Source organism: Diabrotica virgifera, chromosome 3 (assembly GCF_917563875.1).
Source record: "Diabrotica virgifera virgifera chromosome 3, PGI_DIABVI_V3a".
Taxonomy (NCBI): domain Eukaryota; kingdom Metazoa; phylum Arthropoda; class Insecta; order Coleoptera; family Chrysomelidae; genus Diabrotica; species Diabrotica virgifera.
In genome coordinates this window covers 237,795,977-237,912,761 of record NC_065445.1, presented here as the reverse complement: position 1 = coordinate 237,912,761, position 116,785 = coordinate 237,795,977, and the positions used below count along the sequence as shown (strand labels likewise).

Here is a 116,785-nt window from a genome sequence, read left to right as displayed (position 1 = left end):
AATTTGCCGCGCGTGTATCTATGTATTAGGCAATCCAAACCACGTGACTTCTGGTTGGCATAAAAAAGTTACAGAGGTTATGTTTGTAATATCTATTTTTCATTGTTTATCGTCATATTTTGTCTATTTTAGATTCATTTGGATTTCTTTTGCTGTATTTTGTGAACTTTATAATCTTTACCACAGTACAAAGTGAATATTTAAGAAAATTATTATTGGAAACTCCAGATGTTGGAGAAAGGTAGGGGAAACAATTTTTATTTACTGCTCATTTTCCCCTGATATTTAACAATATTGATGAATTTTGCAAGCAATAACATTATTTCTTTTATTGTTTTAGATATTTGTTGAAGCTGAAAATAATTGGGGATTTAGATCCATATTTATACAATTCAATCAGAATTGGATTTTACAGTAAAGTGCATTCCACCAAATTACTATTATAGATATTTATACATATCTGGTGGAGTCTCACAGTTACTACTCTAAGCAGCAGATGAAAGCATACAAAAGCCTTCAGGCACATAAATATTTTACAGCTGGATTTGTTTTTAAAGTTGGAAGTCACGAGCAACTTCATAAGCACCTACAAGAATATTGAGGAAATCCAGCTCCTCCATACTACTGGGCAAACTAGAATATTGAAGAGGACAAAGCCTTTTGAACTAGTTTGAGTGATAGGTGATAGTGAAAAGCAGAGCATAGTGCTTGTGTGCCTGTGTATGTTAAAATAGTGCATGATCTTGTTAGATTAGATAAGAGACGCTATGGGGTAAGCTCTTCATTTTAAAGAACAATAGTAATTTAGGTTAAATTAAAATTGCTCATTGGTCAGTTATGACCAGATTGTAATTGTAATGTACAACTCAATACAATGAATCAGATTATGGAAAAAAAATATATGACAAGATTTTGTGCAATAAAAATGTTTATATTTATCAATGATGTATTATTTGGTATGGCCACATATACTTCTGGTATATTGTCGGTGAACAATACCTCCTATCTGCTTTTTCATGAATTTTGTAGGAGATAAAAACCATTTTTTGTGTCATCTCCTGTTTTCACATGTAAATTTTGACATGTTTTGTACTAAATAGATAGTTGAATGTACTACAAAACATGTCATGTCAAAAAACATCATATGAAAATAGGGAGGTGACTAAAAAAAGTTTTTAGTCTCTCGCACAAAACTCATGAAAAAACAAATCGAAGGTATTATGTCACATCAGCGACTATATCCAGGTAATGCATAAAAAATATACTGTGAATGTCCAAAGAACATTCGTAGACATTCATGGAATGTTCCAACAAGACATTCAAGGAATGTTTAAAATGCTGACAGAGGACTTTCCTGGGACATTTTTGTGCTTTTGAGGACATTCCAGGAATGTTTTCAATATCCTGTGTGTACATTCTAGGAACATACATGGAATGTTTGGTGTTATTAGGGTTACGATCTATTGGTGCAACCAGGCATTTAGTAATTCTGTTATTGAGATTTAAAATTCGGCCACGGTTGGGACTCAATTACTACGGCTGTTAGAAATCATTGCACTTTTGCACTCCTTTTCTTATCATTTTTCTTAATAACTATTCAACATGCAGTTATATACAAATAACAATAAAAACATGTATCCCCTTTAAGGGTCCTTGAACTTTTTTGATTGGATATGAAACTGGTCATACGCGTACAATATGTTTACACTAAATACTGAAAACTTAACTCTCACAAACACGTGTGTATCGGACTTACCGTAGATCGTCTGCGAACAAACCCATGACATCAAAAATGGGCTACGTGGAAAAATAATGAAAAATCAACCAAATAAAAAACAAAAATACTATAAAATAAACAATTTATTCAAACAAAAAGGTAACACAATATAAAAAATTTTGCGTCTTATACTAAAAACCATTTCATTATTTTTCCCTAAACATTTGCACTGGAAAAATTACCTGTTGTTTTGAATAAGATAGGCTCTGTGACTGCCTTGTAAAAATAATAAACACCCCCAAAGATATATTAGTAAAAATTGGTAACTAACTTTTTATACAGGAAGTCCCAACGGCTAGAACGCCAATCACAGTCTATGAAAATGTTTTGTAAAAAAAGCAGGAGAATGGTATAGTGATGAGCGCGCTAATAACCGGCAAAATAGCACAAAAGATGGAAAACGTATTAAGTTGTGAGATAAAAAGAAATTAAACTAGTCGATCTGGGAAATTTAGCGATATAAACCTAAAAATTTACACTATATTGATTGTTTCCCACCTTTAGACGTATCGACAAGTTTAGCAACTGCCATTGTCATAGTGACAATTTTAGTTGACATACTCCTCTGATACGTGTAAAGGTGGGAAACGAATCAATATAATGTGAATTTATATGTTAATATCGCTAAATTCACCAGCTCGACTAGTTTCATTTACTTAAAGGAAAAGATATTTTCCAATAATCAAAGATCATCTGGAAGGATCAATAGATAACAGAGGCCACAATGTCTTATTCCATACTAGTATATACATTCTGTGACATTTTATGAACGCTGTCTTCATATCGTCTGTTTCCCTTCCTTTCAATTCCATTTTTAGGGCGTTTTATTTATTGTATATTTATATATTTAGACTAACTAAAGTAATAAACCACAGAAATTTCGTATTTATTTTATCGTTCCTCCTATGCAAGTGAAGATAAGAGCTTAATGGTCTTAACACCTCATACGTCAAATTTAATAAAAACAATTTGACCAGTCCAAAAATTTGACAGGTCCAAACTGGTAAAAAATGTAAATTTGTTCTATTAAGGAGACTTTTACATTCTAAATAAAAAAAACTTTTTTTCTTTTTTTCGTAAAAACATCCCTTATTCTACATTCATAATCCAGATGCAGTAGAAGTAAACAAACAGAGACCTGTATAAAATTTGTAAATCATCATATTATGTGATTTACAATGTATACATATTTTAAATCATGATTCAGGAGTGCCCCTTGTAACAGATAACGTGTCTCGGTTTGTTTACTTCTACTGCGTCTTGAGTGTGAATGTAGAGTAGTATCATAGAAATACTGTCCCAAAATTTTATTAATAAACTCGAAGTAGAAACAAAGTTATATAACTCGTTTGTATAAAACAACGCGCGCGACGCCTAACCTGTGCAGCTGCAACTCGACAGCTGGCTTCTAAAACTTTTAATGGGAGTAACTTTTATATTATTGAAATTTATCGAAAATTATCGTTTTGAAAATCGGAAAAAATGTCTCGAATTAAAGAGCACTTGTATGCTGTGTACAGTGACCCTTCTCCTTCGATGGCGACCGTCAAAAATTGGTTTTACAAGTTTCAACGTGGTTGTACGTCGGAATATGAGAAGTCACGCCCAGGTATCCCGAAAATTGTCCCAATTGGGAAAGAAAAAAGTACTCTTCCATCATGACAACGCACCGGTCAATACCTCCGCTGTCACCATAGCCAGAAACATGATTCCATTGGTACACACCAGAGACCAAGAAACAGTAGATACAGTGGGCATATCTCTGCAAACGTGGTCTGAAGAGCTGTCACAAGCGGCTGTCAAGAGCGAAGAATGACCACCATTTTCTGGGATTCACAAGGTGTGGTCGCAGGACTTGACTAGGCCTCATTATTGGGCTCATTCGGCGCCTAATTGCAGAAAAATAGCTCCAATTGGGAAAGAAGAAAAGTACTCTTCCACCATGACAACGCACCGGTCCATATCTCCGCTGTCGCCATAGCCATACTGGTCGAATTGGGCTACGAACTGCTGTCCCATCTACCGTATTCTCTAGATTTGGCCCTGTTCGACTTATTTTTGTGTCCAAACTTGAAAAAGTCACTCGCAGGGCAGACATTTAAGTCGATTGAGGAGTTCTTCACCTCGAAAGACCGTATTTTTGAGACGGGTTAAAGGTGGAGCCAGTGGCAGCCGGGCGGCCGGTCGGTCAGGGTCGGCAGTGCCGACCCACACATTTATAGATATAGATTTTTTTTAATATTTAATTTAACCAGAGTTGATGTCATTTGTATAATGCGAAATAAAAAAATCTGTCAGATAATACAGACTGAATTTGATTCATGGTTTTTAAAAGGATTCGGCCATTCCGAGCGTTAAGTGATCCCTGCGCATAAGACTTTTCAAAAAATGAATGATCCGAGCCATTCATCTGACTGTTTTCGGCAAGCCGACCCCAGCTCATCTCGAGCTTGACGATTTACACGTTAAACTAGAGTCGAAGAGCAACCAAACGTATATTTCTCTCCGTAGGCATTAAGCGGCAGGTACGGCACATTTAAATCTGCCGATGTTTCATTTGGAAGCATCGGCAGAAATTGTAAAAAATAATCACGCCGATTTAGTCGCGTCGTTTAATTAATATTGTAATTTATTTAAGTTTTGAGGAATTGTCATTTACGGGACATGATGAATCGGAGCATTCGTTAAATCAAAGTAGTTATAGAGAATTAATAAAATTGTTTAAGAAATACGATTTGAAATTTTCCAATTTTTTTTTCTGATTCGAAGATATTTAGCGGCGTGTCTAAAACAGTACAGAATGAACTAATATAATCAATTAGTTTCATTTTGAATAACGTTATTGAATCTGAGATTCTGAAAACCATTTGCTTTTCGTTAGAAGTAGATGAAACTTCTGATTATCATGTCATTCACAACTATCAATTGTTGTTCGATAGGCGTTACGTGGTAATATTTATGAGAGGTTTTTAGGTTTTAAAAGACGTCAGTAAAAGCAATAAGGTAGAATATATTTTTGGTGTTTTAAAGGACAGATTAAAATTTTTGGATATCAAAAATAAATTGGTAAGGCAAATTTACGACGGCGCTGCCGTGATGTCCGGTGAATTGAATGGTCTCCAGGCAAAAGGTAAAACTATTGCACCCCAAGCTTTATTTACTCACTGTCATGCGCATAGAATGAATATAGTTTTGCAGGATACGTGTAAAAAAATTAAAGAATATCATATTTTCTTGCCATTTTAGCTCGCCTAAACGGACTACTACTGTTTTAGAACAATTTGTTTAAAAAAAAATGCAAACAGTTTATGAAATTTTAAGTCTCGGTTAGTTTTCACTGTAGCAAATTTTCGTGAACAGTGTTTTGGAAGTTTTTGATTTTATTAACGAAGGCGACGATTTTCAAAGCGGTGATATCTCGATCCGTGAAGCAAGCGGTTTGAGAACTTTATTAATATTCTTTTAAATATTTTTAAAGAAAGTGTTTGCCCAAACCAATTTGATATTCATTGTTGTTAAAAATCAGTAAATTGTCATTATTTATTCCAAAAATAAAATAAGAAGGCTGGTGCAAAATCTCAGAGATTTTCGTAATGATAGAAGTTTCCAATATATACGCAGTGACGTTTTGGATTCGCTTGATATTTTCGAACCACCCAAAAAAAGACAAAGTCATGATAGATATCTCGAAAAACGAGTATATTTTGAAATTTTGGATTATGGAACCTGCTATTATGCAAACAGATACTCGTTTTTTGAATTTTGAAGATTTGCAAATTTTTGACCTATTTAATAATTCAAAATCTAAAAGTTACCTTCGCCAAAAAATTACCAATATATTTATGTACAAGTTACTTAAAAATTATGCTGATCCAAATATTTTCGGAAAGTTGGATAAGTTACAAATATGTATAATTTTATAATATAGTAAGTACTGCAATTCACTACAACAAACTGCTCATAAATTCTCTTATTACCACTAACTTCTGCCTCAAATGAACGGAATTTCTCTTGTCTCAAAATAATCAAAACGTATTGTCGAAACACTATGACACAAGAATGTCAAGTAAACCAAACAAAATAAAAACAAAAACATCTCCTATGATGATTTAAGCCTTTTAATTAGATGGTATACCTATATGAGGAGGCAAAAAAATCTTGTCGACCCTGTCTCTCAAGGCCACGAGCCGCCACTGGATGGAGCATCGCTGACTCAAGTGTATCGAGCTAAAAGGAGACTAGGTTCAGAAATAAGTCACCACATATTGTCAGGATGTCAATTTTGTCAGGATGAATCACAATTCATCCTGACAATATTCGTTCAAACCTACTCTCAATGAAAATAACTTCAAAAATATTAATTTTGACTGTTTTATTATGTTTTCAAAGGAATGACGGTTTTTATTAAATTCTATATAATCGCAGATAACAGTTTAAGTTGAATAATTAAAATAGTAAAAAATATATACAACAGTGTAGATTTTTCTGCAGATAAACAATTCATTAAAACGTAAGTAACCGTTGGAACTACCTGTATATACAAATATATGTACTTATTCAGTTTTTCTACAAAAAAAGAGACATAAATGCACCTTACTAATAAAAAAATAATTTAAAAACCACTTTATACTTAAAAATACTGAAATTCAAGACTAGGACATTCGGAAAACCCCGTGTCACCCTTATCCAAAACTTTTCTTTCCGGAATGTCGGTGTCTCAACTCGATGAGACGGTCCTGCATTAAAATATCGTGAGGCATCGCTCGTAAGTTATACGAGGTTTGTCTTTTTAGTTTTGTATATCGCCGCTTAGAGGGCGCCACCAATGAAACCTTTCAACACAAACGTAACCTCAATCTTCTGTTGACATAAATCCAAAGTTTCATTGTGATACAAGGCGTGTAGATACAGTGAATTTTTTAAATTAGCAAGTTGGACGAAAAATGGATCTTAGCCGAGAACATTTTCAAAACAATATTTTTTTACAATTTTCGAAGAGGATTATGCCAACAGCAATGTCTCGCTGAAATGGTTTCTGTGTTTGGAAATGAAGCATCACACCAGTCAACTATTTCTCGCTGGTATTGTGAATTTCAACGTGGTCGCTCCAGTCTCACCGACGAATCCAGCCAAGTCTACCCAAAACATAAGTCACACAGCAAACATTGATGCGGTTCGTCAGCTAATTAAGGATGACTGCTGTGTAACATACCGGGAGATAGAGGCATCTTTGGGCATTTTAAAGACCTCGATCCAAAAGATCCTACATGAAGAACTGGGTGTTACGAAGTTGGTTTACCGTTTGATCCTTCATTTACTCACAGAAGAGCAAAAATCGGTTCGCGTCAATTGGTATCGAAAAACATTAGAACGGTTCAACAAAGGAAGCCCAAAAAATCTAATAGCATTCTTAGTGATGATGAATATTGGATTTACTCCTACGAACCGGAAAATAAACGCCAATCCGCTGTGTGGGTGTTTCACGATGAGGAAAAATCAACAAAAACGATCATTTCTCGAAATGTGTCAAAGAAAATAGTCGCTACTTTTTTTGTCAAAATCTAGTTATGTGGCAAAAATTGATTTAGAAAATGAAGAACGGTTACTTTTTATTGGTATATAACAGTTTGTTTACCAGAAGTTATCGCGAAACTCCGACAAAGCAACACACAATGGTGAATCATCCTAGATAAGGACAATGTGCTCACACTGCCCAAAAGATAATACGAGTTTTTGGAGCTTCAAAACATCGAATTGCTACACTATCCACTGTATAGCCCCGACCTAAGTCACAACGACTTCTTCACGTTGCCAAAGATCAAGATTTCAATGCGTGGGCAGCGATTCCAGTCGTCAGAAGAAGCCATCGATGCCTTTAAAACAGCAATTTTGCAGGTGTCAACTGAAGACTGGAATAACTGTTTTAACAATTGGTTTGAACGTATGCAAAAGTGTATCGATCTTGAAGGAAATCTATATCGATGTCTATATATTTTTGTCTTTCTGGCTATATACACAACTAAAAAGACAACCCTTGTAATGGAAGAGAAGAGAATACTTGAGGATACAAAAAAATGTTTTTGTATTAAATTTTGTAAAGTATATTGAGTCTCGTTCTAAAATTAGCAATCTCAGAAACAGCTAGTTAAGTACATTTCTTTATTTCTAAATTAATTTCTCTTCTTGTTAAGATAGAGAGCCATTTTTAATGTATTGACTACATTTGGACAGTTTGTATGATGTTTTTCAGTTTTTTTTTGCCAGATTTTCTATTTTGTGACAATATAACAGTGAATCAAGATTATTTTGAGAGTTTGTATTATCTTTTTCAGTGTTTTGCCAGGATTTATATTTTTTGACAATCTAACTGTGAATCAAGATGAAGAAGCATGCTTCTAGATGATTTTTTTTCAGGATTGACAAGTTTTGGCAGTCAAATGTTCAAAAATCGCCCTAGTCAAAAAGTTATTATCAGTGACTACTCCTTATCAGTGTGAGGGATATATTTCTTAGGTACTGTACCACTTTGACCAATTCGAGATCTGTCTGGAAGATGTTTATCCATTTTTAACAACATTGACTACTATTCTACCATGTAGATGACGTTTTTAGCCGTTTTATTATTGTTACACTGATTTCCTTTAAAGAATCTGGATATTGTTTCCACTGTTCTTCCAGTGTTTTCTTCATATCGAAACTAGCTGAGGTAACAACATGAAAAATATTTTAAAAAAGAATAGTTTTTCTCAGGCGGCTTAAACTGAGGTAATTTAAAAAGTAGCATCTGGATAAACGTGAAGAAGGAAGCAGTTCGTAATTTGAAGCCATCAAAATATCTTGCAATAAGTACTCGAGAAAAAAATAGCTAGTGAAGATGAAAATACGACAAAGTAGTATGAATTATTTTCTACTCTTGCCTGCTGTACCTCAAATTGTCTGGATAACTTCAGAATATCAGGATAACTTCAAAATATCTGGGCAACTTCAAAATGTCTGGATAACTTCAAAATGTCTGGATAACTTCAAAATGCCTGGATAACTTCAAAATCTGGATAATTTAAAAATATCTGGATAACTTCAAAATATCTGGATAACTTTAAACTGAACGACAACATACACTGTTCTAACTGTTGAGTTGCTGTTAAAATTTCTGTAGATAACTCACGAATTTCAGTACAGAACATCTCAACTCAAACAATATTTAACATCATTTTGGTGTGTGGTATGGAAACTTAATTAAAATTCATCTAAATCATGGTTGCGTTTTAATTGGTTTTCGTTTGTTTTTTTTACTTTGACTCTTTTTTACTTGGCTATGTTTATTCGGTATCGGCCTTCATACCGCGTACTTCACCCTTTTGACGGAGAGCTTCTAGTTCTTCTTTTGTTTTATCTTCTATTGCACGGATGTCTTCCATCGTCAGACCGTGCCAGCGGTCCATCCAACAGAAAACTTGTCTAAAAAACAAATTAAATATAAATATATTGTTATATAATTTTTATAGGAAAAATTTAGAAAATAAATTTATATCAGAGACCACGAGATCATAGATTTTCATCGCCCTGTATATGACCAAAAATTGTAAACATTATAATTAGTTAGTAACCAGTGTTTTCGCGGAAGGTGAAATCGTTAAGTGATTTGTTAATGTTTCTTTGAACGGATATACAATTATGCGGTAAAAATTAGAAAGTACATTTATTTCTCGTTTGAATCGACAATAGGACATTTGTAAATGATTCGTAGGAGAGAAAATAAACAAATTTATTGAGTTTAGAATATAAGGTTTTTTGTTTAGCATATTGAAACAACAAAAAGTAATTTGGTATCTCCTAGAATTTAATAAAATGGAAAAGTTGTATACAAAGTAAATGGGTTTTTAAGAAATGAAAACATGGATGTATTAGGTAGACAGGATGTTTGTGATTGGCGGAGAATAATGGATGGAAGGAATGAGAGTGCTGAGTCTGATTTTGAGGAGAGAAAAAATGGTCACTGTGTAATTAATATCTGGAGAAGACATTCCAGTTTTTTAAAAAGTGAGAAGTCGGTGTAAAGTGGTGAAATTGGCCTTTGCGAGCAGATCGTGGTGAAACGAAATCGTTGACCGAGTTAAGAAGTTCATTTTCCTTGTGTCCGAGGAGATTCCTGTGTTCTGTCTAGAACGAGTAGCCGGTGGGTATCAATTTGCACAAGATATCGAGCAGAGAGAAAACTGAATAGAGATTTCGAGTGAGTCCCGTTTTTTTGTTTGTTGGTGAAGCAGTTTGGACGTGAATGACCTTTCGCTACATCCTAGGAGCAAGTGTGAGAGAATCGAAGGCTGCGCAATCCAGGAAGAAGAAGTAAAGAAGAAACGAAAAGGTTGGTCAGAATTTTTGTGAAACGGAGAGAGTTTGTTTTATATCCACACCATATTTGTTTATTTTTGTATTGAGCATTTCTATAGCATAATTCAGTCATTCCAAAATTTAAAGAAGAGATAAGTAATAAATTCAAAAGGATAAAAGTAAATTTTAGTATTTTTGTAAGAATAGTCTAACGAATTATTTAAATAAATTTTTGTTAAAACAAAGGAGATATCAGAATTAAAGCTTAATTTATTAGATGAGAAAAAGTTGCAGCAGAATTAAAATTTAGTATAATTTTTAAATCTTATTTTTATGGTATATTGGAAAAATAAAAAATATTTATAACATTTATATAACATCGAGTGTGTTTAATTTCCCTGTTTTGTCCCTGGATGAAGTAAGAAACTAGAGATACTAGAAGCCACAAACCGAAGGTAATGCATTAAAATTAAAATAGCCCTGAGAGTAAATTTTATTAGAGAATTCAATTTAATTTTGGTTTTGTTTTACATAAGTAATAATTAAAATAATTAAGTAATTAATCAAAATAAGAATTTGCTGATCAATCTTATAAAAGAGAGAAATACATAGCATAACAATGTATACAGTGAAAATATGCTCAGAGGAAGAAATGATAGAGGGATTAAGCTTTAGGGCCAATATGCTCATTGTTTACTAAGCACCATCTACAAAATATAGTGTAAACACATGTATGAGACATAGAAGCATAACTAATGGGGTATCAGGGAGCAAATTTTAGGCCTGGCCGTTTGACTATTACGTATTTGCAGTGGCGTGCTGGCCATATAAATGAATCGGTGCAATCACCGAGAGGCCGCGGCCGCTTGAGGCCGGTCAAATAGGTTTTTTTCCGAAAAAATTTAGATGTAACAAAAAAAAATATTTTTTTAATTTCAAAAACATTTAACTTAATTTTTTTTAAATTGTAAAATACAGTTTAAGTAAACGAATAAGACTCTACATATATACATAAATTCTTGCTACAGATAATAGTTATTTTCATACATACAAGTATATTTATGGATTTCCAACTTCCTTCAAACATCTCATATGACATGTACTCTGCAGAATAAAAAAATGGAGAAACGCACATTTTTGACCGAATTATTGGAAGTATCGAAAAACGATTTGATCAAGACAAATCGTTTTATGATTATATAAGCACTCTACATCCTAGAAATTTTGATTCAATAAAAAATTGTGTACCTTTAACGGTATTTAGATCATTTTTTACTGAAAAATTAAAAAAAAATTATCCTATCATATTATCTGCAACTGCAATTATAGAAGAACTCGTGGATTTTCTGATAAATGGATTATATTAAAAAATAGGATTTTGCAAAATACTGAAATTACAGAAGATGTAGTTAATGATGAATATATTCAGTCTACAGAAAATATGAAGGATGATATTATTAATCTAAAATCGTAATAATGAACATAAAGTAACAAATGACAACTTTGTTGATAGAAATCTTTCCCTCCGTGTGGTACTTATAAAGTGTAAAGATTGTATAGCTTGCTGTTTACATATAAAGGCGACAGATTATAGAACAGATGTATTTGACGTTTATTAGTTGTCATTGTATTAAAGTTGTAAACGTTATAAAGTATTGTAATATTTTTGGTGTTTGAATATTTTTTTTAAAGCAGAGCAACAATGGTATTAATTAATATATTTTTGAAGTTATACTTCTTTAGACGCGATTGGGAGTGAATTTTTATTATTCTGCACGCATGCGCACACAGACAGTATGGAGTTCGTTGTTAAATCTTTTAAGTTATGTATGCATCAGTTCAGAAAAGGTGTGGAAAGAAAATATTAGTGTTTTTAGTAAATATATTTATTATAATTTTTGTGTCTTTGGATTTGTCTTCCTCGGGAGTATTAAGATAATACGTATTATTAATACATTTTTATATTTAATACTTCACTTCGTCTAATTGTTACCGTGATTTGTCATAATGTCCGAGAAACCGAATAAACAGTGAGGTCGTGGGTCATTGGTAGAGCATTCGACTACAGATCAAGAGGTACCGGGTTCCAATGCGGACAATTGCTGTCTTTTTTTTAATTTTTGGATTTTTGGAAAGTGGTTATTATAAAAATTAATTTAATATTTAAATAAAATAAAAATAATCTGTTTAAAGTATTTTATTTCGTTGAAATCATATAGGTAATAGAAGTATAATTTCTTACGTGCGTACAAAGTACACACATTCTTTTTTGTATGGAAAAACAATTATTTTGAATAGTTTCCTGATAGTCACATGACATGACAGACATAATAGTCACAGGTGAGAACGGGCCGGATTAACCCACGCCTAGAAATTAAGTATCCGTGTATATACTAGCGTGGCGATTACTGTAAATTTATTAAGGAAATTATGGTTTCTACCTTACTGCATACAATATTGTCACAAATGTCATTTATTATTTGTAAGATGGCTTATTCTTAAATAAAAAATATAGCAAGTTTAAAAAAATTTCATTGAGTTCAAAGTTTTATGTTTGATTTAAAAATAATTTATATTTTTGTCTTTTTGATTTTATAAATAACGAATAAAATATCTTGATAATAGAAGGTAAAGTGAGGATGGGAGGCCGCTTTTCTATAAAATCACCGGGCCGCTTGAAAAGTTCCAGCACGCCACTGCGTATTTGTTGACTTTAGAGCAGCATCTTAAGACCAAGTTTAACAATTATAGTAATCAAAAATTCATAGACATAATAAAAATAATGCAGGCTCCAAATGATATTTGAAAAGAATTTTGAACAATATACAGACCTTTGAAACACACAAACAATATGTCAGCTCTTCAACATAGCTTTACAAAAAGGTCCAAGATCCAAGGTTTACAAAAAATTAGTCCAAACTTTAGTGTACTCTGACGGCAGAGAGATCTAACAGAAGCAGCAAAAAGAATTGAACTACACATAAACCAATGAAACACGAAATGTATGCCGAGTAACAGACCCATCAGAGCGTGGAATGTTAATACAGATCTCATCACTAATGACCAAAACTTCGAAGCAGCCAGAATCCATCTCTGAGAAATAAAAAGATTCTCAAACCTACTCTTCAGATTTACAAAAGAGAAAGAAAGCCCCTTTCCTTAATTTTAGGGTGAGTACTTTGATGTCATCGAAAATACAAATACAACATTGTGGCTTGCAATCTCATTGCACATCAATACCTTTCCTACATGCGCTTGCAAGAAGAACACGTCCAGCTACAGTTTCTGGAGCATGGGCCCAGAAAAAAATGAAGTCAAATACCAACAACGCTGCAAAATATACAAAGCTGCTACACCAATTCAACGATAAACTTTTAAAAAAATTTGTCGCAGTTTGATTATTACATTTTTAAATGATTGCATCACATTTTTGGAAAAAACTTTCTGGAATTGGAATTATCCAATTTCTTTATTAAAACCTGTGTAAAATATTGTAAAAACGTATAATCACTAAAAGGATAAATACCATATAAAGGATAAATAATACCGTATCACTAAAAGGATAAACGCAGTTTATACCAGTACGCAGTCAAAGTCACTCATTAAGCCCACTGCTCTTTAATATAATAATGGACGAAATAATAGAAGCAGTACGCAAAGGTCATGGTTACAGAATGGGGAACAAAGAAATCCAAATATTATGTTATGCAGACGACGCCGTATTAATCGCCGAGACAGAAGACGATCTCCAAAGATTAACACACATCTTCAATACAACAACCAAGAAATACAAGTAGATAGACAACGTTACTTCTGGCGCAACCCCTAAATCGCAACCCTTAAATATTAATAAATGCCAAACGGCTTAACGTATAATGACGTGTGACGTATCGTTGGAAAGGGGATGAAAAATGGGGTTGAACGCAGTATGTGGCGTGCGCATCGGAATATGCAAAAGGGCATTACGTCATATCTTCTTTTCTATTGGTCCGATTGTGACGTAAGAGGGCTCGTCGGAACGGGGAGGGGGTAAAGAACACATAAAAAACAAAGATGGCGGCAGTGCCAAAAGGGCATTATGTCATATCTTCGTTGCTATTGGTCCAATTTTGACGTATGGGGTGTCAAATGAAAGCGGCGGCGACACAAAAGCCAACTGTCAATTCTTCTTCTGTCAACGTTCAATATTAACTGTCAATTCTTCTTCTTTTTCGTATAGTGCCTAACAGAACGTGACATTTGACGTATGACGTGACATTTGACGTAGGACGTGACATGAACGACGTGACATTTGACGCAGAACGTGACATTCGACGCAGAACGTGACAGTTGACGTGACGTGAATGACGTGACATTCGACGCAGAACGTGACATTTATGTGGCACAGGACGTGACGTTTACGGGACATTTGACTTGCTATCCTCTGCTGCGCTCTGCTACCTTCTGCTGACATCTGATGGCGGAATTGCCAAAACGGCATTACAGCATATCTTCGTTGCTATTGATCTGATTGTGACGGCTCCGAAAAAGAAGAAGATTCGTCGGTGACAGACCGCAAAGAAGAAGAAGAATTGACAGTTAATATTGAACGTTGACAGAAGAAGAATTGACAGTTGGCTTCTGTGTCGCCGCCGCTTTCATTTGACACCCCATACGTCAAAATCGGACCAATAGCAACGAAGATATGACGTAATGCCCTTTTGGCACTGCCGCCATCTTTGTTTTTTATGTGTTCTTTACCCCCTCCCCGTTCCGACGAGCTTTCTTACGTCACAATCGGACCAATAGAAAAGAAGATATGACGTAATGCCCTTTTGGCATATTCCGATGCGCACGCCACATACTGCGTTCAACCCCATTTTTCATCCCCTTTCCAACGATACGTCACACGTCATTATGCGTTAAGCCGTTTGGCATTTATTAATATTTAAGGGTTGCCATTTAGGGGTTGCGCCAGAAGTAACGTTGTCTATCGACTAATACAATATGATAATATCAGCAGAAAAAACCAAATGTATGACAACATCTAAATACCCGCTACGATGTAAAATAATAAAGCAGGAAGCAAGGTTTAGATATCTGGGAATAGATATAACCAGTTACAGAGATGTTGAAGAGAAAGTACGACAACAAAGCTTAAAAGCAAGTAAAGCGGCCAAAGCTTAAAAGCAAGTAAAGCGGCGGGATCTCTTAATGACACAATCTGGAAGAACAAACACCTAAGACAAGACCCAAAAGCAAGAACCTATAAAGCAGCAATTAGACCTATATTGACATACACGGCGGAGACAAGACCTTTTTTTTTTCGTCTTTAAAGAGGGGAGTCTGGAATCTTCAAAAAACACCTCAGTCCAGAACGCCGCCTGACTGACCTTAGTGCAGGATTCATTCTTCGTAGTACCAGCGATAGTTCCCGAGGTGCTTTAAAACGCTCTCTCGTCGCCGAGGCTACGCCGAATGCCTACCTGCTAAACCAGACCCTCCTCTGTCATCCAGCGCTCCGAAAACGGAATGGCCGCTGCAAGGTCGACATCGCTTCCAAAGCACTTTACCTTCATTTATCCACAGACTGTAAGCAAGGAGGCCCTTCATTTTCCCCGTTCCCCCTTTTTTTGGTCCCAAGATTGGGCTTTTGGGTCCAACCAGTTTTATTTTCAATCATTCTCTCAATCATTTCTCGCACTGTCAAAAAATTCACACCTGTCTCTCTTTCCATTCTATTTCTTTCTACTATCCATCTGTTGCACTCTAGCATGGTATGTGTAACAGTGTCCGGGTGGAGACAAGACCTGACACATCTAAAACGAGACGACTACTAGAAACAACAGAGATGAAAATACTCCGACGAATATCAAGGAAAACTCTATTGGATAAGGAGAGAAGTGAAAACATAAGATCATGCAATGTAGAAAACAAACGGATGGGTGACAAGACGGAAACAGGAGTGGAACGAACACATTAGTAGAATGGCAGAGGATAGGATAGTACGAATAGCACGAGATAAGTCACCAAATGGACGAAGAAGTATTAGCGGACCAAGAAAAAGATGGTGCGATAACTTAGACAATTTAGGAGGCTAATGTTGAAGAAGAAACAGGCTTTAAAGCCTACATACAAGAAGGACGAAGAAGATAAATACCAAAAGTAAAATATATATTTCATATATTAATGAGTTTTTTTTAATTAGGTTATTGCAAACTTATAATAATAAAAGTTATCAAAACTTACCTATGGAAATTTGTAAATAGCCGCCTTTCAGATTTTTGTATAAAACTTTCTATCCTCGTCTAAAACAATAAAGATATATAATAATTAATCAGGAATTCAAAGGATTTTATATTGCAGCATTTGACAAATTGCTGACTACAACTACAGTAGCTTCTATCATCGAGAAAGTTAGTTACGTTAGAGCCGTCAAGAAGTCAAGTCTAGTTTGAGCCGTCAGGAAGTTCCAGTTTAGTTGGAGTATAGTGAAGTTTAAAATGTAGTTGCAAGTGTCTTCGGCTGGCTGGTAGCTTAGCAGCAGCCCGGCATACATGGCGGTTTACGACGTGAACTCCGGCATTCTCGCTGCTGTTAGGCGGATGTCGATATTATCATACCACTATTGGTATACTTTTTCCTACATGCAAGCAAGTTTTCTTTTGGTGTTACTAGTTTCAACATCATAGTTAAATCATGAAGTTTGCTTATATATTTCATTTTGATCCCGTGTAATATACGAAAGAACTATTGAATTCTTCAAATTTTTGTTCGAGTAGTGCCGATTTGTTTAAAAAAAATAAATTTGATGCTGAATTTTTCTATAAAATTTTTCTTTAAACTATGGGAGTAACCTGATGTACTGTTGTTGTATCTATTCATATGTAAAGTGACATTTAGTGGAGTGAATTGTGCCTTGGACTTAAAACGAACCAAGAAGATACAGGAGTATGATGTACAAGGTATTATTTTTTCTATGTAAAATTTTTCATTTTCTGTTTGGTAATCACGATCTCTATTTGTAACACCGTAAGATATCACAGATTTAATTTCATTTTGTTTCAAGAATAAATAATGTTTGAGTTGCAAAATACAATTTTATTATTTCTCTTTTCCTTCTCTCTTGTTTCTTAAGTACAACAAAGAATTTTCTGAGTAAAGACATAGATAAGGTAAGTCACGCCATATTTGCTTTGATTTAAAATAGTATTTTGTATATTTTATATTAACTATGTTTTTTTTTGTTTAAGGGTGATTCCATTTCAAATCACTCAATTTTGGAGCAAAAAAATTTGGATCTTCGATTTGTCTGAAAATTGGTATATAGCTTCTGCGGGACGTAAAAATAAGATATTTAAGGTAAAAAAATCTTCTTCTTTTTTCTCAAAATGTTATTTTATGCGATTTTACACTGAGTTGGTGTTTATTTAAACAAATTTGCATTTTATATCGTAAAGTATCAATGGAAAACATAATATTTTAATAGAAGGGACTCAAAAATGTCATTATATGGCATTATAACAAGTTACTTTGATTCAAAACAAGTTTTTGATCAAATTTTATAGTGTAGAAAACGTTAAAATACCGTTTTTTACATTTTTCTCCATTCCCAAAATACATCATAATCGATTTGGCTGAAAATTTGCCCACAGATAGCCAAAACATAGGACTTTAAGTGATGAGAAGGATTTGAATTATATTACAAAACCAAAACAGTTACATGTAATATCATAGTCAAAAATATAGGCGTCTAATGTAAGTACAATTAACTCGAAAATATCGACCGCACGACAAAAATTGTTAAAAAGAAATTGTAATAATTGTAAACACGATTTATTTGGAACAATTTCAGTTCCTACCATTTTTGTCGAAAAGTTAAAAATGGCGGAGATATTGAGCAAAACAGGTTCTCCTTTAAAGTCAAGATGGCGGCTAACGTAACGGAGGAATTCATTCGTGATTTTAAATTTAGGCTACTATTGACCCCTAAAGAATAGAAAAATAAAATTTTGGGCAGCTCGACATACAAGGTCAAATGCTATCCCGACTGGACTAATATACTTTTGAGTCTGACATTACTGCATGTTTTTTTCTTTGGTATTGTAATATAATTCAAATCCTGCTAACCACTTAAAGTACTATGTTTTGGCTATCTGTTGGCAAATTTTCAGCCAAATCGATGATGTATTTTGGGAATGGAGGAAAATGTAAAAAACAGTATTTTAACGTTTTTTACACTATAAAATTTGATCAAAAACTTGTTTTAAATCAAAATAATTTGTTATAATACCATATAATGACATTTTTGAGTCCCATCTATTAAAATATTATTTTTTTCATTGATACTTTACGACAGAAAATGCAAATTTGTTTAAATAAACACCAAATCACTGTAAAATCGCATAAAATAACATTTTGAGAAAAAAAGAAGAAGATTTTTGACCTTAAATATATTATTTTTACGTCCCGCAGAAGCTATATACCAATTTTCAGACAAATCGGAGATCCAAAATTTTTTGCTTGAGTGATGAGGCGAGTAACAGACGAGTTCGATAAAGAGTCTTTACTGACGTGGTGCATACAAAATTTGATCGTCAACATAATTTGATTGGAATGTACCTTAATCTTTGAGTTAGCTATCTTTTCTTTTAATATTTCTATTTTTGTATTTTTTTGGTTTCCATAAGGTAACCAGTGGCGCCCAATATTTTATTTCTTTGTATTTGATATTCTTATCTTGATTTTTCTATTTTTTATTTTTAAGCTAATAAGAGCATTTTAATAACCTCTTGTTAACAACCATCCCATATCTCTTCCGATTCTGAGCAACCGTAGACTTGTTCTCCAAATTGTGTAACACGTTTCATCCTCTTATGACATATCAACATCGTGTCAAATTCTATTTCCCATTCATGTTTCACTGGCGCCCTCCGTCGAGGCTTTGGCATTTGACGTGTTAATGCTTCAATATTAACTGTCTTACTTCTTCGAAAGTATGTTCCAACCGTTAAATTTTCAGGTTTTGCTATTTGCTTATTATTTGTCACCCTCATAATATACTTAGTTTTCGTGTAGCCCCATTTCTTTTGCTGCTGCTTTCAATGCCGTGAACGATTGGACCAGGTCAGCCTTTCTTCTTGCTATGATGTCGATGTCATCCGCATACGCTGGTATTTACACACTCCTATTAATAATGGTTCCTCTTGTTGTTGTTCCAGATTCTCTAATAACTTTCTCTGGGACAAAGTTAAACAGAAGGCACGGTTTGCTCTTGCCCTGTGGAAGTCCTATTTGTGTCTGGAAAATTCTTTACACTCCGTTCTGCACTGTAATCTTACATTCAACTGTTGAGAGGGCTGATTTCACAAATTTCACTAAGCGTATTGGGATATTGAATTCTACCATGGCTTTATATCATGAGTTTTTGTCTACACTATCATAGGCACATCTAAAATCCACAAACAAATGTCAATTCAATACTCATGTTTTCCAAAGGTTGTCTTAGAAGGAAAAGGACCCCACAGAAACCTTATGGGAAATGGCTCTCTGTCAAATGCTCTGAAACTTTGGGTTCTGGTAGTCCTTGATGTGTAGAACAAAAGACTCAATGGGCGCGTAGCTCCAAAAAATCATGGTTTTATGATATAAGTCTCTGAAGTTATAGGTACAGTGAGGACTTTTGAGTTGGAATAAATTAATTTTCCCGAGAATGGGCGACTCTGGAGATAAATTACGAATCAGGTCGATTTTTATTTTTAAATTATAATTTTTTGGCATATATATCATACTATCGACGTCATCCATCTGGGCGTGATGACGCAATCGGTGATTTTTTTTTAAATAAGAATACGGGTCGTGTGATAGCTCATTTGAAAGGTTATTCAATTATCTATTCACTAATATAAACATTAATATAATTATTTATACAGGGCCCCAAAATTTTTTTTAATTAAAATAATTGAGACAAAAAGGAGAATGTATATAATTTATTTAATTCGAAATACATTTTACTGTTGTCCGAAAACAGGAAAAAAATGTTTATTTGATAAATAAATATTGTTTTTCGCATAAATTCAATATTAAAGCTGCCACCCACCTGCCTCTTAGCAGTTTGAACATTTAATTTAAGCGAAAAGCAATGTTTATTTTTCAAATTAACATTTTTTTCTGTTTTCTGACAGCAGTAAAATGTATTTCCAATTTAATAAATTATATACATTCTTCTTTTTGTCTCAATTAATTTAATTAAAAAAAATTTTTGGGCACCCTGTATAAATAATTATTTTAATGTTTATATTAGTGAATAGAGAATTGTATAACCTTTCAAATGAGCTATCACACGACCCCTATTCTTATTTAAAAAAAGTCATCGATTGCGTCATCACGCCCAGATGGATGACGTCACTAGTATGATATATATGCCAAAAAATTATAATTTAAAAATAAAAATCGATCTGATTCGTAATTTATCTCCAGAGTCGCCCATTCTCGAGAAAATTCCAACTCAAACGTCGTCACTGTACTTATAACTTCAGAGGCTTATCAGAACCAAGGACTACCAGAACCCAAAGTTTCAGAGCATTTGAGAGAGAGCCATTTCCCATAAGGTTTCTGCGGGGTCCTTAGTTGATTTTATCTTTGAGAAACCCACGCTGGTATTTGCCTATTATATCTTCACAATATCCCGATAATCGATAGTAAATAATGTAGGCCAATATTTTGAAGGTCACGATTAGGAGGGTAATTACTGTGTAGTTATCACAAATTGTTTGATCTCCTTTTTTGTGAATAGGTACAATAATTATACCTACGTTCCAATCTTCTGATAGTTTTACCTGCTTCCAAATCAGTTCTATTAGCCACTTATACAACAGGTCAGATTGTTTGTGCCCTGTTTTAAAAGCTCAGAAAGAATGTCATCTGCTCCAGCTTTGTTTTCTTTCAATTTGTGTATTGCTTTGACGACTTCTTCCTCTGTTGGGATGTTATCTTTCTCTCATTCATCTTCCATGCCTTCGACCTGGATTTCTGGTCTTGCAACCTCATCTCACTTCTTATATTTAGTTTCTCCTCAAAATGTTCTGCCCATATTTCCAGTATCTAGTCCTGATCCCAAAGATCTCGCCTGTTCTGTTTCTAGCTATTGATAATTAAGGCAATGATAGCCATAGCGGCCTAACTGATTTGAACATTACTTTACATAATCAAAGAAAATGATCAGAAGCTTTTAGTAATTGTATATAGACCAATAATGATTCTTGGTCAACATACAGTTATTAAAACAATGGGACAGTGTTAACTTCTGATCATTTTATTTGATTATGTAAAGTAATGTTCAAATCACCTAGGCCACTCTGGCTCTCATAGCCTCAATTTAGGTTTGTATTTCTTTCTGTTCTAGTTAACTTTCTTGGGGAATTTCCGCGTTTTCATTTATGTGTTATACTTATCTAGTTGTTTCATTTTGTTTTCTATATGCTCCTTCTTTTTTGTTTTCACTATTCGTTTTTCGTCTCGTCTCAGCTGCCCATACTCTTCCTCTACTGGTCTCGTTCTTTAGCCCAGGAGCCTTGTATATGCTTGATTTTTTCTTTACGTTGCTTGAGCACATGCACCAGTCCGGCCTTACTTTTTTACGCTTTTGTCTTCCAATCACTTCAGTTGCTACCTCTTCCAATATGATTACCTGCCAGCTGCCTTCAATAGTTGATAACATCCTTAGCTATATCATCGATACAGTCCTCTAGCGTACCTTCCAGACTTTCCTCTTTCTTAGCTATCACAGATTTTTTTAACGCTTCTACGTTAAACATTTCCTTTTTAAAAGGTAAGGTAAAGTTTTTAATCCTAATAGCAACATTAATAATATTGTAAAATATTAAAAAACTTATTGGTCTATTTCCCTGGTAACAGTAAGTTTTCAATTTAAAAATCTTTTAGTAATATTTTTAATATTTTTCAATATTATTAATGTTGTTATTAGGATTGAAAACTTTACCTTTCCATTGCCAGATGACGCTAGTCACCTAATCCATACACGTCAGTTGCAGTGTGGGGATAAACTTTCATGGTTTGGTCACTTCGAGCAGAGAGCAGCAGGCCTACGTCTCTCCGATGATGATTCTAATTAGAGTCGAAATCGTCGATTTAGAGTGCTGGTTTGCGCTCCCTGTTCTAAGTGAAAAATAAGATTGTTTTGCCTTCGCATTGCAACTGAATAAAAATGGTATACATTTTTATTTGATTTCCTTTTTAATTTACCTGACTTTCTTCATTCAATTGGAAAAGACTGCAAGACTTGTACACACTTCTAAATAGGTCAAAACGGCAAACAGGTGTATGTTTTCAAAAAACTTTTGATAGTGTGTAAAAAATATATTTTATATCAGCTAAGTACTTTCAACACATAACGTGCCATCATCAGAGCTTCCTAAAAGGACATATTTAAGATAAGATTTTTTTCATATAAAAAATGAGTGAAAAACTTACGTCCTCTTAAAATACCTTCATAGAAGAGCAATTGCTTAACAACACAACAAAAAACATGAATACTGGGCAAAAGCCACAGATATAGGGTAATAACCCTTTACAGTGAATAGAATCACATCTAAATTCTTTTATTAATTTATAAAGACAACATGGCTGAGTCAGACCATTTTGAGCCCACGTGAACAGCAGATCAGCTGAGGAAGACTGTCATTTATTTAAATGGTAGAGAAGGAACTACAATCTTATGCGACCTCTATATTCATAAATATTAATTAAAAAATTGAAAATGGCTAAAAAGCCATGTATAGGTTAAATGAATTTAAAGTTAAGATACTAAATTTTAAAGTTAAATTTTCAAAAGATTACTATTATTACTATTGAAGTGAAATGTTAACGTGTATATTATAAGTTATCAAAATTCTCCCAAAAACAAAACTGTTATAGTTCGACCAAGTGTAGAAGAAGTTAGATGAAATCAAACCTAGGAGAAATATCATTTGACAAGCTCAGAGTTCGAAAGCTGTTATTTAAAAAAATTTAAAAAAAACCGTATTGATTAATTCAGACAAATAACAAATATTTATTTGTTTAAAAATATGTAAAAATGAACGAAAACTCAAGAATACCCAAAAGTAATGTTCAAAAAACTTTCATAAATTGTTGGGTATACTGTATACTAAACCAAAATTATTAAAGAAATTTCTTAAAAATAGGATCAAATTTACAATTTAATTGAATCTGGGTGTTAACACAGTTTTGAGGGTTTCTTTTCATTTCTCTACTTATTTCTAGATCTTCTAGTAGATTCATTTTGGTATAGTTATTATTAGGTATGCTGTGTAAGATCCTACTATCTCTTTGTGGACTAAAGCTATGTTTCGATGCATGTAAATGATGACCAAAGCTATATTTATCGATCTTTGACAGATGCTCTTTGATACGAGTATCCAAAGGTCGCATCGTTCTACCCACGTAAGTCACAGGGCATTCACCACATGACAATTTATAAATGCCACTTTTTGAAGTTTTTTTAATTTTGTCTTTAGTATGAGAGAAAATTGACTTGAATACATAGGTTATCCTTCAGACAATATAGCAAAAATCTTAAATAACATTCCTAACTTAAAACTTTCATTTAAATGCAAAGATAACATCAAGTCAGTTTTTCACTCATTTTTTATATGAAAAAAATCTTATCTTAAATATGTCCTTTTAGGAAGCTCTGATGATGGCACGTTATGTCTTGAAAGTACTTAGCTGATATAAAATATATTTTTTACACACTATCAAAAGTTTTTTGAAAACATACACCTGTTTGCCGTTTTGACCTTTCTTCATTCAGTCCACTTATTTTATTTTTATCCTATTTCAACCATCCTGCTTTATCTACTGCACATTAGCATGTCCACATTTTTTCTATTTCTGTGTTTCAGTATTACATACTACTGACACACTACCGTCAGCATCCATTAAAACTTAAAGGCATGTCTCCTTTACGGAATTTTTTACTAAAGGAATTTATTTCTACTCAGTATGCCCTTTTGAATACTTATTAGTCAAGTTAAAATCAGTTACTTAATAGAAATTGATGTCATTTTGAACTTACAAAATTATTGTACGACATATTTCAAACTTAACCGATTTATGGACACGTCTTCATATGCAGACAGTAATTTCCCTTTGTAAGTGTCTGCACATGAAGACGTGTCTACGAATGGGTTAAACTTCTGTACGGAAAATTAGCCTTGATGAACATATAAAGTTTTCTTCTATCACTACAACTTAATTTGCAAACAAATTTCAATTACCTGTAAACCAAACCATTTGAATTCTACAGTTACTAATTTATAACACGTCATCACAGGATTGACTTTGTCCTTCCAATCAGGACCCACGAGAGGTCCTCTGCCCGTCTTTTGAGACTTAAACTTCGTAGGATCTTCGTCATCTTTGTAATCTCCCGACGATACACTATCATTAGCGATGTCGATGTGTACCACTTCTCTTTGTTTCAATTTGTCACTGGGTAAGTCATGAACCTAAAAATTAAAGAGATTAAAGGTAATGAATTTTGGGAAGGGACCTTCAAAATTTCACAAAGAATATAACTAAATATCTCTTTTCTTACTCAGACTCTTTGAAGTCTTTTACAATATTTTAGGATCGAAAATAATTAGTCATGTTATTAAGGTATTGGATTTTGACAAGAGCTATGACTTATGCAGATTTAGTACACAAGTTTTTTGTGAAATTTTCAAGGTTATAGCTCTTCCCAAAATCCATTACCTAGAAACAAATAACGAAATAAGTGTTAAAAACGATTTAGTTAGATATCAAAAAAATAAGGAAATGCCATCGCCAGCAATGTTCAAATTGGATGCTAATCTATAACACGGATTGGACACATTGGATTTTTTGAATAAGCTTGTCTGTATCTTCAATAAAGCATTTCCTTTAATCACAGTTAAGCCAAAACATCGCAAACCCGGGACTAACAAAGGTGTCCGCATATCAGCCAAAAACATGCGTTCACTACTGTATATCAAGAAATTTACTACCAACGTATCTGTTACTGAATATATCACCAAGTACAGGGCAATCTATTTAAAAGTTATAAAATCAGCTAAAAAATTGTACTATCAAAATCGTCTCAGAAGCTCTAAAAGTGTTGCAAAAGAAACTTAGTCCATAATAAACGACCTTCGAAATAAAATTCACACCGCTTAAACATTTTCCCTTCCAGACCCAGAAAACCTAAATGAATACTTTGTTAATGTGAGTAAAAATATAACATCAACTATTGTGTCACAACAAGATCCCATTTCCTATCTCCCTAATTCAAGAAAGGTTTCGAATTCATTCTTTATAAAGACCGGTTGATAAATTTGAACTGATCCAAACAATCAATAGTATCAAAAGCAAATCTTCCTGTAGTACCGATGGACTATCCATAAAAAATTTCTCAAATCTCCCAGACAATGTGTTGAGAGTCCTCATCTCTCTAATTAATGATTCTTTTGAGAAAGGTAAATTTCCAGAGTGCCTAAAGACGGCCATCATTATTCCTCTTCATAAGGATGGTGAAAAATCTAATGCCTGCAATTATAGACCTATTGCATTACTACCGGTACTCTCCAAAATTATTGAGAGACTCATAAAAGCCCGACTTATGTCCTTTCTCGTTGATAACAAGATTTTATCACAAAATCAGTTCGACTTTTTAAATAATAAATGTACCACCGATGCCATGTTTTCTGTACTACATGAGGTTTATCAAGCATTAAACAATAATCTTCACACTGCGACTGTTTTTTGTGATTATGCCAAAGCTTTTGATTGTGTAAATCACGACATTTTGATAAAAAAACTAGATTTCTACGGAATTCGAGGTATTTCTTTGAACTGGTTTCAATCTTACTTGGATAATAGGAAACAACTGGTTAGAGCAAATGATACAGACTCAAGTCTCAAAAATGTTGTATGTGGGGTACCACAAGGTTCAGTATTGGGTCCTCTACTTTTCTTTATCTTTATTAATGACATCACTAGTTTAAAAATCGATGGAAAAGTTTTTCTTTTTGCTGACGATACCAGTATCACTTGGAGCAACTCAAATATCGCAACTCTTCATGCTACTATAACTTCTGATCTACTCACAATAAAATCCTGGTCCGATTCTAATTTACTCTCTTTTAACGTAGAAAAACAGTAGCATTATCCTATAAAGGAACTCTTCAACCCTTACCTCTTCATAACAGCCAGATCAGTATCGTTGTTTCTGTAAAGTTTCTTGGTATTTTTTTAGATAGAAACCTTAAATGGTCCCTTCATATCGATGTATTAAGCAAGAAACTATCCTCAGATTACTATGCAATAATATCTGTTTCGAAGGAAATGAATTTAGCCTCTTCTAAAATAACAAATTTTTCTTTGTTCGAGTCCCATCTTCGATATGGTCTGCCTTTTTGGGGTTCTGGTACAGCTGCCCAATCCGATGTTATTTTTAAATTACAAAAAAGAGCAATAAGATATCTGTTTGGCCTCAGAAGAACAACACATTGCAGAAGCTACTTCAAAGATCACAGGATTCTAACACTACCTTCTTTATATATTTTAGAAACTGTTTGCTTAATTCGTAAACCTCTACATGTCTTTCCAGCAAGACCTAGACAGGACTATTCCACCAGAAATTCTACTTTTGACATCTATTTACCGATCCCGTCCAGTGAGTTAGTAAAGAAATCTATATTATATTCTGCAAAAAAACTATACAACCATCTCCCTCTACAATTTAAATCTGCAACATCTTTCCCCAAGTTCCGTAAAATGACAAAAGCCTATTTATCTGAAAGAGCATATTATTCAATATACTACATTCGCTCTCGCGAGATTTTTTTTGAGACATTCGGAATAGGAAACGTACAACACAAAAATTCCTACCTCACACTATTAACTGCTAAAATCAACTCAAATCAACTTAATCTTTCATTAAAAAAAGAAGAATAATTATTAGAAATAGTGGGAGTGTCTACTAATCTCATAAAATTTTGTGAAGTTTATTTCTACAAAATATTTTTATTTTGTAAAATAAATAATTTTCTCATTTGCTATCAATACATTATAATGGTTTAAATAAATAAATATTGATTGGCGTAAGGTTTATGTTATTTTTATGTCTGTTTACTATTAATAATATTGGATATGAGCAGGTGCGTTGGTTTTGTAGTAATTTCCAGTCACTTCTGACAACTGAATTTTTCAAAAAAGAAATTACTAACGTCAGTGTCAAAAAAAATCTCGCGAGAGCGAATGTAGTATAACAGAGTTTCTTAACCAATAATTAAGAAATTACAGTATTCTTATGTATAAGTATAATCTTAATCTATATTTGAGTGTCATAATATGCAGCAGCATAACTTTTAAATTTCTTAAGAGGATCGGTACGTATTTTCGGCTGCAATGCTATTCAAATGGGGATTCATTTTTTTCAAATCCTGAGAAAACTAATAAGTATTTTTGAAAAATTTAAACGCAGAATGAAAGATTACGTTATTAGCGAGGGCCGAAAGTCCCTGAGAACTTCTATAATGTTTATTTTAATAAGTTGCAGGGGTGAAAAAACTAAAAGAAAATTTAGTGTGATTTTTAATTTCAAATATCTCATTCAAAATAAACTTTTTATTTATTCTAAGGGACTTTCGGCCCTCGGTAATAATTTAGTCTATCATTCTGCATTTAAATTTTTCAAAAATATTTATTGGTTTTTTCAGGATTTGAAAAAAATGAACACAATGCCGTGGTAATATTTTCCAAATCTGTCTTTGTCTTACAACGGACTCAACCGAATATAATATTGTCAGCATATATTGTCAGTTAGACACTGACAATCAGTGACAATTTTAAATATTTGACATTGCATCGGGAATATTTTGAGAAATTGATTAAATATTATTGACATATAGTGTATTTGATAAATAATTGATTTAAGACGTGAACTTAATAAAAAGTTATTTATTGTGTATTATTTGTGGAAGATCCAAGCAGAGAATACATCAGATATATTCTGTGATCCAAGTATTTTGTTGTTAGAGATGTTCAAAATTGTAAGCGTTCCAAAATAACAACATATTATCAAAAAATCACTTTAACACTTTTCCTCTTTTCTCGATTGATTATTAGTTTTTGTTGTACAAATAAATTATTACAATCACTGAAAACATAGTTAGTGAAAAAATTATCACATTTATTAACTGAATTAATAATTTGCAATTATAAAAATAACAGTTATCCAAGAACATTCAAAAGCCATCTCTTTAAATTAATTATGACATTTTCAAGTAGAATGACATTCTAGTAATGTTTACATATCCACACCAGTGTGAATTTTACTACACGTAATTTGCCGTGTAAAGACAGAAAAAGTAGGGATACACGTAAAATATTTGCGAATTATGTACCCATAGCCTTAAGGTAGATTACGCAATTTGCAATTTTTTTTTAATTTTGCAATAGATTGTTACTGATTTTTATTTCACTTTATTGTGTTTTATTTATATTGAAATTTGTATAATTTTAGTAAATTGTATTTGTTATTGTTTTTATTTATGATTCTTGTAAGCTTGGTCTATAAAATTGTTAAATTTTTCATGACAATAAAGCATATTTCTATTCTATTCTATTCACTTAGGTAGATAAAATAATGTATTTTTGGAACTTTGAGAAGTTGGAAGATTCCCAGCGATAAGTAAAAAACTAGGAGTGAGAGTTTTATTACACGGGCCTATGAAAACTGTCCCACGACCTGTAAAAATATTTGGACATCAATGGTGATTATGTAGAAAAACATTAGAACGTCCAGTGGTGTTAATGAGAAAAGACTTCCAAGACCCTATTTCATCAACAGTCCTCGTATTTACGAAGAAAGCGTTCATCTATTGGATGAAACAAATTCAACACAAATGTGAAAGAGTATAAATTTTAACATACTGATATAAATTGAAAAAATAAGTGAATAACTGAAAATCAACTTTTTGGCATTTGGCCCATTATTGATAACATCTTTCAGTATGGAAATAAGACGGTGATTATGTTTAGGAAAGGAATGTACAGCCAAGTGGATGGGCGAATAGGTCAAGGTATTTGTCAAGGGCGATATTATATTGGTAATAATAAGTTAATCGATTAATAAATAAATCGGTTGAGTTACGTCGTGGTCAATGCATTTTTAAATGCAAGCGAAACTACTTAATTGACCATAATAACCAAATTGACAATATATTTTGAACTGTCTAGTGTTTGTAGAGTTGACTGACTTCATAATTGTCAGTTGTGTGTAGGTTTACGATTTATATTCTTTTAGTATTGTTACAAAACTGTCTTGACTTTTCTATGATCTTTTAGGCACTAATGTTTAATTTTAGTTGACTTTATTTATTTTACAACTAAACAAATGAAAAACACTGAATTTATATCTTTTATTTTACAAACTACGATATTTAATTTATTTATTACACCAAATCCACTAATTTATCTAATCACAAATTCAAAAAATATACCGCGCCCGTTACATATCAAAGTACACCGACCGACGCGACGGTTTCAAATTCACCACTAAACTCTAATACCAAAAATGTCTATTTATATAGTTATGTACAATAATTAGTCTACTGATTTCCAGAAACATCGAAAGGTAAATATTATTTACAGAGCAATAAAAAAAGGTTTATCGATGGCCCTCTAGATAAGCCGATTGTAAACAAGTTTCTCTCGCCAACAGAAAGGGTCTCAGACAGTTCGCCGCCAGAAGCTTCCGGAATTGACAGGGCCGGCCTGGGACCGTGACAGTATCATGAAAGGAACATAAATATATGGTAAACTTCATCTGCAAGAGGATTTGTCAAGATGCAGTCAGCGTTGATGCTCAGTAAGTACGGGCGTTCAACGTATTTATTGTGTTCGCGGCAAATTTTATTTAAAACAGAACTTTTATTAGTTCTGCTGTTCTGCACTTAATCGGCGTGGGAAGTGGGGACAATCTGGTACTCGATAGTGCGCTGTGTTGGCATTTATATAGGCTGTATACGTAATTTAAAACTAACCACACGGTATGAACGCACTCCTATATTATGGAATCCAAAACACAAGCAATATTATAATAATATTTATAAAAATGATGCATGGGTATTGATAGCTGAAGAAGTAGGATGTACTTCTACAGAAGCAAAGAAAATATTGATAAAAAAGTTCTCGTTGCAACTTTACCGCGCTGAGCAGATGGGACGTGAATTATAAATTGTAAAATTCCCTCATCTTCCTTAGTCTCAGTATCCGTTATGGCTTGCAAATTGTAGAAGCCTCGGAGGTGTTACCACAGAAGGTTCCCATTGTTTTTAGTCTGGTAGGATGTAGAATAACATTTTTGGGTGTTGTTTTTATGTGCTATTAGATTGAAAACTTACTTTTTTACTAGCAGTTGCCGCTAGGGCATCCCTGCCATTTCGTTCGTTGCAATCCGTGACTGCACGCCGGGGTTTGTCCTAGTTCGGTCAGAGAGAGATGCATTATGTGCCTCCTGATGAGAGACTAATAAGTTTCGAAACCGGTAGAGGTGCTTGTTGCACTCTCTGATTGAACTGGAATAATGATATGGTAGTACATATTTGCTATTAGTCGGATGTCTCGTTTATCTAAATTCTTTTCTGCCAGGAGTCTGATTAGATGATCATGCCGCACTGTATCAGAGGCCTTGTTATAATCTATGAAACACATGAATACATCTTGATTTAGGTCAAGACATCTTTGAGACATAACGTTCAGTGCAAACAAAGCCTGTCTTGTTTCGAGTCCATTTCGGAATCCAAACTGGGTATCATTGATGCCCATTTCCAGTTTTCTGTGTACTCTAGTGTGTATAATTTTCAGGAATATTTTCAGTGCATGGCTCATCAAACTGATTGTACGGTAAGCACTACATTGTTTGGCATTCATCTTTTTTGGTATAATAACAAAGGTGGATAAAAGCCATTCTTGTGGTATTTTTCCTGATGTATAAATGCTATTGAAAAGTTCAACTAAAATGTGGATCGAGTCTTCTTCTATCAGTTTAAGGATTTCTGTTGGTATTTCATCTAGACCTGGGGCTTTACCGTTTTTCATTCTTTTTAGTGCGTACATTACTTCCTCTTCCGTTATTTCTGGACCTTCGTCTCCTTGTATGTTACTTAGTTCAGATTGTTGTCTATCATCTGCAAAGAGTTCTTCAACATAGTTTTTCCATGTCTTTAACTGTTCTTCTAGTTCTGTTATTATGTTTCCGTTGACATTATACAGGGTATTTGGCTGCTTACGTTTTTGTGTACCTGCAAGTTCTTTCACTTAAAAATATCATGTTTTGCCTGCAATTGCTCTATTTTCTCACATTTTCTTTTATAAAAATCTTCCTTTGCTATTCTGATTTCCTTTTTGATTTCTTTCTGTATTTGTTTATACCTTTGTTCGTTTTTTCCTTTCATTATTCTCCGATAGTCCATGAGAAGAAGGATTTTATCAATCATCCATCTTTGCTTTATTTTTGGTTTTTCTTTAGTTAGAATTTTCTTCGGAGGACTTGTTATCGCCATTTTTACGTTTTGCCATTTTTTATCTATGTTGTTCGTTGGCTGAGATGTTTCTTTTTCATGAAGTATTTTCAAATTATTATTAATACATCTTTGCAGTTCCGCCTTTGACTGACGTCTATCTGGTTTGCTCTTCTTTTCTGCTCCAATCTTTTTAGTTTAATACTCATTTGCGCTATTAGAGGGTTATGGTCTGAATAGACATCTGCACCTGGATTTTAAGGAGTTTCTGTATCGTTCGTTTATCAGTAAAAAATCAATCTGGTTTCGAATTATTATTTGGCTATTGTCCTGGGGTGATTTCCACGTATAAAGTCTTCTCTTTGGTAAGTTGAAGAATGTATTAGATACAATCATGTTATTCTCCTGACAGAATTGAAGCAGTCTGTCACCTCGTTCATTTCTTTTACCGAGTCCGTATTCTCCTACATGTTTGCCACCGTTTCCTTTACCAATTTTTGAGTTAAAATCACCTAGAATTACGGTGATGTCTCGTGGTTTCGTCGATTTTAATACTTGATTGATTTCTTCGTAAAATTGTTCAATTTCGTCCTCGGATTTATCTGCAGTAGGTGCATAGATCTGTGCATAGATGTGTGCATAGATCTAAAAATGTTTAAACATTTTTAATTCATTTACTCTTTTGTAGGAGTGTTAAGGAATCTTTCTTGTTGGAACTTTTACCACGCTGAGCAGATGAGTTGTGAATTATTTAAAATTCTCTCATCTTAATTTCCTCGGCATCCTGTTTGATTTATAAATTTTGAAAATCTCAGGAGGTGTAACCAAAGAAAGTATTCCACCTGTTGTCAATCTGGTGGCATGGGAACGATATTTATTGTCGTTTTCTGTGCTACTTCGATTGATAACTTACTTTGTTAAAAAACAACGTGTCCGAGCGATTTTTTTAAATACAAGGGGGTGAGACTTTATCCTCGCACTGTACATATACGTTTGTAAGTAAGATTTTTTACAAAACTGTTAAAAAATATAAAGTAGCTATGTAGTATCATAGTCCAGCTTGTAATTTTTTATAATCAAATATCAAGGTTACCAGTTGTAATCCTTCCGTCAGTGAATTAAAAAAAATTTAAACTGCAGTTTTTATCACATCAATGTGCAAAACTAACTTTAACCATTAAAAAATATACCTGACGACACCATTTCCTACATTTTGTTGAATAAATTAAATTATGATACAATATTATAATAATTGCGATAATAGATATTTTTTATCAGAAATTGTGTGATACCGCAAGATTATTGCGGCTTCATATTAGCAAATCTTTTGAAATATTATTTAAATCAACTATTATTTTAATAATAAACGCCTTATTCAAAAATAGAAGTGTTTTATAATAGATAATGAATTTATAAATCATTAAATTAGCAAAAATTGATTAGTGTTTTTAGAGCACTTAAGATAATAATCAATGCGTGCATGAAAGCATAGAAAAAAAGGTATTTGTGCCAAATCAGCTTTCAAAATAGGAAAACTAAAGCTGTAGAGGGATAAGATGGTCAAAACTGTCACCGCACCCATCAGCCCCGCAACTTGTGCTTTGGATAAAGCATATAAAAATATGCCTTCATACAAATTTTTAGCTCTTGAATCGAGAAAACAAGTATTTTTCGACTTTTTTTAGCGCAATTTTGTCTCAAAGCATCTGAAAAAATTCAAAGAAATGCATATTTTGAATACAAAACAACCTGATCTTTTTCAGATTTTTATATTGAAAATTGGGCTTAGTAAAAATCATTGAAACTTTCAGTAATTTTTTAGGTTATGTTAATATTTTTAGGTTACTTTTAATTGTTAATTGTTTGTGTAGTTTTTGTAATTTGTTCGGTAATTTGTTCGAACATAACCTTAAAATTCAGTTGCTAGCTTAGTTTGCCATTTAACTCCTTCACAAGGACACAATTTGGAAAACCTACGTTTTTTATATTTTTTGAAAAAACCTTTTCGCACTTTTTTTGTATCTTACCTCAAAATCAGATACTTAGATGGATGGTTTTCCGTCTTTTCTCTGACAGGCTATGAATCTTCATCGTTAAAATAATCATTTTCAACACAAAAAGTCTCAAAATGCGAAAAAATAGTTTTTTTCTTTTTCCGAAGCGAATTTCCCCGTATTTTTGATCGTACTCTTTAATTTTGTGATCAAATGAAATTTTGTGATCAAATGAATTGAGTAAATAATTATTTCAGCTGACTTGAGGGAAATCACATTGTTGTGGTAGAAAATGAAGCGGCTTTTTGAAGAGTACATTATAGACGGAGAGGCAGCGCTGAAAAATCTCTTTGAATTTACTAAAGCTAAATTTTTCACAGTCGATTACTGTGATTGTGTAGAGAAACATACTGCGGTCGGTCAAGTGAAACGTAGAACAGGGGTTACTGAGAGGGTATCAAAGTTGTTGCTTTCCTACGAAGGTAATTAAATCCATTTACTAAGGCTGAAAATCAGTACACACATTCTAAATTGAATATAAATAAGTTATTATAGTCGGTGAGCTGTATGACGAGACAGAGCCGGTCGGTCGGCCCCAATGAATGTATGTACAGGGTTATTCACTATATTTTGACCCCCTTGTAAACTGCTTTATTTACAGAATTAGACAAAAATGTAAAATACAAAAGTTATTCGATTTTTTAATTATGATTTTTTGACATACTAGTGACGTCATCCATCTGGGCGTGATGACGTAATCGACTATTTTTTTAAATGAGAATAGGGGTTGTGTGCTAGCTCATTTGAAAGGTTATTCAATTCTCTATACAGTACTATAAACATTAAGATCATTATTTATACAGGGTGTCCAGAAAATTTTTTGGACACCCTGTATAATGTAACATAACTTTTGTATTTTAAATTTTTGTAATTCTGTAAATAAAGCAGTTTACAAAGGGGTCAAAATATAGTGAATAACCCTGTACATTCACTAGGACCGACCGACCGGCTCTGTCCCGTGATACAGCTGACAGACTATAATAGCTTTTATTTATATTCAATGTAGAATGTGTGTACTGATTTTCAGCCTTAGTAAATGGATTTAATTATCTTCGTAGGAAAGCAACTTTGATACCATCTCAGTAACCCCTGTTCCTCGTTTCGCTTGACCTACCGCAGTATGTTTCTCTACACACTCACAGTAATCAACTGCGAAAAATCTAGCTTTAGTAAATTCAAAGAGATTTTTCAGCGCTGCCTCTTGGACTATTAGCGATCTTCACCTTATTCACAGCCACTCGGAAACTTGTGTTCTGTCCTCCTTTCATCAACAAGGGCCGGTTGTTCGAACGCTAATCAAAAATGATAATTATCAAATATTTAATTACTGTCACAACTGTCAATGTCAACTTTAATTAGGTTGCTAAAAACATAATTATTGATTACAATTATGAAATTAGTTAATCAATTATGTTAATAATTATTATGTTAATTGATTAACTAATCTCATTATTATCATCAATTATTATGTTTTCAGCAACCCAACCAAAATTGACATTGACAGTTGTGACAGTAATTAAATATTTGATAGTGATCATTGTTGATTACCGTTCGAACAACCGGCCCTTAAAGTAACAAGCAGTTATTTTCTGCAAGCCTCCTTATGTGCTTCTAAATACGTAAATTTTCTGATTTTAATGGTTTCCGTTCTTTAATCCAATTTTTTTAAATATTTGTCTTTAATCCAATTTTATTATTATGTCCATTCCACAAATGTAGAACAACATTAAAGCTCTTTGTTTGCTTTTAATATTTTGATCTTCAGTGATTGATTTATGTTGCCTACTTCCTTCCTAATCTCCATTCCTCTCTGTTTTCCATGTCATCTTTTCTACTCTCTCGTCTTTTTCAACGCCTTCCTTCCAACTTTTTTTTGTGAATTTGATGGCCTTGGCAGAGTCAATTAGCCAGACATTTTTTTATTCCCTCAAACTTTACCGAGGTCTTTCCGCCGGTAACAACACACAATCCTTTATTTCTTCTTTGGTTTAGTAGAAATTTTGAGTTGGCATGGGACAAATACAACAAAGACACAAAGTTTTTTTCTCTTGGGGTAGAGCTTCACAATACGATATAATATCGATACTTTTTAAGTATTGAGTATTGTAGTGGTTATGCCAATGAAGTATCGTATCGAGTATCGATATCGGCAATACGTTCTTATAAAAATATCGTATCGATATTGATTTCGATACGATATCGATACAATACTCGATAAACTATCGACATAAAGAGGATTATACATCTGAGCTGCGTAGGCTCTTTATGCCCACTTTTGCATGCTTGGCAATTGGACAATATTCTAAAAATATTGTACTTATAACTTATAGATTCTTATAAAAAATTGAATATGGCCGAAAGCTTATTTGAAATGTTTGAAAGTCGACTAATACTTACCAATTCTGTATTGTTTAAAAACTACTTTTGAAAAGATAGGGAAATTCCTGGAGATTCGGCATAAATCGCAATTCAGTATTTATCGAAAATTATTTTTGCGTCATCATCGCTCACTTCCATAATATTGCCAAAAATGCCACATGATATAAACAGTGTAAGCATAACCGTCATTTACTCACTCTCAAGAGTTGCAAGTTCAGGGCACTTAAGTGTAAAATTAACAGCTGATGCTTGGGTTGCAGATCACTTATACTTTTATGTAAATAATTATTGTTTACATTTTTTTCTCGATATCGATATTTTCAATAATATCGAGGCAAGCGTATCGACAATACAAGAGGATTGTATTGATTTCAGATAATGAGTATCGTATCGACATTAATAATATGGCTAAGTTATGTATTGTATCGGTATCGTATTGGTTTTCGATACAATACAATATCGATATTTTTATCGAATATCGTGAAACTCTATCTTAGGGGCAACTGCCGACCATTATACAATCTTATTCTTCTACTTCTTTTTTAGTTTACTGGCAATTTTGAGTTGGTATGGGACAAATACAACAAAGGCACAAACTTCTCTTAATCAGGGACAACACCCGACTACATAAAATATTACACAAATCCATTGAACGACATGAAATTTAGATAATTTGCTTTTGAAGATTAGGACTACCGAAACGTGATGTGGAAAATTCATTAGAGTTTCCATCTTCATGGTAAAGCCCGGGACTTATTGACCGACGCGTTTTGAATGATCTTAACAAAATTCTTCCTGAGGCCAACATAAGACCCTGAACAGATGACATGCTTAACGCCGCGATTTATCTGATAGCATGCGCACTTGCATGTGTATCTTGCATTTTGTTCCTTGTTAACTTAAAACGCGGCGTTCGGCAAACGCCTACATGTGTTCAGGGTCTAAGAGTAAGTTGATATAACTAATTCAAGTTAATTCTTTCAATAATTTTGCTACCAAGGGGTGGTCATAGGAAGGCAGTGCATAAATAAAATAAAGAAGTGGTTATAGGAAGGCAGTACATAGATAAAGTAAAAACTATTAAGGAAAAGAAGCATGCTGAGGAAACTCTAAGCCCTAAGCTAACATAATGGCATCAATGACAGTTTTGTCAACCATATTTAACACAAACGTTCTGCTTTATAAAATGTATGAAATAAGTTAAAAAAATTAGACAATTAAGTTTTTTAGAACTATGAACGACGTGGATATTTCTTTCTTTCATTTGCAATTAAATAGCATATATGTTTCTTAGCTAATTTTTGTAAAAAAATTGTAATTTCTGGACAGCTTGGATATTAACTAATATAATTTTTAATTTAATTTAATATAATTTAGTTTTTTTTATTCGTTTTTTATTAAGGAACAAATTTTATTTGAAACATTTTTTTATCTCTTTTAGTTTATGAGCCAGAGCCTTATAAACAATTAAATTGTTTATAACAATTTTTTGACCACTCGGATCGAAATCCACCCTCGAAATTCGTAACCAGCAGCCAAAAATCCATAAGAAACCGTTGAGTTTGTCCATCAGAATTGAAAAGGACACGGTGACCCCTCTGGCGCCTAGACTAATTTTGGTTTTCCTGATACTAATATTTAACCCGGGAGCAGTCGCGCCGTTAGAAAAAAATCTAACATTTGATCCTTTTCCGTGATAACTTGATGTGCAACATAATTTTCCACTCGTAAGTGGCTCGAAGAAGATTGTATTCTTCTTATATTTCTATCTTTTTTGTGGAATTTATGGCTTTGGTGAGAACCAATTAGCTTTAAAATTGTTAAAAATGAATATTTTTAACATCATCACCATTCTCTTTGCCTTATTCCTATGCGGGGTCGGCTTCCCTAATTGCATTTCTCCACAAAATTCTATCTTGGGTCATATCAATGTTAATCCCCTTTATCAACATGTCCTGCCTTATCGTCTCCCCCCAGGTCTTCTTTGGTCTTCCTCCTACTCCTTCCAGGAATCTGCACTTCAGCTATTCTTCGTATTGGGTGATTAACGTCTCGACGTTGAACATGACCAAACCATCTTAACCTATGCTCTATCATTTTGGCATCAATTGGTGCCACACCTAGACTTCCCCTAATATACTCATTTCTAATTTTATCCTTCTTTGTCACTCCACTCATCCATCTAAGCATTCTCTTTCCGCCACATGCATTCGTTGTTCCTCTTTCTTTTTCACTGCCCAACATTCAGTTCCGTACATCATAGCCGGTCTTATGGCTGTTTTATAGAATTTTCCCTTCAGCTTCATTGGAATTTTTCTGTCACACAACACACCACTCGCTTCTTTCCACACTTCATCCATCCAGCCCTAATTCTACTACATGCATCTCCATCTATTTCTCCATTACTCTGTAATACCGACCCTAGGTACTCAAAACTATTGCTTTTCACAATCATTTCACCATACAAAGATACCATTGTATTTGTAGTAACTCCATCTTTAAATGAACATTCCAAATACTCTGTTTTTGTCCTACTAAGTTTTAAACCTTTTTCCTCCAGAGCTTGTCTCCACTGTTCCAGTTTTTGTTCTAACTCTCTTTCACTATTTCCTATTAACTCTCCATCATCAGCATACATTAGGCACCATGGAATGCTACCCTGTAGTTTCGCTGCTACCTGGTCCAAAACTAATGAGAATAAATACGGACTAAGCACCGAGCCTTGGTGTAGTCCTACTTTCACCTGAAATTTATCAGTCTCTCCCACACCTGTCCTAACACCAGTCGTTACTCCCTCATACATATCTCTCACAATTTTTACATATTCGCCAGGGACTTCTTTCTTATTGAGTGCCCACCACAGAATCTCTCGAGGAACTCGTATCATATGCTTTCTCAAGATCAATGAATACCATATGAGCGTTGGTCTCTTTATTCCTGTATTTTTCCATCAGTTGCCTTACAATGAAAATTGCATCTGTTGTTGATCTGCCCTGCATAAAGCCAAATTGATTATCGGATATTTCGGTTTCTTCACGTATCCGTCTATCAATTACTCTCTCCCGTATTTTCATGGTGTGGCTAAGTAGTTTTATAGCCCTGTAGTTTGTACATTGTTGTATGTCTCCCTTGTTTTTATAGACAGGTACTAATATACTGCTTCTCCATTCGTCTGGCATTTGTCCAACTTCCATAATTCTATTAAATAGACCTACTAGCCAACTTATTCCTGTCTCTCCCAATGCTCTCCATACTTCCCCAGGAATATCATCTGGTCCGACTGCTTTTCCTTTCTTTATTTTTTGAAGTGCTTGAGTCACTTCCTCGTTTGTTATTCTGGTAACCATTGCTGTTACTGTCTCCGTTAACTCCTAAACCGTTAACTCCGCTAAAAATGAATATTTTTAACATAACAAGTAAATAAAAATATTATAAAATAGAAATTTGTTTTAAATTCGTATTGTTAGATTTAATCTAACGCGCGACTGCTTACGTGACATAAGAGAGCGCGAATGTGCCCGGGTTAAACCGTGCGTCATAAAAGTTGTTGGCTATTATAGCTGCATCTTCAGCATATCTGGTGTTGTTGACAAGAACTCCATTTATCGCTATTCCAACTGACTCATCTTCTAATGGTTGACGGAAAATATACTCAGAGTATAAATTGAAGAGAATTGGTGAGATAATACCACCCTGTCGGACACTCTTCTGAATACTTATTTCCTCTGATAGGGAGCCTTCAAGTTCAAGTTCTTTTCTTGCAGTTTATCAGTATTTAGTGCTTGCAAGATTTATCACACTTAGGGGTATGATATTTTGGACATCTTGGATTTAAAGCACCCTAAAATATGTCTGTGTAGATATTGGCATTGGATCCGACTCGGTCCGACCGTCACATGTAACACCGTTGCCGTATCCTCTATTTTTTCATACTATCACGTTACAATTTTTTGTGATATTATATTTGTATGTGAAATGTATCATTTTTGTGTATTTTAGGTATGTTCTAATATGTTATGTATATATGTATAGGTTTTTACTTGATTATTTTAAATCATTGTGACGTTTAACTTGCTAGAAACCTTGTAATATTGTGTAATGTGTTAAAAGTAAGTAGTTTTGAAACACCAATTAAGTAAAGTTTATTATGTTGTTGTTTTCACCAATTTTGAAAAAAACATTGAATTGTCCACGTCCGTCTGTCCGTCTTGTCTGTCTGTTTGCAAACTCAACTCTTCCGTCATTATACCAGGTAGAATGACAAATGAGGTGTCAAATGAAAGCTTATCCAAGGATGGTACTAAAGGTGAGAAATTTAACCTAGGCTGTCTGTCCGTCTGTCTGTCCAACTGCGTATATGATTCCTTCGTCACTATACCAGGTAGAACAACAAATGAGGTGTCAAATGAAAGCTTATAATCCAAGGATGGTACTAAAGGTGAGAAGTTTGACATAGGCTGTCTGTCCTGCTGTCCGTCCGACCGCGAATATAACTCCTCCGTCACTATAACAGGTAGAATGACAAATGAGGTGTCAAATGAAAGCTTATAATCCAAAGATGGTACTAAAGGTGAGAAATTTCTCACCTTTAGTACGATCCTTGAATTATAAGCTTTCATTTGACACCTCATTTGTCATTCTACCTGTTATAGTGACGGATGAGTTATATTCGCGGTCAGACAGACAACCTAGATCTAATTTCCCACCTTTAGTACTATCCTTGGATTATAAGCTTTAATTTGACACCTCATTTGTCATTATACCTAGTATAATGACGGAGAAGTAAATGTTATTATTCTATTATCCTTGTAGGTACATTTAACATTGATTGAAATTATGAAAGAAATATATAGAAAACAGCATGGCAACACTGTACATAAAAATTCAGCCACATTCAGCTGTGCCGGCTGTGCGTTACATAGGGTGCTTTAATATCCAAGATGTCCAATATTTTTATACTTCCTAGAATTTGCTATCAGTTTATTAGTTAGTTAGCTATCAAATAAGTACTTTTTATGAGTACTTTTTCTTTTTTATTTCCAATTTCACTAATGATAGGGGCAAACTATTAATACTCGCTTCAGAAGCAGCATAACATTTTAAAAATTGAGCGGAACAGACTTGAACGGTTGACAGAACTGCATGTATAACTCAATGTCAAGTAACCTTCACTAAAAACAATTATGGTGATTTAAAGTGCTAATGCGTTCAAAATTTGTGCAGAAAGCGGCAAATTTGTCGAAAACTACCGAATACTTACGTTATCCTGATGACCATTATCAGCAATATGCATACTTTCAATACAAATAACAAAATTCTCCTTCATATAACCAGGATTCTGTTTAAATGCAATTCACAATTTGCACAACACCAAATTATGTACGGGGAGGAATGAAAATGTCGACCACAACCATTTACCCATTAAATGATGATCCCAAAGCATAAAAAAGAAAGAAAAAAATAGATTACTCACATTTTCTTGATTACCTTTGTCTCCTACGTGTAAAGTTTCTATAACTAATTTGAATTTGTCTTTCATATAGCCTGGATTCTGAAAAATAATTATTTATTAAACTAAAAACCTTTTTTAATTTGAATTTACAAAAATTCACTTTAATACACTCAAAACAAAAACATACACAAAAACAATTTAATCAACATTTGCAATACCTACTACAGTTGAGGGTCATATATTCGTATGTCGCTATACAAAAATCTATTTTGCGACGATCAGATATATTCGCCAAGATCATTTTCAGGGGCAAAACGTATTTCTAAGTATCAATGAGTGTTCCACACATACTAAGCTTCAATCCTAAGGTTATTAACGACATTACTGTAAAGTAGTTATTATAAAGGTCTCAAAGATTCAAACTTAATAGTTTACTCCTACTTTTCAATAACCTTTTCTGTTGAAAAAACAGGCATATAGAATATAGATAATTAAAAAAAAAACAAAAAATAGTATAGATTTTGAAGGCAGTGTGGGTTGTCGATGCAACAAAACTAGCAAACATTTATTCGAGACATTTTGAGAATTGGTAATTTATGGCGCTGTAATCGAAAAAAAAAGATTTATCGTGATACGATAGAAAAAATATGCAAATGACCTAAAATCTATTGATTGATATCAAACACGACTCCCAACCCCGCTTTCTAAGTGTGGGATGGGGGCAACATTAAAATCTCAAGGGGAACGGAGCAAAATGCAAAATTTTGACGAATGTCAAAATTTTCAATGTTATATATTCAAAAAAATTTAAATTTATAAGCAACTTCCGGTATAACCGGAAGTTCCAAAGAGATGAAAATATTTTCATTTAATAGATCATCCTTCAAAACCCCTTTATTCAAATTTTCAAGATTCTGTTGCCTTTAGTTCTCGAGATATTTCTAATAGGCGAGTTATCTGCCTCACCCTATATAGTAGAGTCACTGAAGGTTATCACCTCCGATTTCGTTAAACCTTCATCGATTTTCATGAAATTTGGTGAGTAGTTAGAAGATACTTCAAGGAACAAAGGTGACATGATGCCAACTTGCGCTTTTACCCTGGGGGTGGTTTCTCGGGGGTGAAATTATTTTTATTAAAAATAATACCAAAAATCGATAGAGTGGCAACTTCTAAGCAAAATTTGTTAAGTTATTAACATAAATCAATATTTTTTGAGTTATTAAATATCAAAATTTTTATTTTTTCTTAAAAAAAATGCATGTTTTAAAGCTGTTTTTCACGTATTACTCAAAACCTAGAAGCTTTTGTGAAAAAGCTATTATTACCAAAATTAAAGATAATAAAAAATTTAATACACTCCCCATTTAAAGAATTAACTAATGTTATTTCAAAGTGAGTTATGGGTAATTGAATGTATATTTTTTTCGAAGAGTACTCAAATCTAAGTATTCAAGCTTACATAACGGGAAAACGATGCATTTTATAGAATATATTTGTTAAAGACTTGTCAAAGTAATTCGAAATACCTATCAAATGAGCTCAAGTAGAAGTTAATAGCATCAAAATTAAGCAAGTTATGATGAAAATAAGAGAACCCTTTCGATTTTTTTAGGAAAAAGTGAAAAATAAAACATACGCCATTTCCACAAAAATTAAAATTTGTAGTAATTCTCACAAGAATTTCTTTAGGTTAACATAGTTAATGATTTCAACAATTTTGACGGGTTTAGAATGCATATTTTTGAAAAAAAAAATATAATTTAAAAAAATCAGAATTTTTAAAATTATCGTACTTTTCATTTTCTTTTGATAATAACTCCAAAAATAATCAATACGTAAAAAATGATATATAACCGAGATAGAAACGTTTACAATTTCAATTTTGCTGCGAGAACCATGTAACCGGGGCCATTTAACCTTTTATTTTTAAAAACCTAAGAGGTTTAAAATACTAGTGTCGACGTTTTTTAATAGCTCTTGGAATGAACTTTTAACTAGTTTTTAGCTGAACCTGATATCTTAAAAATTAACGGAGGTATTTACAAAAAAACAATAACATTTTTTGGAAAAATTTTTAAAAGATACATTTTGAACATTTTTGGTGCATAAATTTTAATGCTATCAACTTGTTCGAGGGCTTATTTGATAGATATTTTTATGATATCTGACAAATGTTTAATAGTTTATGTTACAAAATGCATCATTTTCCCGGTAATTAAGCTTGAATACTTAGATTTGGGTACTCAACGAAAAAAATATACAATTACCTATAACTCACTTTTAGTTAACATTGAAAGGTTTTTCTTGTAAGGAGTTTATTTGATTTTTTATTAGCCTCAATTTTGATAATAATAACTTTTCTGTAAGAACTTATGGTATTTGAGTTATTTATGAAAAATCAGTTAAAAACATGCATTTTTCTCACGAAAAATTAAAATCTTTGATCTTTAATAACTCAAAAAGTTTTGATTTATTTTAATAACTTTATATAACAAATTTTGTTTATAATTTGTCCCTCTATCGAATTGTGGGGTTATTTTTAATAAAATAATTTTCACCCCCGAGGAGGGGTGCATCCACCCCCAGGGTAATAGCGCAAGTTGGCACCATGTTACCTTTGTTCCTTGAGATATCCTCTAACCACTCACCAATTTTCATGCAAATCGATGGAGGTTCAACGAAATCGGAGGTAATGCACTAATAAACAGAGTATTTGAGTCAGATATGCAACAAGATAGTTATTTTCCTAACAAGTGCAGAAAGACATTCTTTTCCGCACGTGACTGCAGTTTGCCGAACGACGCGAAGCGGGAGTTCGGCAAGCAGTCGAGTGCGGAAAAGAGACTTTCTGCAAGAGTTAGGTACAATATTCTTTCTAAGAGTCTTTCAAAAATTACCAAATCTTAATCAATTAATTTAATTAATATGAAAATACATACACAAATTAATTCTTTGACAAGGTTGTCAAAACCAAACTTTCAATATAATTAGTTAGCATGACGACGATCTTGGTTTCCATGACGATGATTCAAAACGCCTGTTATTGTCTACCGATTTGACTTTCGAATATTATGTCAAAATAATTTTATTTCATCGAATCGTCGCGTTAATTTCATTAAAACAGGAACACAATAAGATATATTTGAAATAAATTAGTAAATAATATCTAAATATTAGTTTATTGCATGTATTATAATTACGTTAAGGCCATATTAACATATCTAAATTAACACGCGTGCGGAAAAGTAAAAACCGCGTGCGGAAAAGTAACACGCGTGCGGAAAAGTGAAACTTTCTAAACTAAAATGCGTGCGCGAAAGTAGACATTTTTGCACGCTCGTAGAAAATAGTATATTGTGCAACAAGTGCAGAAAGGTACTAATTTCTCACGAGTTTGAAAAGTTGCGGTACGAGCGCAAGCGAGTGCCGCAATTCAAACGAGTGAGAAATTACCTTTCTGCACGTGTTTCACACTATACTTTTTCTACAAGCACAGTTTTTCCTAAAAATAAAAATCACAATTTCCAAACGACGATTAATTATAATAGGTACCTATGTGATAAATTTTAAACTGTATTTAATTAATACCTACTAATCAATTTAAATTCCTTATACCTAAATAAATTGCACAGAAATCAGTTAAAAAATTAATGCACTGCCTTAATTTGTTTAAATTTAAACAAGTATTACACATTATTGACACTATATTTATGCAGTCACGGATTTACACAAAACCTACTTCATTCCACGTCTCTTGCACAGGTTGCTAAATCCTTATTGGTTATTTGATAATTATAAAATGTTTAATAAGAATAAAATTGTAAAATAAAACAGTTGTAACATCCATAATTTAGTTTCTATGCTATAGTTAAATATAATAATTGTCTTATAGGTTATATATTTTTGTCTAAAGTTTAACCACGGATGTAAACAGAATATAACGTTACTCAGAATGCGGTAGTCCACGGATGTAAACAGAATATAACGTTACTCAGAATGAGGTAGTCAACTGTGCAGAAAAGAACTTTGCGGCACAGAAACGTCACTTTGCGGCACAGAAACGTCACTTTTCTGCACACTAATGTCAAAAATCTTATACTGTGAGAAAATATCAAGTTTGCTAACATAAAACCGTGCAGAAAAGTGCACTTTGAATAGTGGTTGTAGAAAAAAGTAGTTTCGGAACCATAATAATATGTAGGAAGGAGTCTTTAAATTTAGATACATATACAGGGTGAGTGGGAAGGAATGTGCCAAACTTCAAGAGTGTATAATATACGTAAAAATAATCAAAAATAACTCATAATATGTTGTTATTCGATTTTCATTTGTTTTCGTGATATGGCGTGTTAAAATTTTTCTTGCAAACTGACGATTTATTTATTGCTCTAAAATGCCGGTTGAGGTGTGAAAATGAAATTTGGTGGTTTTTAAGACATAGTTGTTGCGCATGTTTTGACCACAATTAAGAGTTTTATTTTCACCATTGGCGCGCGTACGAGTAATAGTCTGAAATTTTTTAAAGAAAAAAAATAGTACGCCACTGAGATATTTCAAATTAAAAATTATTTTTGAATTCCCTGTTCAAATTCTGACAAACATTCTATCTTCATGTTTGTTCATACAATGCTTCGTTTTCATGCAAAAAATAAAATATCTTAACGTTTACAACGTATTCGGAATAAGTTTCTACACATTCATACAGAAACTTCGTCGAAAACTTTGTAAGCGTTAAGATGTTTTATTTTTTGCATGAAAACGAAGCGTTGCATGAAAAAAGGGAAGATAGATTTTGTCAAAAATTGAACGAGGAATTCAAGAAAGATTTTTAATTTGAAATATTTCAGTGGCGTACCATTTTTATCTTTAAATATTACAGATTATTATCCGCATGCGCGCCAATGATAAATATAAAATTCTTAATTATATGTCAAAATATGCGCAACAACTATGTTTTAAAACCCACCAAATTTCATTTGCACACCTCAACCGGTTTTAGAGCAATAAATAAATCGTCAGTTTGTAAAAAAAATTTTAACACCCCATATCTCGGAAACAAATGAAAATCGAATAACAACATATGAGTTATTTTTGATTATTTTTACGTATATTATACAGTCTTGAAGTTTGGCACATTCCTCCCCATTCACCCTGTATAATAAAGGAAATACAGTATACAGGGTGAGGCAAATAAAGGGCCTATTAGAAATATCTCGAGAACTAAAGGCAACAGACTCATGAAAATTGGCATGAAGGGGTTTTGAAGAGTGATCTATTTAATGAAAATATTTTCATCTATTCGCTACTTCCGGTTATACCGGAAGTTGCTTATAACTTCGTTTTTTTTTTAATGGGACACCCTGTATATTTTTACAATTTTGGATTCTACTCAAAGTCTTATTTCTTAAAATATGAGGTTTTGTATTCTTATACAGGGTAGTTTAAAAGATAATTACGTTTTTTTTTATTAATTTTGTAGCAAATTTCACACCCTGTAGAATTGGAGTAGTTTGACATCAAAAACTTTATTTATGTTCAAATGATTTTTAATATAGTCTACTATTGTCAGAAATTATTAGTATAGCTAATTGTTGAATTTTAGTATACAGGGTTGGTCGAAACTCGGAATGAGTATTTTCTGAGTTTTCTTAAATGGAACACCCTTTATTTTAGTATTGTAATGAAACGATATTTATGTTACTTTTCTATTTCTTAAGCATTCCCTATACCTAACTGCTTTAATTTGTGCTTAATTGTTAATCGCACCAACAATCATAACTACGTAAGTATGTTGATAGCTCAACCATTATCGGGAATTTTAACGATCAGTCTAGATTAATATGTATTTATTTCCGAAAAATTATTTGTGACTGAATATTTTCAAGGCCAACCTAATAAAATTTCACGTATTTTTTGTTGCAATTAATGTTTGGCTTGAATCACCAATAACTCACAAATTAAAGCAGTTAGGTATAGGGAATGCTTATAAAATAAAAAAGTACCATAAAATATCATTTCACTACAATACTAAAATACAGGGTGCTCCATTTAAGAAAACTCAGAAAATATTCATTCCGTGTTTTGACCAACCCTGTATACTAAAATTCAATATATAGCTATACTAATAATGTTTAACAATAGTAGACTATATTAAAAATCATCTGAACGTAAATAGAGTTTTTGATGTCAAAGTACTATAATGCTACAGGGTGTGAAAGTTGCTACGAAATTAATAAAAATACGTAATTATCTTTTAAACTACCCTGTATAATAATATAAAACGTCATATATTAAGAAAGGAGACATTGAGGAAAATCCAAAAATGTAAAAATATACAGGGTGTCCCATTAAAAAAACGAAGTTATAAACAACTTCCGGTATAACCGGAAATAGAAAATAGATGAAAATATTTTCATTAAATAGATCACTCTTCAAAACCCCTTCATTCCAATTTTCATGATTCTGTTGCCTTTAGTTCTCGAGATATTTCTAATAGGCCCTTTATCTGCCTCACCCTATATAATTATAATAATGGAATAAACCTACGTTTATTTAATAATGGATTATAATATTGTTTAAACTGTTTAAATATATTTTTTGCACGATTGATCATTTTTGACTGTTTACCGTGACAGATTTTACGTCAGTAGGTGACATTTACTAGCAACTCGACGGTAAGTACTCCAACTCGACGGTAAGTAATTCACTTACCGTCGAGTTAAAAAATCTCTTAATTTTAATTTATTTTTTGAAAGAACAAAGAAAACTAACGAATTATTTATTAATATTGAAACTTATGGTACAATTTGTTAAATTATTTAATGAAATCCCACTTGTTTGGGCAAGCTTCTTCCCAAGCCCGTTCAATTTCTTCAAATTCACTTTCGCTCATATTTTAATTTATAATAATCAAAATTGTACTTAAAATTATTGACAACTAAATAAAAACTCAATTCTCTATTGTTGTTATGCACCCTAGTTACTACCTAACAACCAAAGTATTTATCTTGATAAAATGAATGAAACTAGTCAATATGACGAAAATGTTTAATTTTATAATTTATAATGGTATCAATCGTGCAAAAAACGTTATAAGCATGTCGAACGTTAAGGGTAACCGATCTCGGACAATAATTGGAGTCGTTGCTCCGCTCCTCCTCCAAACAATTGTCTTCGATCGGTATAAAACCCTTACCGTTCTCCATACTTACTTACTTACTTACTTAGTCCTAAGCCTTTCTACCTTTAGGTGTAAGGCTGGTGGAGTTGAGTTTGGCATTGTAGTCTCCATGCTTTCCGATCTTGCGCTAGGTTTCTTGCACTTTCCAATGTCAATCCCTTCTTCTCGACTTCTTTCCTGATTTCATCTACCCACATAACTCTTGGTCTCCCTCTTTTGTTTTTCCCCTGCACTCTCGTTTCGAACACTCGTTTTGTTAGCCTCTCGTTCGACATTCTACACACGTGCCCGAACCATCTAAGTTGTCCTTCTACTATTTTTTCATTGATTGGTTCTAGTTTTAGGTTTTGTCTAATTGTTTCGTTTCGTATTTTGTCTGTCCTTTTTCTGTTTGCTATTTTCCTCAGGAACCTCATTTCCATAGCATTGACTCTGGATTTTTGTCTCCCCGTCAATGTCCATGTCTCGCTGCTATACATGATTGTTGGTCTAACTACTGATTTAACGACTGCCGTTTTTACTTTTTCCGGTATCCCTTTTTTCCCAAAAAATGTTGTTTTCATAGTGTTAAATAAGCTTCCTGTTCGTCCCATTCTCTCGTTTATTTCCATGTCTTGTTTACCATTTGATTCGATTATTACTCCTAGGTATTTAAAATATTCCACTTGCTCTAGTTGTTTCCCGTCTAATTCTATTGCGTGTGTCTTCCTCGTATTTGAAATTATCATTGTTTTTGTTTTCTCTGTATTAATTTTCATATTTATGTTTGATAGTTCTTCTTCTAGGATTTCAAGATTGTTCTGTAAGTCTTCTCTGTTTTCTGCTATCAATACCATGTCGTCTGCAAATAGTAGCTCCGATAGTTGAGTCTGTTTCATTTGCCAGTATCCTAATGTTAGTTTTCTCATTCTTCTCTTGGCTTTCTTTATCGCTTCATCCAGTACCACTGAGAATAGCAGTGGACTCAGCACGCATCCCTGTTTGACGCCTTGACTTGTAGAAAATTCTCTGGATTCCTCGTTATTGGTTCTTACTGTATTTGTATTATTTTTGTACATATCCTTTATTACTTCTATTATGTGTCTGTCGACTCCCCTTTCTGTTAGTGTCTTCCAAACGTCCTTTCTTCGGATTCTGTCAAACGCCTTTTCCAGGTCAATGAAGCACATATGTATCTCTCTATTTTTCTTGATTACCTTCTCACTTACTTGTCTTAATGTGAATATTAGGTCTTGCGTGCTTCTGTCCTTCCTGAATCCACACTGTGTGTCTTCCATAGTTGTTTCTATTTGTGTTTTTATTCTTGTCTCTAGTATTCTTGCTAATACCTTCCCAGGGATACTTGATATGGTGATACCTCGGTAATTATTACAGTTTCTCTTGTCTCCCTTTTTGTGTATTGGTAATATAATGTCTTTCTTCCAGTCCTTTGGTAATTCTGCTCTATTTATGATATCATTCATTAGTTCTTTCATGCTATCCATTCCCTCTGTCCCCATGAATTTTATCATTTCCGGGGTGATATGATCCTTGCCTGGTGCTTTGCCCAGTTTTACTCTTTCTATTGCTTTCTCTAATTCCTCTCTTGTTATGGATTCCACTTGTTGTTCTTCATTCCTTTCTTGTATCTCCCCTATGTTGTCCTTGTCTACATGAGTTAGCTCTTTGAAATGTTCTCTCCATCTTTCCATTATTTGTTTTTCTTCTGTTAGTACGTTTCCATTCTTGTCTTTTATATTCGGCATCGTGTGCTCTTTCTTTTGTCTGAGTTGTTTTAATGCGCCGTAGAAGAGTTTTTGGTTTTCCCTATAATTTTTTGTCATTTTTTGTCCAAATATCTCCCATGACCTTTCCTTTCCTGCTTTCACCGCTATTTTAACCTCTTTCCTTTTTTCTTTATATGCTTCGTAATCTTCCGGGTGTTTTGTGCTTAGGTATCTTTTCCATTTGTCTTTTTTGTTCTTTATTTTCTCTCGTATTTCTTCCGTCCACCATTCTGTTCTCCTCATGTTAGTGTTTGCTATTTTTGCTTTCCCGCAAGTTTCCTCAGCTGCTTTGATTATGCTGGTTTTTAGATATTCCCATTTTTTTTCTATATTTGTATTTTTTGCCCTACCTTTCAAAGTATTATCTAATTTTTCTTGGAATTTCTTCTTATATATTTCCTCTTTTAATTTGTAACTTTTTATTTTTTCATTTACTACCTTTCTTCTCTTTTCTTCTTTTTCCTCTGTTGTTCTCATTCTCATTATTACTAGATGGTGGTCACTGCCAATCTCCGAGCCTCTTTTCACTTTCGTATCCTGTACTCTTTTCCATTTGTTGCTGCTTACCAAAAAGTAATCTATGATTGATTTTTCGTTTCTGCTGTCTTGTACTCTCGTGTATTTGTACTCTCCATACTTAATATACTATTAATCTAAACAGCAACGGAAAAAATAAATTTAATCATCTCCAGAAATAGTCCAAGTAATGAAGCTTAAAATAGGACAAAACCTCACAATTTTTACAGAATGGATCGATTTGCTTGAAAATTTGAGAATAAGTAATGGATAGTCCAAGGGTCAAAATCTATATCATGCCAAAAGGCGCTTTTACCGTGGGGGTGGTTGCCACCCCATGTTGGGGGTGGAAATTTTTATTATATTTTGACCCCAAGAGTTGGTAAAAACATTCATTATAAACAAAAAACGTTCTATACATTTTTTTGAAAAATTAATAGTTTTCGATTTATTCGCTATGTTATTAATGTTAGTTTAATATCGAAAAAAAAAAGAATGTGTGTGTACTTTGTACGCACGTAAGAAGTTATACTTATATATAATTTCAACGAAATAAATATACTTAACAGTTACAATACCAAAAATTAACAATAATTACCCAAAATTAACCAAAACTTAACAATACCAAAAAAAAATGAAAAAATAAAAAAAAATGAATATGAATCGTCCGGGATTTGAACCCCCGATCTTTCGATCTCTGGTCCAATGCTATACCAACCGAGCTATCAAGCCCCGTGCTATTGGCGTGTCGGATATAATTACACATCACGGTGACAAATAGATCAAAGTGAAGTATAAAAATAGATATTTTATTATCTTACGCCCGAGGAAGACAAATCCAAAGACACAAAAATTATAATAAATAATACATTTACTAAGAACACTAATATATTCTTTTAATGACTTATTTGCGCTGATACATACATAATTTGAAAGATTAGCAACGAACTACATACTGTATGTCTGCGCATGGCCAGGGAATTATAAAATTTCACCCTCGATCGTAAAGAAGTATAACTTCAAAAATCAATGTTTTTAAACAGTTTTCTGCTAATAACTCAAAAAGTTTTCGTTTTATCAAAACAACTTTACCTAACAAAAATGTACCTTTTGAAAAAATAAACAAAACCATTTTTTTTTAAATTTTCTTTAATACCAATAGTAATCGAGCTATACTTTATTAAATGTTGGCTCTCCTTCGTCAAATGCTAAATATTGTAGTTTAAAAGTCAAAGGACGGGAAAACAATGCATTTTTCGAGGATAACTTGTTGAAACTAATTTAAAGTAATTAAAAATATGTATCTCCAGAAATAAAAAAAACTCTAGCTAAAAAAGTGATCGTAAACAACCCCCTAATCACCACCCTAATTAAAATTTGTCATTGACCTGATTTGGTTTTCTTGATTTATGTATTGTTAATAGGTTCTAGAAGTTTGGTCGGCTTAGAATGATTAGGTTTAAAAAAAATAGAGTTAAAAGCGAATAACGAGTCTATGTAGTTTGGTAAAAAATAACCATTTTTTCAGAATAGAAAATTAGCATCAGAGATACGAAAAAATATTTCAACATGAAATTGTAGCTTATTTAATTCCTAAGAACTTGGTTTGCAAACATTTTTTTGGGGCAAAAATTGAGTGAGCTATTGACAATTAAAACTTGTAATATCATGCAAAACCCACCTTTAACAACCCTTTCAATGCCGCCTCTTTTTGTAACTGAGAATTTTAAAAAGATTTAATATTAACAGCCTTATAGATCTTGCAAAAACCTACAAAATTCTTTTTTAACGAACTTTCTAAGATAAAAAATAAAAAAGTTACGGTTAAAAAATCAATAATTTTTTTGAAAAAAAAAGGAGAAATCCAATTGGAAGCATAATAATGTAAGATAGCGGTATTTTTGGTCATTGGCCTAATTTATTCTTCTTTATTTATGTATTATTAATAGATTCTAGAAGTTTGACTGGCGTCGAATGATTAGTTTTAAAAAAACTGAAGTTTAAAGTGAATAACGAATGTTTGCTGGTAAAAAATGCCATTTTCTTCAGAATAGAAAGATTAGCATCAGAGATACGAAAAAATGTTTAAATATGAAATTGTAGGTAATTTAATTCCCAAGAACTTGGTTTGATAAAATTTGTTCTACGGCAAAAATTGAGTGAATCGTAAATGAGTATACCATCGAAAAACATTGATTTTTTATATATAAAGCTAACACTTTCGATAGCGAATAAATCAAAAACTATTAATTTTATCAAAAAAATGTATAGAACATTTTTTGCTTAGAATGAATGTTTTTATTAACTTTTGAGATCAAAATATAATAAAAAATTTCCACCCCCGAGATGGGGTGGCAACCACCCCCATGGTAAAAGCGCCTGTCGGCATCATATAGATTTTGATCCACGGACTATCCACTCAGTGTTGCCAACCGCATTTCTCTAGATTATCCGATGATCGCTAGAAAAAACTCCGATTTGTCACGAAAATATACGTTCATAGGCGTAACCAGGGGGGTTAGGGGGTTAACCCCCCCTTTAGGATCATCCTGGTTACAACGTGGGATACGCTACGTCAAAAATTATTCTATAATTAAAATCAATGTTGCCAATTATATTTTCACCAGACGTTTGCCTAAGCGCTGCACTACATAAAATAAAAATAAATCTAATTCGTGCAGTAGCTATCATACGTTTAAAGATTAAAAACCCATAAATAAAATCGGCTGTTTTTGAAATTTGAATTGGATCTATCATTTGGAAAAGTATCGGATGTCGCTAACATTCATCCAATATAATACAGGTTATTTATAGAAATTTGGATGGAACCAAAGAAAATTATTATGTTGTTGGGAATATATGAATGAGAAGCGGATTTTTTTTAAGTTTATTAGTCTGTTGTACATTGGTAGATACACTGAAAAATATACGCAAATATCCGATTTATTTAAAGATACGAATAAGATACGCAAATCGGATAATTATACGCCGATTGACAACATTGTCTCCACTACTTATTTTCAAATTGTCAAGCAAATTGATCCATTCTACAAAAATTACGCCGTGAAAAGCTTTGGTCCCTGGACTAAAAAAAGGAATATAAATATATCTGTCTAATGATTTTTGGCTTCCAAGATAACCTTCGCATTACTCATTATTTTAATAAAAATTATTAATATTAAAAAAGTAATATGATAAAAATAACTTCTTTCCTAGAAACATATCAATCTTTATCTCATTTTTAGTGTTTGAAAAATATATACATATCACAAAATAGAGTGTCTTCGATATTTTTAGAAGGATATAAGAATTACAAAAAAAAAAAAGAATTCAATACAAGAGAACTATGATTAAGGGTAAACACCTTTAAAATAAACTTGAATTAAGTCGTCTAAGTAAACTATTCATTTATTTTGTAACACTTAACACTTTACATCCAAATTTAGATGGTGGTTTTTTTGCTTCCATATCTTTGCGTCCTTCGATACGCCTCATTTTGGTTTAGTGAAATATCTTGAACGGAACTGCCAACTTCTTGTAGCCTCAAGCGAAGAGGCATTGGAAAGTTGTCTTGGTGAATTCTTCGTTTAAGATGTTATTGAATCAGTTCAAAGCCAAAGTTTCCAGAAATTTACTGATTATTGATCTTATACATAATTTACGAATATTTGTTTCCGCGATATTGGTCAGTTAAAAAAATATAACCAAAGGCCAATGAAGGGTGGACCTTGCACAACTAGAAGCTTCAGATATCTGGTCAACAGTATCAACTCCATATTTTGCTTTATTGCGGTCTATATTATTGTGTATCATTTTGTCAATCAAAGATGGAATAAAAACTTAATTTTTTTTTAATATAACGCGGGCACATAAATTTGATACTCCCTGTATATTGATTTGTAACCATTTATTATAAGTTAGTTTTTAAGCAGTGGGTTTATCCTTAATGAGTCTTCCCTGAAGAATTAAAGACATTAGTAAATAAAGTGATGCGAATAGACAATTTATTTCGGGATTATAATTTTAAAACGGTTGCTTTCTTACGGGAGAGGCCAAAAGCCACAGGTAATTATTATATTTAGAAAAGTAAGGTAGAGAAAGTTGGAATTTTAAGGCTCTTTGTTTAAGCCCCAAGTAAATTTGTAGAATTCCCGAAAAGTAATTATCATGAGTAGAAGTATTTGTTTGGAAGGATGCATGGGTTTTTCGAATGAAAAAAGTGGAATGGGGATGAGAGAAGGGTGAATGTTTAGAGAGTTTGGAAAAGGAGATTATTATGTGACCGGCATCGGAGAAGAGCAGTCAAAGTTCTCGTGAATAGTTCAGAAGCAAGTACCAGTGGTTGTTAGATAGTGAAGAGTGTAGCTGAAAAGTGGAACGAGAGGCAGATAAAATTGAGAAGAAATACCTCTTTGATTCTGTAAAGTCCAAGGGAGAGAATATTATTGTGAGAAAGAGAGGAGAGAATTTTGGAGTTTTTTTTAACGAGTACTGGTCAAAAGAGGCCTGGCTCGTGTTTTGGAGAATTAGTTGCTGGTATGCTGTTGGATTGATGCTGAGAACGGAGAGGGCTTTGATGGGTAGCCTAACATAATCAACAAGGAAGAGCTGTTTGGGTCAAGAGGAGACATCATTGTGTGTGAATCAAAAGGTCAGTCAATAACTTATGTGATAGATTTTATTTATGTTCAGAAGTTAATTTTTTTGAGTAAAAGCATATGAACTAAAATTCAAATATTTCAAAAATTTAATAGGAAGTATAAATAGTTTTGCGAATATCTAAATTTGTTTGTTTAGTTTGTTTTATCAATGCTATCAAGAACAAACCGATAAATATTTGTTGAATTAAAATTAATTTATGTGGTAAAAATTTCATTGGGACAGTTATGCCCACAGGATTTGATTGATAAATAAAGGATCAACTAAGAGATACTGAAACCACGAGAAAGGATAAGTATAACCTAAGATAATTTAGTTATTTTTTTGTATGATAAAAAGGCACCCTGAGATTTTTCTTAATTTTATGTCTGATTTGCGACAATTGAATAATTAATTAAATAAATACTAATTAATATAAAAGTAAGAGAAAGCAGATCATAACAATATTTATACAGAGAGAGTCTGTAAAGTGGAATAAATTCAATATCTCAAATACTAATTGTTTTTTTGGAAAATGCTCAGACCCGTCGATTAGTATTTCAAATTGTCCTTTTTGACATTCAATAAAAATGTATACAGGGTGTCCCAATTTAGAGATATGACGTCATCGTCGATTTTCTTAAATGGCAACACTGTCATTTTGATAGCTAATTTGATAGGGTTTGTAAAGTTATACATAACTGCAAAATATCAAATTTTTATTCTCTACCATTTACAAGATAATAGAAAATAACAAAGTTATATCTGTAATTTGGAATATATTCAATAATTAAAATACTAACTGTTTTTTTGAAAAATGCTCAGACCCGTCGATTAGTATATCAAATTGTCATTTTTGACATATAATAATAATGTATACAGGGTGTCCCAATTTAGAGATATGACGTCATCGTTGATTTTCTTAAATGGCAACACTATCATTTTGATAGCTATTTTGATAGCGTGTGTAAAGTTATACACATCTGAAAAATTTCAAAACTTTATTCCCTACTATTTACAAGATAATAAAAAATAACAAAGTTATGAAGAACAAGAAGTAATCAAATAATAATTGAATTTATTTATTTCAATTAAGCAAATGCTCATAACGTTGCCCATTGACAATTTGACAATAATTGAGGGCAACATTATGAGTTTTTGCTTAATTTATTGAAATAATTAAATTCAATTATTAGTTGATTACTTCTTTTTCATAACTTTGTTATTTTTTATTATCATCTAAATGGTAGAGAATACAAATTTGAAATTTTGCAGTTGTGTATAACTTTACACACCCTATCAAAATAGCTATCAAAATGACAGTGTTGCCATTTAAGAAAATCAACGATGACGTCATATCTCTAAATTGGGACACCCTGTATACATTATTATTATATGTCAAAAAGGACAATTTGATATACTAATCGACGGGTCTGAGCATTTTTCAAAAAAACAGTTAGTATTTTAATTATTGAATATATTCCAAATTACAGATATAACTTTGTTATTTTCTATAATCTTGTAAATGGTAGAGAATAAAAATTTGATATTTTGCAGTTATGTATAACTTTACAAACCCTATCAAATTAGCTATCAAAATGACAGTGTTGCCATTTAAGAAAATCGACGATGACGTCATATCTCTAAATTGGGACACCCTGTATACATTATTATTGAATGTCAAAAAGGACAATTTGAAATACTAATCGACGGGTCTGAGCATTTTCCAAAAAAACAATTAGTATTTGAGATATTGAATTTATTCCACTTTACAGACTCTCTCTGTATATGATTTACCAGTAGTTTTATCGATTTGATGATCACAGTAGTTTTATCGATCAATATTTGAAAGGACTATTTGATGATCACAGAACAGAACAACAACCACACATAGACAAAGATATGAAATTATGATTAACTGGAGATGTCCTATCCAAATCGGTAATACGTTCGGCAAAGACTTCCATTAGGTTCAAATTCTTCAAATTCAAACGTTCAAATTGTGTCGGATCCTTTATTCGTACTCCTCGTATACATGTCTGATAAATTCGGAATAATCCAATATAATATTTGATAATAAAAATACTCGGTTTTAATCAATATTTGACTAGATTATGGGCTTTGAGGTTTTTTGGATTTCATAAGTATCTTTGATTTATGGGTGTAAGCCATTCGAATTACCTAACTTAAAACTTTGATAATAAAAAACATTATAAAAACTTATCATTTCAAGCGAAATCGGAGTCTTTGAAATAAATTATTGCAGGTGTTATTCGAACGTTTAGAGAAATAATGTAACACGTTTGATATAAAACAAAAAGGAAAAAATATGAAATTGTATGAAAATAAATTCTGGGTGATCATCAATCATGGCTGATTTTCGTAAAGAGTAACGCAGAGTTAAAAGGTGAACTGCTTCCAAAAGTAATAATTCCAAGTATGGTGAACATGTTTTTCCATAGAAAATAGAGAATCTTGTCTTTCACTACGTCAATGGTATTACTACGTCAATGGTCACTAAAGACAATGTTATTCCATTCGTGGTCCCAGTTCAGCTGTTACCTACTCCAAACAAGTCGATCACTTTGGTGTTTAGTAGTGAGAGGTAGAACAAACTGAGGATGGTATGAAGTAAGCCCAAAACTTCTTATCAGGCGATAAACAGTTCGTATTGAAATAGGCCTTTCATGCTCTCCAAACCTTTGGTCTGCAATTGACCTTGTGAACGTGCAGCGGTCCCGTAGAGACAAAACCCTAAGGGGGCGATCTTGGTGTGAGGCCGAAACCACCACTGTATTGATACTTCTGTGTAACCTCGTGGCTATTTTTCTAAGGCGATGGTCTCCAATATACACAACGCACAATAGCGTACAACGTCACGCCCGTAGGAAAATTGTTCATTTTCGTTACTTTTAGTAAACTTTGAAGGACAAAAACTATCTGTTTCGTTGGTGGTTTACGGAAACAATTATTGAAATTAAAGTAAGTGTAAAACAACGAACAGTAATATATTTATTTTTTTGGGTAAACAAGCGTGCTTCGTTTATATCTCGTAAGGGATTGTTATTTTAGCGAGGGTGTGACTGCGCTGCGTGCCCGCTGTGTCCATACTGACCGAGATCACAACACTATTATGTTATCATGTATGTGGTTCTACCATGTGGCCAGAAAAGGCGATAAATTACTAAATTTGGCGTTTTAAAAGCTGAGAACCTTTCTGTAGTTTTTAAGAAGTTGACATAAAGAGCGTGGCCAATCTGACAATTTGTGTTTCCCTGAAAAAACCATTAATTTTATACAATCGGGTTTTGTATTTTAGGAACGAAAACACATGTGAATTTAACATGAGACGTATTCTTTCGTTTTGAGAAAAGTTATTATTTAAAATTAGCAATTAAAAAAATAATAAATGAAGCGTGTCGCTATATATCTTAGAACAGAAAATACATATTATACTAAATTTACGTTTAAGATGCAGTAGAAATAAACAAATACACCAGGGAAATAAGGCAAAAATATACCATGTTCGGGACACTTGAGCAGCCAGGTTGCAAATGGGTTTTTTGGGTACTATATACCTAACACATTATAAATACAAAAATGCCCGTCACAGTTCGGACGAGTAATTTAGTTATTAACAAATAAGGGTCAAAAATTGAAGTTTTTTAGTTTAAATCGCTACAGGTAAAAATAGTGTTAGTAAATATCTTATTTAGAGTATTTTTCTTTTAGTAGATGAGCAAAGGTGTAAAATGGCAGTTTTTGAATTTTGGTCTGATCATTTGTTGCTTCGCTAATTGCAAAAAAAGACTAAAATTTCGAAAATAAAAAATTTGCTATAACTTTTGCGAAAATGAACTGAAGACTTTGATATTGCACAAAAAGTTAAGTCAACCAGTACATATAATGCCCTAAAAATTTCAAGATTATTCTGCGCTTAGTTTAAATTTTATTCAATTTGTTTATCGCAAAGAGTTTTTTTTTGCAATGTTATTATTCAGAAAATAATAATGATATAGCAATTCTGTGAAAACAACGTGAAAGAAGAATAGTCTTTTTTTCAAAGCATTTAAAAAAATCGTTGAAAAGTCATTTTTATCACTCAGAAAACATTTTACTAAAATATAGTGATTTTTGGCTTATAAACAATTTGAATAACTTTGTTAATATTGACTGTAGGCTAAAACAACAATGGGATTTGAAAAACTGGTATTTTTATACGAATTTTTAAAGAAAAACTTTTTGCCTAGGTTAATTACGGTCAAAGTTAGCCACTTTTTTATTTAATTGACGGCTACTTTGTTTATAACAATTAAGCAACCTAACTAGAGCTATTTTGAAGTTGAAGATATATAGTTTATCTGTAATAGTTTGGGTAAACTTTGAACCTCAACAGAATGGTTAATAAAGTTTTAAAAATGGCGTCCGAACGGAATTAATTCGTAGACGGTGGAGGGGAATTATTAAAATCCGTGCACTGAAAAAATGAAACTGATTCTGCAAACATATGCTGCGATTAATATCGCCGGAGCTTGTTGATGGATTTTGATCATAATTTTTTAAATTTGTATGTACTCGTAGTCTTATAGAGTACGTTATGTACACACACCCCCACCTAACATTACAAAATGTTAGGGGGAACTCTCCTTATCACTCAGGGATATGAAAAATTGATTACGACCGATTCTAAGACCTACCGAATATACATATATAATTTCATAAAAATCGGTCATGCGGTCTCGGAGGAGTATGTAAAGTAACACTGTGACAGGAGAATTTTATAGATGTAAATATATAGATGGCTATTAACAAATAGGGGTTGGTGATAAAAGAGTGAAAATTAAGGGTTGTATGTATTTTTTAATTCTACATCATATAAAATTAAGGTAGATTATTTTGTCTAAAAAAATAAAAAAAAATGGCAGGGGGGCAACCTCCCTTATAACTTATGGGTATAAAAAATAGATTTAAACCTCTTCTCCGTCCTATAGAATATACATGTAAAATTTCATAAAAATCGGCCAAGCCGTGTCGGAGTAGTATGGTAACTAACAGTGTTACAGGAGAATTTGATGTATATAGAAGTAACTGCAAATTAAATAATAAAAGTGGCTAACTTTAAGCCTAATTAACCTAGGCAAAAAGTTTTTTCCGAAAATTCGTGTAAAAATATAAGCTTTTGAAATCCTAAAGTAGAGTTACTCTATCTATAGTCAAGATTAACAAAGCTATTCAAATTGTTTTTAGGCCAAAAATGACTCTATTTTACTAAACTTTTTTCGGAGTGATAAAAACGACTTTTTAATGATTTTTTTCAACATTTTGAAAATATAACTATTATTCTTGCATGTGGTTTCTACAGAATTGTTATGTCATTATTATTTTCTGAACAATAACATTGCGAAACAAAACCTCTTTGCGATAAACAAATTGAATAAAATTTAAACTAAATGAAAGTCTTAAGGTCATTTTCGCAAAAAGTTATAGCACATTTTTTATTTTTGAAATTCTAGTCTTATATTGCAATTTCCGAAGCAAAAAATGATAGGACCAAAATTCAAAAAGTGTAATTTTAAACCTTGGCTGATCTACTAAAATACTGTTACTCTAAATAATATATATAATTACCCTATTTTTACCTGTAGCGATTTAAACGAAAAAACTGCCATGTTCGACCCTTATTTGTTAATAACTAAGTTTCTCGTCCGAACTGTGACGGGCATTTTTGTATTTATAATGTATTAGGCATATAGTACCCAAAAAAACCATTTGCAACCTGGCTGCTCAAGTGTCCCGACAAAAACCTTATTTCCCTGGAGTAAAACCAAGACACGTTAAATGCTACTAGGAGCACTCCCGAATCATAATTTACAATGTATAAACTTTGGAAATCATTATTTGGGATTTACAATGTATATACATTGTAAATTATGATTCGGGAGTGCTCCTAGTATCATTAAACGTGACTTGGTCTGTTTATTTCTACTGCATCTTGATTGTAAATTTAGTGTAGTTAAAAAAGAGTGATTCTAAAACAAATTTAAATAACGGGGTGAATTTAAATGACCACCGACTTAACCAATGGTTTACAATACACGCCGTAGGCTGTGTACAGCCTATATTGGAGACTATCGACTTAAGGACACATCGGCCTCACGCAAGCACACTATTCTCCCCTATCAAACTCACTAAGCTGTTGAAAATTTGTTCGTCTTTCACTCTAGGCACAATTCAGATTAAAGTAACTCTTCACAACGTATTGTACGATGTTGTAATAAATTCAGTATTACTGGGTACCCTTTTTTCTATGTCCGTATGTTTATTTTATCAAAAACACGCTATAACCAAACTATTCTTCTTCTAAATAATTGTTGGATTCGACCGTTACTTGATGGAAGATCATTTTATCTAACAATAAAACACTGAAGACGTTTGTTTTCTATACTTCCACAAAATTTATTATAACTATGTGACTACAGCTGTTTCGGCAGAGTGCCTTTCTCAAGTGATTTAATTTACTGTGGGTTTGCCTTTTTAAAGTCTTTAACTGAAGAGGTTGAGGAGTGGGGAGCTGTTTGTCTCGAGTTGGTCATTCAGAATTATATCTGTATTTTTTAATTTATTAATTTCCATAGATTCTAATAACGATAGCTTAAGGCCTTTATCTTGAGTATGCAGAATTTGAAACTCTTCATTAAAAGAATGATTGTGATCTAGAAGGTGAAGTGCGTATGTAGAAGTGTCTGTTTTTCTATCGTTGGAAGCCCTTTTGTGTTCTGCTATCCGTTTGTTAAAGGTTCTGCCAGTTTGATCGATGTAAGTTTTCGGACAGTCACCACAAGTTAGTTTGTAGACACCACTCTGTAGTTGTTTTCTCTTTCGGCTCTTATTGTTCTTAATATATTTGCTTAAGTTGTTGTTGGTTCTGAAAGCTGGTGTTATTCCTTTCTTTTTTATGTATCTGGCTATTTTTGTTGTTATCTTGCCAGTATAATATGTGATAGAGCAGAAGGTACTGGGTTCTTTCTGTGGTGGTGGATAAAGCCCTGAAATTAGTCTATCCACCACCACAGAAAGAACCCAGTACCTTCTGCTCTATCACATATACTGGCAAGATAACAACAAAAAAGCCAGATACATAAAAAAGAAAGGAATAACACCAGCTTTCAGAACTAACAACAACTTAAGCAAGTATATTAAGAACAATAAGAACCGAAAGAGAAAACAACTACAGAGTGGTGTCTACAAACTAACTTGTGGTGACTGTCCGAAAGCTTACATCGGTCAAACTGGCAGAACCTTTGACAAACGGATAGCAGAATACAAAAGGGCTTTCAACAATAGAAAAACAAACACTTCTACTCTACATACGCACTTCATCTTCTAGATTATATTCATTCTTGTAATGAAGAGTTTCAAATTCTGCATATTCAAAATAAAGGCCTTAAGCTATCTTTATTAGAATCTATGGAAATTAATAAATTAAAAAATACAGATATAATTCTGAATGACCAACTCGAGACAAACAGCTCCCCACTCCTCAACCTCTTCAGTTAAAGACTTTAAAAAGGCAAACCCACAGTAAATTAAATCACTTGAGAAAGGCACTCTGCCGAAACAGCTGTAGTCACATAGTTATAATAAATTTTGTGGGAGTATAGAAAACAAACGTTTTCTGTGTTTCATTGTTAGATATTCTTCTTATTTTGGCATCACAACCCTAGATGGGTCTTTGCCCAAGTCTGACTATGTCCTTTCATTGAGATCTCTCTTGTATCCTTTCCCTCCATAGTCTTACATTCTTCTTCTTCTTCCTGCTTTTTTAATAGGCTCGCGCCTATTCCATCTTCGGATGCCTCCTCATCAGATATCCAGGTTGTCACTCCATCTCTTCCTTGGCCTTCCTATACTCCTTCGGCCGTTTGATCTGTCTCGTGCTATCATTACCAGTCTTCCTTCTCCCATTCTGCTTATATGCTATGCCATGCTGTTTTTCTTTTCAGTGTCCAGTCATTTAGGTTCTATATATTACAGTTTTGCCTGAGGTCTGTGCTACGTTGTCTGTCCCATAATGAATTTCCTGTGACATCTTGGACTATTTTCATTTCACACGTTTCCTTCAGTCTTACATTGATAATGTTCAAGTCGTCTTCCACATCATCCAACCATCTCTTTCTGGGTCTTCCTATTTTTTCGTCTTCCTATCGTCTTCCATTGTAGCATTTGCAAACTATTAGTCTGATCAAAAACATATTCGGTGATAGCTTTTGCAAACGTGTACAGTAGACTCTCGTAAGTTCGGCCTCGGTTAGTTCGGTCTCCGCTTAGTCGGCCGGCTCTCTGCCTGTAGCGGCCACCAATATTTTTCTGCAAGATTTTTAAAAATCATCGGTGACCTAGAATTAAGCCCAGAGCAAATAGACAACGTCGACGAACCTGGGTTAAATTTTAAACTTCTGCCCAGAAAAACCTTTGCACCCCGAAAGGAACATCGGCTGCGGGTTTTAAAGTCAGCAAAGAGATGATATCGGTCGCCTTGTGTTCAGATTCTTCGAGCATCCACAATGACCCCTATTTGTCATTGGCACAGCAGGAAAATCGGGAGCGTTTAACTGGAAACTCTCCCAGTGTATTATCGGTCGCAGAAATCAGCGCGGATGAACACATCATATTTGTTCAGGGAATAGTTCGTTTACGAATTTGTTCCCAAAGTGAAAAAATATTTGACAAAATTAAAACTGCCCATCAAAGCGCTTCTACTTCCTGACTACGTGCTTACTCACCAGAAAGATATTCACTGTGATGATGAAAAAGAAGTTAAGCTGCTGTCCCCAATTTTCAACAGCCGATAGATCAAGGGGCCATTGAGTGCTTCCAGAGGAAGTATCGCCGAAAACTGCTTTCTGAAGTTCTTTCTAAACTGGAGGCTGATGACAACTTAGACCTAGAAGTGCTGAAGTCAGTTAATATGAAGGATGTTGTGTATATGTCGGCCAAGGCATACGACGAAATACCACCGTCGACTTTTGTAAAATCTTGGAAAAAAATTTGGCCAAATATAGAAGATAAGATTGACCAAGCAAACACATCAGCAGATGAACCAAACAACATTATTGTTAACGAACCTGATGACAATACACCTCTATTACACGACATTTATCAACTACTGAACTGTGGTCCCATTGTTAAAGAAGATGTTTTGGAGTGGATCAACTTTGAAAAAGAGCTACACAACGAGGTTTTGAACGACTACGAAATCGCCGAGTGTGCCGTTCGCCAGCAAAATGAGAAATATAACGACACAGATGATGCTTAAATAGAAGAGGAAGATGAAGAAAATAAAATAAGCTACGTTGCAGGTAAAGCAGCTTGCAACTAACAGCTACCCATATCGAACAACAAAAAGAAGCAACTGCCTTTGATGAAATGTTTATTAAAAAGTCGCGTGACTTTGCACACAAAAAATCATTAGAAAAGAAAAAAATAGCATTTTTTTTAAGTGTTTACGAAGCCAAATTACCAATATACAGTAATATTTTTAAATTTTATTAGGCCTACTTACAGTTCTGTAAGTATTGTTTTTTAGTGTTTTGCAACCTTCAGTCTTTTCATGTGCGTTAAATATATGTGAGAGTATCTCTCTGTGCTGTATTCTACAGAATTTGCAAGTGTTTTGTGTTTGCTAGATCCGTACAAACAATAAATGGGCATTTTTTTAGATAGATATCGGTTAGTTCGGCCACTTCTAAGTTCGGCCTAGGGCCCAGTCCCGAGGTGGCCGAACTTACGGGAATCTACTGTACCAACATAAGAAATTAATCCAGAGAAATAAGACTTTTCTCGTGACACATCCTCCCTCCAGGCCGAAACGAAATTTTTTGAGTAGTATGGACATTAATATTAATAACCTATATGTTTGCTGCAGCCGATTTTGATGATATACATAGTTATAAACAAATGAAGATCAAAAAACGCTAAATTTTCGCTTTTTTCGTCTATTACTAAAAAGTGAAGCATTGTAAACAAATCTGAGAATAAGAAACTCATAAATCATATAAAAAACTTCAATATGGCGTTCGCTGAATATGTCTATCCTTATTGGTTGCTTAGAAAATTGCAAAATAAATAATAAATTTTGAGTTTTTATAAATGTTCATAACTTATGTAAAACTTAAGTTAGAACCTTCTTATTACACGGAATGCTGAGACTTCTTGTGCTTAAATTGTATTTTGAATTTCAAAGAAATTGCTCAAATAGTTTAAAAGTTATTTAATTTGTTTATCCTAAATTAATTTTTTTGCAACACTATAAATCAGAAAATTATGAGGTTACAGTAATACTTCGGACTTACTAACTTAATTAAAAAAAAATGACAAAAAGTAATTTTAAACAGTGTAAAATTATTTTGCAAAAACATGTCGATTTTTTGGTTACTTATAAACAATTAGAATAACTTTTTAACGGTTACCCGTAGAAAAATTATTTTTTCATATTTACAAAGACTGAATTTTTATACACATTTAGAAAGAAAAACAATTGTCCTAGGACAATTAGGGACGAAGTTATCCCCCCCCCCCCTTTTTTAATTCACATGTTCTTGCAAAATAATTTTGCAATATTTAGAATTATTTTTTGTAATTTTTTTTTAATTAAATTAATAGTGTAAATCTTCTTTCATAAACTATCCAAAGTATTACTGTAACTTCATCATTTTCTGACTAGTGTTGCAAAAAAATTAATTTGGGATAAACAAATTAAATAACTTTTAAACTATTTGACCGATTGCTTTGAAATTTAGGGTATGATTTAAGCACCAGAAGTCTCAGCATTCCGTGTAATAAGAAGGTTCTAAGTTAATTTTTACATAAGTTATGAATATTTATAAAAACTCAAAATTTATTATATATTTTGCAATTTTCTAAGCAACCAATAAGCACAGACATATTCAGCGAACGCCATATTGAAGTTTTTTATACGATTTATGAGTTTCTTACTCTCAAAGGGCCTAGCCGGGTAAGATGATGAAAACTGCCCCCGACTCGATTCGAATTCCATATAGGTCACCGTTCAGCATATATAGTGAAACTCACTTTCTGAAATTTTTAGCCCCCTAAGTGGTCATGTGACCCACCTAGAACCTAATTAGGGTTTTTATGTTTTTATTTTTTATCTCAGCCACATCGAGAACTAGCGAAAAACTTTAAATAAAAAAAATGTAAGCTTTAAAAAGTTCTGTCCGGAAATTTTTTTTTTTATTAATTTATGGCAGGAAATTTAAATTTTAAAACGATTTTAAAATTTTAAATGAGTATAAAAAATAACTAAGACATTCGTTTTCACGAAAAAAATATATAACGTGTATTTTTGCATAATGTTTCACCCTGAATTTTTTCAAATTATTAAAATTGGTGAAACGCACCTTTAAAAATAAAAAACCGCTTCGGTTTTTTTTCGTTTTTTGTTACAATTTCATACGTTTTTTTCAAAAAAGTTAACACCGTCACTAGAATAGGTAAAAAACTGAAAAATAATTGGGTTTGCTTAATAAAAATTTTTTGTAACGCCATCCATTTTCAAGATACCGGGCGTTGAAGAAAACAGAATTTTACACATTTTTTACGATTTTGCCGAAACTACTGGCAACATTGTAATAAAAGTTGGCGGGTTTTAAGAGGTCGTTATTGTGCATGTTTTGACATACAATAAAGGATCTGACATTCATCACTGGCGCGCATAGGGGTAATGGTCTGAAATTTTCAATGAAAAAAAGATAGTACGCCACTGACATATTTCAAATTAACAATCATTTTTGAATTCCTCGTTCAATTTGCGATAAAAAAACTATCTTCTCATTTTTTCATACGACGCGCCGTTTTGCTGCAAAAAATAAAATATCTTAACGCTTTCAAAGTATTCGAATTCGTTTTTATAATGGATGTACGAGTTTATGTAGATGTAAACTACTAGAAGTTCGAATACTTTGTAAGGGTTAAGATGTTTTATTTTTTGAATAAAAATGGCGCGTCGTATGAAAAAATAGGAGGATAGATTTTTTGTCACATATTGAACGAGGAATTCAAAAACTATTGATAATTTGAAATATGTCAGTGGAGTACTATTTTTTTTCTTTAAAAAGTTCAGACCATTACCAATATGCGCGCCAATGATAAATATAAAATTCTTAATTGTAATTGTATGTCAAAAAATGCACAACAACTACCTCTTAAAACTCACCAAATTGTATTACAATGTTGCCAGTAGTTTCGGCAAAATCGTAAAAAATGTGTAAAATTTTGTTTTCTTCAACGCTCTGTATCTTGAAAATGGATAGCATTACAAAAAATTTTTATTAAGCAAACCTCAATTATTTTTCAGTTTTTCACCTATTCTAGCGACGGTGTTACTTTTTCTGAAAAACATGTATAACATTGGATCAAAAAACGAAAAAAAAAAACCGAAAAAATGCGTTTTTTTTATTTTTAAAGGTGCGTTTCACCAATTTTAAAAATTTGAAAAAATTCAGGGTGAAACATTATGCAAAAATACACGTTATATATTTTTTTCGTAAAAACGAATGTTTTAGTTATTTTTTTATACTCATTTAAAATTTTAAAATCGTTCTAACATTTAAATTTCCCGCCAAAAATTAAAAAAAAAATTCGGATAGAACTTTTTAAAGCTTACAACTTCTTTATTTAAAGTTTTTCGCTAGTTCTCGATGCGGCTGAGATAAAAAGTAAAAACATAAAAACCTTAATTAGGCTCTAGGTGGGTCACATGACCACTTAGGGGGCTAAAAATTTCAGAAAGTGAGTTACACTATATATGCTAAACGGTGACCTATATGGAATTCGAATCGAGTTTAAAACGGTTAACTTTTTGGTAATAGGCGAAAAAAGCGAAAATTTACCGTTTTTTGATCTTCATTTGTTTATAATTACAGTCAAAATCGTTTACAACGACACCGGCTATAACGTACAATCGGATATAACGAACAAAACAGAAGGTCCCGTAAAATGACATAAAAAAGCATTTATATTGCTTATAACGAACAATCGGTTAAAGCGAACATATTTCTTGGAACAATAGCAGTTGAAATATTGGTTACAACATACATACAGTGCGGTGGAATAAGTGTTGCCCCCCCCTGTTACCTTGTTTATTTTAAGAATATAAGCAAAACGCTCGGACAGGTCGATTTTTAAACTAACCATAGTATATTATAGCATTAACGTTTCGAACTTTACGCGATCCCTCTTCAGGTGACAGCCATAACTTTGATTTTTTTAAATGGGAAAGTACATCATGTGACACCTCATTTAAAAGCTCTTAAAATACTGATTTCAAAAATGTATAATACTTTAATCCTGTTTGAGAGCGTAAGCGCAAAATTTCGGTCGAATTCTTTCTAAATGCAATCATTTTTTTCGAATCCTGAAAAAACCAATAAATATTTTTGAAAAATTTTAACGCAGAATGAAATATTACAGTATTCTCGATGGTCCAAAGTCCCTGAGAACTCCTATAATGTTTATTTTAATAAGTCACAGTGGTGAAAAAAAGAGAAAATTTAGTGTGATTTTTAATTTCAAATATATTATTCAAAAGAAACTTTTTATTTATTTTAAGGGACTGTTAGCCCTCGGTAATAATCTAATCTTTCATTCTGCGTTTAAATTTTTCAAAATTACTTATTAGTTTTCTCAGAATTCGAAAAAAATAAATGCGTTTAAAAAGTGTTCGACCGAAATTTTGCGCCTACGATCTCAAAAAGGATTAAAGTATTATACGTTTTTGAAATCAGTATTTCAAAAGCTGTTAAATGAGGTGTCACATGATGTACTTTACCATTTAAAAAAATCAAAGTTATGGCTGTCACCAGAAGAGGGATTGCGTAAAGTTCGAAACGTTGATGCTATAATATACTATGGTTAGTTTAAAAATCGAGCTGTCCGAGCGTTTTGCTTATATTCTTAAAATAAACAAGTTAACAGGGGGGGGGCAACACTTATTCCACTGCACTGTATGTATCTGTACCTCGGAAAGATACAACATCCATTTTTTTCAATTATTATGACCGTTTTACACACTATATAATAAACAATTAATAATATAATAAATAATATAAATAACAAATGCATGATTTAAATGAGAATAGATACAATGTTCTAATATAATATTGTTTCCACATCTCAATAAATAGCTGTAGCAATAACACTTTTTGTCGAAAAAAGTTTAAAATTGCTTTAAAATTTCCTGTAAACTTATGAAAATGGGCGCATCGTATTGTTGTATCTCTCCGAGATACAGATATTGCCAAGAAATGAAAAGGAAGGTTCTATTAATTTATGATTATGATGGTAATACATCCGGGATGGGTCCAATTAAGTCCTTTAGACACTAATTAGACCTCCTAGGCGGTTCCATGGTATCATCACAAGACTTTGTTTACATTATTACACCATTTTACCCAAGAGGCCAAATGGTGTAATTTACATTATTTGGTGTTTTTAAAAATAAATAGTGTATGTATGCCTACATTTTTATAATACATTGTGAGAACCCGTTATATTATAAGTATTGTTTATTGACTACCTGTACTCATTCCAATACATATTATTATATGTATGTATGTACATATTTAGATTTACTTAAGTACAATAAACACATATGTTAAATATTATGTGTTATATGTTATAACATATTACAGTAGAACCCCGATTATCCGTGCTCCTCGGGACCGAAGGGTGGCACGGATAATTGAAAAGCACGGATAATCCGAACATGTATTTCTTATGTATAATACATAATGTACATATACACATACATTATGTACCTACCATAAAAAGTAACAGAAAAAAATAAATCTTTCATTATGAGTCTCTCTTTCGTCATATAGTTTCCGTCAAGTGATTTACGATGACGCTATTTTGATAAAAGCTAAAAAACGCAACTTGGTTAATAGAAAATCACGGATAATCCGCACCCGGATAATCGGGGTTCTACTGTATATGTATAGATTAAGTTACACATTTTTGCATCAAAAACTTACGAGCTGACTGTTGCTACCAGTGTAATATCATTTATAGCAACCTGTTCGTTATAACATATATAACCGCTTACAGAGAACACTGGCTACAACGTACAAAAACCAGCAGTCCCCTGAAGTTCGTTATAAACGGTTTTGACTGTATGTATATTATCATCAAAATCGGCTGCAGGAAACATAATATAGGTTAATTATTATAGATGTCCATACTACTCAAAAAATTTGGTTTCGGCCTGGAGGGGGTTGTGTCACCAACAGGATATTTTTCTCCTTATTTCTTTGAACTAAACATCATTTGTAGCAATCCTATTATCCTATCTATGCATCGACCCAAAACTGTTCACCTTCCATAAGGACATTTGATAACACTTACTTAGTGTTTATAATGCCCGTATAATTGCACTTTCATTCATTGTCAGCTTTTTCATATTAATGAAATTGTGTTTTAAAAAACGTCAAGGTAAATGTCTAATTTCTAATGTGATAACATTTCCGATAATATTTTACTGTTTTCTTTAATAGTTTCATGTTTATTTAAAGTGCCTATTCTTGTACAATGTCATTAATTTGATTGATACAAATTAAATGTTAAACAAGTAAGTAAATTTTTTACTTTATTAGCTCAAAGTATGATTGCCAACAATAAATTTATTGATTTACTACTTATTATTATTTATATCTCTATATTTATATCTACCTATATATAACTTTATACAATTGCAGAAATAAACAATAAAGGTCATAAATGTGTACACGAGACGGTACTCGTGGCTGAAAATATGAAGCAGAAAACAAATTGATACCATGAAAGAAGTTATTATCTGGCACTAAATAAACATAAACTTTCTAAAAAATAAGGGTCAACAAAAATTTAATGAAGAGAAGACTCTTAATACGTGTTAAAGATATAAACTATTATCTTTTCTAGTGATGGAAAAACACAACTTCATAACAACATGGCTTCGTTGTGTAATGCCGTGCCCCACGTTGGACACCAATCTGTAATAAATTAACGCAGTGCAGTCTCTTGCTCCAGCTCAGCTCTCAGGGGATCACATGCCCCAAGTACTCAAGTTTTCGTCTTTTGATAGTTAGTATTATTTCCGGTTGATGCCCTATCCTTCTAACGTGAAATTTACACTGGGATTGCAGTACGGTTAAGATAAGAATGCGCATTCAGTGTTGCCACAGTTCCTGTGCTACGCTCTTGAGAGAGCAATCAACAACTGGAGAAGACCGATAACCATGTGCGTTTATTCCCCATTAGAAATGTATAGCCCTATCTTAGCCGTACTGCATTCTCGGTGTGAATTTCTCAATACATAGTTACTTCCACGTTTGACATTCTTTGAATCCACGATATTCGTACGATTCTTCTGTAACACCAAAATTCAAAGGCGGCCAACTTATTCAAATGGACTTGTTTCAATGTCCACGCTTCCAATCCATAAAGAAGAGTAGAGAAAATGTAAAATCGAAGCATCCTTAGGCGTAGTTCTAACCCTATATCCCAACAACAAAGAAACTTTTTAAGTTTAATGAATGATGCACGTGCTATTTCAATACATGTCTTAATTTCTTTGGTTTGGTCTACATTTGATGTTATCCATGTTGCTAAGTATTTGTAGTTATTGACACTCTCAATTACAGTATTTTCAATAGTCAATTGGATGTTTGCGTGTGCTGATTTGGTCATAATCGTGCATCGTTTTCTTTATCATGCATCGTTTTCTTTAAATTCATCGTCGGTCCGTACTCAAGACAGCGTTCATTAAGGCGTTGCATTACGTTCTGTAAATCATTGTTGATCATTACGTTCATTTTTTTTTTCATAAGACGATAATTAAAATACAGAAACGAAAAAACGTCCACCGTTTTAGTTTTCGTAGAACTATAATACCACTATATAAAATGCATGCGTTTTGGATGTGGTATTATTACACTCTAAGAAATTGTCGACTTTTTTTCGTCCCATCAATTCAATTTGACGTGAATTCTTAGAAGAATATAGTATTCAAAATTTCAAAATAGAATTTTACCAAAACGTTGAAAATTCGGATGGCCCGGAAGCATTGTCCGGGACTCCGGGACACGACTTACGGACACGTAATTCAGGCCATGTCCCGGATTTTTCGGACTAGTTGGTCACACTAGTATGCACAAAAGATCCTCTATAGGTCGAAGTTTGGTGAGGTTGCAAAGCCGTAACGACCTCACATAAACTAATCTAATAATTATCTATCTATTACAAACAATATCATACAGACACGTAACTTTAAAAAAATTAAAAACATACCGTAATGACGGTCCTACAATATGGGTAAGCATTCCAAGCCTCTTCGTGTATCTCCAAACTCCCCTTCGGTGCCAGGAGCCTTATGAACGCCGGTACTTTGCTGGCCAAATGGTAGATTTTGTAAGTGTACTGTCCGCTGTTGTATTTACCCCCGAGTAAGGGGAAATTGGTGAAGGGTTCATTTTTCAATACTTCTATCCCCTCTCCGCCGCCAGTGTTGTCTTTGGAAGCCTCTGCCACGCTGAATAGTTGAGCCACTTGGTACTGAAACAGAAAAACGCATGTTAAAAGATTTCTACAGTACTTATATGTAGTTGATTACCTTGGCAGAATATCAAGCTTATTTTAAATACAATAATTTACTATCAAATTTGTTGCATGCAATAGTTGGGAGGTTTAAGCATGTTAAATATTCAAATATATTGGGAAAATCATGAAATGAAAGTATGCAAGACAACAGTAAGACCAATCCTAACATATGCAGCGGAGACAAGGACCAATACAAGAAAGACGAAAGAACAAATCAACAATATCGAAATTAAAGTATTAAGATCAATAGCGGGCATATCATTAAAACAGGCAAAGCAACAGAAGTGTACGCGAACAATAGAATAGAAATAGAATAGAAATATGCTTTATTGTCACTGAAAATTTTTACAATTTTATGGACAAAGCTTACATATAGTCAAAAGAAAAACATAATATAAATAACAAATAACAACTACAACTTACTAAAATTAGATAAATCGTCAATAATGTACAGTATAAGATATCAAAGCCAAGACAAAAACAATTTATTGCAAAATATATCGTCGGCCAAATGCCAAAACCATGAATGTGAAAAATCGTGATTTGGAGATATTTGGGTTTGAAGGTTTTGATACTCTATGAAAATTCAGATTTTTGTCGGAATAATTTCATTTCTTGGGAGATATAGGACCTACTTAGACAGTTTATGACTTGCTTATTATTTTTTCCGTTTATTAGCCCCCACCTTCCAAAATGTCACATTCTTGGATTTGGCATTGCACAATTTTCTTTCAACAATAAGAAAACCTAAAGACACAATGATTTTCAATATTTTTATTATTTTGAAATATCAATAAACATGTGTATTTTCATTGGGAAACTAGGAAAAACTCAGGAGCTATAAATCTAAGCAAACAAAACAATTTAAACTTCTAAATCATTGGCAAAATAAACTATAAAAACGAAAAAGGTTTTCTCAGAAAATACTGAAAATACAAAAAGGACCTAAATTCATATGTTTGAATGAGCTTGAGTATGAAGTGAAATGCTATAATTTTCATCTGAGTCAGCATTTTCACTGTCATCTGGTTCTGGTAACTGGTAATTTATCCCTAATATTATTATTAATTTTTAGCGACTTGTAAAAACTGTGATGAACTTTTGGGATTGTTAAGTCAGAACACATTTGTTGTAAATCCTGATATTTTAGCTTCGCAATGGGTAACTCACATTCGTATGATTTTTTTTAACTCCGCTGTTTTTGGTCGACCACGAAATTTTTTCATGCAGTTTATCTCATGAAATTCTTGTTCAAAATCTATTTTGTAAAACACCTTCGTCATGTCTGATTTAAGATAACGAATCCAGCAAACCTTACGCCATGGTATTTTGTTCATCTCAAATTTTTGCGCTGCAAATTCTTTAAAATCATAAACATCATCAAAGCTTCTACTCCTCACTTAAAATGGGCTTGGTTTCATACAAGCATCTAGTATTACTTGCGCCCAACCTTCAGGAATGTATACAGTAACATGCTTAGCTTTGTGCTCAATTTTAGGATGTATGGAATCGCATTCCATTTCAGTGTGTCTAGGATGAACAGACATGATGTGCATACACATAGCAGCAAAATTTGAATTTTTTGTTGGCCACCACAGCCATCTGACATCATTCTAACTTTTGTTACTTCTGTATTAGATAATACGTATTCATAGATACAAGAAGCGATTTCATTTGAATCCCTTTTACCCTGGGTTTCATCCCATAGATAGCAAATGCCATCTTGATTTCCAATATTATAAACTGTCAAGTTATAAACAGCTAACTTGCGCAAGTAAAATATCTGTCCTGCAGATCCCTTTGGAGTTGTGAGTACAGCTTCAAGGTCAAAATTGAATGCTAATATAGTAGAATTGTCTATTGGTTCCAGTTTATCAGCACTGCGAGCCTTGCGTGCAAATTCCTTTCTTCTCAAGTGTTGCTGGAAAGTTTGTTCTTGGGCTTCTTTTTCTTCTCCAGTCATATTTTCTGTGCCAAACATATATTGCACTTATCCTTCTTTGGCTTGAAAAAACCCACGTTATATTTTTTAAAAACTTGTCTGTATTTTTCGATTGAAACAGAGCGAATATTTTTTTCTTTGCATTGTGATTTGTACATATTGTGCATTATGGACATGTTTAGGGTAGGGTCCAAATAATTTTTTTACTTGAAGCCCTACAGTAATGGGACTCAACTGCAGGAAATGATAAAATGTGATCACGTACCATTTGCAAACAATCCTCAGTTAACTTATTAGCAGGACTATGTTTGCCACGGCGGTCTTTTTCTATTGTTCCAGTAGAAGATCGTTTTTGTAAAGTTATTCTTATGAATGGATCTGTTACATTAAGTGTAGATATGAAAAATTCGCGGCACACCTTATTTTTTTGTCCATAATTCATTTTCCACTACTCAAAATCTATACACGAATGTGACAAAGTATACCATACACTTACAATGTCAAAACAACAAATGTACCACATTCACTGACTTGGAACTTTTAATGCAAGGCCAAAACCACGAAAGTGTCACATTCACGATACGCGCGTTGCAACAGTCGAATACAAACTAAGATACGTCAAAGGCAGTACACCTACCCCCACCAAAACCATGATGCTTGCAGATTCGTTGGTTTGGCATTATCAATAACTGGTTTAGAGGTGCTTGAAAATGTAGATAGGTAAAAATTACCAATTTTGCACATTCATGGTTTTGCCTTGGGACCGACGATATATAAATGGCAAATTGAACATATAACAAATAAAATAGGTACAACATAAGGAACTGACAAGTTTATGCTACTGCGTATGGAACCCAATTTTCTTAGTTATTCATTGAGAAATTCTTCTATTGAATAATATGGTCTTTTGGATAGATAGGCTTTTGTCATTTTACGGAACTTTGGGAAAGATGTTGCAGATTTAAGTTGTAACGGAAGATGATTGTACAGTTTCTTTGCAGAATATAATATAGATTTCTTTACTAACTCAGTGGATGGAATCCGTAAATAAATATCAAAGATTGAATTTCTGGTGGAGTAAAGATGATTGGGCCTTGATGGAAAGACATGAAGGTGTTTACGAATTAAACAAACCGTTTCTAGAATATATAAAGATGGAAGTGTTAAAATTTCGTGATCTCTGAAGTAACTGCTGCAATGTGTAGATCTTCTGAGGCCAAACAGATATCTTATTGCTCTTTTTTGCAATCTAAAAATGACATCAAATTGAGCAGCTGTACTAGAACCCCAAAAAGGAAGACCATATCGAAGATGAGACTCGAACAACGAAAAATATGTTATTTTAGAAGATGCTAAATTGAGTTCCCTTGAGACAGATCGTATTGCATAGCAAGCTGAGGCGAGTTTCTTACTTAACGAATCGATACGAAGGGACTATTTGAGGTTGCTGTCTAAAAAAATACCAAGAAATTTTACAGAATCAACGGTACTGATCTGGCTGTTATTAAGAGGCAAAGGTTGAAGAGCTCCTTTATAGGATAATGCTACTGTTTTATTTACGTTAAAAGAGAGTAAATTAGAGTCAGACCAGGTCTTTATCGTCAGTAGATCCGAAGTTATAGTTTCATGAACAGATGCAATAGCTGAGTTGCTCCAAGTGATACTGGTATCATCAGCAAAAAGAAAAATTTTCCCATTGATTTTTAAATTAGTGATGTCATTTATAAAGATAAGGAACAGTATAGGACCCAATACTGAACCTTGTGGTACTCCACATACGATGTTTTTGAGACTAGAGTCAGTATCATTTGCTGTAACTAGTTGTTTCCGATTATTCAAGTAGGATTGGAACCAATTCAAAGAAATACCTCGAATTCCATAGAAATTTAGTTTTGTAATCAAGATGTCGTGATTTACACAATCAAAAGCTTTGGCATAGTCGCAGAAAACAGTGGCAGTATAAAGATTATTGTTTAGTGCTTGGTAAGCCTCATGTAGTACAGAAAACATGGCATCAGTGGTACATTTATTTGTTAAAAAGCCGAACTGATTTTGTGATAAAATGCTGTTATCAACGATAAAGGACTCATTAACTCTCAATAATTTTGGAGAGTACCGGTAGTAAGGCAATAGGTCTATAGTTGCAGGCATCAGATTTTTCGCCACCCTTATGAAGAGGAATAATAATGGCTGTCTTTAGGCACTCTGGAAATTTACCTTTTTCGAAGGAATCATTAATTAGTGAGAGGAGGATTTTCAACACATTTTCTGTGAAATTAGAGAAAATTTTTATAGATAGTCCATCAGTACTACAGGATGATTTGCTTTTGATACTATTGATTGTTTGGATCAGTTCAAAGTTATCGACAGGTCGTAAAAAGAATGAATTCGAGACCTGTCTTGAATTAGGAAGATAGGAAATCTTGTTGCGGCAAAATTGTTGATGTTATATTTTTACTCACATTAACGAAGTAGTCGTTTAGACTTTCAGGATTTGGAAGGGAAAATGATTGAGCTGTGTGAGTTTTATTTCGAAGATCGTTTATTATAGACCAAGTTTCTTTTGCAACACTTTTAGAGCTTCCCAGACGATTTTGATAATAGGCTTTTTTAGCTGACCTGACAAGTTTTAGATATGTTGTCCTGTACTTCATGATATATTCAGTGACAGCAACATTGGTAGTAAATTTCTTGATGTATAGTAGTGAACGCATATTCTTAGCTGATATGCGAATACCTTTCGTAACCCAAGGTTTCCGATGTTTTGGCTTAATAAGAATTAAAGGAAATGCCTTATTGAAGATGTGGAGAAGCTTATCTAGAAAAACACTGAAATTATAGTCCACGTCTATAGAAGGAAATTGCCACTCAGAAGTCAAGCATAAATTTTGGAATTTACGAAAATTCTGGGCCGAAAAAATCCTACCTAAACGTCGGGTTTTCGAGGAGGGTTTGCTGAAGATGTTAAACTTCGTATACACTGCTTCATGATCAGATAGTCCCGCATTAATAACTGTAGAGCAGACAGCAAGGGGTGAGAAATCTGAGACAATATAATCGATTATGGTAGATGTAGTTTTTGTAATCCTTGTAGGAGAATTAACGTGCATTGAGAGACCATACGATTCAAATATGTTTGCCAGGGACACTTGGGTAGCACTAGCAGCAGCATAATTAATGTTAAAATCACCGCATAGAATTTTTCTGCTTTTATGAGGCAGGTCATCTAACAAATTTAGCAGGTTCTGAAAAAATAGTTCCACGGTAGAATCAGGTGATCTATAAATGCAAATAATGTAAAGATTAAGATTTTTATTATAAACTAAGGAAAACTCAAAGAAGGATTCACTTAACAAAAAGTCATATTTTGTTACCAGAGAAAAATCATTATTTCTAGAGAGAATCAGGGTGCCTCCATGAGCCGAACTTAGACGATCATACCTGGCAATTGTGGTATATTTTTCTACAAAAAAAGGCTCGTTAACTTCAAGCCAGTGCTCTGTAACCGCAACTATCGGAGGAAATCCTAATTCCTCCAGAAACAAAAATAATTCATCAGTTTTATTTCTTATAGAACGAATATTAATCAGAATAATAATTTGAGGTTTCTAGTCCCTCAGAACACGTCGTGTTGTTTAAAAATTTCGCTTTGGAGAGCCAGTGGAATAATAACTTCGGTGACATTCCCTTGACTTTTGTAGGTGTATAATTCTTTCCGAAGTGAGATAGGACCTATAAGCGGCAAGATCAGCTTCCACTTCAGCTGGACCAATTCCATAGGCATGGTTAAATTCTAGAAGAACTTTTCTTAGTTCTTCAGTCTTAGTAGGTAGTCCTTCGGAAGCCAAAAAAATGCAAAATTCAAATTATTAACAGGTGGATAAAAACAAGAAAATAAAAACTGGAACGAATATGTAAATAGTATGGAATCAGATAGATTAGCGAACATCTGTAAAAACAACAAGCTTATAGCAGAAGGCCGTTGGAAGGCAGCCGAAAAGGTGGAAAGACAATCTACAGTCAGCAACAACTAAAACAGAATAAGAGGCAGACAAAGAGGAGTAATCCTAGTCGCACGAAGAAGAAGAAGAAAGAAGAAGGAAAGTTATAATTAGAGTAGGCTGCAAAATTTAATTACTTAATATATATAGCGACACGCTTCATTTATTATTTTTTTAATTGCTAATTTTAAATATTAACTTTCTTTTCTGAACGAAAATAATATGGGTCATTTAAAATTCACATGTGTTTCGCTCCTAAATTACAAAACCAGATTGTATAAAATTAATGTTTTTTTCTGGGAAACAAATTCCCCATTAAATAGTTACCTTATCAGACCTTATATATCAGACCTTATAAATCACTTTTTAAATGCATTCGAAGACGCTTCTTAATACTACAGAAGTGTTTTCAGCTTTTAAAGCACCAGATAAAGGGCCAACCTCTTTATGTCAATAAATTAGTCTTCAACGTAAAACCACAGACATGTGTTTTTAGTTCAGCCACGGCAGTCTGACACAAACCCTCGTCCCGCAAAGATTAACAAACCCTCTTACGAGATATAAGCACGCCTTTTTAACCAAAAATAAATAAATATATTATTGTTCGTTGTCTTATAATTGTTTCCGTAAACTACCAACGGAACATATTTATTGTATCCGTCCGTAGATTTTTTCTTGTTTAAAGAGTTCGAAAAAGCATTCGATAAAGTAAGACGACCTTCTATTAGAACGTTTGCAGGAAGTCGGTTTAGAAGGAAAAGACAAAGTTACTATAAAACTTGTACTGGAACCAAAACACCAGAGTTAGGATCGAAGGTTCCACAACCGCAAAAGTAGAAATAAGGAGGGGAGTTAGACAAGGATGTATTCTGTCGCCTCTTCTGTTTAATCTTTACTCCGAGTTTCTATTTAAAGAGGCACTGGAGGATTCCAAGGATGGAATCAAGGTGAATGGCGTAAATATCAATAGCATCAGATACGCCGATGATACGGTGTTGATTGCGGATTCCGACTTGGGTCTACAACGACTTATTGACAAGACCAACTTAACCTGTGAGCAATTTGGTATGAAAATATGTAAACATTAAAAAACCAAAAAGATATCAATCCGAAAAAACCAAAACGTACCTCAACAGATTAATAGATTCAAGCACCTGGGATGTTGGATCGATAGCAGCCTACATCCTGATCTAGAAATAAGATCGAGAATAGAACAGGCAAGAAAAGCTTTCGAAAAAATCAAAAAACTGCTTTACGATTCTCGAACAAAACTCGAAATTCGACTACGTTTATCAAAATGCTATCATAATATGAGCTTGATTAGTTTTATTTAAAGTGGAATTGTCACATAATTTGTCAGTATTATTCCGCGCTTTTTTATCTTTATAGGCAATAAAATATTTTTAATCAAAATGGTATACATTTCATTTTGCATAAAGGAAGCAACCCACAAAAATCAATAAATTTTCATATCAGCAAATATTTTTTGTTTGTTATTACTTAATTGAATTTATTTACACTGCCAAGCCTAAAATTAGGGTCAACCAGTAATTAAAATTATTTTACAAATTTGTTTCATATTTTTTCGGATGTAATCCTGGATAGGCCTGGATCCCGCGTACCAAAAAAAGTGTATTATTAGCAAGCTGAAAATTTGATAATAGTTTAACGGTGTCTAGTCGGACAAACTTTGATGTATGGGAACACTGTAACAGGGGAAGTTTTAATTGTGGAACGTGATTTTAATTGTGAAACGTGTCATCCTGAAAAGTTTATGATTGTGAAAACTAGCAGGATGTTTTTAAGTTTATTCAATAGCAAACTTTATATCGCCGCCGCCTACGAAAAGTATAACTCCGAAAAATGCCGTTAAGAGTAGAACTTTCAATGAACGCCGCGAAAAATATTATTTTCGATTATATGATTGTGAAAATTATAATCCCTAATAAAGTGTTAACGAAAAAATTTATTTTTTGAGGAGTATCAGCAAAAAACATCATTTCTGTTTGAGGGTCCACGAAAATTATAATTAGTAAAAAGTTCTCAGAAATAATTGTTTTTGTCCGCAAAAACAGAAACAGAAAGGGAAATAATTGTTTTCGTCGGCATCTATTACGAACTAAATCTTTTCATTATAAATATTTTTGGAGTTATAATCTTCGCGGACACGCATATAAAAAAATTGTAATCGCCAATACTTATCAAAGAGTTATTATTTTCACTGGAAATGTATTAGGAATCACATTAATCATAGGTACCAGCGATATAACAAATGAAAAAATGTTTGTCCGACAAATATGTTCGGCATTTTAATAGGTCCGACACGTATAGTGTTGCCAGGTCCGATTTCCTTTAAATCGGTACATAAGGTAAACCAAATCGGGATTTAGGGTTGTAGATCGGGACAAATAAACAACAATAGCCCGGTAAATAACTGTTTTGGAGTGTTTTACTTACCGTCGTAAGGTTCTACTTACCGTCTACTTCAAATTTGAACTTGTACCGTCGGTTACTTTTACTTGGGGGTGACAGTTACCCCTTCTCGGGTTTGAAAAAACGCGCGTTTGAAATGTCCCAAAATGGATAAATTGACTAATTCTAAGCAAATTTTTGTTTTCTATAGACTTTTTTAACCAAGTCAATACTTTTCGAGTAATTTGCGATTGAACATGTTTATTTTTGGATAAAGAAAACCACTTCTTCTGACGGTTTTTCGCAAAGTCAAGAAGTATTTTATCGAAAAAAATTGTCTTAGCAAAAATGTAGCTTATAAAAAACAAAAAACTTGTGTGTTCAGAAAGTAGTAGCTCATCAAAAATACGTTCTTATTCGTCAAATTCCAAATTGAATATTTCAACGTGAAATAACCAAAAAGTGAAGCAATTTTTGGGAAGCACTTATTGAAATTATTTAAAGTGTTTAAAAAATCTTTATTTTTTTGTGTAAAAGTCTCTAGCATTAAAACCAAAAAATCGTGAAAATCTCTCCCTATTTAGCAGTATAAAAAAATTACCGCTCTACCATTCACTTTATATGTGTACCTATTGTTTATACGAAAAAATGCTTTTTTTTTTAAATAACTTGAAAAGTATTAGTGATACGAAAAATCTCGAGGAGTACAAAAAAATGTAGGTTTTACTTTTATCAATATGATAGTTTCATTTTGTTTTTCTGTAAGACAAAAATTGGTTAAGATATCTGTTCATATTTTGCATACACTCGTGATTAGTGACTACATCAGGCCCTTTCAACTATGATTTTTTCAAAAATAAGCCCTTGAAACCGATGAAACTTATAGATCATATAAAAAATACATAAGAAAAGTAAATTGTTTGTAAAGCGGCAACGATTAATTTCATTTGGGGTGCTAAATAGGAGATTTTCACGATTTTTTTTACCAAAAAAAAACTTGATTTTGAGCATAACTCGCTTAGTTTTGATGCTAAAAACTTTTTCAAAACACAAAAATAAAGCTTTATTAAACACTTTAACAAAGTTTTAATGGGTTTTTCCCGAAAAGTGCTTCATTTTTTGGTTATTTCACGTTGAAATCTTTGATTTAGAATTTGACGAATAAGAACATATTTTTCATGAGCTACAACTTTGCTTTTGCTGGGTCTATAGACTTTACGAGTTCACATTTTTTTTTTTTCATTTTTTTATATGCTACATTTTTGCTAAGAATATTTTTTTCAATCAAATACTTACTTTTTTAGTTATTTGTGAAAAACCGCCTAAAAACGTGATATTTTTGTAGAAAAAATAAACATTTTCAATCGCAAATAACTCGAAAAATATTAACTAAGTTATACTTATTTTAAACGAGCGGGTTTTCACCCCCGACTAGGGGTGACTGTCACCTCCCGAGTAAAAGCAACCAACGGCAGAAGTTCAACTTTGAGTAGAACCTAAGTCCAAATATTCATGCAATTTGGAGTTGACCCTGAAAATTACACGGTATCGCCGTATTTCCCGTTCATTTACTGGACTACAAGGTGTTTTTATAATCCGTATTTAATCCTACATAATAATAATCAGACGAAATTACAAAATACAATTTTAGATTAAGTAAATTATATTTTTCATTCGATATTGTCGCCTTTAGGAGTGCCTTGGTTTTTATAACATAGTTACATATAAAATTCACTGAAAGTAATGCTGAAATTGGTTTTCATGGGTGAAATTTATCGGGACATTTGGTGTCCCGATCAGATACAAATCGGTACGCGTCCCCAGACCCCTGAAAATCGGGACGTCCCGCGCAAATCGGGACACCTGGCAACGCTAGACACGTAGAACATGTCAAATGACACGAATTTTGTTGGTGGTAAATAGCAGTCTGAGTTTTGCATGAGAGTTTAATGAAAGGGTAAAAAATCAATTGGTAGTTCTGTCCGACAAAATACATGGGACGTTTTCGTAGTCTGACGTTCGAAACCTGTAACCTGTTCCATAATTAAAACTTCCCCTGTTCCAGTGTTCCCGTACATCAAAGTTTGTCCAACTGGACACTCTTAAGCTATTAACAAATTTTCAGCTTGCTATTAATAAACTTTTTTTGGTACGTGGGATACGTCCAGGCCTAATATAGTTTTAAGTGATTGATTGAAAAAAGTCCCAAATATATTATATTTGGGTTGGTTCTCTCGTTAATAGATTGCTTTAAGAACGACTGAGTGGTTTGAATATAATTATTTTGCAGTAAAGGTTATCTTTTCTTCTATATCTATACTATAACAAAAATGGTTTAATAAAAAATCACATTTTTTGTGAATTACTTCCTTCCTGTCAAAAGCCATTAACAATGTGTGACAATTAGGTTTTCATTATCCGAATTCAAAGATAGTGGTTTTTATATTAGTTCATTTACTCACGGTTTTTGCTGTTAATTTTGAAGAACCGCTTGGATTGACGTGAAATTTGGCATCCTCATAGCTAACAAGTCAAAGAAAAAAGTGATATTGTGCTGATATGTGCTTTTGCCCTGGGGGTGAGTTTCACCCCTTCTCGGGGGTAAAAAAACATACGTTCAAAGTCCCGAATGGGATAAAATTTTTATTTATTTTTGCGAAAAACTGTCTAAAAACGTGTTTTTTTTAATCAATGGGAGAAGCCCAATAGTTGGCTGTATAGCATAGTTTAAAAAACTCATACAGAAGTAAAAACTTCGAGATGTATTCTGGTATAAAATCGTTTATTTAAAAACTATCTAAAATGTCATGGATTGCAAAACGTTTTCGTTCTAATACAGAACATCTTCAGGGCATCCTGCCGAGTAGTTTAAAACTAGCACACTGTATATAGTGGTAACCCCATCATATTATGGTTTACATAATACTCAAGTTGGTTACCAACTCAAGTTGGTCTGTGCCCATTGAATTGGCAAGTACCTAGCATTTTCGATCAGGGAAGCATGGCACCCTTTTAGCATGTGTTCCATTATATCTATGTATTAACATCGACTTGTAGTCATAAAATTTTAGTAAATTATATTATGTAAACCATAATATGATGGGGTTACCACTATATATAGTGTGCTAGTTTCAAACTGCTCGGCAGGATGCCCTGAAGATGTTCTGATTAGAATGAAAACGTTTTGCAATCCATGACATTTTAGATAATTTTTAAGTAAACGATTTTATACCAGAATACATCTCGAAGTTTTTACTTCTGTATGTGTTTTTTTTGTTGAAAAATGAACATATTCACACGCAAATAACTCGAAAAGTATTGAAGTGAAAAACTCTATAGAACAAAAGTTGCTTAGAATAATTAGTCAGTTAATCCAATGTCGGACTTACTTTGAACGTATGTATTTTTACCCCCAAATGCGGTAAAACTTGCCCCCAGGGTAAAAGCGCACATCTGCACAATATCAGTTTTTTTCTTTGACATGTTAGCTACCTGTGTAAGCCAAATATCATGTCAATACAAGCGATTGTTTAAAATTTGGATGCTTTGCAATGTTTTACCGTGAGTGAATGGACTATATACAACTGGTTGTGTTTTTAGGTAATTAACCACAGATACATTTTTTTCGGTATTAAATGAAATAGTAATGTCATCATTACTATTTTGAATATACACAAAAATATTTATGTCTCAAATAATAACGTTATTCACTATTCATAATAAAATATATAAATAGATTTTATTAACCATGTCACCAATATTTTTGATTTTCCAGTTAGTTTTAAAGATTAGTCAGTAGTGTTAATAGAAAATGTATTCTGGAAATAATTATAGGTATACAAGACAAATAAAACGTGAACAAAGATCTGTCCCGGCAATAAAACAAAAAAGAAATTGATGACATCATCCCAACTAATAAATATCTTACTAAACGGGGTGACGCTTTTAAAACAAATCTCCAATGGTGACGATAATAGATTTGTTCAACCAAATACCTTGCTAGTGTGCCTAGAAAAAGCTTTTTTATACTAAATTAAGACACATACTCAACACGTTGACGGACAGAACGTCTATAGACGTCTAATTTCCATTGAAGTAATGTGACGCAACATCTATAGACGACATTTTTAAAATAACGAGTTGTGACAAAAAATCGGTGTCAAAAATGTCACATTACATCCACAGATGCGACACGACGTCCATGGTCGTCGTCCACATGTTTACAAACAATGTTAAAAAACTCATTGTGTTCATAAAATATAAACTCTAGAAGAAATTCAACAAATTCCCTATTCTATTTTGCAAAATACATATTATAGTGTCACAACACTTGCTTATACATTTGACGCACGTCCATCAACTTGTCCATCAAGAGAGTATTGTAAGATAAAAAGGGAATAGTAGTAAGAGGTGATAGACCAACCCGGATATTCGGCAAGAAGCTCAGTAAAAAATAAATGAGAACCTTTAGCACATGCCAAGCTGTCAAATAAGTCCAAAATAGACGAAGCATGGGAAGATATTAAAAATGCCATAGAAGAAAATTTATTAGCAGAGGCACAAGCAAAACAGAACTAGCAGACGGAATCTTAAACTTAATGGACGGAATATTAAACTTATCTATTCTTCTGTAAAGATAAAATTAAATACAAGGAAATAAATTAAACATAATACCACAAGAATGGAGATCAAGCATCCTAATACCTCTGTTCAAAAAGGCAGTCAAATCGGACCCGGAGAATTACAGAAGAATTCATTTATTAAACACAGCATTAAAATTAACAACCAAAGTGATTATAAACAAACTGAATAAAATTATAACCCTAACAGCACAACAAACTTTTAGATGGGCAAGATTATGCACCGACGCTATATTTATAATGAGACAAGTGCAAGAAAAGCCTTTAGAATACAAAACTGGCATATTTATGTTTCGTGAAACTTAAAAAGGCAGCTGACAGAGTCAAATTAAAGGACGTTATGCACTTATTGTATGCAAGAGGGATATTTCTAAAAATAATCAAAACGATCGAAAATATCTACCAGAACAACACAATAAAAGTAAGTAGAAGTATTATAATATTATATCCCTGTAAACGAATTAGATTTATTTTGCTAAAAACAACACAACAAACAACCACTGAAAACGACAAAAAAATAACCTAGCCTTGAATAATTTATTCATAATTAAACACACACACTAGTAATTTTTATATTCAAAAACGGTTTTGTTATATAAACAATCGTTTAGATTTATGAAATCTAAAAAAAGGAAACAATAAAAATCGTATATTTAATACATTTAAAATAATTAAATAATTAAATATACTATAAAATACAATAGAATAATATAAGAAGTACATGGCTAGGCTGGGAAAAATTAATTAAGATATAACGTTCGCAGAATAAAAGAGAAACTACAAATCAAAATACAAACGAGGACGTTTAGTCAAATATGAATCTATTATTTTTTAGTATAGGCTATTGATTATATTCAAAATAAGATAGCTACAAGGAACTACAACGTTAGCGGGGTTTTATTATTTCATATGGTCAATGGACATCTATATATGAAAAAACCGCGGAGTGCTACCATTTAAAGGGATGCGTTTTTGAGAAATGGGTGAATTAGTCCCTGGGCACAGGTTACATTAGGGTGAGCTCTATGCACTTTTGGTACAGACATATCTACATAAAAATTGTTCCTGGTTAAATTTACTATCTAAATATCACTTTTTAAAGTTAATGATACTTTTTTTTAGAAAAACATATTCAAAAGAAAAGCACAAAGAAACCCAAAAGAAAGAAATTTTGTTTTTTGTCCCATAACTTTTGTCCACGAGGATATAGGTATAGACATTGCTTTACAGAAAAAAAAACCTCTATTTCTATACGAAACCAGAAGTAATGGCCTGTCTCAGTTTGTTTATGGGGAAAAAAATTCCCCATTAAATAGCTACCTTATCAGACCTTATGTCAATAAATCACTTTTTAAATGCATTCGAAGACGCTTCTTAAAACTACAGAAATGTTTTCAGCTTTTAAAACACCAGATACAGGGCCAGCCTCTTTATGTCAATAAATTAGTCTTCAACGTAAAACCACAGACATGTGTTTTTAGTTTAGCCACAGCAGTCTGACACAAACCCTCGTCCCGCAAAGAATAACAAACCCTCTTACGAGATATAAGCACGCCTTTTTTAACCAAAAATAAATAAATATATTATTGTACGTTGTCTTACACTTATTTTAATTTCATTTAATTGTTTCCGTAAACCACCAACGGAACAGTTGCATGCCCAGAGGGAACCTCTCTAAATGGACTCTAGATCCATCCATTCATCCAATGGCAGTACAGCCCAAACTGAGCTTTGGCCTTCTTCATCAAGCTTCTCCAATCATTTCGATTTACTGATGTTCTTTTGCATGAACGCGTTTTTAGGAGGTTTTTGGCATCCTCGTCTACTTCGTGTTCCCATCTCTTTTTTTATATCGAACAAATTTAAAAAACAATTTACGAACATATCAAAAATTGTAAATATAGATTGTAGCAATAAAATTTACCCTGTATTTAAGAAATTTTGTTCAAACAAAGCAGGCATGTTTGTTAAAACAAAACAAACATGTTTGTTTTGTTGTTATTTTGTTTTAAATCCTGTAGATTTAAGTAATTATTGTATATTATAATTGAAAAAAGAAAAGAACCAAAAAAAAAGAGAAAAAGAAAAGAAAAAAAAAACAAAAAAAAATAAAAAATGCAAAAAAAAACAAAAAAAATAAAAAATGCAAAAAAAAACTAAGATGTAAACCTCCGCGAGGATGAATCGGGTTTAGGTCTTAGCGTAGTAAAAAAAACAATTTATAAAAAATAACAATAAAAAAATTAATAAAAAAAAACAAATTAACAATATAAAAAAAATGCAAAAAAATAATACAAAAAAAAAATAAAAATTTACAAAAAAAAAATGAACAACCAAAACAGAGTATTCTTTAGATAATAATTGTAGATAATAATGTTAGTTTGTTATGTATTTAGAGTTAGAAATACAGAAAAAATTCCTCTGATTGAAAAATCAAATTTGTTTGTTTTTAAAATAACAAAATGTCTGGCTAATTGGCTCGGCCAAGGCCATCAAATTCACTCAAAATCTCTTTTTTTGGTCTTCCAACAGGTGTTTTTCCCTGCAAAATGGACTCTAGATAGCAACTCTAATATGTGTCTATCTAGAGTCCACAGAGGGAAACCTAGAGGTTTCCCTCAGGGCCAGCAACCCACATCATGCATTGCCATGATGTAAATCACGTTAAAGTTCAAAAATCAGAAAATATTATCTATAGCAATGTAAGATAATAACACTTTTATTTTATATAATTTAAAGGATTTTAACCCATATATTTTTAGTGGCTCAACCATGTATACCTTGTAATGTATACTACATCGATGTACTTGATATTTTCACAGTAAGTAGGGAATAGCTCAAGAAACAAAGTCTACCCTATGCCGATGTGCGCTTTTATCTTGGGGGTGGTTCCCACCCCTTCTCGGGGGTGAAAAATGTTTCGGTAAAAATAGCCAGGAAGAGGCTAGAGAACCTAATTTTAAGCAAAAACTGTTCTATAATTATTTTTTTAAAACTCAATACTTTTTGAGTTATTCGTGGTTGAAAATTGGCCATTTTCATTGAAAAATTACACCTTTTCGGACGGATTTTTGCGAACACCTTAAAAACTATGGATCTAACAAAAAAAAACTATATAAAATATTTCTGTAGATTATAAAAAAACAAAGAGATTTGTTTCTTCATAAATCTTCTAGTTAACATACAAAGAGGGGTATGGTAGGTAAGAAGAGTTTGTTTTTTTGCTGCATGCTCAATACTAAATGTCGATCACATTCAAAATAAGCGAGATATTCTGCAAAAAAGTTTATGACTAATGTATTTTAAGAAGAAATGAGAAGTATATTTAACCTCTCATCCATCAGTAATTAAATACATCGTTTTCCTTCTACAATACTTTTTATTATAGTATTATTTCTATGATTTTAAATTTTCTTAAAAATCTTCCTTTTCCTCCATGTAACTCGAAAAAGATAAGAGATACGAAAAAAGATACCATACAAAAATGTAGAGCTTTTTCAGATATCCTTTTTATTTTTCATTACTGTATCTCTTATCATTTTCAAGTTACATGGAGAAAAAGGAAGATTTTTAAGAAAATTTAAAAATGCACTCTATAATTTGATCTTTTTTTTTCAAAAACCATTCATTTTAAACCCGTCTAACTTTTTGAACGTAGAAATAACACTATAATAAAAGGTATTGTAGAAGGAAAACGACGAATTTACATTTTGGTGGATGGGGGTTAAAATTACTTCTCATTTTTTCTTAAAATACATTAGTTATCAATTTTGTTTGCAGCATATCTCGCTTAGTTTTAATGTAATGGACCTGTATAGCTCCTTTTAAAGGTCTTTTCAAGCACTATAAAAGGTATTAGCAGCATTATACTCCTAAAGTTGACCGTTTCTCTGTTATTTCAAGTTAAATACACCAATTTGAGAATGTACCAAAAAACAAACTATTTTCACCTACCATACCTATCTCTTTTTGTATTATAACTAGAAGATTTATGAAGGCAAGTGTCTCTTTGTTTTTTTATAACCTGCAAAAATGTTTAATATAGTTTTTTAGTTAGATGCATAGTTTTTAAAGTATTCGCAAAAAACTGTTCAAAAAAGTATTATGTTTCAATGAAAATGGCCAATTTTCAACCACGAATATCTCAAAAAGTATTGAGTTTTCAAAAAAATATATAGAACAGTTTTTGCTTAGAATTAGGTTCTCTAGCGAATTCCGTGGTAATTTTAACCAAAAATTTTTCCACCCCTAAGAAGGGATGGGGACCACCCCCCAAGATAAAAGCACACATCGGCATAGGGTAGACTTTGAATTCGGAGATAAGTCCATGCAGTAGGATAGAATTCGGAGGTAATATCCTATTCTTTCTCCCATTGACTGGCGTAAAAGGATTTTTTGATAAATTTTTGTGATTTATGGTGTACAGCCGACTACAAGAAATTCATTTTATTCTGAATTTTTTAAAAATTTTCTCAGTTAAAGTGAAGTATATTTTTTCATTGTTGGTCAAACATAGCAAACCCTGTAATAAGTTTATTAACAATTATTGTATTTGTATAATACTGGGAAACACTGATATACAGTTATAACAATTCACAATAAAACAAATCAAGACAGGAAATTATACATAGTTTTATAAACAATTACTATAAAAATAAACATGTAAGTAAAAATACTCCTACTTAATATGATAAACAAAACCCTTGTATTGCCAAATACTTTATTATGCCAAATAACTACTGTGACCTTTCTTAATGGTTTTCTCATATTTTTATATTATTATATTTGATTTGATGATTTTTTTATGCTTAATACACATAAAATATAATATACAAACACACTAAAACAAAAAGTTTTACACCTGGCCTTGACATAATAATTAACAATAATGAAACTATCTCATATTTGATAATAAGTCAGGGATCATAAAACGGATAATTGAGGAAGTTGATAAGAAGTATAAACAAATATTGAGAATTCTTAAAGATAAAAGTTACATCAAACAGACAAATGATGCAATATACAGGGTTGGGATACAGTATGCAACCAGCTAAATATATTTGTAACAAAAAAAGAGGCTATTCGTGAAACTTTGCGTGTAAGTACAATGATCAATGATATATGCACATATTTTTTGTTACTACTCTACTTCCCGTTTCACTGGGAATATCTTCAAAGGGTTCAAAACAACTTGTTATTCTTAATTCATACATAGCAAGTTTGGTGGAAAAAAATCTATACAGTGAGGACGTTTGAGTTGGAATAAATTCAATATCTCGAGAATGGACGCATTTTATTCACTTTGTAAAGATTTTCATTATTGTCTGCAAAACCCTTCTGAGAAAAGATGATTGTGTTGTTTAGCAGCACCGGTATACAGTGCCTGTAAAAAAATGTATACAAAGTAAATAAAACATAAATCAGAAAAATTATTATTTTGATTTTACATATCAATTTACCATGCTATTATATTAGCCTAATAAAATAAAAAAAGTCAAAATGTAAATTCGTACAGGTTAAAACAAATTTTATATCAAAGTTTAGGTGGGTACAAAAGATATTTTCAAGAAAGTATCCAAATCATACAAGGGGATCATTGTTTAAATAATTAAAAAGTGGTCATTTTTGCAAAAAAATTACTTTTTTAACTGCTGAGGTAATTCAATTATCAATGAAGGTCTATGGGATTTTTTTCTACAAAGCTGAAGGGTAAATCTTTCACATAAGACTTACTAAATTAAATTTGACCCCCTATTTATTTAAATAATTGTATATAAAACTTAAAAAACAAATTCGCAAATAATTATTTTTAGCGTTTTAAATAAGCACTATAAAATATCTTATTTTACAGACTAAATTGCGCTATATTACCAGTATTAAGCAAAAAAAATTGGTCAAAAAATATTTAATATTTTTTGAGATATTGAAGTTGTTTATTAAATGTTACTATATTTTCAATTGCAAAAACGCGGTTGTTGCCGAAGAAATATTCACCTGCTTAAGATCTCTTTATTTTTATGTATATTGTCGATAATTGTATGGATACATTCAAATTTCAATTAAACTCCCCCCTAAAATGGCATTTGAAAATCATACAAATTTGTTTATAATTTGTTTTTTTAATAACGTCGCGGGGATTAAGTATTTTAAAATGCCGTTTCGATAATTGGGTTCCTGGGAATTTTTTACTAATTAACACAATTTTTTTGTCGTTTTTTCTTCTTCTTTTTTTCCTTGGAGTTACATTACTACGGGCCCTTTTAGGGTTAAATTTTATTAAGAATGTCGAGTCTATGAGATCTAGATTGTAGACCTAAAAATATTAAGATTTAACTAAAATCTCTTAAATAAAATGTGGCTACTTACAGAGTTTTATTTAAAAATTTAAAAATTATTGTTACCAAGTACTTTAAAACTATTTAACGTATCCTTATCATACTTGGCAGAAAGTGTGGCTATTATACACCCTACTAAATTGTGATTAATAAACGTTTCTAGCTAGTGCCAGAGGCGTACGACAGGGGACAGTGATTGATTGACCCTTCCCAAATTCTACGCCACTGAGTGGATTACTATTTTAACGAAATTTTTCGATTCTCCAATACTTTGTATGTAAATAACTTTATTGGTATCGATAAAGTCATCAGTTTGAGAGATATTGGAAGTTTAAAATGAATGAATGAATGAATCAAAATAACTATGCCGTTTCATTTTTAACGTCCAATATCTCGAAAACTAATGACTTAATCGTTACCAGTAAAGAGTATATTATTTACATATAAAGTATTGGAGAATCGAAAAATTTCGCTAAAATAGTAATTCCCTCAGTGGCGTAGAATTTGGAAAGGGTCAACCATTAACTATCCCCTGTCGTACGCCTCTGGTAGTAGCTAGAAACTTTTATTTGTCACAATTTAGTAGACTGTATATTACCCACACTTTCTGACAAGTATGATAAGGATGCGTCAAATAGTTTGAAAGTACTTGGTAAAAATAATTTTTAATTTTTAAATTAAACACCTTGTAACTCAGTAACCAGCCACATTTTATTTAAGTGATTTTAGACCAATCTTAGTATTTTTAGGTCTAGAATCTATAACTTAGAGATTCGACATTCTTAATGAAACTTAACCCTAAAAGGGCCCGTAGTAATATAACTCCAAGAAAAAAAAAGAAGATGAAAAACAGACAAAAAAATTTGTTAATTAGTGAAAAATTCCCAGAAACCCAATTATCGAAACGGCATTTCAAAATATTTAATCCCCGCGACGTTATTAAAAAAACAAATTATAAACAAATTTGAATAATTTTCAAATGTCATTTTAGGGGGAAGTTTAATTGAAATTTGAATTTATCAATACATTTATCGAAAATATACATAAAAATAAAACTAATAAGATTTAATAGAGCTGAATATTTCTTTGGCAACAACCGCGTTTTTGCAATTGAAAATAGAGTAACATTTAATAATCAAATTCAATATCTCAAAAAATATTAAATATTTTTGGACTATTTTTTTTTTTTGATTAATACTGATAACATAGTGCAACTTCCTTGTAAAATAAGATATTTTATAGTGCTTATTTAAAACGCTAAAAATAATTTTTTGCAAATTTGTAAAGTTTCATGTATAATTATTTAAATAAATAGGGGGTCAAATTTAATTTAGTAAGTTAAATGTGAAAGACTAACTCTTCAACTTTGCAGAAAATAATCCTATAGACCTTCATTAGTAATTGAATGACCTCGGCAGTTAAAAAAGTAATTTTTTTGCAAAAATGACCCATCTTTAATTATTTAAAGAATGATCCCCTTGTGTGATTTGGATACTTTCTTGAAAATATCTTTTGTACCCACCTAAACTTTGATATAAAATTTGTTTCAACCTGTACGAATTTACATTTTGTTTTACATGTAGTGAAATTTTATTTTACTAGACTATATTCTGCATACAATAATATGCACAGATAGATCATATGTATTCTCGAGATAGACCACATACTATAGTAGCATCGAATATTTATTATTTAATAGAATATTTTTCAATAAAAAGAAGTTCAGATGTGTAGTTAGAAAGATAAAACGTTAGTAAAATAAAAAGCTTTTTGGCAGTGGCGACGCGTGACTTTTTCTAAAGTGTTACCAAAACCAGACGTAAAAAAATCTTATTAAAAAAAAATTATTTTGAACCTCCCAAATATAAGTTTTGTTTTCAATCCTGTGGGATAAAGTTAAACAAATCACTATTCCCAAATTATAGATATGTATGTAATTATTTATATGTAACAGGTATAACAATAAATATGAAACAAACTAAACATATATTATTCTACCATGAAATTAACATAAAAAAATTAACAAGTGGGAAAAAGAACAGATTTTGAAAACTATTGTTCATATTTTAATTCTTCCATTTTCAATAATCTCATTTTTTTCTTTAAAATTATATATATAAAAAATTATATATACAAGGAGAATTACTTTTCAAGTAGTTGATCAATTACGCAATACGCAGCAACAATCTTCCATGTTTAAATGCACGCACACTGTAATCTGTAATAGGTACTAAAGCAACGTTACCAATCTTCAAAATGGTTACAATACTGACATACACAGCGTACCCACGCGCCGTCTCTAGAGCCATCGCGTCGCTCCTTCAAAATTTTCAGAAACGCGCTATTTAGTCCCGCGCGATAGCGAGGTTCCTCCTTTCTCTTGCGTTACCACTGCCAGAATTGGTAACAGCATATAATAACGTGCAATGGATTCACATATCTCGACAATATTTTCGTGCGTCTAGTTGGCTATTTACTGAATTAGGTAGATACTATTAACAAATATTTCTGTTGGTAAAAAATATAAATGGAATTATTTCATAGTAGTCATAAAATATTTATTTGCAAGATTTTTAACTGTTACCAATGGTAACAGTGGTTACATGGACGCTTCGCCAGTGCTTTTTGGCTAGTAAAATAAAAAACAAAAAATGATAAAAATAAATAGGATCAGATATAGTATAATAGAATTGATCCAAAATATGGCATAACCCACACATCCAAAGTGAAAGTTATCCTCCTACACCAAATTGTTCTATATGGTCCACATATGGTTCAGTAAAAAGTTACACCATTTTGAGCGTCCGGTTGGGGGGGGGGGGAGATGGGGGAGAAGTCGCTAAATTAGTAGAGTCAATATTTCTAAAACTATACTCAAGCGTAAACAATGTTATATGCAAAAATGTTCTACATAAAATTTAAAACAAAAAAGGTCCTATACATAATTGTTATAAAATCCAGAGTTACGGAGGGTGAAAAGTGGAGGTTTTCGATACTTTTTATATTTTTTGGGCAATTGATCATTTTGGGTGGCGAGGTTGACGTTTCTTCAAGGGCTTTCACTAACATACAATCGGCCACTGACATAGCAAATTTGATTTATAAAACACAATCCTGTTAAAGAAAATCAGTAGGGTAACCAAAAAATATAAAATGTATCGAAAACCTCCACTTTTCACCCTCCGTAACTCTGGAACTGTTGATTTTATAACAATTATGTGTAAGACCTTTTTTGTTTTAAATTTTATGTAAAACATTTTTGTAGAGAACATTGTTTAAGGTAAAGCATAGTTTTAGAAATATTGACGAAAAACGTAAAAAAACTACTAATTTACCGATTTCTCCCCCATCTCCCCCCCCCCAAACCGGACGCTCAAAATGGTGTAACTTTTTACTGAAGAATATGTGGACCATATAGAACAATTTGGTGTTGGAGGAAAACTTTACTTTGGATTTTTAGGTTAGGCCTTTTTTGGACCAATTATACTATACTATCTCAGTAACTTTGAAACCGTTCATTTTAGAAGGATTATGCATAGGGCCTTTTTAATTTCAAATTTAATGTAGAACATTTTTTGTATACAGTGCGTCCATAAAGTAACGCATAAATTCATTATTTCGTAAACCGGCGACTTTAAGGAAAAATTCCGAAACACGTCGATTTTTATTTTTAAATTACGATTTTTTGGCATATATATCATACTAGTGACGTCATCCATCTGGGCGTGATGACGTAATCGATGATTTTTTTAAATGAGAATAGGGGTCATGTGGTAGCTCGTTTGAAAGCGTATTTAATTCTCTTTTCACTAGTATAAACATTAACATAATTATTTATACAGGGTGTCCAAAAAATGTTTTTTTTATTAAATTAATTGGCACAAAAAGATGAATGTATGTAATTTGTTTAATTCTAAATACATTTAACTGCTGTTAGAAAATATAAAAAAAATTTATTTAAAAATAAACATTGATTTTCGCTTAAACGTAATGTTCAAATTTCCAAGAGGCAGGTGGGTCGCAGATCTAACATTGAATTTAATCGAAAAGCAATATTTATTTGTCAAATAAACATGTTTTTCCTGTCTTCTGACGACAGTAAAACGAATTTCCAATTAAATAAGTTACATTCATTCTTCTTTCTGTCTCAATTAATTTAATTAATTTTTTTGAGCACCCTGTATAAGTAATTACCTATGTTAATGTTTATATTTCTGAATAGAGAATTGAATACCCTTTCAAATGAGATATCACACGACCCCAATTCTGATTTAAAAAAATCATCGATTACGTCATCAAGCCCAGATGGATGACGTAACTAGTATGATATATATGCCAAAAAATCATTATATGATCAAAGGTTAAGGCAATTTACCAGATTAATAGAAATTAAGTTAAAATTTTACATGCAATATCTAAAATTGAACATCTGTCTACATGAATTGGACAGTCTTATAAAATTAAAACTATCAATGGAAAATTGTTTCACCAGTTTAAAAGTAATTATGTAAGTAAATAAGCTAATAATGAATGAAATTCCAAAATTTATAGCTAAATTGAATAAGCTTTCCATATATAAATTGCTTCGATGAGTTATATCCACATTATTTCATAATCATTTCATTTACTTTATTTATATATTCATTATCCAAAACAATATTTGTTAAAATTCTATACTAAAATCACAATAAGGATGCACTAGAAATAAACAAACCAAGACACATTGAATGTTATTAGGAGCACTCCTGAATCATGATTTACAATGTAGAAATATAAACGTTGTAATTCATGATTTGGGATTTACAGTAAATCATGATTTGGGAGTGCTCCTCATAACATTCAAGTGTCTTGGTTTGTTTATTTCTAGTGCATCTTTATTGTGAATTTAGTATAGTTAGGTACTGCAGAATAATTTTTTCTAAATATGATAAAAATATAATTAAAAAAATGCAACAACTTGTGAACTTATTCACATTTAACTGAATATTGAAAGGCTGCAACTATTGATAACTCTTTTGGCAAAGTATCAAAGTCCTATTTATAGATCAGAAATCTGAAACTTATAATGACAATTCAATAATTTATATAAGATTTATTCATGATTATAGTTTATAATAAACGGTATGTTTATGTTTATAAAGAATAATCCAGTAGACAATAAAAAAAACAGATATGAAACTTTTATTATCAAATGTGTAAATCTAAACAAAATCAACTAATTCTATGTTTATAATTTTTTATTGAAAGGATATTGGAAATATAATACAACAATTATATTTGTTTGCTGCAGCCTAAAATACCTAGGGAAAATTTTTCTTTAAATTTAAACAAATTTTAAGGAAAGAAAAAAATAAAATTTTCAGTGATCTATAAAGATGCTAGTCTGAATTGAGCGTATCTATGCTTAGAATATTTATTGTTTAATAAAATATTTTTCAACAAAAACAAAGTTCAGACTAAAATCTTTTTGGCTATTAAAATCAAAAATGAGAAAAATAAATAGGATCTGATATCTATAATGAATGTTAATATTCAATGAATAACAAGGTCTAGTAACCATAACCAGGAACAAACAATAATTACTTTTCATAGCAAGAATAAATTTAAAATGAAACCAAATAAAATCCCAAATAAATATTTATTAATTACATAACTATTCTAAATGGGAAATAAGCCACAATTTAACTAAAAAAGGATTTTATTAACGTTTTGACATCCAAATCGGATGGTGTTGTCAAAATACAAAATAATATTTAATAATATTAATATTTTGTATTTTGACAACGACGTCCAATTTGGATGTAGAAACGTTAATAAAATCATTTTTTAGTTAAATTGTGGCTTATTTCCCATTTAGAATAGTTAATTACAAAAATGCCACAAGGAAAAATAATAGCTTCAGAACAACAAATATTTATTGTTTTGCTCTTTAACTGAATAAGATATTCGAGGGATGTGTTATAGTCTAGGCGCCAGAGGGGTCACCGTGTCATATTCAATTCTGATGGACAAACTCAACGGTTTCTTATGGATTTTTGGCTGCTGATTACGAATTTCGAGGGGGGATTTCGATCCGAGTGGTCAAAAAATTGTTATAAACAATTTAATTGTTTATAAATTGTTTATAATGCTCTGGCTCATAAACTAAAAGGAATAGAAAAAAATGTTTCAAATAAAATTTGTTCCTTAATAAAAAACGAAGAAATAACCGTTTACTAAACTTAAATCCGACAATCAGAACTCAAGATATTGTAAAATTAGTGCACAATGCAAATTTCAAATTGCAAAATAAGTATTTTTCGAAGCTTTATCGATCGTAACTCGGCTTCTGCGCATGCAAATGAGTCTTAGAAGGTGTCGCTTTAAAGCTTAATTAACAGGCTTCCAAACAAAGTTTATTAAATTACTTGATCTTCATTTGTTTTAAAGTTATACCCGTTTGAAGTTACAATTTTCTTAAAAATATTGTACATTCATTTGTTTATAAGGGTTTCAAGCAAATTTGAGCTATAAACATTTATACTTTAATGAACAATAATGATAGAAAAACTCAAAAGGAACAATTTGAGGTTGTGAAAATGTTCATAAGTTTATTTTTGGCCAAGATGTCGATATTTTAATGGCGCGCGCTATGAGGCGCAAGATCGGCTCACCGCGTAAAGGTTCACGCGCTAACTTCTCGATGCAAATTATAATTTCTATGTATACATACGTTATCTTCATTTTTCATTTTTGAAGATCCTAATAAAATTTTATCATATATTTCTTATAATTAAATCATCATACTGTACCTCGTATCACCTTTCATTCTATTTACTTTGTCTTCTATTTTTTGCACTAAATGAGAAAAAAAAACATTTAAAACTAATATTTCAGAAGTATAACTAAAAAGTAAGTTGATATTATTTATTAGTACTATTTTTACAAACATTTTTTTCATGCATCTGCAAATCTGCAAAGAGATATAGAGGGAATGTCAGATTTTTTACATCTGCATAAGTTCTTAGCGAAATTTTAACAGTTACATGGTGGTACAAGTCTGTTCTTGTAGGCAGTAAAACTAAAACTTTTTGAGGCTTCAGAGTCTAATTATCTATATGATATCCATATAAAGTGGATCTAGTTCTTTTGCAGCATCATCAAGGCCCGTTAATTGTGTGTATGCCGCCACATCATAAATGCTCGTTTTATATGCAATGATGATGCTGCAAAAGAATTTGATCCATTTTTATATGGATATCACATATTGGCTCATTTACTTGCGTAGAAGCCGAGTTACGATCGATAAAGCGTCGAAGAATACATACTTACTTGACTGTGAGCCAATCTTGCGCCTCGTAGCGCGCCATTAAAATATCGACATCTTAGCCAAAAATAAACTTACGAACATTTTCGTAAGCTCAAATTGTTCCTTTTGAGTTGTTTTATCATTATTGTTAATTAAAGTATAAATGTTTATAGCTCAAGTTTGCTTGAAACCTTTATAAACAAATTAATGTACAATTTTTTTGAGAAAATTATAACTTCAAACGGGTATAACTTTAAAACAAATGAAGATCAAATAATTTAATAAACTTTGTTTGGAAGCCTCTTGATTAAGCTTTAAAAGGACACCTTATAGGGCTCATTTGCATGCGTAGAAGCCGAGTTACGATCGATAAAGCTTCGAAAAATACTTATTTTGCAATTTGAAATTTGCATTGTGCACTAATATTACAATATCTTGAGTTCTGATTGTCGGATTTAAGTTTAGTAAACGGTTATTTCTTCGTTTTTTATTAAGGAACAAATTTTATTTGAAACATTTTTTTCTATTTCTTTTAGTTTATGAGCCAGAGCATTATAAACAATTTATAAACAATTAAATTGTTTATAACAATTTTTTGACCACTCGGATCGAAATCCCCCCTCGAAATTCGTAATCAGCAGCCAAAAATCCATAAGAAACCGTTGAGTTTGTCCATCAGAATTGAAAATGACACGGTGACCTCTATTTGGCGCCTAGACTATTAATAGTTAATTATGATTAGTTGAAGCACCAACATATATAAACACTTATTAGGACTTCTATAACTACGTTTAGTCAGTATGTTAATTACTACCGAATCAGTTTCCTGAAGGTTTTCGATGTTTTATGTTTTCATAATACCTTCTACAAAAGTATCATTATATGATCAAAGGTTGAGGCAATTTACCAGATTAATAGAAATTAACTTAAAATTTTACATGCAATAACTAAAAATAAAAATCTGCGTAGCTACATGAATTGGACATTCTTATGAAAATAAATCCTAGCAATGGAAAAATTTTTCACTAGTTTAAAAGTAATTATGTAAGCAAATAAAATCAAAAAACTTATAGCCAAATTATATAAGCTTTCCACATATAAATTGCTTCAATGAGTTATACCATATTACAGTGGAACCTCGATAACTCAGATTAATCGGGACCGCGGCCGATCCGAGTTATCGAAAATCCGGGTTAGCCGGAGAATATGGTAAAAATTAATAAAATACGGTTGACTTACAGATAAACTCCGTTATAATTGAAATAACATGAAATATATAAATATATGTACAGTACTTGACATCTCAATTACTAAAAACACACAAACACAAAACTAAACAAACGGAAGTGAACAATACAAGACTCTGTACTACACACAATACAGTCACAATAGAAACGATCTTATGTTATTTAAGAACAGTGAAAACTAAGACCATTGTTTAAAAAAAAAATTTAAATAGTCTTTTAGTCTTTTTTAAACAATGCTAAGACAGTTTGAAATAAATAAAGGAATACTACAGGTGCCTGTTGTTTCCGATAATCCGAGAAAATGAATGTGGCTCTGCCACCATGTGCCATGAGTCACTTTTACTATCGTATAGTTCAAATTACACAAATACACATTATCTCTCAAATATTATATTACATACATTTTTATTGTTGAAATGTGTGTCTAATGAAAATCGGTCCAGGTTAGCCGGACTTCCGGGATATCGGGGCCGACTTATTGGTGTTCCACTGTATTTCACAATTATTTGATTTATTTTATTACTAAATTCATTCTCCAAAATAATATTTGTTAAAATACTAGTTACTGTGGAATAATTTCTTCTAAATATAATAAAATATTCTTTCTTTCTCTTTCTCCCCTTCCTTATACCCTTTCAGGTGTCAGATTTGGGTTAAGTTTAGCTCCATATTCACCCATCTCTTCCATTCTTTTCTGTCTTGTGCTATTAGTTTCATTTCTTCTAGCGTTTTCTGTTTTCCTGCTTCTACTATTTGCTGTATCCATTTTTTCCTCGGTCTGCCTTTTTTCTTTTTTGTAATATTCCTTGTTTCGTGAACTTTCCTTGTTAGTCTAATAGGTTTCATTCTCATTAGATGTCCATACCAGTTTAATTGTCTCTTTATTATTTTATACATTATAGGTTCCTGTTTAGTTATCCCTCTTATTGCCTCATTTCTTATTCTATCCCATTTGGTCTTTCCGGCTATAGCTCGTAGATGTCTCATCTCAATTGCATTTATCCTACTATTATGCTTTTTCTGTAAAGTCCAATTTTCGCTCGTATACAGTATCGTCGGTATCACAATCATATTATATATTTTAATTTTTGTTTCCTGGGACAATTCTTTTTTCCTCAGAACTGGCGCTAGTGCGTAGTACAGTTTGTTTAATTTTTTGGTTCTGTTTGTTATTTCGAGGTCTATTTTCCCATCATTGGTAATTATACTTCCAAGATAATCATATGCGGTAACTATTTCCAGTTGAGTATTTTTGCATTTTATATTTACTTCATTTTCTTCCTTTTCGCTGATGACCATTATTTTACTTTTCTCAATGTTTATTTCCATTTTTAATTTCTCTATTTTTTCTGTCCATATGTATATAAGTTTTTGCATTTTTGTCACGGAATCTGCTATAAGGACTATATCATCCGCATACAATAAGGCTTCTATTTTTATTGGCTGTAGTCTTTGGTATCCTATTGTTGTCTGTATTTGGTTCGTTCTTTCTCCAGTATTTCTAGTCAATTCATTCATGACTATTATGAATAGTAGCGGACTAAGACTGTCTTCTTGTTTGATACCTCTTTCCCAATTGAATTCTTCAGATCTTTCTCCTGCTATCTGTACACTCCCTTTTACTACTCTGTATATACTTTCAATTATTTTTATCAGTGTAATTGGTACTTTCATGTTCTGCAAGCATTTCCATATAATTTTTCTTTCTATAGAGTCGAATGCTGCCCTTAGATCTGTGAACGCTAGAATGAGCTTTCCCCCCGAGTCAATACTTCTGTCTATTATATTTCTAATGATGTAAATGTTATTGTTTGTCTGTCTTTCTGGTCTAAACGCTGCTTGTTCCTCTCCCAGTTCTTTTTCTACCTCTTGTCTTAGCCTCTTCTCTACTATTTTCGTGTATATTTTAAAACATACCGATGATAAACATATTGCTCTATAATTTTCGCAGTTGACGTGTTCTCCCTTTTTGTATATTGGCAAAGCTTACTTTGCCAGTCTTTTGGGATTTGCTGCTTTTCCCATGCCTCTTTGTTTTTTTTTTAACAACCAGTTTATCCCTTCTTCTCCCACGTACTTGACCATTTCCGGGTCTATGTCATCATCCCCTCCAGCTTTACCTATTTTTACGTTTGATACTTCCTGTATTACTTCTTCTCTACTTATTTGCTCTATTTCTTTGTTCTCGTTATCTTGATATATTTCATTTCTATCATCTATTGTTTCATTTCTAAATTTGTTTTCATAGTATTCTTTCCATACTTTAGCTATCTGTTCTGGATTTGTTTGGATTTGGTTTGTTGTATCCCTTACGGCTGTTATTTCTTTACGTTTTCCTTTCTTCATATGTCTGATTGTTGTCCAGAAGCTTCTATTATTTGTTACATAGTTTTCCTGTAATTCTTCTCCAAACTCTTCCCACGTCTTTGTTTTTGCTTTCCTTATGGTGTTTTTCGCTAATCGTCTCAGCCTTTTGTATTCTTCTTTATCTTCTTCCAGCTCGGTTTCAATGTATTTTTTCCATGCTATTTTCTTTTTCTTCACTGCTGTTTTAACTTCATTGTTCCACCATCTCGTTCTTTTATGGTGTTTGTTATGTTTTCTGATTCCACATATTTCTGTTGCTGTAGACTTTATGACTACTTTGAAGGCGTTCCATCTTTCCTCCAGTGTCCATGCTTCTTTTTGGTTTTCTAGTTGTCTTAATCTTCTATTTGTTTCTTTTTTGTAATGTTCACGCACCTGTTCTAATTTGAGCTTATTTACTTTTACTCTTTGGCAATCTTTTCTTTCCACCTCCTTTATTTTTTCATCCTCGAGTTTTGCAGTAACCATCCTGTGCTCTGTAGCTAGTTCCGGTTCCTTTTCAGTTAAGACGTTATGTATTTTATCTTCTAGGTTTCTCATATAAACTATATAATCTATAAAACTTTTCGCTCTTCTCTCTTCCGCCAAGAACGTATATTTGTCTTCCATGTTTTGGTTTGTAAATGTGTTTCCTATTAGTAGGTCATTTGCTTGGCAGAAGTCTAGCATTTTGACACCATTCCTGTTCAAACATTCCTCTCCGTATCTTCCAATGCATCCTAATCCTTGGTTGACATCCTTGCCCACTCTAGAATTCCAATCTCCTAAAATTTTGATTTTCTCTCTCGATTTTCTTAATTTGTCTAGTGCTCTTTGGAGTTCATTGTAGAATTTTGTCATCGTTTCTTCATCTCTGCCTTCAGTTGGTCCATATAATTGTATGAATCCTATTTTGTCTTTTAGGTCAATTTGGATTGTTATAATTCTAGATGATGATGTTTCATAGTATGTTATTCTTGGTTCTAGTCTCTTATTTACTATTATACCAACTCCTTTCTTTGCTCTTTGTCCCTGCGGTACTCCTGAATAATAATTGACTTAAGCCTACATTCTTGTGAAGTTTCGAAATGTTGAATTAAAAAATATGACTTCTACACAGTGTGTATTTTGAAATATGACTTTGTACAAACTTTTATTATTAAATGTGTAAATCTAAATAAAGTCAGCAATGTCTTGTATTTAATACTCTAATTGGGAAATAAGCCACAATTTAAGTTGAAAAATGATTTTATTGCTGTTTCGACTTCCACATTGAAAATCGTTGTTGAAATACAAAATATTAATGTATGTAAAAAATTAATAAATTAATAACAAAATAATTAATAATAAATTAATCAATATGACAATATTAAAATGACCATTATTTCTGAAGTGGAAGTTGAAACAACAATAAAATCATTTTTCAACTCAAGTTGTGCCTAATTTCCCAATTAGAATAGTAAAGTACATAAGATGCCACAAAGAAATAGCTTCAGAACAATATTTGTTTGATGTTTATAATTTTTTTTGAAGATATTCTTCTTTAGCGGCGAATCGATTGAGGGTAAAATTTGATTGATCCGCGCGCATGCGCACACCGACAGTATGGTATTAGTCATTATACGGGCTCTGATTGGGTGTTGAAATTTTGAAATGATCTGTCAATAATTGTTCAATATGGAGGTTATCGGTAAACAAAAATATTGTATAATATTAATTTTTATTGATGTGTGGACAGAAATAAAATCAAATTTATAATTATAGTGACTTTTTAAATAGTTTTGAAAAGCCGCAGGTACGTAATTCTAAATGTTTCAGTTGGAAATACCTAATAGTTTCAATACCTATCTATTTGGAAAATGTAAACAAAATAATGTAGTTATTCTTTTTCTCATGATCATCTTTCAGTGCGTCACAGTTTTCGATTTCTTTCTAACGCATTAAATTGTATGTGACAGAAAAAAGGCACGTCAGTGATTACTTTGGTAATTGTTCTAGTTCTGTGGTTATTCTGGTTGTCGATATATGGCGCCATAATAAAAAAATATTTTTTTTTAATTAGATAATAATATTACAAATATAATCTGTATAATTTATAAGACTATACAAATCAATGAAAATACCATTTTATAAATGCAAGAAACACATTTGATTTGTTTTTATCCCAAATTGAAAATAAAATGTGACAACTGTCAGATTTAACTAAAATGTCATGTTAGAATAAATGTCATAAATGTGTATTATCACGGACTTACCCTTTTTCCTATCATTTGTTACGCACTGAAAAATGATCATGAAAAAGACAATACCTATTAGTAGGCAATGCATTAATTTACATAATCTGATTACGAACAAACTTTCTACAAATCTTCATCTCATATATATCGTTTTCTTACTCTATATTTTGTTGTATTTTATTTCGACAAAAATCAAACTAATAATTTTTAAATTCATATAAATTTATGGTGTAAACGTTTAGTTTGTGTATATTCCCACATGACGTATACGCGAATGTGGTGCAGTTTGAAATGCCGTCAACTTTCGTATGGCGCGGTAGACGTGAATTGGGTTCAAGCCCCAAGCAAGTAATTATTTTTTTATTTTTTTTTATAGATTTTATGATTGTAAGTATATTATTATATAATTTTTGAAGATATTCTTCTTTTTTGAAAGTGGTAGATAAGAAAGTTAGTTTGATTTTTAAATAAAATAAGTACAAATAACCTTTTAAGTATATTTACTTCGTTTAAATTACCTATTATATAATAGAAGAATATCTTCTTACGTGCGTACAAAGTACACACACACATTCTTTTTATTGAAAGTTTATTGAAAATAATGTATTGCAACAAAAATTATTTAGTTTACTATATCCTAAGTCCTAAAATCCCCGGAAAATTGAAAATTTTTCTTAATATTAAAACAAATTTTAAGGGTTGAAAAAAATAAAATAGGTTGTGGATGGGTTAACAGAATATTTTCAATACAAAAATTCAAGAGTTTAGAATAAAATCTGTTCAACTAGAAAGATGAAAACTACTGAAAGGAAAAGCTTTTTGGCTAGTTAAATTAAAAAAGAAAAACTGAGAAAAATAAAGAGGATGTAGAACTTTAATAGTCAATGGATAACAAGGTCTAGTAACAACTAGAAACAAACCATAACTACTTTTTATAGCTAGAATAAAATGTAAAATGTGAAATGAATAAATGTATTATAATGATTGTTTATTGTTTTGTTCTTTAACTGAATAAGATATTCGAGGGATGTGTTAATAGCTAATTATGATTAATTGAAGCACTAACATATACAAAAGCTTATTAGGACTTCTATAGCTACATTTAGTCTTGTATGTTAATTACTACCAAATCAGTTTCCTGAAGGTTTTCATTATGGTTATGTTTTTATAATCATAGGTTGGACAAAAGTATCATTATATGATCAAAGGTTAAGGCAATTTACTAGATTAACTTAAAATTTTACATGCAATAGTTAAAATTGAAGATCAGCCTACATGAACTGGACCTTCTTATAAAATTAAAACTATCAATGGGAATTTTTTTCACAAAAGTAATTATGTAAGCAAATAAACTAATAATGAATGAAAGCTCACCTCTTCGACTGTGAGGGGTAGGGTCACACGGCTGAAAAATAGAAAAATGGTAATTAGTATATCAGAAATCAAATTTATTCAATGCCATCCCAAGCATCCAAGGTCTTATAGTAAAAATCGGTAAACTATATTATAAATAATCACAAATACACTTGCATTCGAGTAAATACAAGGTTCTCAGCGAATTTCGGAGTTCTAAGGTTACATACGAGGTTTGCAGAAATCTGACACCCAAAAAATTGATAAAAGTGACACTTGTGCAGGGTTAAAATCCCTCCTGACAACCTCTGGTTTTATAACTTAAAATTTGTTATTCCAGCCGTCAAATAAGTGCTGTAGGTTAATAATATTTATTGTACTTACTATTCTTTAATCAGCATGTTTTCTTTGCTGCAATTTTAACTATTAAACATGCAAAATTTCCTGGCACACACTGACTAATGAATCACTACTTGAAACGAGTGGACCGGCGCAAGCTCGGTGACGCAATGGTGTGACGTCAATTTCTACACTTGTCATCGTCTCGATGTGTCAAAATCCATACTGTTCAAAATACATACTATGGATAATTTTTTCCATAAATGTTATTTGATATTTCGAATTGTTAATTGCTAAATTGCTAATAATTATTGAAAATATATGCATTCAATTAAAACAAACGAATGACCTGTGTAACAGAATTATAAATAAATTAAATTGAATTTTTTAAATAAAAGAAAGAGTATGAAACGTAATAACTATTATAAATACTTTTAAAAATCTAAACAATTTTTGTTTGTTAATTTGTTAGATTTTGTCTAACCTGCTGCCATTAAAAAGTAAAAAATAATTAGGTGCGTTCGCGGGAGCCTGTCGACGACTAGTCGGCGACAAATTAGCAGCAAAACGCATGCGCACTTTAAAATGATATAATTAATATCGTTAATAGATAAATATACAAGGCATATTTACCTCGTATAATTTAATAATTAGTTATTAATATTAATTAAAAGTAAATATACCTTGTTTATTTATCTATTAACGATATTATTTATATTAAATGAGGTTAGAAATTGTCGTCGACAATTTGTCAACTGTACCCGCGAACGCACCTGTCACAAAAAGTCAAAAATACAAAATTTAACCACAACAGTGTTGCCAATAGAAGGGAAATTTCCGTTGTTGTGGGAATTTTTAACAAAAGGGAACTCAAATGGAATTTTTATTCCAGTTCAAATTGTAAGAAAATTGCAAAAAAGAGTGTGTGCGCGTGTGTGTGTGTGTACATATGTTCGGTCTTAAGAAGTTATACTTTTTTGGAGTCATTAAAAAATAGTTTTTAATTGCATGCAAATAATTAATTAGAATCTGGAAAAGGATAGTTAACACACAGTTTAGATTTGAAAAATTAAATATTTTTTTATTTACATATAAAATTTGTTATTTTTCTTCTTGTTGATGTGTCTAATAAGTAGTGTGATGTTACTGCCTTCTAGGTCGTAATTAATTAAAACTCTCTTCTTAGTTCAAATACATTATATTATTTACACTCAACTCCATCAATGACTAACCATAACAATCTGTTTACATATATCAGTAGCGACCTACCTTACATTAATTAAATACTGAGTACAATAATCTTTCTCCACCGAGTTAATGTTTATATACACATTTAAATAATAACAAAACATGACAATTCAATGTTACTTGCGGTTATTGATACAAGAACAGATACTACATGGATTAATGACTTTGAATGAGTTTTAAACATATTTTGTACAGGGTGATATTATAATACCACACCGTGACAAATGTTAGCGATCATCATGGCAATCTCTATTTTATCTGCAGCAGCGCTGAAAAACTGCACAGATGTTATGTTGTGTTGAACAAGGTTCTTAAGTTCTTTTAACCAGGATGTTCCTCTTCTTTCTGGACCTCGCTTTCCAAATACCTTTCCTTGCAGGATAGCTTGTAGGAGGGCATATCTGGATTTATTTCGCATAATGTGTTCAAAGTAATCTTTCGAGATTTAGTGGTGGTTAATACCTCTCGGTTCTTCTTCAATCTTCTGAGAATATCCTCATTTGTGACCAGGTCAGTCCTCGGGATTTTAAGAAGTCTATGATATAGCCACATCTCAAATGCTTCTAATCTTCCGCACATATCTTCGTTCAAGGTCCATAATTCAACGCCATAAAAAGGACAGTGAAGACGTAGGTATCATAGCTGAATTCTTACTTTTATACCAAGAGAAAGGTTGTGGCTCTTGAAAAAGGCCCCATACGGTTGAAAGTTGATCTAGCTGTTCAAGTTCGCGCTCTTATCTTATCTGAAGAATGTAGTGCTTCACTCTTTCTAAAGGGGTTTGGTTGATGTAGTTGACCTTCTGTTATTTTTCTTGCTAATGATTATAAGCTTTGTCTTCTTTACATTTATATTGAGTCCATACTGTTGAATGTAATACAGTTGAGTGTTGAGTCTAGGGTTCTTTACCCGTGCGTCATCATTTAATAAAGCATACGAAATAAGTAGCAAATTTACTATAAACGCAACAGCAAGTGACAAAAGTGGCTACTGCTGCGATCACGGGTTATATTAAAAAATTTGACGTTATAGTCCGTTCTTTAATGGTAAAATATTGCAAAACCTCTAAATTTTAAAGAACCGCTTGGATTAACATGAAATTTGGCATACACATAGCTAACAAGTCAAAGAAAAAAAGTGATATTGTGCCGATATGTGCTTTTGCCCTAGGGGTGGTTCTCACCCCCTCTTGGGGGTGAAAAAATATTCGTCCAAAGAAAGTCAGGCAATGGATAAACTGGCTAATTTTAAGTAACTTTTGTTCCATAGAGTTTTTTCACTAAGTAAATACTTTTCGAGTTATTTGGCAGTGAATATGTTCATTTTTTCAACAAAACAACCACACTTTTAGACGGTTTTTCGCAAATAACTCAAATAGTGAGTATTTTGTCGAAAAAACATTCTTAGCAAAAATATAGCCTGTAAAAAATTTTAAAAAATGGTGTATATATCACGTCTCCACACCTAGTAGAAGCAGAGTTATAGCTAATGAAAAATAGGTTCATATTCGTCAAATTCCAAATGGAATACTTTAACGCGAAATAACCAAAAATGAAGCACATTTCGGGGAAAACTCATTACAACTTATTTAAAGTGTTTAAAAAAAGCTTCATTTTTGTTTTATAAAAAAAATTGTAGCATCAAAATTAAACAAGTTACGCCCAAAATAAAGTTAGTCCCTTTTGGTTTTGGTAAAAAAATCAAGAAAATCACCCCTAATTAGTATCTTAAATGAACTTAATCGTTACGACTTCACAAGTTTCTTGACTCGTGTATATATTGTTTATATGATCTGTAAGTTTCATCGGTTCAAAGTCCTTATTATTGAAAGGGCTGTAGTTAAAAGGGGTTGAACGAGTCACTGATCACGAATGTATGCAAATTTAGAAACACCAAATCTCAATAAATTTTTGTCTAACAGAAAAACAAAAAAATACATGATATTCAGAAAAACAAATCTGACTTTTTTTGTTTTTCGAGATTTTTGGTATCTCTAACAATTTTTAAGTTATTTTGAAAAAAAGTATATTTTTCAAAATTTAAATTTGTAAAAATTTTACTTTGAAACCAAATTTTTTCACAAATAAGCACTTTAAATCGATGAAACTTACAGATCATATAAACACAATATAAGTAAAATAATTTGTGGAGCGGTAACGATTAATTTCATTTAAGTTGCTAATTATGGGGTTGATCTTCCAGATTTTTTTTTGCAAAAACAAAATGGACCAACTTTATTTTGAGCGTAACTTGCTTAAATTTAATGCTAGAAACTTTTTGTAAAAACAGAAATAAACCTTTTTTTAAATACTTTAAAAAAGTTATAATGGGTTTTTCCCAAAAAGTGCTTAATTTTTTGGATATTTCACGTCGAAATATTCTATTTGAAATTTGGTGAATATGAATCTATTTTTCATTAGCTATAACTCTGGTTCTACGAGATCCAGAGACCTAACATGTACACCATTTTTTTATTTTTTTATAGGCTATATTTTTGCTAAGAACATTTTTTCAAGAAAATACTTACTTTTTGAGTTATTTGAGAAAAACCGTCTAAAAATGTGATTATTTTGTTGAAAAATGAACATATTCACTCGCAAATAACTCGAAAAGTGTTGACTTAGCGAAAAAGCTCTATAGAACAACATGTACTTAAAATTAGTCAGTTTACCCATTTCCGGACCTATTTTGGACATATATTGTTTCAGCCCCAAGAGGGGGTGAAAGTCACCCCCAGGACAAAAGCACAAATCGGCACAATATCACTTTTTTCTTTGACATGTAAGCTATACGTATGCCAAACTTCATGTCAATCCAAGCGGTTCTTTAAAATTTAGAGAAAAAACCGTGAAAGAATGGACTATTACGTTATCTTAAAATAACAAACATATAAAGTCAGAATTTTGTGATAGTTTTAAGTGTAACCTGAATATTACTCTAAAATCTTGAATAAGAGCCTCCATTTTTTTTTATTGCAGATTTGGATTCCTTATTACGTAAAAATAATGGCGCTATATTCGGAAAAAACGATTGTTGAAAATGGAAAATTGATTAAAAAATGGAAAGTTCCACCTAAATGGAAAACTTAACATAACTTTTTTTTGGTTTTAGAACCTATTCTTCACACAACCCAAAATAGGTTCCCATAACGCTTAAGTAACTGCAAATTTAGCACCCTTGCCCCCCTACTATAAGGTAAGTTGAGGGAACAAGCTTGTTTGAAGGTTGGCAACACTGGGTCAACCTGCTGTCACTTAAATAAAAATAAATATGTCAAAAATCCAAAATTTAACCAAAGGGAAAGTCAGAGCAAAAAGAAATCCTTAGAAACTCGGTAAAAATAAATATAATCCCTTGGATTTTGTGAATCAATTTATAAGCTTGATGTAAGTGCTACAACCTGTTGATGTTTATGTCACAAATATGGTTTTAAAGGAACACATAGAATTGGCAAATTTTGTCAAAAATGTGCATGAGGAACTTCGTGAAAACTCAAAATTAATTGGAATTGAAGCTGCCTGGAACCAACACTGCCAAAATACAGAAAAATTAAAACAATATGCTGCAGCCATGAAAGAACTAGCCACAAATCATTGGCAAAACTCTTCCAAAGATGGTGAAAATATTTCAAGAATTTCCTGGGTGTATAGAGCCTGTTTGGATTACTTTAATAAAGATATTTTAGTACTTCGAAATAAAGAGATGGACATCATGAAAAAACTAAACGTAAATGGAGATAATACTTTTCAAGCAATTATTGTGAACAACAAATGGACATTATTAGATGTTGGTAGTTGTTATAATCCATTTACGGTTTTTGAAGAGTTTGTTGTTACAGCTGTAGATATTGCACCAGCTTTAGGCAGTGTGTTTAAATGTGATTTTATTAATGTTAAAGCGGATCAGAAACTAAATTCTGAAAATAATGAGATTATAGCACTCCCAAAAGACTATTTCGACATTATCGTATTCAGTTTATTTTTAGAATACTTACCTTCTCCAGCACAAAGAAAGCTATGCTGTGAAAAAGCCTACAAACTTCTGGCTCCAGAAGGTATTTTAATAATAATTACACCAGATTCAAATCATGTAGGGTCAAATGCGAAATATATAAAATCGTGGAGATTTGTTTTAGCAAATATGGGATTTTCAAGGATAAAGTACGAGAAGTTGAAACACATTCACTGTATGGTATTTCGTAAGGTTCCTGTTAAAGGTATTACCCAAAGATGGGCTGAAATTCACAAAGCAGAACAAGCTTTTGATGAAATTTATATTCCACAAGATTTTAAAAAGAAACCACAACAGTCGGATAGTTTTAATAATGTAAAAGAACTTACAGTAGAAGACATAGTGACTTTAAATAATGAACTACCATTTTGTGATACATTTGATTAGATTGTTCAAAACTGAGAAAGGGCAGAATAAATTTGAAAGCAAGGCTACCCTTGGTTTTAAAATGTTTTATAATATTGCTGGTCTGAAATAAGAATGACGTAACTGCAAAAAGCCAAATTTCTCAGGAGAGCAAAAAACGATTTTTAAATATTTAAATCATCATTCTCTTTGCCTTATCCCTATGCGGGGTCGGCTTCCCTAATTGCATTTCTCCACACAATTCTATCTTGGGTCATATCAATGTTAATCCCGTTTACCAACATGTCCTGCCTTATCGCCTCCCCCCAGGTCTTCTTTGGTCTTCCTCTCCTACTCCTTCCAGGAATTTGCATTTCAGCTATTATTCGTATTGGGTGATTAACATCTCGACATTGAACATGACCAAACCATCTTAACCTATGCTCTCATTTTGGCATCAATTGGTGCCACACCTAGACTTCCCCTAATATACTCATTTCTAATTTTATCATTCTTTGTCGCTCCACTCATCTATCTCAGCATTCTCATTTCCGCCACATGCATTCGTTGTTCCTCTTTCTTTTTCACTGCCCAACATTCAGTTCCGTACATCATAGCCGTTCTTATGGCTGTTTTATAGAATTTTCCCTTCAGTTTCTTTGGAATTTTTCTGTCACACAACACACCACTCGCTTCTTTCCACTTCATCCATCCAGCCCTAATTCTACTGCATGCATCTCCATCTATTTCTCCATTACTCTGTAATACCGATCCTAGGTACTTAAAAACTATTGCTTTTCACAATCATTTCACCATCCAAAGATACCATTTTATTTGTAGTAGCTCCATCTTTAAATGAACATTCCAAATACTCTGTTTTTGTCCTACTAAGTTTTAAACCTTTTTCCTCCAGAGCTCGTCTCCACTGTTCCAGTTTTTGTTCTAAGTCTCTTTCACTATTTCCTACTAACACGACATCATCAGCATACATTAAGCACCATGGAATGTTACCCTGTAGTTTTGCTGTTATCTGGTCCAAAACTAATGAGAATAAATACGGACTAAGCACAGAGCCTTGGTGCAATCCTACTTTCACATGAAATTTATCAGTCTCTCCCACATCTGTCCTAACACTAGTCGTTACTCCCTCATACATATCCCTCACAAACTTTACATATTCACCAGGGACTCCTTTCTTATCGAGTGCCCACCAGAGAATCTCTCGAGGAACTCTATTATATGCTTTCTCAAGATCAATGAATACCATATGACCATTTGTTTCTTTACTCCTGTATTTTCCATCAACTGCCTTATAATGAAAATTGCATCTGTTGTTGATCTACCCTGCATAAAGCCAAATTGATTCCCGGATATTTCAGTCTTTTCACGTATCTGTCTATCAATTTTTTAAATATTTAAAATAGGGATTAAATGAGTAATCGTTGAGGAGCATCGGTATGGCGTTTATTCTTACAATGATGGCTTTTATTTTTATCCGTATTGGTTCGAATTTCGTTATCTTAATTTAATCCCCCCATTATCAACACTTTTTACAGTTGCGTCATTCTTCATCTAAAAATTTTTAAATATTTAAAATAGTAATTAACACGTTGACGGACAAAACATCTATACACGTCTAATTCCCATTGATGTAATGTGACACAACATCTATAGACGTTGCATTTTTCCCTATTTTACTGTGCGAAATATATATAGTGTCACAACACTTGCTTATACATTTGACCCACTGTCCGTCAATGTGTTAAATAAAGAGTAACCGTCTGGAGCATCGGCATGGCGTTTATTCTTACAATGATGGCTTTTAGTTTCATCCCTATTGGTTCGAATTTCATTATGTTAATTTAATCACCCCATTTTCAACCCTATCTACAGTTGTGTCATTCTTGATCTTAAAATTTTTCTGTACAAACAAACTATTTTTAAATATTTAGTATGCTGTTTATTCTTACAGCGATGGCTTTTATTTTCATCCCCATTGGTCCGAATTTCATTATCTTTATTTAGTTCCCCCATTTGCAACCCTATTTAGAGTTGCGTCATTATTCATCTGAAACAAGGTCTAAAATGGTGCATATTTCAATACGACGCAACTACCCTGTAGCGACTCAGCACATAGTTACAGTTCTGTTACTTTTGTATCATCTGTTAAACAGTATTTTAGAAGGTAATTATGCAATAAACAGTAATTGACAAAATTTGCATTTACGTCATTCCCATTCCAGACCGGCAATATGATGAGTGTCACTTAAAATGACAAAAATTGGAATAAATACCAAGAGAAATGTAAAAAATATGTAATTTATTATGTACAGATAATTTTAATAAACAAAATTTTAAGCAATAACTGATCTTTAAATCACATTTCTTCTTAATTCTATCCTACCCCATCTTTTGTCATTGAAACACTTTTACCAATCTGCCCTTATTAGGCAGTATATTTTACCAAATGTACTGCCTAATAGAGGCAGTAATGAAAAAAGATATTGACAAAAAATATATTATAATCTGATGGTTTCACCTTTGAAATTATGAAAATTGTGTAAAGATTGGACTTCTCATTGTACAACAACTGTAAAGATTTTTATTCTCCATAAACTTTTGGGGCTTATAAATAATAATTGGTCAATATAGGTATATATATATATATATATATATATATATATATATATATATATATATATATATATATATATATAAGATTATGGTATTCTTGACTGTATATTCAAAAATTATATATATTTGTGGGCCAAAATAGACTGCATCCTCAAGAATCACTGCTTGATATATATATATATATATATATATATATATATATATATATATATATATATATATATATATATATATATATATATATACCGTTTTTTAAGCGTCAACGCTCTTCCGGTAGGGATCTATGGAGGAGTGTCACCGAGCCGCAAGCCCTTATCCCTTGCCGTACTGCTCCTCCATAGGCCGATCAGACACCAGCTTATTCCAGACCAAGTCGTAGATTCTTTTTAGAATTTTAGACTACGACGTCAGCCTTTTTATTTTTCTATTCACCGGGCTGGGGCACGAACCTCGACCGCATATCCACTATAGATTTGTCAGTCGTGCGCCTCAGTCCGCTTGGCTAATCTGATCGATTAATTGGTGAATATACATTACCTTAATTACTGTGATACCTGAATAGACATATATTTTAGAACAAGGTTCATAGTAGACAAAAGAATCAAGAGCTTTGTAACCAACTTCAAAGCATAGGTATACCCAATTTGGTTCAGTTTGGCAAAACAAGAAACGGAAGTTCTCTTAACAAAGCTTTTAAAGCAAATATTGCTAAACATAATGAGTTTGTTAAAAAATAGATAGGTATATCCTTAGCACACTTATAAGAGATGCCGTATGTTTTTTGGCCAAACAAGAATTAGCGTTTCGTGGTCATTTTGAGGGCGACGACTCTGACAATCGAGGCAATTACAGGGAATTGTTAAGTTGATACAGTAGCGATCAACAGGTAGCAAAAACGCGTTCCAAGATTGCGGCTGTAATTTTGAATATTTTTTCAAAATATTTGGCACACGTATTCGTAGGTAATATAATAAAGAATGGCGGTACAGAGCCCAATTTGAAAAATATATTAATATGTGGAAATTACTCTGTAATTAAATACAATATTAAAACGAGCCTGTACCGCCATTAAGAAGAACAAAAAAATACACTTTCTTCAAATAAACTT

General features: G+C 32.3%; 2 protein-coding genes across 3 annotated transcripts; one reads left to right on the top strand and one right to left on the bottom strand.

Moving 5' to 3' along the window:
* Positions 1-1,842: 1,842 nt before the first annotated feature.
* On the bottom strand, positions 1,843-107,647 carry LOC114332158 (phosphatidylinositol transfer protein alpha isoform). 2 transcript variants are annotated; one of them, XM_050645991.1, is made up of 7 exons: positions 107,485-107,647; positions 107,122-107,152; positions 72,991-73,254; positions 41,350-41,427; positions 24,388-24,618; positions 16,337-16,395; positions 1,843-9,235 (listed from the first exon to the last, which is right to left on the bottom strand). In XM_050645991.1, the coding sequence occupies exons 1-7, from the start codon at positions 107,499-107,501 to the stop codon at positions 9,097-9,099; spliced, it is 819 nt and encodes a 272-aa protein (XP_050501948.1). In that variant the 5' UTR covers positions 107,502-107,647; the 3' UTR covers positions 1,843-9,096. The 2 variants fall into 2 exon arrangements, with proteins under 2 accessions (XP_050501948.1, XP_050501947.1); XM_050645990.1 differs by lacking the exon at positions 41,350-41,427 and adding an exon at positions 41,563-41,640 and having other exon boundaries at positions 107,485-107,645.
* Positions 107,648-111,934: 4,287 nt separating this feature from the next.
* Positions 111,935-115,408, top strand: LOC126881621 (S-adenosylmethionine sensor upstream of mTORC1). The gene has a single exon (XM_050645989.1). The coding sequence runs from the start codon at positions 112,111-112,113 to the stop codon at positions 113,083-113,085; it is 975 nt and encodes a 324-aa protein (XP_050501946.1). The 5' UTR covers positions 111,935-112,110; the 3' UTR covers positions 113,086-115,408.
* Positions 115,409-116,785: the final 1,377 nt, after the last annotated feature.

What these genes read in the sequence shown, in the direction of transcription:
- LOC114332158 (XM_050645991.1), bottom strand. An exon ending in ATAATGGTCATCAGGATAAC is followed by an intron (nt 24,619 to 41,349) that starts GTAAGTATTCGG and finishes TTTAATTTTTAG; the next exon opens with GTTCATGACTTACCCAGTGA. An exon ending in TCAAATGGTTTGGTTTACAG is followed by an intron (nt 16,396 to 24,387) that starts GTAATTGAAATT and finishes TTATTGTTTTAG; the next exon opens with ACGAGGATAGAAAGTTTTAT.
- LOC126881621 (XM_050645989.1), top strand. Translation starts at nt 112,111, where the DNA reads ATGGTTTTAAAGGAACACATAGAATTGGCAAATTTTGTCAAAAATGTG.